The sequence below is a fragment of the Hypanus sabinus genome, chromosome 8 (genome assembly GCF_030144855.1).
Source record: "Hypanus sabinus isolate sHypSab1 chromosome 8, sHypSab1.hap1, whole genome shotgun sequence".
Lineage (NCBI taxonomy): Eukaryota > Metazoa > Chordata > Chondrichthyes > Myliobatiformes > Dasyatidae > Hypanus > Hypanus sabinus.
Genome location: NC_082713.1, coordinates 132,289,185 through 132,409,884, shown reverse-complemented (window position 1 = coordinate 132,409,884; position 120,700 = coordinate 132,289,185). Strand labels below are relative to the sequence as shown.

The 120,700-nt window shown below is 39.5% G+C and overlaps 3 protein-coding genes across 6 annotated transcripts; 1 reads left to right on the top strand and 2 right to left on the bottom strand.

The window, feature by feature from the left end:
- Positions 1-5,397: 5,397 nt before the first annotated feature.
- Positions 5,398-40,672, bottom strand: LOC132398436 (synaptophysin-like protein 1). The gene is made up of 5 exons (XM_059977863.1): positions 40,464-40,672; positions 25,512-25,633; positions 24,755-24,950; positions 11,385-11,573; positions 5,398-7,024 (listed from the first exon to the last, which is right to left on the bottom strand). The coding sequence occupies exons 1-5, from the start codon at positions 40,530-40,532 to the stop codon at positions 6,893-6,895; spliced, it is 708 nt and encodes a 235-aa protein (XP_059833846.1). The 5' UTR covers positions 40,533-40,672; the 3' UTR covers positions 5,398-6,892.
- Positions 40,673-54,046: 13,374 nt separating this feature from the next.
- Positions 54,047-106,879, bottom strand: nampt1 (nicotinamide phosphoribosyltransferase 1). Its single transcript, XM_059977858.1, has 11 exons — positions 106,670-106,879; positions 97,769-97,922; positions 79,365-79,468; positions 73,110-73,238; positions 72,810-72,968; positions 71,523-71,659; positions 67,740-67,965; positions 62,762-62,881; positions 59,372-59,512; positions 56,589-56,723; positions 54,047-54,894 (listed from the first exon to the last, which is right to left on the bottom strand). Exons 1-11 carry the CDS (start codon positions 106,721-106,723, stop codon positions 54,772-54,774), a joined length of 1,482 nt encoding a protein of 493 aa, XP_059833841.1. The 5' UTR covers positions 106,724-106,879; the 3' UTR covers positions 54,047-54,771.
- Positions 106,282-119,180, top strand: cdpf1 (cysteine rich DPF motif domain containing 1). Of its 4 annotated transcripts, none has more exons than XM_059977860.1 (4): positions 106,282-106,466; positions 112,923-113,032; positions 115,438-115,549; positions 117,231-119,180. In XM_059977860.1, the coding sequence occupies exons 2-4, from the start codon at positions 112,923-112,925 to the stop codon at positions 117,360-117,362; spliced, it is 354 nt and encodes a 117-aa protein (XP_059833843.1). In that variant the 5' UTR covers positions 106,282-106,466; the 3' UTR covers positions 117,363-119,180. The 4 variants fall into 4 exon arrangements, with proteins under 4 accessions (XP_059833843.1, XP_059833842.1, XP_059833845.1 ...); XM_059977859.1 differs by lacking the exon at positions 106,282-106,466 and adding an exon at positions 106,933-107,080 and having other exon boundaries at positions 117,231-119,177; XM_059977862.1 differs by lacking the exons at positions 106,282-106,466; positions 117,231-119,180 and adding exons at positions 106,950-107,080; positions 116,534-117,193.
- Positions 119,181-120,700: the final 1,520 nt, after the last annotated feature.

Below are 120,700 nucleotides of genomic sequence, written 5' to 3'. Positions count from 1 at the left end.
ACAATATTGGGAAGTATACAGTCATGCACTTTGGTGGAAGAAGTAAAAGCATAGACTATAAAGAGAAAATTCAAAAATCTCAGGTGCAAAGGGACTTGGAAGTCCTTCTGCAGGATTTCCTAAAGGAAAATTTGCAGGTTGATTTGGTGGTGAGGAAGGCAAATGTGATGTTAGCATTCATTTCAAGAGGACTAATATAAAAGGATGTAATGTTGAGGCTTTAAAAGCACAGGTGAGGCCTCACTCGGAGTATTGTTTGCAGGTTTTGGCCCTTTTTCTAAGAATGGATGTGTTGATATTGGAGAGGGTTGAAAGGAGGTTCATAAAAATGAACTTGGGATTGAAAGGCTTGTCATATGAAGAACATTTTATGACTCTGGTCCAGTACACACTGGAATTCAGAAAAATGTGGGGTGATCTCATTGAAACCTATTGAGTGATGAAAGGCCTCAATAGAGTGGATATGGAGAAGCTGTTCCCATAGTGGGGGAGTCTAAGACCAGCGAACAGCCTCAGGATAGAAGGGTGCCTTTTAGACAGATGTGGAGAAACTACTTTAACTACGGAGTGGTGAGTCCGTGGAATTCATTGCCACAAGCGGTTGTAGAGGCTAAGTCATTGGGTAGGTTTAAGGCAGAGTTGATAGATTCTTTTTTGGTCAGGGCACGAAGGGATATGTGGGGGCAGGAGTTTGGGGCTGAGGGAAAAAATGGATCAGCCATGATGAAATGGCAGAGCAGACTTTATGGGCTAAATGTGCTTCAATCTGCTTATGATCTAAAACAGTTGAAAAACCTGTTTCCACCATCTACTAAAGATATTACAGTCTAGATTGCAAAACACGTTGGGTTAAAAAAAAATCTCCTTCAGCCCCGTACTTAACTCCCAACTACTTATAAATCTATACCATCTCAAAGTCAAATGTATTGGTCTGGCAACGAACAAGACTTCACATATTATTCTTCTGGCTGAATTATCTATTTGCATCTTTCCTTCTTTATTGGTGCATATTATCTGTAGTTACTGATTTTAATTTTGCCCTTTAATCTATCCTCAGATTAACTACAGATAATTACACTCTTCTGGCTTCTCCCCTTTCTTTCCGATGCTGATGAAAGGTTTCAGCCGAAATGGTAATTGTCCATTCCCCTTTAGGTGCTGTCTGACCTGCTGAATTACTCCTGCATTCTGTGTGTTATAATGCTCTTCAAGTTCCTCTCAGTATGATACAGAAAACCTTTGAATGAGTTTTGGACTATTTTGATTTTCCGTAAGTTTAAGTGCACTCGCCGAAGACTGAATTAAAAAAGCACACAAACTGCAAATGTTGACTTCCCTGTGTCTTTCCAGGTTACGTGCCCAAGGATGAAGATCTGAGAGAGGTACATATACTGTTCTAAGTTCTTTGTGATCAGGAAAACTACAAAGCCCATTTCCAGAAAAGTTGGGATATTTTCCAAAATGCAGTAAAAACAAAAATCTGTGACATGTTAATTCACGTGAATCTTTATTTAACTGACAAAAGTGCAAAGAAAAGATTTTCAATAGTTTTTCTGACCAACTTAATTATATTTTGTAATTATACACAAATTTAGAATTTGTTGGCTGCAACCCATTCAACAAAAGTTTGGACAGAGTTAAAATAAGATTGAAAAGTGCACAGAATATTCAAGTAACACCAGTTTGGAAGACTCCACATTAAGCAGGCTAATTGGTAGCAGGTGAGGTATCATGACTGGGTATAAAAGGAGGATCGTGGTTCACCCCTTTGTGCCAAAGTTAGTGAGAGAATTGTTAGTCAGTTCAAAAGGAACATTTCCCAACGCAAGATTGCAGAGAATTTAGGTCATTCAACATCTACAGTACATGATATTGTGAAAAGATTCAGAGAATTCAGAGACATCTCGGTGCGTAAAGGGCAAGGTCGGAAACCACTGTTGAATGTGCATGATCTTCGAGCCCTCAGGCGGCACTGCCTAAGAAACCGTCATGCTGTTGTGACAATTATAGCCATCTGGGCTTGGGATTACTTCGGAAAACCATTGTCACCTAACACAGTCCGTCGCTGCATCCAGAAATGCAACTTGAAACTGTATTACGTAAGGAAGAAGCCATACATCAACTCTATCCAGAAATGCCGGCGAGTTCTCTGAGCCTGAGCTCATCTCAGATGGACCGAAAGACTGTGGAACCATGTGCTGTGGTCAGATGAGTCCATATTTCAGCTAGTTTTCGGAAAAAACGGACGTCCAGTTCTCTGTGCCAAAGATGAAAATGACCATCCTGATTGTTATCAGCGAAAGGTGCAAAAGCCAGCATCTGTGATGATATGGGGGTGCATCAGTGCCTACGGCATGGGTGAGTTGCATGTATGTAAAGGTACCATTAACTCTGAGGCATATATTAGGATTTTAGAGACCTATGTTGCCATCAAGGTGACGTCTGTTCCCAGAATGTCCATGCTTATTTCAGGACAATGCCAGTCCAGATTCTGCATGGGCTACAACAGTGTGGCTTTGTAGACATGGAGTGTGTGTACTTGACCAGCCTGCTGCCAGTCCAGATCCATCTCCTATTGAAAATGTATGGTCCATCATGAAGAGGAGAATCAGACAACAGAGACCAGGGACTGTTGAGCAGCTGAAGTCTTATATCAAGCAAGAATGGACAAAATTTCCAATTGCAGATCTACTACAATTAGTATCCTCAGTTCCAAAACAATTAAAAAGTGTTATTAAAAGGTGATGTAACACAATGGTAAGCATACCTCTGTCCCAACTTTTGTTTAGTGTGTTGCAGCCATCAAATTCTAAATTTGTGTATATTTACAAAATACAATTAAGTTGGTCAGTAAATCTATTGAAAATCTTTTCTTTGTACTTTTGTCAGTTAAATAAAGGTTCACGTGAATTAACATATCACAGATTTTTGGTTTTTTTTGCATTTTGGAAAATATCCCAACTTTTCTGGAAATGGGGTTTGTACATAAAGTCAGGTGTTTAAACACTAAAGTTCCTATTGCAGCTAGTAAGAAAGGAGCACGAGTTAAATCTGGCAGACAGCAAGATCCATGCATACTGCACCCTCATTGACAGCTTTGGAATAATGGGTGTTCACTGCTGTATAACAGGCCATCCAGTCCACCTGAAATGTGAAAACCAATTCCACAGCCATACAGTACCAACAAACATACTGGCTCTTTCTACTGCATCAGAATCCAAAGGACTGAGCTAATAATCCATTTCCAGGGAGAGGAGATTAAGTTCTATCCTGGCAGCTGGGGAATTTAAATTCAATAAAACGATGAGTAATCAACAGCAATTATCATCTCAAATCTGCTACTTTATTTAAAAAACTAATTCAACAATTACTTTTGTAAAAGAAACTCTTTCCTGATCTGGCCTAAAGGCAATTTCAGATCCTAGGCAATGGGGTATCAATATAGAAAAACTTGCAAAATTTAAAAGACCTGCTTGAATCAAATAACAACATGACACTGTAGCGGGCTGCATCTCAAATAATGGTGAGTCAGAGTACAGGAAGGAGATAGAGCTTAGTGTATGGTGTCATGACAACCTTTCCCTCAAGGTCATAGGTTGTAGACATCTGAAAATGTACTGGTGCACATATTCCATTCACATCAAGGCTTGAGGTTGACAACTTCCAATTCCTAGGTATGAACATCACCAATAGCCTGTCCTTGTCCAACAACATTGATGTCAATGCCAGGAAAGCTCACCAATACCCCTACTTCCTCAGGAGGTGGAAGAAATTTGGTACGCCTCCTTCAACACTTACCAAATTTTATCAATGCGCCACAGAACGCATTGTCTGGATGTATAACGGCTTGGTGTAGCAATTGCTCTGTATGCAGCTGCAAGAAACCACAGACTCAACATGTTACAGAAACCAGCTTTCCCTTAGTGGGCTCTGCCTATACTTTTCGTGCCTCAATAAATCAGCCAGCATTATCAAAGACCCCACCCACCCTGGAAATTCCGTCTTTTCCCCTCTCCCGTTGGCTAGAAGATACAAAAGCCTGATAGCATATATCATCAGGTTTAAGCATAGGTTCATGAATGGACCTCGTGTTCGAAGATAGACTGTTGGCCGCATAAACTATGATCTTGCACTTTATCAGTTACCTGCAATGCACCTGTTCAGTAGCTTTCACACTTTATTCTGCATTGTAATTGTTTTACCTTATTCAAGCTTAGTGTACTGTATAATGAATTGAGCAATACAAACAATACGCAAGACAAGCTTTTCACCATAACTTGGTTCAAGCAATAATAACAAAACCAATATGGTTGCTCAAGTAGTTGCAGAAGCTCTGGTAGATTTTGCAAGTGGTAAAATTAAATCTTAATCGGACAAAAAGATTTGGAATAAAATTGTCTTGGGGAAAACATCTCACAGGCTCAACATTTACACTAGTATCCTTCTAAATCTAAATAGCACTTACTACACATTTGCAATCTATACATTTGAAGCATCATAAAACAGCTCCACATTCTTAACAACCATACTCTTAAATCTTGGGAATGCAGATTAAAAAAAGCACCGTGAAGTTACATTCTTAAACTTTTTGCAATCTTATTTATAGATGGCTTTTAAGTCATTGTTCTTCACTTTGCTGATGCTCAGTGAACAGCACTTAATCTTACAGAAGAGTTCAACTATAATTGCCTCAGCTTTCCCACATTACATGTAGCATCATACCATGTTTCTTTGTTAAAATAAGACTTAGTATGCAACAGGAAAACTTTTGATGCATTGATATTATGTTTATTCTAATTTGATATATTAACATATCATCATGTGCCTTGCCTTGAGATGGCACAGCAAATGCAAAAATCTGTCTCTTTAAAATGAACGCATTTTTTTCAGCCCATACCTTTCAGACATGGTCACCATGTTGTGAGTTAGCCCATGAGCTCATTAAAAAATGAGCTAACTCCTTCTGAATAATGGAATGCAACAACAATGGAAAGCATTTGTTCAGAGATTTAAGACAATGAGCATTTGTATGTGTTGCTCAGTGCCATTTTATAAATACAGCAACTTTTGCCTTACGATTATCCTTTATATAGGCACTGAAACATTAAATAATTGACTTTTGCTTACTGATAACTACGTTTCTAAAAGGTAGTGCTTCCTGGTAACTAAGAAAAAAATTCACAAGCTTACGCCAGTATAAAATAGATCCACAAACTGTCATTTATCTGTATTAAAATCGGATATTGCATAAAGATGTGCAAAAACTTGAAATATATTTTTACTCTGCACACCACATTCAATGTCCCAGCAATTCAAAATTTGAAAAAAAAAACAGGAAAACAGGATTCCTACATGAATGGAAATAACTTAAAATAATGAAAGAAAAAACCAAATAGCAATTGTACAACTCAGATTTTAATAAAAGTTAAAAAAAAATACAGGTTTGACTGTGTGCTATTAACCAAACTGCTTCTGCAACAAATATGAAAAACACAAAAGGTCTTTGTCACCAGTAGCTCATTTTATCTTTCTCAAATGCTGAAATAACAGCCTTTGAATACATTTAAAGAGGTCAAAATGCTTACCAAGGCTTGGCAAAAGACCTGGTGCATCCTTAAAGTAATACTACTTAATTCAGCAGCGCCAAATAAATCACATGGATTATTCTAAGAATTCAATTTTCAAAATGCAAGCCAGTGTCTGCTGATGAGAGATCTTGGAAATTCAGCAGATGTTTAGAATTTTTATGACACTGAAAGAAACGATAAGGCACTGTGGCAAATCAGTGTTTTCTCTTCCTTCTTCACGCTGCTCCTTCCTCCACAAGCTTCCTGCTAGGCAGAGGATTAACAAACAAAAGCACAACTCCAAATAAAATATAGAAGCAGTGCATGCAAGTTAAAAAAAACTGAAATACATTCGGTATTTGCAGGCAATTCTTAGTCACTGACTAACAGCACCAGTCAAAAGCAAATGCGTTTTAAGATTGTGATGTGAAAAACAAGCAAGGACCTGGATTTATAAATATTTTCAAGTTGATAGCAGACGTTCATTTTATCATTCACAATTAATATGAGCAATAAAGACAAGTACATTTGCCACTATCCTCAATTAAAACAAAATTTGACCAGCTTAGGGTAGAACTCATGAAATTTGAAAAGGTGACATCATTAAGCAGAGGAAGTTTTGACTTAACACCCATGAAAATGAAACATACAGATTAAGCCACATGGCATTAATTCTTTATAATTTCTGTAACAAACAGAAAAAAAATGGAAGTGTTCTTTAACATGATGTTTTAAATTGTTTCATAGCAGAGCCCATTAAAGAGCAACATCTCCTGTGCAAAAAAAATTGCTTACAATATAATGCAGACCACGTGAATCCAATTGTGTACTTAATAATCAAATTGTACATCATAATCAGCAGAGACTTTCTCAATTCAATAATGGTTTGATACATACAAATCTTCTTTCAAATTTGCCATCAAGTTGAAATAGGAGAACAGCGTATTTGACAAATATTCACTGAATGATCATTGTATGTGTACATGATAAATACTCTTCAGGGAACAGCAACGCAGGGAGAAAATAAGATATTCTGAAAGGGCTCCACTGTATTATGTACTTGTGATGTAACAGATCACTAATTGTATTATTGACAATGCCTCTGAATATTCTTGCACTGGAAACCTCAACACTTAAATGGGACTACACATATTCCTTTTCTCTTCTCTCCCTCATCCAGCTCCAAAAAGGCACATGATACAACAGCACGAACAGTGAATAAACAGGTATGATAGATAGTTTCCCAAAAAGCTTCTGCAGTGTTATAAGCAAAATGAATCATTTGTAGAGGTTGTAAACACACTCAACAATCTTTTAACTGCCATCTATGAATTTGGAGCCGGTGGTGCCACATTCCCTGGATCCTGATGTTGTCCTGGCTCGGCATGCCAGCTTGTTTCCTTGTACACAAACCAGGCATTTCCACACCACAGAATCAGATTAAGAAAGCCAAACACCTGTAAAAAAGATACAAATCATCAAATGGCAATCAATGCATGAAAGAATGCACCAGTAGCTGCAACTTCAAAGCTGTTTAAAAGTCTTGTTGATAGTAAGTCATGCAAAAGCTGGCAAGCCTAAAGTCCAACGCCACTAGGTTCAAGGAAAGCTACTTCCCTTCAAAAATTTGTTTCATAGAACATAGAATAGTACAGCACAGTACAGGCCCTTCGGCCCACAATGTTGTGCCAACCCTTAAACCCTGCCTCCCATATATCCCCCCACCTTAAATTCCTCCATATACTTGTCTAACAGTCTCTTAAATTTCACTAATGTATCTGCCTCCATCGACTCAGGCAGTGCATTCCACGCACCAACCACTCTCTCCCCGAGTATAAAAACCTTCCTCTAATATCCCCCTTGAACTTCCCATCCTTTACCTTAAAGTCATGTCCTCTTGTATTGAGCAGTGGTGCCCTGGAGAAGAGGTGCTGCCTGTCCACTCTATCTATTCCTCTTAATATCTTGTACACCTCTATCATGTCCCCTTTCATCATCCTCCTCTCCAAACAGTAAAGCCCTAGCTCCCTTAATCTCTGATCATAATCCATACTCTCTAAACCAGGCAGCATCCTGGTAAATCTCCACTGTACCCTTGCCAATGCTTCCACATCCTTCCTATAGTGAGGCAACCAGAACTGGACACAGTACTCCAAATGTGGCCTAACCAGAGTTTTATAGAGCTTCATCATTACCTCGCAACTCTTAAATTCTATCCCTCGATATATAAAAGCTAACACCCCATAAGCTTTCTTAACTACCCTGTTTACCTGTGAGGCAACTTTCAGGGATTTGTGGACATGTATCCCCAGATCCCTCTGCTCCCCCGCACTACCAAGTATCCTGCCACTTACTTTGTACTCTGCCTTGGAGTTTGTCCTTCCAAAGTGTACCACTTCACACTTCTCTGGGTTAAACTCTATCTGCCACTTCTCAGCCCATTCCTGCATCCTATCAATGTCCCTCTGCAATCTTCAACAATCCTCTACACTATTCACAACACTACCAACCTTTCTGTCATCTGCAAACTTGCCAACCCACCCTTCTACCCCAACATCATTAATAAAAAAATCACGAAAAGTAAGGGTCCCAGAACCGATACCTGTGGGACACCACTAGTCACAACCCTCCAATCCGAATGTACTCCCTCCACCACGACCTTCTACTTTCTTCAGGCAAGCCAATTCTGAATCCACCTGGCCAAACTTCCCTGGATCCCATGCCTTCTGACTTTCTGAACAAGCCTACCACGTGGAACCTTATCAAATGCCTTACTAAATCAATGTTGATCAGATCCACTGCACTACCCAAATTGCTCATCCCCAATTTTCACCTCAGTATAGCAACACTATGACCACTGTGCACTACAAGGGACTTTTGTTTTTGTTCTAATTGTGTTTCTTCTTGTACAATTTATGTTCTGCTTGTCAATTTCCTGTATCTGATACTATGTCCCTGTGATGCTGCTGCAAGTTGTTCATTGCACCAATGCATACTTGTATTTGTACACAGGACAATAAACTTGACTTGGATTATGTGGCTTTCTGAAGCAAAGTAACAATCATGGGAACATGTGATAAGTATATCTTAGGGCTTTAAACATAGAAAGGAACCTGGTGAATATTGAGGAGCACACACACAGCCTATATATGATTTTAGTTTTTGTCCTGCATCAGAAAGCTGCTAAACAAATTCTACACCTCTTTTGACTTCAAGCCTCCTAGGAGAATGATGGTGGTTAAGTGGGAAATAGGAAACCAATTGGCAACTTCCTACTCCCAGGTACTGAATGTAATAGTTCCATATTAATTCAAGGAGAAACTGAAGTGCCTTTTAAGCACCAATATTAAGAGTGTATTCTAAATGGTGCTGATTAGTATCAACTCTTCCTCTGCTGCTGCCAACCAGTGTAGATTAGAATGGGACAAAAATAAGCGATGCTAGCTGCAAACAGTACTCATGTATTTCTCAATGAAATATTAAACTTGTTATCAGATGGTAATGAACCTCATAAAGCCCCATAAGATAACAGCAGGCAGCGCTTTCTGAATTGTAATGGTAACCACACAGGAAATAGTAAAATCCATACCAGCTTTATCTAAGAAGAGCTCAGAGTGGACTGTGGAAAAAAGGGATGGAGGAGGGGCAGCACAGGGCAATCAAAGGTAGGTGAGGTGAAGAGAAGAGGTAAGATGGAGCCAGAACAGGGAATGGAAGAAGAGGCTAGGGGGAGGAGCGAAAATATTACTGGAAGTCAGAGAGATCAGTATTCATGCCGTCACGTTCGAGGCTACCCAGACAAAATACGAGATGTAGCTCCTCCAGCCTGAAAGTGACCTCATCGTGGCAGTAGAAGAGGCCACAAACTGGCATATTGGTATGGGATTGGGGACTGGAATTAAAATGGTTGTTCACTGGAAAATCCTGCTTGCTGCGGATGGAGCAAAGATGTTCGACAAAGCAGCGGACCCCCAATCTATGTCGGGTCTCAATTATGTAGAGGTGGCCAAATCAGGTGAAGTAATGGGAGGACTGTATGGGGCCCTGAATGAAGATGAGGGAGGAGGTGAATGGGCAGGTGTAGCACTTCTTCCACTTTCAGTGATAAGTGAAGAGGAAAGAGGTAAAGATGCAAAAATTGATCAATATCAGAACATGTCAGTGATATTAAACCTGATTCTGAAATTCTGCCAGCAGACGTTTTTCCCCTCTATGTTATTGATAACAATGTGAATCATGACCTGCAGCTGTTCACCCTCCTAAGTTTTCTGTGGTTGTTTAGCATTAACCTGAACCTTAGAACTACTCAACTCAAAACTGTTTTTCTTACTGTGAACAAACTTGTACTGCCCACCCCTGTTTAAAACCAATATTTATTTAAATGTCCTAAGGCTCAATCTCTGGTACTTTTCTCAAATTCGTGAAGACCCAAACTCTCCTACTGCTCTCTAATGGTAGTGGTTAGTTTAACATTTTACGGCACCAGCTGTAAAATTGTAATTCAATTCCCACCGCTGTCTGGAAAGAGTCTGTATGTACTCCCTGTGACTGCATGTGTTTCTTATGTGTGCTCTGGTTACCTTCCACATTCCAAAGACATACGAAGTAGGGTGAGTATGTTGGCACTGAAATCATGCCTACACCTGTGGGCTGCCTTCAGCTCATCATTGGTGTAAACTATGCACTTGACTATATATTTCAATGTTTTCTTGTACATGTGACAAAGCTAATTTTCTTCCAAGCTCAGCAGGGCCTCATCTCTTCCCCAGACTCCTCTCAAACTAATCTGGGCTCAGTTTTCAACCCCCACCCCGTCACCACATTCCTCTCACTTTGTCTTTCCTACCCCTCTTTCTTCATTAGAACTCAGCTCTCATGGATGCTTTAAAGGTTCAAAGGTCCAATTTAATGTTAGAGAAATGTATACAATATGCATCCTGAAATGCTTTTACTTTGCAAACATCCACAAAAACAGAGAAGTCCCTCAAAGAATGAACGACAGTTAAACGTGAGAACCCCAAAGTCCTCCCCCCAGCTCCCCCTCCACACATAAGCAGCAGCAAGCAATGATCTCTCTTCCCCCCAGCAAAAAAAAGAGCACCTGCTACCAAGCACAAGCAAGAGCTAGGCGATAGCAAAGACACAGACTTGCGGTTACCCCAAAGACTATCGCATTTCATCCGACATTCAACAAACCACAGATTCTCTTTCCCTCATAAGGAAGAGGGAGGTGTCCCCCATTTTTACAGTGAACAAGAGATATAACAACAACCCACTGGTTTACGATGTTAAAAAATCAGTTTCGTCACTTTTTACAAGCTCTGTGCCTGAAGATCTCAATGATCTCAGGTCTTTGAGCCCACAGCGAAAGATTTTCTGACCTCCCCAACGACACATGAGTCTCCTGCTGTGATACCGACCCTCAATCCGCCCACCCCATTCCTCCTACACAAATGGGATTCAAATCTAGAGTGTCTTAAAAGGTGCTGGATTCACTGCTGCACTCCATCTCACAGATCCCAGCAGGTACTCTCAACCCTGTTTGCTCTAAAAACATTTGAATGTAATACGTATGAAGCTTCCATTAGGAAAGACATGTCAGGGATCTTTTTTAAAAACACAACTGGAAGAACACCAATGTGTGATTTTAAGTATCTAAAGGAAAAATCAGTCAGATTTCCAGCAACTCATCTTCAATTGTAATAACCTTAACACAAGGTCGGTTTTAATCAGTGGGTATCCAATGAAACATTATGGGCAAACCAAACAAGAATAATAGAGGAAATGAGAGGATTAAATAATGACAAGTGCACATACCACAGACACATTCAAACTTCCCATGCCAGACACGGTTGAAGGAGTACACACAGCTTCATTCTTGCAGAGTGAAAGGCTGTCCTTGAGGATATTTGGATTTGTACTGTATTTGAGATCAGTGAGGCCTTTACCCCAAGCTGAAGAGCTGACCAACCACAAGAAGGCAAAAATCACTGTCACAATGAAGTCCTGAAAAGCAATAAAAACAAAGAAACATATGAGCAGTGCAAAATATTAAAAAGAACTAATGAACTCATCAGTTTATTAATGGCTTACTAACATTGAAGTCCAAAACGATCATTACAATGACACAGTATATTGGAGATACATACCTGGTCAGATCATAGACTTAAATTAAGTTTCTCTGATTTCAGAAGACATTTGACCTGCTGACTCTTATTTCAGATAACCTGCACCCACTGCAAGTTGCTTTTGTTTTATGGAACGCAATGTCCTCTTACATAAATGCAAGGCTCACAATAATTAAAATATTAACAAAGGAAAATGATTGGTCAGGGCATCAAAGGATATAGAGAAAGCAGATGTATGGGGGTTGATGTATGGGGGAAAGCAGATGTATGGGATCCAGGATTAGCCATGATGAAATGGCGGAGCAGACTCAATGGGCTGAATGGCCTAATCCTGCTTCTATGTCTTATGGTCTTAAAAAATGCTGAATACATACTGGCTGATTTAGGAGCTCAATTTCAGCTCATAGAAGAGAGAGAAACTTCTCCAAGTTGAATTAGAAAGCACTTTCCTTTACAAGGAGTAATTGAGGACAACAGAGATGTATTAGAGGGAAGGTTATCAGAACACAAGGAAGGAACGGTTGGTTATGCATCAAAAATCACAGAGAGCTATTCAGTTAAATGTAGACTTTAGACTAATCCCACTTCCCAGTTCCTGGAACCTTGCCTGCAGGTTATGACTCTTCAGGAACATTTTAAGTCACATAGCTGTTTCTACCACCCTTTCAGTATACTGAATTCTAGATCCCCAGCAGTTGTGTGTGAGAACTTTTTTAAAAAAAATTTTTCTAACCTTCTACCAATTAGTTTAAATGCATGTCACTTATAAATGACCTCTCTGCTAAGGGAAACTAGATCCCATTTACCATTTCTAGGCTTTGGATAATTTTATACACCTCCAGTACAAATCTGTGTTCTACTTTGGGGAGGTGGGGAGAGAAGGAAAGCAGACTCTGATGTGGGCATCATGCCCACCTGACAATTCCCCAGCCCTTGCAGCATACTCATGCATTTCTCTTGTTGCCCCTCTGGTGCTACTACAACTTTCCTACAGTGTTACAACCAAAATTTTGCCCATAACATGAACCTATTGTTTTCTACTGTGTTAGCACAACCTCCTTGTTCTTGCATTTTCTGCTCTGACCAGTGATGTCCTTATGCCTTCTTGACAATTTTTATATGCATCCTTGGTTAAATGGACATGTATGACAAGGTCCCTATTCTCTTCTACGTTTTATTTTCCGTTTGTGTGTTCCTTTTCTCTCCTCAAATGCATTATATCACACTTCTCCAGGAAAAATTTCCTTTGAACCTTTCTGCCAATCTAACCAGTCCACTGATATCTTCCTATCACCTAGAACTTTCTTCATCTTCAACCACTCTACCAATTTTGGTATCCAGCTGTGGCCCGTGTATTTACATCCAAGTTACACCATGAAAAAGCAAGAATCAACCAAAACTGTACGGGTGAATTTTATGGAGAGTGTGTTAGTGTGCCAAAAATCTAAAAGGATTTTAAATACACTTGATATTTAATGCAGATCACCTAAGCATAAAAATTCAATTAATTGGTAACCACAGATTGAAGCATCTTTCAATATTTGTTTTAACACAACTGGTATGAATTTTAAACTAATCTGTCTAACAGTAAAAATGAAGTCACATACAGGTCTTTTCTTAGTTGGAATAGAATTCATTGCCAAAGTGATGTGAAGTAAGCAAGTAAATGTACCTTCTCTATGAGAGTTTGTTGGGCAGCCAAATGATGGACACAGCGATTCTACTGACAGATGTAATTGCTTCCCTAATTTTTTTTTTAAGTGATGAACAAACTTGTGTGTTTATTCATATTTTATAATTGCTGTTTTATTTATTTATTTTAATCACAATATTAAAAACTACAAAAACATCATCAGTTCTGGGGAAGATTAAAAAAAAACTGAGCTAATTGCTCAATCTTATTGTCATTTTAAAAAAAAAATCATTATTTAGAGGTAGTGTAGAACAGGTCCTTCCAGTTCAGGGAGCAGCATTGACCAGCAACCCACCAATTAACCTCTAGCCTAATCATGGGGCAATTTACAAAGATCAATTACTTGCTAACCAGTAAGTTTTTGTAATGTGGGTGGAAAATGGAGCACAAAGAAACTGACGCACAAATTTCTTTCAGATGGTGTTGGAATTGAACTTCAAACTCCAACGCCAATGGTGATAGCCACTAATGTACACTAATGTAGCACCTCTTTTGAGAAGGTATTGTTACGAATGAAGGGAGCAAAGTTGCCTCCCCCCTTTTTTGAGAATCGCGAAATCGCTATTATTTCGGGTCTGATACCCAGGAAATGAGAGAGATACATATCATGTCAGTAATGAGAGAGACAGACACGCAGGATCACAGCAAAGGCAGTTTTATAGACAACGCAGAATACACAACAAGGTGGAATGTCTCCTAACAAAAGCGGAACCGAACCACTGATTACTGCTATTGTCTCTTGAAGAAGGAATTGTGTATTGAGTACTGTACTATTCATTGAAACCCCTCAGGGGACAGCCAGAATGGTCTGGTTGAGGGATTGCATCATCCCAACCTGACTGACATCTGAGACCCCGTGAGTGAGGATAAAAGTCAGGTCTGCGGAACACCCCTCAGACGCACCAGGAGAAACGCTAGAAATCCAGTGACAGTGTTTTATAGCGAAAGCCGGTGAGAGCTCGTGTGTGTCCTCCCTTGCCTGGGTGACGGGCTCATCACAGAAGAGCGGTTTAGCTAAAGAAGAGGTCATACTTGAACGGCCACAACAACGAGACACCGACGGATTGAAATCATAAAGGAAGGTTGGCAAAAACAATAGCGGTAACTGTTCCCATTCTTCTATTTCTCTCTCCAACAATTGCAACACAGCGACAAACAAACACCGCAGCCTGTGTGAACTGAAACGAACTTTATATTTCCATCGGACAATTCATTATCCCTTAGACAACGATAGAGCTTATTTCTTATTGATTATTATCATACCCGCACTTTTAGGTTTAGTATTGACGACATATATTATCTGTATATTTGCATTGATATTATTTTTGTGTATTTTTACTAATAAATACTGTTAAAAATAGCATCACCAGACTCCAACGGATGCCTCCATCTTTGCTGGTAAGTAACCCAGTTAAGGGGTTCGTAACAGTAGAAAAGAATTAGAAATAAAGCATTCTCTAAGGTCTTCAATATGATTTCTAAATAAAGGCTATAAGCGACAAATTCAAATTCCAAAAGCTTTTTTGGTGTCCTTTATGCAGCTGTAAATATGTACGCAGTACCAGGTTATATGAAAACTTGTTCGAGTCATTTTCCCTTCCTTCTCCAAAGTGAAATGCACAAAACCCACAATGACTAGTACAACTGTCTATTCAAGAGTAGAGGATTCTAAATAATAAATGGTCAAGGTTACACACCTACTATAACATTCAAAGTAAACTATTCTCAGGATCAAAACTCAAGCAGCACTAATACTGGAACAATGCACCAAGGGATTGGACAAAGTAGCAGGATTTAAGAGGCAATGAGAAGTTGTAATGGGGGGCAAAGAAATGGCAATAAACTAAATAAGTATTTTGCATCATTGTGGAAGACACTAACAGTCAGCCAGAAATTTGACAGTGACTGTGTCGTTGCCATTACTTAGGAAATGGTGCTTGAGAAGCTAACAGGTTTGAAGGTAGGCAAGTCACCTGGACCAGATTAACTGCACTCCAGGGTTCTAAAAGAGTTAGCAGAAGAGGTTGTGGAAATATTAGTAATGATCTTTCAAGAAGCACTAGAATCTAGAATGGTTCCGGAGGACTGAAAAATAGTAAATGTCACTCCATTTGCCTCCAGGGAGGCAGAAAAAAGGAAATTATAGGCCAGTTAGCCTAACCTCTGTTTGGGAATATGTACGGGTCCATTATCCAGGATGAGGTTTTGGGAGTCTTGAAAGCATGTGATAAAAATAGGCCAAAGTCAGTGTGGTTTTCTAAAGGGGAAATCCTACCTGACAAATCTGTTAGAATCCTTTGAGGAAATAACAAACAGTTATTTTGTTCTCCTATAGACAAAGGAGAATCAGTAGATGTTGTTTAATAGGATTTTCAGAAGACCTCTGACAAAGTTCCATACATAAGGCTGCTTAACAAGATAAGATCCTCTGGAAAGATACTAGCATGGATAGAAGATTGGCTGACTGGCAGGAGATAAAGAATGGGAATAAAAGGGATCTTTTCTGGTTGGCTGCCTCAGGGGTCAGTATTAGGACTGCTTCTTTTCTGGATGATGGAATTGACGGCTTTGTGGCCAAGTTTGCAGATGAATCGAAGGAAGGTGGAGGAGCACGTAGTGTTGAGGAAGTAGGGAGTCTACAGAAGGACTTCGAGAGATTGGGAGAATGGGCAAAGAAGTGGGAGATAGAATATACTGTAAGGGAAATGCAAGGTCATGCACTTTGGAACAAGGAATAAAGAGGTAGACTATTTTCTAAATGGGGAGAAAATTCTAAAATTAGGGTGCAAAGGGACTTGGTAGTCTTTGTGCATGACTCCTTAAAAGTTGCAGGTTGAGTATATGGTGAATGGAGGTGCGGAGGAATTTCTTTAGCCAGAGGGTGATGAATCTGTGGAATTCATTGCCACAGACAGTTATGGAGGTCAAGTCATTGAGTATATTTAAAGCAGAGTTTGATACGCCCTGATTAATCAGGGCATCAAAGGTTATGGGGGGGGGGGGTGGAGAAGAGAAGTAGGAGATTGGGGTTGAGGAGAATCAGCCTAATTCTACTCCTATGTCTTATGGTACAAAGAAAAAGAAAAAAGATTTGGTAAAAATTAACTAGCATTGACATATGATGTTACTGTTTTTAGTAGTGGACTAACTCAAACCAGGGGTGCTCAGGAGGTCAGTGTTGATGGAGTAGACATCTCAATGTTGAGGACACTGCAAAGGTAGGAAATGAAAACATCACAATAGAGTTTGAAAAAAAATGATGCATGCAATGAGACTCAATATAGCAAAGTGTGCAGAAGGTTGATGAGTAAACTATTGTATGAAATAGAACAAGGTAGCAAGATTTTTGTGTGATCTCAGGTTGATGGGAGGGCAGTACACAAGAGGCTACAGAGTTTCAGTAAAAATGAGCTGAGAGAATCGTGTCATGCATCATTGTCAAAGGTACAAGTCTTGGTGATGGCTTGAAACTTCTCAGGGTTAACTATGCCACCAAAGTCATGAACAGTGCAATTCAGCTTTAAATAGTTCAAAGGGAGAAGGGTTTGGTTGGTGTCTAAGGAATGGATATTGTGACAGGCACCATCAACAATATGTTTATCCTCTCAATATTTTGAGAGAGAAAATTGCTGCTCACTCAGTATTGAATGCTTGACAAGTAGCCCATAATTTTAGAAAAAGTTGTGAAGTTAAGAAAAATACTGTGAGTGACAGCTTTGTGTTGCCACTGTCCATAGAAACAGATAGAAAAAGTTCTTAGATGACATTGAGATGAAACAGCACGTACATACAACACAGAAGAGGAAAAAGCATTGAAATATGATCCCCTGTAGCACTGCGAAATACAATTAGAACAGATTATGAGGAAAATTATGAAAAAGTACAGTACTGATGAAGACCTAATTCATTGCTAGGCCTAGCAGTGGAGGTAGATTCTACTGTAGTGCTCAAAGTGGAACTGGACAAGCATCTTTACTGGGCCATGGGGAACAGGAATAGACAGATTGCTCTTGCAAAGTGCCAGTATAGACTAATTGGGCCAAATGTGTGTTATTGTATTGTAACTATTCTATGTGAAATGACTAACAGGTTACGAAGATGATTTCAGAGCTCACGGCCAATTCATTTAGCAACTGGGGTGAGAGAGAGAGAGTGGGTGAGGGAGACAGACAAAGAGTCTGTCCCCAGGATCTTGGAAATCTCTCATCTTCAGTATTAGTGATGGTGTATAGATAAATTCAGATCATTGCAAGTAATATCTCCCTCAGAAGCATAAGAAATGATATACAGTAAACAAGAGGAAAAAAGCCCCAAATGCTGTAAGTCAAACAAAAAGGCAGACATGCTAGAACAGGTGTTCCCAACCTACAGTCCATAGACCCCCTCAGTTAATGGTAGGGCTCAATGTCATATAAAAGGTTGGGAACTCCTGAGCAAGAAGAATGCAAATGTCCTGCAAATATTCAGCTGGAGACAGGAGATGGCTAAATCAATGACAATAGAGGTATGAATAAGAGTTAAAATTATCAAAACAGTGTTTGTACTAACTAACATTTTTAAACAGCAAAAGTCATGAAGGAAATCAGAGTGGGCAAAACATAAGCATGACAAATTGACAAAGCCAAAAAGGTGCTGCAGCAGCCCAGGAATTATTAAAAGCATCTTGACACAGAGGTGTAGATGAACTAGTCTCCACCTCAGTACATGTTGTCCATCGATTCACATAAGTTCACAGCATTATATCTTCATCATGGACACAACTACTAAGTTAAAATTCTAGCTTTAATTGGTAAGCGTTAAAAATAAATTTTAAGAGTGTAACAAGAAGGCAATTACAGCAGAGGTTATTGGAAAAAAATTTGAAACTTCTCATTTAGCAATCTTATTTAAGTCTACTTTTGTAAATAAAATCAAACAATTTGCATACAATTGAGACGAAAGACTGCCTTGTTCTTTGTGAAAAGGAGGAAGATTGGCTAATGATTATTCTTTTCCTCTTAGTGCTTAAGTGTAGTTGAATTGTAACCATCCTCCACAGCTTTTATAATTTTAAAAAAACCTCCAAGAGAAAAAACTTTGAAGACAAGCATTAAAACACATGTTTATAGCTTCAAGAGCCTTGTGATTAAACAGATTAAACAAAAGGAACTGGCATACCATGAAAAATCAAGCAACTTACCAGAATATAAATTCATCCTTTTGCATTGTACAGCAGGAAATAAAATCACAAGTTACTTTAAGTGGTAACTATGTCACAGTTTTAACTAAATGGGATACCATTTAATTATCCAGAAAGCACATGTTAAAAATGCAGATGCAAAAACAGTGAAAATACTTATCACCAACAAACTCTCAACACAAAACAGTCAATGGATTCTTGCCCAAAAAGAAACATTTATAGGATGTAAGGAAACCTGCAGGAGCTCTAACAAAAAGCTGACACAATCATGATAGGTTAAACTTTCTCTGAATGATTCACTACAACTAAACAACTATTATAGGTGCACGAAAAGTTGCTTGTAAGTAATCACTTCAGCACACCCACCCTGACTTACAGACTAAGTCAAGGCCTGTTCCGTCAAGAAACAGCCATGGCATCAAGTGAAAATAACAATGAAAGAGACTATACACTCAATGCCCACTTTACTAAGTTCACCTGTACACCTGATAATGTAAATATCTAATAAGCAAATTATGTGACAGCAACTCAATACATAAAAGCATGCAGACATCAGAATCAGGTTTATTATCTCTGGCACACGTTGTGGAAAAATGTGGTTCTGCGACAGCAATACATTTCAATACACAAAAAAACTATAACTTACAATAAAAAACTTCATTAGTAGTGCAAAAAAAAAAGAAAAAAATGAAGTATTGTACAAAGGTTCATTGCCCATTCAGAAATCTGATGCCAGAGGGGAAGAAGCAGTTCCTAAAATGTTGAGTGCATGTCCTCAGGCTCGTCTACCTACTCGCTGATGGTAGCAAGAAGGCACATCCTGGGTGATGGAGCTCCTTAATGAGGCATCGCCTTTTGAAGATGTCCTTGATGCTGGGGAGGCTAGAGCCTTTGATGGAGCTGACTGAGCTTGTAACTTTCTGCAGCTTTTTCCCATCCAGCGCAGTGGCCCCTCTGTACCAGGTGGTGATGCAGCGAGTTAGAATCCTCTCCAAAGTACATCTGTAGAAATTTGTAAGGCTTTGGTAATACACCAAGTCTCCTCAAGTTCCGAGTGATCTCAGAAGAGATCTTCAGAGATGGCAACACCCAGGATCTTGAAACTGTTTACTCTTTCCACCGCTGATTCCGCAAAGACTAGTGTGTGCCTTGACTTCCCCTTCCTTAAGCCTACAATCAATTTCTCGGTCTTACTGACATTGTTAGTGCAACACCACAGAAGCAGCTGATCTATCTCACTGTTGCACACCAACCCATCACCATCTGAAATTCTGTCAATAGTGTATCATGGGAAAATTTATAGATGCCATTTCAGCTGTGCATATAAACACAGTCAAGGGTGCAGAGAGAGTGGCTTAAGCATACATCCATGAAGTCTGCCAGTGTTGTTATTTCTGATCTGCCCTGAATGTGGTCTCCCGATGAGGAAGTCAAGGATCTAGTTGGAGAGGGAGGTACAAAGGGCCAGGTTTTGAAGCTTGTTAACTGGTAGTGAGGGTTTGATGGTGTTGATCAATGAGCTTTATTCAAAAAATAGCATCCTGATGTAGGTATTGCTATTTTTCAGATGGTCCAAGGACAAGTGGAGAGCCAGTGAGATTGCATCCACTGTTGACCTATTGCGCAATAAGCAATTTGGAGAAGGTCCAGGTCCTTGCTTAGGCAGGGGTTGATTTTGATCATGATCAACCTCTCAAAGCACTTCATTACAGCTGATGTGAATGCCACCGGGTGATGGTCGTTGAAGCAGCTCACCGTTCTTCTTGGGCCCTGGAATGATTGTTGCCTTTTTAAACAGGTGGGATCCTCAGACTCTAGCAGCAAGAGATTAAAGATGTCCTTGAAAACTCCCTCCATTGGCATAGATTTTCATTGCCCTACCAGGTACACCATCAGGATTCACTGTCATGAAATGTATTCTGACTCTGGCCTTCGAGTCACAGATTACAGGGTCACCAGATACTGCAAGGAATCACACAAATGTATTTTTATTCTCTCTTTCAAAGCATGCATTAAAGGCATTTAGTTCATCTAGGAGTGAAGAATCACAACCATTCAAGATACAGGTGTCCCCCATTTTTCAAACGTTCTCTTTACGACAACTTGCTGTTACAAGACCTACATTAGCACCTGTTTTCGCTAACCAAAGAGGATTTTCGCTTTTATGAAAAAAAGACACCCACTTTATACATGTGTTTAACCCGAGAAAGACTACAATGACCGTGAAGCCTTATGCGAGCAGTTGTTTGCACATGGGTGTACGTGCGCACGTATGCGTGTATGTGCGTAGGTGTGTACGTACCGATTTTTTTTTCTCCAAATCGATTTTGGCTCGCTGTCTTCCCAATTTTACAAGTGAAACTACACTGTACATACAATATTTCTACTTTATATAGGGTGTATATTTATCAAATTGTTCCTGCTTTTACTATAGGTTAGTGTTATTTTAGGTTTTATGTGTTATTTGGTTTGATTTGGTAAGTTTTTTTTGGGTCTGGGAATGCTCAAAAAATTTTCCCATATAAATTATTGGTAATTGCTTCTTCACTTTACGACATTTCGGTTTACAGACGGTTTCAAAGGAACGCTCTAGCTTCGGATGGGGGGGGGGGGGGGGTGGGGGAGAGAGCATGTACTAGATTTTGCTTTCTGAGAAGTATTGGCCTGCAAACCCAGACAGTACTGACATGCATCTGATTCCGTCTCTAACATCAATTGGAATTGCTTTTTTTTCCCCTTACTCTTAAATAGCCTTCTTTAGGTCATACCTGGACTTCTTGTATGGATCATCAGTCTTGTACAGATCCAGCCCTCAGAAAACTACGAATCCTCTGGTTCATCCACACTTTTGGTTTGGGTATATCCTGTATATTCCCAAAGGCACACAGTTATCCACAGGTCTTGAAGAAGTTGGTGACAACTGTGACGTATTCTGAGTCAAAGATGAATCTCTGAATACTGTCCAGTCCATCAACTTAAAGCAGTCCTGTTGGTGCTCCTCTGCCTCCTTTAAGCATAACTTTTTAGTCATTACCACTGGTGCTGCAGTCTTTTGTCTCTGCATATATGCCAGGAGAAGATGTACAGCCGGATGATTGGACTTTGCAAAGCACAGGCATGGAATAGCAAGTGTTCTTGATGGTGGTATAACAGTGGTCAAGTGTGTTGGCACCCCTCTTTCCACAAGTGATATGTTGGTGGTAGTCGTTCAGAGACATATTCACACTGGCCTAGTTGAAATACCCCACAATGATAGAGAAGGCATCTGGGTGCACTCTTTTGTGAGTGTTGACCATGATGCTCAACTGCTCCAGTGCCTGTCTGACGTTGGCTGGAGGTAGAATGTACACCGCTACAGATGATAGCAGAAAATTCCCTTAGCAGACAAGTTACCGTTAGATGTTCCAGGTCAGGTGAGCAGTACTGAGAATGGAACCATCACGTCTGTGTACCATAATGAGTTAATTATGAAGTAGACTCCTCTTCCTCTAACTTTAAAAGACTCAACTGACCTGTCTTTTCAGAAAACAGTGAAGCCATCGGGCTGAAATGGCAAAGATGAGCCATGTTTCTGTGCAGCAAAGTACAGAGCATTCCCAGATATCCCTCTGTCTTGCTCTGAGGTCTTCAATTTTATTTTCCAGAGACTGTACATATGCCAGTAGGATAGTCAGAAATGGGGGTATAAGGCCTCTACATTTCAACCATGCCTGCAGCCCAGCACACCTTCTTCGCTTCTGTTTCCGTAAATGGGAACTGCACTCACAACCTGAATCTGTCGTTTGGGGTTCGTCAGTTTTGAGGATCAATATATATTTTAAACCTCTTAAAATGATGTTGCTTACTGAAGTACCCATGGCAATGACTGAATTTTAGCTGTACTGGTCCTAGATGAGAATATTTGATGATTTCCATCTGAGATGCACGCAAAGAGTTGACACCTATCAGCGCCATCTTGAGGAAGAGGTTCAGTTATTGTTCAGACCAGAGATCAGAATGGTGAAGAAATATGATCAAAGTGGTTTTGACCATGAAATGATTGTTGGTGCCAGACAGGGTGAGTACTGTATCTCAGAAATTGCTGATCTCCTGGGAGTTTCATGCACAACAGTCTCTCGAGTAATGGTGTGAAAAACAAAGAACATGCGGCAAGCTGCAGTTCGGTGGGTGAAAATGCCTTGTTAATGATCAAAGTCAGAGAAGAATGGTCAGACTGGTTCAAGTTGACAGGAGGGCAACATTAACTAAAATAACCACATGGTACAACAGTGGTGTGCAGAAGAGCCGCTCTGAACAGACAACATGCTGAGCCTTTTTGAAGTGGGTGGACTACAGCAGCAGAAGACCACACCGAATTCCACAGCTTGGTACAATAAATGCTCTCTATCAAGTTGCATTGAATAGATTAACAAATTAGGAAAATAATCTCATATGTGCTGCACGTATGTACTCTGATAATAATTTTACCTTGAACTTTGAAATTACAGGTATCAAAGATTAATGCTTGTCTCTCAACATTTGTTCTCCATATTGAATAGTAGCTACCAAAGCAATATATGGAAAATCATTATAGTTCTAAATGATTTCTTAGTTCATGTGTCTTAACTGAACAAGCTATTTAAAATTACAATATTCTTTGAATCTGTACCAGAGTACAATAGATCAATTTTAATATAAATAAATCATGTTGATTATGCAGAAAATATTACCCACAGCACCAGAGTAGGTAGTAACTTCCTTGTTTTAACTAAATTTTGCAAGAGAATCCCAAGGCATTCATCAAAATGTACCAGGTTGAACTTCATAGCTGTATTTAAGACTAGTAGCATGCAATCACACTTTGCTATTAATGGCAATGAAGCATGACTCCAAGCTTTTCAGTAGGTATTGAATTTCATGCCAGTATAGATCACGAGTAAAACAGAAAACATTAACAAGCCTTATAATAGAAGGCTCATCTCCTCAAGCCTCAATCACAATATTTCTATCCTCCTCTTTAAGCCCTGCCATTTATTGAAATAAAGAAAAGGTCTGGTATAATTGGTCCTGCAACCCTGCTCCACTGTTCAATAAAATCATTCCCGATCCTTTACCAATCCCTTGATGTCAATCTTGACATCTTGACTAAGGATCCAATGCAATGTCATACGAATTCCAAGTTAAAACCCTTTGGAGAAAAAAAAAAATCCTCACCTTAGTTCTATCAAGATGTTGGGCCCCTTGAAGTTTTGCCTCTTAAAGTGTTCAAAATATACCTCTTTATCTATGAAGTGAGCTTTATCTTTTGAAATGTTTTAGGATTTGTTAAAATACTATTTTCTCTCTTAAAATCATACTGACTCTGCCCCAATCATATTTTGATTTCTAGGTGCCTGTTCCCACTTATTTAATATATTTCTCTCTTCTCCTAAGAGCGGGATCAGGCTAGCTGGGCTGTTGTTCTCTATCCTTCCTTTCTTCAATAACCAAGTTATACTTGTTAACTTTCAATAATATAGCCACTACCTCTCCAAAAACTTCTTTCAGAATCCTAAACTGAGCCATCAGATCAGAAAGGCATCAGGTTTTATTCTCTTTAACTTCTCAATTAACATTAGCAAATGAAAAGTACTTCAGGTTGTCTCTCTTTTTGACACTGAATCAGCAATAAAAACTTCAAAACTCTGTTGAAGTTTAAATCTTTTTTTGGGCACATGACAGAAATTCTATTCAAAGAACCCACAGGTCCTCACCCAGAGGGGGGCTCAGTAATTAGATTGTTACCAGCTAACAAAAGGAATTTACAAGACAAGAAAATTCAATCTACCAAAAACACATTTAACCAATAATCCAACATTTATGGCTAAATAGGTCTGCAAATGTACGTTTCCAGTGAAATCCCATGCAGCAATTCCTTACTTACGGGCAAAAATCTACTTGAAATATTCTGCACAAGGTCAAACATATGAAGTAAAACTCCTGATGGCCTACAATACACCTAGGTGCATCAAGCTGGCATTAAGAGCACACATTTTCTTAATGTCTTTCTCATCAATCCTTTTCCTTCCTCTATATAAATTTATTTATCACTACCATACAATTTTAATGCCTGTGAAGATGAAATACAATTTATTAAAGTAACCATATCACAACAACGCATAAAGCTGATGACTTGATAACCTTCATAGAAATATGCTGAGATACTCACAATTACTGGACCACGTTTGCCTTCACGATACACATGGAGGTAACCAACGTAGATAACAAGAGCGGCCATGCAATAGAGGAAGGCTAAGACTGCGATGGCAACAAAAAATTCAGCAGAGGATGAAAAATCTCCTACAAGATGGGTTGCTACACTACTATTGCATGTCTTCTGGGGTAGCAGAATAACAGTATTCAGCCTGAAAAATAAGTCAATAATAACATAACATGGAAGTTATAAACATATTAACTACTTATTCTTTTGTACAAAGCATTAGTTTCCATAATATTTGCCTGTGAAGTCACTTTCCAACTTCTAGGGTAGTAAGTATAGAAGGAATCACAATTGCCTGGACAGTTTACCTGTTTTGCAATGTGCTGTAACCACAGGAACATCATGACTATTTAGTCCCTGTTAATGACTATGCAAGGCAACTTCGTCACTGATTGAGAAACAACTGAAGATATTAATATTCACTGCTGCAAAAGGGTAAAAAAAATCTACAAACTTTAAATATTTAAGAAATGTTATTAATTTTCATGGCTGCAAAATGCAGACAGATACTTGGTTACAAAGTTACTGAAAGCTTTGATTTAACTGAAAGGAATTACAGCTGCTCATTAACAATCAAAATTACATGACTAATTCAGCTTGGAGAGAATATTATTTGTTCTGCACAAAGTCAAAAGCTACACAACAAAATGAAGGTCATACAATTTGACTTGACACTGGTTTAACATTTCAAACAAAACACACTAACCTGAATGGATACTGGAAGTTTGCTTTAAATTCTTGAAGACCACTCTCATTTTTGCATTTCACTTTCAACGCAGTATGGCCAGTGAACCCACCACATGTTGCAAATCCAAAAATTGCAAATACCTGAAAGCACAAAGATCGCATGAAAGGAAAAGTTGTGAGAACTGGTAGCAGATGCTCATTCCTTATATTACAACTCATGCCTGTTCAAAAGAAAGCAGGACTGGTTCGACAGTGCTATTCATTCTGCAGAAATTTGGTTACATATCTTAAACAGAAGAAATTCTGCAGATGCTGGAAATCCAAAGCAACACGCACAAAATGCTGGAGGAACTCAGCAGCTCAGGCAGCATCTATGGAAACAAATCTGACATTTTGGGCCAAGACCCTTCTTCAGGATTGGAAAGGAAGAGGGAAGATGCCAGAATAAAAGATTGGGACAGGGGAGGGAGGGGAAGGAGGATAGGTAGAAGGTGATTGAAGCCAGGTGGGTAGGAAAGGTAAAGGACCAGAGAGGAAGGAAACCGATAGGAGCGGAGAATGGACCATAGAAGAAAGAGTAGGAGGAGGGGACCCAGAGGAAAGTGATAGGCAGGTGAGAAGAGGTAAGCAGTCAGAGTGGGGAACAGAACAAGGAGAGGAGGGAAAAAAGTTTACCAAAAGGAGAAACCCATATTCATATCATTTTATATTCTACTTTGCTGATATCCCAGAATCAACCAATCTACAGTTGATCTCTCAAAAAGCCCTGTAAAATCATGATAGATATATGTAAGTTTTCAGTTTAGCACATTGAATAAGTATGGCAAGATTCCAATCCCTTATTTGCAAACAATTTAATGGGTATATTTACCAAATGTTTCAACTATCCCAAAAATAAATGATATTCAGCCAGTAATTGCATGCAATCTAGTAAAAAGCAGAAATGAACTTGGTTTTGCTGCAATCAACTATCATGCCAGAGGCAGCTGTGGTTGAGTGGGTAACAGTCATTTCAGCAAGCGAGAAAGACTGGGTGAGGTCTTTTTCTGGAGACATGCACACCAAAGACCTAGCCTGACCCTGTAGTGGAGCACTGAATGTGTCTTTGCTAATAATTATCCAATAATCAACACCTCCAAACTTCTGATCTGTATCAAATTACAGTACATGGGCTTGTTTTACAAACTGTCCTTATTGCAATAGTACTTTAAGACTTTGAGCTTTGGGATCGTGCAAAAACACGAAAGGATTCATCAAAATTTAAGCCTTTCTTAAACTAATGAACACAAGATTATTTTACCCAGGTGGAGTCAGCGATTTAACAAATTCAAGCTTTTTGATATACTTGGCTTTTCTTCAATTCAGGTCTATTGAATCAAACTCTGGCCAGAATTAGACCACAAGACCATAAGACATAGGAGCAGAATTAGGCCATCTGGCCCATTGAGTCCGCTCCGCCATTCAATCACGGCTGATCCTTTTTTCTATCTCCTCCTCAACACCAGTTCCCGGTCTTCTTCCCGTAACCTTTGATGCCATGTCCAATCAGGAACCTATCAATCTCTGCTTTAAATACACCCAATGACCTGGCCCCCACAGATGCATGTGACAACAAATTCCCCAAATTCACCACCCTTTCTCCGCAGAAATGTCTCCGCATCTGTTTTGAAGGGATACCCCTTTATCCTGAGGCTGTGCCCTCTTGTCCTAGACACTCTCACCATGGAAACATCCTTTCCACATTTACTCTGTCTAGGCCTTTCAACATTCGAAAGGTTTCAATGAGATCCCCCTCATCCTTCTGAATTCCAGCGAGTACAGACACAGAGCCATCAAATGTTCCTCATATGATAAACCTTTCATTCCTGGAATCATCCTTGTGAAGGTCCAAAGCCAGCACACCTTTTCTAAGATAAGGGGCCCAAAAACTGCTCAGAATACTTAAGGTGAGGCCTCACCAGTGCCTTATAAAGCCCCAGCATCAGACCCCTCCTCTTACATTCCAGACCTCTTGAAATGAATGCTAACATGGCATTTGCCTTCCTCACCACTGACTCAACCTGCAAGCTAACCATCAGGGTGCTTTGCACAAGGACTCCCAAGTCCCTTCGCATCTCAGATTTTTGTATTTTCTCCCTGTTTGGAAATAATCTACATATTTATTTCTACTACCAAAGAGCATGAATGTGCATACATTTTCCAAAATTGTATTTCATTTGCACTTTCTTGCCCATTTTCTTAATCTATCTAATCCTTCTGCAGTCTATCTGTTTCCTCAACACTACCTGCCCCTCCACCAATCTTCATATCAGCTGCAAATTTGGCAACAAAGCCAACTATTCCATCATTTAAATCATTTATATACAGCATAAAAAGAAGTGATCCCAACACCAACCCTTATGGAACACCACTAGTCACTGGCAGCCAACCAGAAAAGGATCCTTTTATTGAGCTACACTCCAATGAACAGAGCAGACTGTAGCAGATTATGGACTTTCTTAGTCCACCTCGTCCAGACCAACTATAATGCCAATCCATAACATACAACAATACTGCCCAGGAAGAGGCCATTCAGCTTATGTTGTCTGTGCCATCCATAAATTATTTAAATTACATATCGACTTGAACATTGTCAATATCCCCAACCCGTATCTGTTTATTTGCCTGCATTATGTTCTTACACCTTTACTAAGTACCTGTCTTTAATTGTACCTGTCTCTCATACTTCCACTGGCAGCTCATTCCTAATAATATTAATCCTCTACATAAAAAATTCCAGGGCAGCAATAATGGGAAAGTAAAATACAATAGTAATTTCAGCAAGAAACAAACAGATAATAGTTTTTTTCAGATATTAAAAAAGCAAAGGTTTACAAGGTTCATATTTGTCATTTACAGATAGAAGATGTACAATAATGAATAGCAGAGAATTTAAAGAAACAGTTTGCTCATCTTCGTGGAAGATATAAATACCCTTAAAATAGTAGAAAGCAGCAGGCTTAGAGCAAGAGAGGTGCTGGAGGATTAGATTAAAATAAGATATTGGGGAAATCAAAGGAGTTTCATCCCATGAAATGTAGGAAATAGTGCAGTCATTCATCATCTTCCAGAATTCCATGGATTCACAGATTAAACATTGGTAAATGTAAGCCCACATATATAAAAAAACAAAATAGGGAGCTGTACAACAGCTTAAGTTAACGTCTTAGGAATGGCTTGTTCCCCTCAACCATCACAGTCCATGAACACTACCTCATTATTCCTCCTTTGCATTATTTATGCTTTTTTTTAGCTCAGTAATTTTGTTTTGTTTTGTCGTGTACTGCTGCCACAAAAGTGATAATAAACCATTCGACAAAGGCAATGTGGGTTTATGACAGTAAACATATTTAATGAATGCATTCGTTTTCTGAGAATGTATCTAGTGGAATACATAAGGATTAACCAATGCATATGCTGCATTGAGAAAGTATTCTCAATTAAGATGTCACACAAGCGGTTAGAAAATAAATTAAAGCACTTGGGATTGATGGCAGCATGTAGCATAGTTTCATGGCCGGACAACAAAACAGATTAAGAACAAATGGGCCATTTTCAAATTGGAAGGTTGTGACCAGTAGGATGCTGCTGGAACTAGAGTGAGGTCTCAACAATTCAAAAGCTATCTCAATGATCTGGATGAGGGAACCAATGTAATATAACTGTTTGCTGATGATAATAAGTCTGTCATTCTGGATGACAGAATAAGTTGTGAGGATATAGTCAGTCTTCAAGCAGATACAGATCAGCTAAATGAATAAACTAGGATGGGAAAACCAAATATAATATAGAGAGAAAAAAAACAGAAAGATGGTCTATTTTCTTTTTAAATGGTGAGAGAATGCAGTGTTGGTTTTTCAGCAGGTCATAGGCATCCTTGAATAGAAATCACAGCAGGTTAACATGTAGGTAATGGTAGCAATTTGGATGACAAATTGTTGTCCTTTATTACAAGTTTTATTTACAAGAGGGAAGATGTTGCACTGCACTTAGACAGGGCCAAGGTGAAAGGACATCTGGAATATTGCATACAGATCTGGAGTCTAACAACCTCAAGAAGAGTATATATTAATAAAGGGAGAAGAAATTTGGTGAGGCCAAATTTGTGGTACTGTGTTCAGTTCTGGTCACTAATCTGCAGGAAAGACTTCAACAAGATTGACATAGTACAAAGAAAACTTACAAGGATGTTGCCAAACGTTGAGGACCTGAATGATAGGAAAAGGCTGAATAGATTAGGACTTTATTCCCTGGAGTATGGGAGAACGAAGGGAGACTTGATGCAGGTATACAAAATGATGTGGAATGTAGACGGGTAAACACAAGCACTGAGGTTGGGGGAGACTAAAACTAGAAGTCATTGGTTAAGGGTGAAAGATGAAATATTTAAGTGGAACCAGAGGGGAACTTCTTCACTCAGAAAATGGTGCTTGTGTGGACCAGGGTGCTGGCAGAAATGATATATGTGGGTTTAACTGCAACATTTAACAGATGCTTGGATAAGAACATGGATCGGAGGGGTACATTCGCCCATGTCGCAGGTGCGGGTTGAGGCACCATGCAGAAAAACAACTTGGCATGAACTAGATGTGCTGTAGGGTCTCCTTCTGTGTTGTAGTGCTCTGTGACCACGAAAAATCCAACAGCCTTATCCCTGGCACACATGGCTTATCCTTATGAGGAAAGACTAAGCGTTACATAACTTTGCTCTTCAGAGCTTAGGAAAATCAGAGGTGCTCACACTGGAACATGAAGCTTGAGACTTTTTCTCTGGATGAGATGTCTAGTACCAAACCACACAAGAAGAGCTCAGCCCTTCAGTACTAAGGAGCATCTTTACTCAGAACAAAGCAGGTCTTGGAATTCTCCAAAAAGAGAACAACAGTTGCCTAGATTTGTCAAAACAGATCAACAGATTTTTAGATAACAATGGAATCAAGGGACATGGGATTATTGCAGGAGAGCAGCAATGAGATAACAGATCAATGAATGGCACCTTCACCTGGATCCTTCCCTTACATTCTTATGAATAACAAATGTGAAAGGAAAACAATGAAAGATTTAAAGGGAAAATTTTGTTTGATGAAAGTAGTTCTCATAATGCTTGCAAGAGTTCTGTACCAACTCTTGTATACTTAGTATAATTAATTTGACCTCCAAGTCCACAATTGAGAAACTCATCAGCACTTACAAGCATTTTATGCTGTGTTCAGCATAATTTTACTCCCATCAGTTCTTTTGCACAAATCTTCATTCAACTGGCAAAGTAAGTTAGTATTATCACCATGTGGACAGTGATAATACCGGTCCTATTCCCTCCATTCCTGGGCAGAGACAAAATGTCCTTGCTCACGACAGGTATAAGAGAGGTAATTGTTGGAGCGACTCAGAAATCTGTCATATCGCTGGAAAGTTAAAATATTCTCCTATAATTCACAAACAAAAAGCAGAGCCAAAACCTGGCCACAACTGGCCACAATTTCTTCAAAATTGATTTCTGACTACTGTGGTCAATGCTATTTACAAGGACCAGATTACATCATGTAATCTTTTCAAAGTGACACTTAGTTCATGTAATCGCAAGGACTGATTTTAATTGCTTCTTCCCTCTTCAAGCAATCAATTTTCCCCTTATGAACAGGGATTTTATTTCTTTCTGAAAGTGACTGTACGGTTCATGAAGGATTGAGGAACAGGATAGAGAGCTCAATGATGGTGGCTTGAACAAGGAATGTCGACTTCACATAAAACTTCAGGAAGACACTAAATGTAATCCCAAAACTATGTCATGTGATTATGGCTGTAACATTTTCCTGCTGAATTTCTAAATGTTATCACTTTAGAATACAGCTTTGCAACTCTAGCACAACTTCCTCTTAAAGTAATTAAGTGTTCATTAAGACTTTTTCATAATTCCAGACCATTGGAGCATCACCAGATGGATATTGTTTTGAAAAGGAATTTTCCAAACAATTGCCATTCGGAAGTATTTGTCACAATTGATTATGAATAAATTGCCTTTCCAGCTTGGTGAAATGCAATTAACAACAGTTCCAAACTGTGCAACTAAGGTCACTTTAGCCATGTTTTACTTGGAGGTCTAAGAGTTTGGTTCAATATAAACAATAATCAGTATTATGCTTTAAAATTGGCCATTTTTCCACTAACAACAATGCCACTGGTACTTAGCCCTATTCAAATGCAGGCATTCATCTATCATTCACCAAAAAAATACTTGAATCTCTGAGCCCCTCACACTTTCAACATCTCTAAGTTATTCTCACTTTCAATATTGCAATATGTCCGAAGATCTATGATGTTCCATCTAACCACACATGGTAGCTCTACAGCAGTAGAATATGGGAACATGCAAGAAAACATCAGATGATACTTTGCTTGTGAAAACAAATTTCACAACTTGGCACTGACCCAACACCATACTAGCTCTGGAGAATTCATTTGACAATTTCTAAAATTTCTTAAGAGGTTGAAGCAAAAGTCTAGCATCAAGAACAGATGTCATTTGATTTGACTGCAACAGACAGTTGAAACCCTAAAAGCAAAGTAGCCAATTTAAAAAAATCCACAATTATCTTTTCCTTATTGCCCACAACTACACCCAGTATTGCACTACTACACCAATTACAATTTACTGAGCAAATACAGCTGGATGAAATCATATTTTCCACAATGATCCATACCAAGAAAATACAGGCAATAACCTAACTCCATATAGCCAGTCACCCAGTTTCCACATGACCCTCAACTATAAAAAGTCCAACAATCTCAGATTCAAAATTAGCAAACAGGCCTGGCCTACTGAGTTCCTCGCGCATTTTGTGTGTGATATTACAACAGTGGTGTGCAGAAGAGCATCTACAAATGCACAACATAGCCAACCTTGATGTGGATGGGCTACAGCACCGGAAGACTACATGGGGTTCCATCCTGTACTTAACAAACTGACCATGACTGTAGAATATACAACATAACAGGAGTACAAACTTCAAGAGCTGTGATGTCAATGGCCAATAAAGCCAGACCTCACTAAACACTGAGGATGCATACCTCAGAAATGGAGCGCTATGCAAATCAGCACAATGTGGGTCATTATAACATTACATAAGTGGACATGTGTGCCTGATAAAAATATTAACCCTGAGATATGATATATTATTTTATGTAAACACAGCAATTCGTGGAGTAACAAACACACAAATGGGCCTGACCATCAGTGGAGCAGCAACACATCGCAGCAGCAGCGGAGGAAAGCGAGTGGTGGCTACATCTTAGAAGAGAAACCAGGCTGTGGGTCCTCCTTTAACTTAGACTGTTTCAAGCAGGCTTTGAGATTTGACTGCTTTTTCTCAAATTTCCTCTCATGGAGCTGTTCTCGGTAGCAGGAAATCATGTCAAGAACATCTCTCTTTGCCCTATTGCTTCGCTCCCAGTTAGGGTCATTCTGATCGATGTAGCCAATTTCAAAGTGGTGCCAACATCAACCCGACACTCACCAGCCTGACCTGCTGTATCACTTGCAGTTTCACATCCATGTTCATGCTTTTCCTAGACATCTTAGATGTACTACCCTAACTGAAAGTTGCAACCAGTTATCCAGACATTACGGGTGAAAGAAATGGAATAAGTTGGTGAGTGAGCAGAAACTTTTACACAGGTGGGGGAAGCAGAGTGTGAACTAATACATGATTGGCTGTGAGTGGCTCAGAGCATATGTAAAGCACTCGCATTGGCTGATTGAATGTTTACTGCAATGGTGGCCACTTGAGAAGTTTTAAGGGATGTCTGGAATGAATTTTTGTTATTTTTAAAATTTCAATAAAGAATTGAATCACTGCTTGGTAACGAATCAGCACTATGCAGCATGTCGTTATGTGGTGTCCGAGTCTACCAATATCTCTGCATACAACTTTTTAACTTTGTCCCTTCCCCAAATGATTCTCTGGGCTTGAATTAATTCAATTTATTATTATCCCACAACAGTACCACTGGAGATAACAATATTATGCAGGTGATTGCTAGGAAGACTTAACACAACTTACACTGCAATTAATGTCCTTTATCTAAGTGCATTGTTCATGCAATTGTATAACAGACCAGCACAGCCAAAGAGAATCAAATTACACACCTGTACAAATACACCTGCCGAGATAATTTCATCACATTTGTACAAAACTTCAAATATCCAGCAGCAGAAAGTTATACTACAAATGCAACACCTGCCCTGCATTATCTGGGGGTTGTGTTCTCAGAACACCATCCCTATTACGCTTTTCTGCAATGCGAAATTATGTCATCTGCGTGTGTCAAGAAAGTGCAAGCTAAAAAAAGAGTCTGACACAAATTCTGTGGGTGCAAATTAGAGGCGTTCCTGTAATTTGAATTAAAGAGTAGTAAATATAACCATTGATACTGATATCAATTGCTAGCTACACAATCACTTTTAGATTAACCCAGCTAGCAATGTTGAAAGTGACCAATATTTTCACTGATTGCCAATCACAGCTATCTGTTGTACTTCATAGACCCCACACAGAGGAACACAAGCAGAACCAGAAACCTCACTATGATAAAATGCACTTTTGTATCTTCCTTCCCATTTGCAGCCACTATTTTAAACACGAAGAAATTCAAAGGGTTAATTTCTTCCAAGCTGATGCAGCAACAGCAGCAAAGTTATCATTTAATGATAATAATTGAAGGGTTCCTTTGTTGGTGAGTGCCTCATGAGCTTCCCTCCTGGTACAGCAACCACACAGTCAATTGCTTTTTCACAGCCACAAACGAATCTGCAGTTCACTCTCATTGCTGACGCAGGAAGCATGAAAGTGAACGGTTACAGATTGGACAAATACATCCTGCCATCTGTTCTGGTCCACCCAGAAACATGGAGAATAAAATTTATCAGCTCATTACAAAACCATTATTTAACTTCCCCACTATGTGTGTCAAGGTAAATTAGAAAGAATCTGCTCCATTTAAAGATCACAGTTGACACCTACAATACTGCCCACGTAACCACATTTGAGACAAAGTATATAAAGAGAAAGAATTTAACTAAGCTGGATGAAGCTGCCTGGAATGGCAGGAATAGCAAAATAGAGTTCCATCAATTTAAAGTGCCCAGCTGAATGTCACATATTTCAAAATTAACTAAACTCTAAAACCAACAACCTCAGCACCACAGGATGAATTTCAATTCCTATATTGGTTACACTGTATGGCTGGCTATCAGAACTCAACAGATTTCAATTTCAGTTCACCCAATGGTTACCACAACTGATGGAAAACAAAACAGGTCCAAACAGTTTTCCTCAACAGCCCAGTAAATGCAGGTATAGAAGCAGTTTTAAGTCCAGGTTGTCAAAATCTGAAATACATTGACCTTGAATGGAAATGGCAGATACATGAAAAAGCAGAAACCAGGCAGGATCCAAATGAAGGCAAATTGCATGCAGTAACGTCCACCAAGTATGACCAGGCCTCGCACCAGAAAGGTCACCAATCATAGAGGAAACAAAACAAACCAAAACAAAAGAGATGGTTGTTGACTTCAGGAGGGCATGGAGTGACCACTCCCTGCTGAACATTGACGGCTCCTCTGTACAGATCGTTAAGAGCACCGGATTTCTTAGTGTTCACCTGGCGGAGAATCTCACCTGGTCCCTCAACACCAGCTGCATAGCAAAGGAAGCCCTCTACTTTCTGCGAAGTCTATCTCCCACCCCCCATCTTCATCACATTCTACACGGGTTGTATTGAGAGTATCCTGAGCAGCTGCATCACTGCCTGGTTCGGAAATTGCACCAGCTTAGATCGCAAGACCCTGCAGCGGATAGTGAGGTCAGCTGAGAAGATCATCAGGGTCTCTCTTCCCGCCATTAACACTACACACTGCATCCGCAAAGCGAACAGCATTATGAAGAACCCCACACACCCCTCATACAGACTCTTCTCCCTCCTGCCATCTGGGAAAAGGCACAGTAGCATTCAGGCTCTCACAAGCAGACTATGTAGCAGTTTCTTCCCCCAAGCCATCAGACTCCTCAATACCCAGAGCCTGGACAGACACCAACTTTCTGCCCTATTGTCTTGTTTATTATTTAATGTAACGCCTGCACTGTTTTATGCACTTTATGCAGTCTTGGGTAGGTCTGTAGTCTAGTGTAGTTTTTTATGTAGTTCAGTCTAGTTTCATGTAACACCATGGTCTTGAAAAACCTTATCTCGTTTTTACTGTGTACTGTACCAGCAGTTATGGTTGAAATGACAATTAAAAGTGACTTGACTTGACAAAGCATTAACACACTTTTGAGGAAAAACTTGCATTTGTAATACACCTTAAACAATTTCAGGGCGACCTAAGTGCTTTAAAGAAAATTAAACACAGTTATTTCAAATGTGGCATCCACTTCCCAAAAACTGTATGAAGTAACACCATTTTATATAATGTTCTAAACTTATGTCTCGACTGCAACAGACCTAACTGAATACATCTTCCCTACCCCAAAAGATCCCAGGTACATAGTGAAATTCACTGGTAAATGCTAATTGTTCCAGTAAAACCTTCAACGTTGTTGTTCATACTGGGGTGAGTCTAGGACTTCTGTGCATGTCGTCCTTGACTTAATGACTGATTTTTAATGATGAACCTGTCAGACTGAACTGTTCGATTTCACACAGAGTCTAACCAATGGAGCTAAGTCTTCCTGGGATTTCCCAACATTACTGCAGGAGACATAGGGGATGCTTGGTGATGGTAAACACTTCTTAAATACTGATTCCAATTTAGACCTGACGCAAATCTGAAAATGTGGTGGTTTCAATAGAGAACATAAGGTAATGGATTTGTGAACTGACAGTACAGAAAGTCTCTATGCTTATGTATACAAAGTCACTAATACTTTCATTTATCCATTTGCTTTTATTTTTGTCCTATTTAAATTTGTGTTTTCATGTCTATCAACTGTTACAAAGGATGAACAACTCTGATGGGCAAAAGGGTGCAGAGTTGCCCATGCCCCCTTTTGGAGAATCACAAACCATTACTATTTCGATGCTGTTAACAAGGAAGTAAGAGAAACAAAAGAAAACATGCCAGGACAGCTGTTACTGATAACAGCTCATGAGAGAGAATGAGAGAGACAGACACTGATAAAAGGTAAACAAGTTGGAACATCTGCTACTGTTAAGAGAGGAGAGGAGCCTTTGATTTACTGTTATTGTCTTTTGGAGAAGGATTGTTTACGGTACTATTCTGATCATTGAAATTCCTCGGTGGACAGCTGGAGTGGGCTGGTTGACACTTGAGACTCTGTGAGTGGGGATAAAAGTGAGGTCTGGGGTGACACCTCTCAGACGCACCAGGAGACACACTAGTGAGCATCAGACACCCACGAGAAAGTGTGGGGCATCGGAGACCGAACAAAGGATCGGTAAATTTTAACTCACAGTGTTTATAGCGAGGCCGGTAGGGGCTTGTGTGTGTGTCCACCCTTGCCTGGGTGACGAGTCCACCACGGAAGAACGGTCGAGCTAAAGGACGGAGGGGTCATACTTGAATGGCCACAACAACACATCGACGGATCAAGATCGTAAAGGAAGGTTGGCAAGACAATAGCTGTTACTGTTTGCGTGCTCTCTTTCTCTCTCTCTCTCTCTCTCTCCAACAATTACATCACATCGACCAACAACTACCTCAGCCTGCCTGAACTGAACTTTATATTTCCATGTGACAATTCATTATCCCCTAGATTACAATAGAGCTTGTTTATTATTGATTATTATTATACCCACACTTTTAGGTTTAGTATTGCTAATGTATATTATCTGTATATTTGCATTGATATTGTTTTGTATATTTTTACTAATAAACACTGTTGAAAATAGTACCACCAGACTCCAACGGGCACTTCTATCTTTGCTGGTAAGACACCCAGTTATGGGGTACGTAACACAACAATATTTAAATTTCTGAATGTCACAAACAAGAAGTTATCAGAAAATTACTTAGTTTTTCGAGCAAGTGAATCCCTGCCTTCAACTTTACCAGCAGTCATGGATTTTGAGAACAGTGCCTTCTCACTGAAGGCTGAGTTTCAACTCAAACCATGCTGCTGGGCACCAACATGAAAAAGGTTCATCTGTGAGGTGCAGAGGTTAAAAACTGGCCTGTAAATTCTGGAGGGGCTGAATGGCTTACTCAAAGCAATTTGAGGTAATAGTAGGGCAAATGACCAAAATCACAGGGGCAGGTTTTTCGGTATGTCTCAATGAAGGGCAGAGAAAGAAGGATTTAGAGGAAGAATTGATGGTCAGAAAGCAGAAGACAATTACCATCATTTGTGATTTGAAGTAACATGGACTAACCAACATGAAACACTCAAAATTATGAGGTTAAGTGAGAAGCTGGTTTCACTGGTGGTATGAAGAGGTTGGAAACCAGTGATTGTAGATCTAAGACAAACAGCAAGAAACCTTGCAGGAAAACTAAAAAGAGAGATATCTAACTAGCTGTTAATACTGCACCTCTGAAAAGATGGTGGAAAATGTAATGGTAATCTAAGGACTGTTAGATTTACTCCCTAGAAGAAAAATCAAAACTGTAGGATCATGAGAAATGAACCCGTTTTGGTGTGGGATTAAAGGGAGCCCTTTTTGAGACTGACCAAGACACAATATCTTGAGTGCCCTTACTCTAAGTAGCGTGTTTCACACTTCAGCATGCTTTACAGATGAAGCAAAAAATTTTAAATGATGGCAAGCATTACCAAACATTTTTCCACGGAGTCTTTTGAAGTGTCAATGATTATTTCATGAGGTGAAATTACTTAAACAGTAGGTTTTCTTACTTGTTTAAAAAATACAATTTTCCTAAATGTCAGGAAATTTTAATCAGAGGAATCAAAGGAACTGTTGCATTTTGCAATTTTAAACGTTGGGAAATCATGTTGCAGTCACACATGACTTTGATTGAGCCACTTTTGGAGTATTGTGTGCAGTTTTTGTCACCACTTTACAGGAAGGACATGGCAGCTATGCAGAAGGTGCAAAAGTACTTTACCAGGAAGTTGCCTGTATCAGTTATAAGAAACTTGGATTGTTTTCTCTGCAGCATCAGAGGCTGAGGGAGTGAACTGAAAGTAGAATATAAAATTATGAGGGGTTTAGACAGAGTTGATAGCCAGGTTGAAATTGTCAAATAGTATAAGCTATAGCTTTAAGGTGAGAGGGAGAAAGTCTGAAAGTTTTGCGAACCTAGTTTTTTTAAAATAGATTTACATTGTGACAATGTCTAAAATACATTGTCAGGGGAAGTAGTGGAAACATATGATAGAAACATGTAAGAGACATTCAGAAAGGCGCATAAACAGACAGAAGATAGAGAAAAGTTGACCATGTGCAGCAGATGAGTTAGTTTAAATTGACAGTGTTGGCACCAACATCATGGGCTGAAGAGTGTGTTTCTCTGCATTTCTATCGTAATGCTTGTGTTGCTGAAACATTGGGCTTGAAATCAAAGAACAATGGTGGGATAAAAAAAAACATTTAGTTTGTTTTACAGTAACTTAATTAATGTACTAGGCAGAAACATTTTCAGAGAGCCAACAAGATTGGCCACAATATTTTTCACCACTACACCTTCAAGATCTTAAGTCCACCAGTGTCAGGGGTAGTACAATTACATACTGAAATTGAATGAATCTAAACACAAAAGTAATATATTAAGAAACCTTGAATATGCCACTAATAATGTTTTATTTAGATTTCAAACTGAAAATCTTAAAAGCATGAAATAACCAAACAGGAAGCAGACTTCAAAAATGGCAGTCATACAAGTTCACCATCTGGTTGTTTCAAATTTCACTCAACTTCAGCACAATCATCCTGCCTTCACAAGTTTTCAATCTGACGCCAGAGTGTCTTTACTCCAAGTGTGCACAATATGTCAGCAACTTGTGAGATGAAAATAAACCCATCTGTGTTGCAGCTATTCTCTGAAGCAGGAGTGTGCCACCACAACGTCACCACTAAAAGTCTTCCTTTTCAAGAAAAGTAGGGTTCCATTTTTATTATTATTATGTTTATAATTTACCATCAACACTCATCAGATTAAATAGAGTAAACATACTGAGTGGACTGAGCCCTAATTCAATGGGCTTCCAGGATGTGATGCAACTACATCAAAGTAGCCACAGACTTGGCCAGCAGAAGAAAAATATAAAAGGGCTTAGCTGATGGAAGCACACCAGACATTTGCTGTTAAAAGCACAAAAGGAAAATAACCACAAATACCGAAAAATGTGAAGCAAAAACTGAAAAGACTGCAAAATTATGGATGGGAGGTGAGAGAGCTTGAGGGCGAATTCACGACCCTACAAAGCGCGTTCACCACACAGATCAGTGGGCTGAAAATGTAACCTTCCTCTTACGTTGCACTATCTGCCGCCCTGAGCATTTCCCACGTCTAATTCAATACTTTGAGGCCTGTCCAATCTCCTTCCAAACGAATGACCAAAACGTCTGTTTTACAAAGAAACAAGTGTTATCTTCACTTTAAAAAAAGTGCGTGAGGGGTCTCGTTTTACTGATAAAGGCGGGAATTGGTTCATCAAGATCCTAGAAGCCTGCCAGCTTGTTCCTCCTCCCCCTTCCCGAGGAGGAGGGAGGGATCTTGCTGGAGCTGGAATCAGGCCATGCGGCCGATCACAAAAAAGGACCGAACACAGAGCACTCGCACCGCCCAGCCCAGCCCAGCCCAGCCCGAGCCTCCACGTTCCAACCCCGGCCTTCCCTCACCGCTAGGCCCCAGGCCCCGGGCCCCGGGCTCGAGTTTGAGGCACGTCGCACCTTATAACGCTGACGGAACGGGGCAGCGTCCGGACCATCTTTACCGTGAAAGCCGCCTACTCACCCACTCCAGGATCTTGATGAAGCCGATCGGCTCCTTCAGCGGCCCGAAGTCCAGCTGCAGCGCGGCCATTTCAGTGCAGCGAACGAGCGAGAGTACAGAGGAGCCGAGGCAGCGCCGCTCTACCTGTCCGCCCGTCCTGTTACCACTTCCTGCGTGAGAGGGACACGGGTGTCGTCTCGGGAGTCGCGGCCCCGCCTCCGAGCCGCAACTTCCTGTCAGCGCCGGGATCCCGGGACAGCTCTTCCTACATCCTTCCACCGCTTTCCCTTCCAACCACTTCGTGGAACTCTCCCCCGCCCAGCACTCACGACTGCATGGGAGTGTAAGCCTCCCTTTTGTTCGTATCTTCACACTCAGCCTTTAAACTCAGTGAATTCTCACCCTCAGTGATTCCAACTATGTTCATCTTCCGCCTTTGCAGTTTTATTATTACTGACATGAAATATCTTGTTTTGAGGCAGCAGTACAGTGTAAGGACATAAAATTACAAAAAAAAAACCCTGCAAAAAGGATCAAGGTAGTGTTCTTGGTCCATTCAGAAATCTGACGGCGGAGGGGAAGGAGCGGTTTCTGAATTGTTGAGCGTGGGTCTTCAGGTATCTCTTCCCTGGTGGTAGAAACGAGAAGAGACATTTCCTAGAGAGACGGTGAAGGTTCGGAATGATGATGGCATCTTTGTGGCGATATTGGGTTTGCTGACCGCGAAGTTCTAAACTCAGAAATCTTAACCCCAATCTGATATAAATATCTGAAGGGAGGTTCTACTATAGCTATCTAGTTCACTTCCCTATTAATCATCCAGACCGAGTTTGGCCAGCAATACCCACTATTTGAGTGGTGGGTCCCCCCTCCCTACCAAGGAGGAACTACCTCCTGCTAACAAAGCTGTGTAAACACAGTTTATTTATTTTCAGTGATAAACATTTAAATTTAGATAAAAATTCTTAAAACACATTTAAAACTCAGAGGATTTCTATCTTATAAAGGATTTCCAAATTGCAAACGATTTCTAAACAACAAAGGATTTCCAAAACACAGGTAAATTCCTATATCTAACAGACAATCCAATGAATTACAGACAAGTAAGTTATCCATCACAGAAAAAAAGGGAGAGGAATGGATTCTTGTTCACCCTGTCTTTCTGTCATTCTTCTTGATGTTTCTGGACAATTCCTAACAAGCTTGACTGTTTTCTTACACTTATACTGGGTTTTTTTTGCCACTTGACTTAAAAGTTCAAAGAAAATTTTATTAGTTCTTATATGACAACATAGACAATCCTGAGATTCATTTTCTTGTGGGTATACTCAACAAATCTACAGAATAATAACTATAACAGGCTCAATAAAAAATTAAACAGAATGCATAAGACAACAAAATGTCCAAATGCAAATATAAATAAATAGCAATACATAACAAGAGCATGAGATAAAGAATCCTTAAAGAGAAATCATTGGTTGTGGGAACATTTCAATGAAGGGGCAAGTGAGTGTAGTTATCTCCTTTTACTCAAGAGCCTGATAGTTATAACCATATAACAATTACAGCACGGAAACAGGCCATCTTGGTGTTTCTAGTCCGTGCCGAACACTTACTCTCACCCAGTCCCACCTACCTGCACTCATCCCATAACCCTCCATTCCTTTCCTGTCCATATACCTATCCAATTTTTGTTAAATGACAAAATCGAACCTGCCTCTACCACTTCTACTGGAAGCTCATTCCTCACAGTTGTGAGGTCAAAACTGTTCTTGAAACTGGTGGTGCAAGTCCTGAGGCTCTTGTACCTTCTATCTGATGGCAGCAGTGAGAAGAGAGCATTACCTGGGTGATGGGAATCTTTAATGATGGATGCTGCTTTCCTACAACAGTGTTTCATGTAGTTGTGCTCAATGGTTAAGAGGACTTTACTTGTGATGTACTAGGCCAAATCTACCATTTTTGTAGGATTTTCCATTCAAAGACATTGGTGTTTCTGTACCAGGCCATGATGCAGACAGTCAATACACTCTCCACTATACATCTATAGAAATTTTGTCAAACTTTTAGATGCCATGTCAAATCTCCGCAGACTCAAGCAATCTCCCAGATGTATGGATGGGCCAAGGACATAGGGTAACAGAGGAAATGAAACAGATTGACATTAGGAAGGAAACAGTGATGAGTAGACTGATGGGACTGAAGACTGACAAATCCCCAGGTCCAGATGGTCTGCATCCTAGGGTACTAAAGGAGGTGGCCCTGGAAATTGCGGATGCATTGGTAATCATTTTCCAATGTTCCTTAGATTCAGGATCAGTTCCTGAGGATTGGAGAATGGCTAATGTTATCCCACTTTTTAAGAAAGGGGGAGGGAGAACTATCTCTTGTTCTTGTTGAACTATCTCAGGATCAGTTCCTGAGGATTGGAGAATGGCTAATGTTATCCCACTTTTTAAGAAAGGGGGGAGAACAGAGAACTATCATCCTGTCAGCCTAACATCAGTAGTGGGGAAGATGCTAGAGTCCATTATTAAAGATGAAATAGTGGCATATCTAGATTGCAGTGATAGGATTGGGCTGAGCCAGCATGGATTTACCAAGGACAAATCATGCTTGACTAATCTATTGGAGTTTTTCGAGGATGTAACCAGGAAGTTAGACAAAGATGATCCAGTGGATGTAGTGTACCTCGATTTTCAGAAGGCATTTGATAAGGTCCCACATAGGAGGTTGGTGGGTAAAATCAGAGCTCATGGCATTGGGGGGAAGATATTGACATGGATAGAAAACTGGTTGGCAGATAGAAAGCAAAGGGTAACAGTGAATGGGTGTTTCTCAGGTGGTGACTAGTGGGGTGCCACAGGGCTCGGTATTGGGACCACAGCTGTTTATGATTTACATCAACGATTTAGATGAAGACATTGAGAGTTTGCTGATGATACTAAGCTGGGTGGCAGTGTGACATGTGATGAGGATGTTAGGAGAATTCAGGGTGACTTGGATAGGCTGAGTGAATGGGCAGATACTTGGCATATGATGTTTAATGTGAATAAGTGTGAGGTTATCCACTTTGGGAGTAAGAACAGGAAGGCAGATTATTATCTGGTGTAGAGTTAGGCAAGGGAGAAATACAAAGTGATCTAGGAGTCCTTGTTCATCAGTCACTGAAGGTGAATGAGCAAGTGTAGCAGGCAGTGAAGAAGGCTAATGGAATGTTGGCCTTTATTACAAAGGGAATTGAGTACAAGAAAGAGCAAGGAAATTCTTTTGCATTTGTACAGGGCCTGGTGAGACCACACCTGGAGTATTGTGTACAATTTTGGTCTCCAGGGTTAAGGAAGGACATCCTGGCTATAGAGGAAGTGCAGCATAGATTCATGAGGTTAATTCCTGGGATGTCCGGACTGTCTTACGCAGAGAGTTTAGAGAGACTGGGCTTGTACACGCTGGAATTAAGGAGATTGAGAGGGGATCTGATTGCAACATGTAAGATTATTAAGGGATTGGACAAGATAGAGGCAGGAAATATGTTCCAGATGCTGGGAGAGTCCAATACCAGAGGGCATGGTTTGAGAATAAGGGGTAGGTCATTTAGGACAGAGTTAAGGAATAACTTCTTCTCCCAGAGAGTTGTGGGGGTCTGGAATGCACTGCCTCGGAAGGCAGTGGAGGCCAATTCTCCGGATGCTTTCAAGAAGGAGCTAGATAGGTATCTTACGGATAGGGGAATCAAGAGATATGGGGACAAGACAGGAACCGGGTATTGATAGTAGATGATCGGCCATGATCTCAGAATGGCGGTGCAGGCTCAAAGGGCCGAAGTAGAGGTGCTGCAGTGCTTTCTTTGCGATTGCACAGGTTCCAAGACAAGTTCTCTGAAATGGTACACCCAGGACTTTGACATTGCTAACTGTCTCCACTTCTGGTCCTCTGATGACTTCAGACAGATGTGACATTTTTTCAGATACCTTTTTAGACAGATGGCCTAAAAGCTTCTGGGGACAGAGTTTCCGGATACCGCCATTAATGCTGTGTCCACAAATCGTCCAAATATTGATAGATGAACCTTTTGAAATGCCAAGTGATGGTATTAATCTGGTGTAAGCTTTCTTGACTAACTAAATAACTTTGCAATGGTTGATGCAAGCCCAATTAACATAACCACGTTGCCTTACACAGCATCTCCTGAGCAGCTATCCTGCCATGGGATAACAGTCCTTGCTCTGTAGACAGTTCTGTTTTTTGCCAAGCTGTCCTTTTAATTTCAGACTAAATGTTGCTGGCCATTCACATCAAGAACTGAGTCTTTACAAAAGATTGTTTGAGATCTTAACTTATTCAAAAGCATCTCTTTGATCTTTAGAAATATCAACTGCTGTGTTTAGCAAGCTGAGCTTGGCAAAAAAGACCCCTGGCCCTGGACACTGAATTCCTATCACATCTTCCTGAGGTACCATGGTATGACAATTTCCTCTGTGGCGGGGAGAATTGTGCCTGTGATGGAGCTGGCCGATGTACAATCACAAAGAATCTCTGATTATTTCTCTTCATTGTTCTTCATCCACCCCACTCCCAACTCTACACCTTCCCCCCCCCCCACCAAACTCACAACTCCAGTTCCTCCTCCTCCAACAATATCTGAACAAAAGCGATTTTCTAGTTCATTTGTATTTATAATGACTAAATTTATGCTACAAACCTTTTGGGTTTCTATTTGCAGCAAATTTTCTGAGCAATCTACTCAGTGGAAACTGTGAGCAGTTTCAAACTCCTGGGAGTGTGCATCTCGCACAACCCCTCATGATTCCAGAAATCATTCCATACAATCAGGAAAGCGCACCTTTTTGAGAAGGTTGATGAGAGCTGGATTATGGACATCTATACTCACGTCATTCTATGATGCACAATAGAGGGCATCCTAACAAGTTGCATCACTGCATGATATGGAAACTGCACTGTATGGGCCGGAAGGTTCTGCAATAGGTAGTCAGAACTGCCCAATGCTGGAAAAGGGCCAGTAGCACCATGAAGGATCCTACCTAATGCGCTTATGAACTGTTTGTTCCACTCCCAATGCCTCCCAAAGGAGGCAATGCAGCATCCATGCCAGGACCACCAGACTCAAAAATAGTTATCTTCCTCAAGCAGTAAGAATGATCAACACCTGCACCCACTATCCCAGCTCACCTCTTTTATTTTATCACTTCCTGTCAGCCACCTCATGTACTGACACTCTTGTACTAAATATCACTATGGACACAGAATCAATGTACAATGTATAAGCTATCTTATGTATTTATATTTATTTGTTTTAATTATTATGTTCTTTATCTTGGGTGTGCTTTTTTTGTGCTGCATCAGATCCTGAGTAACATTTATTTGTGTACTGGAAATGACATTAAGCTGTCTTGAATCTTGAAAAAAACTACAGATGTTGGAATCTAAAATAAGAACCAAACACACTGGAATCAAGGGACAATGACTTGAAACAACTAGGGAGAGACAAGTATGATCCCAGAAATTAAAGGGTTAACATATGAGGAGAGTTTCATGGCTCTGGGCCTGTACTTGTTGGAGTTTAGAAGAATGGGGGGGGGGGGGGGGAGGAAGTCTCTTTGAAAATTATCAAATATTGAAAGGCCTAGATATTGTGGATGTTGAGAGGATGTTTCTCATAGTGGGAGAGTCCAGGACCAGAGAGCACAGCCTCAGAATAAGAAGGACATCTCTTTAGGACATAGATGAGGAGGAATATTTCTTTAGCCAGAGGGTGTTGAATCTGGAATTCACTGTCACAGACATCGGTGGCGTCCAAGTCATTGGATATGTTTAAAGCTGATACGTTCTTGACTAGTAAGAGTGTCAAAGATTACAGGGAGAATGGGTTTAAGAGGGATAATAAGTCAGCCATGATGGAATAATGGAGCAAACTCAATAGGCTCAACAACCTAATTCTGCTCCTACAGTATGGAAAGGCTCAGTAGGTCAGGTCATATCTGTGCAAAGAAAAGTGGTGAAAGGTCCTGGATGTAAAACTAACTTTTTCCTTTCACAGGTGCTCCCTAACCTACTGACTGTGCAGGCATTTTCTGTTTCTGCTCAGGTTATCTTCAGCTTTGACACCTTGGACCCCATTAAAATGATTTTCTCCCTCAAACTGGTCATCTTTCTTTGAAGTACTATCACCACCCTTTTAAATGAAAGATACTATATATAGATATGGCAAATAAATGCTGAGGCCAGATTATCATCAGGTATGTCTGGACTACCTTTCCACCATCTACAAATCTAGAAGGATGATAGAATGATCTCCAGCTATGTGGATGAGTGTGGTAGAAAAATTTGAGAGCCACTTGATTTTGCATCCATTTAGCACCCAAAACATGGATCCAAGTTAACTGCGCCACCCTTTTTCTAAATCACTCCATACTGTTCAATTAAGTGAGACAGTCTCTCCTCATTTGATTCTTAACTCAAAGCACAAAAAAAAAACTGATGCTAGCAATCTGAAAGAAACACAGAAATACTCAGATCAGACATCATCTGTAGATAGAAAGGTCAAATTGACGATCTTTCATAAGAACTGACCGGGACACTGACATTCAGTCTGCAAAAATAGCTCTAAGCACATTTATCTGTTGCTGTAATTCTCCATTCCACCCCTATGCTAAATTTGGCCTCTTACACTGTTCCATTGAAATAGAAAGTAAGCCCGAGGAATATACAGTATTCCAACCAGGCATGTTAACATGCTAATACCAAATACCAATACCAAATTCAACAATTCTGGAAAATCACCTTTTCCAGGTTTCATCAGAACTGGCCAACTTCAATGAAAAGGCTATCAGTTTTTCTCTCTCCACGGACATTGACTGATAAAGCATTTATCTCCAGCATTTAAATTCTTTTCTTTTTCTATCTTGTCATTGCCAGCAAATCACCACTAGTTGCTTCATTCCCCACAACTGCACCACAGAAGACTGCTATAATTTTGTTTTGAAAACGTATCTCCTATCAATTTTGCAGTACTGTCTGCAGTCTGTGCAGGCAAAGAGAGAAACAGTGTAGGCAGGGAATCTCAATACATCTTGAATCAATCAAATTAGGTATATTTATTTTCAGGACCCAGGGCATTGCTGCAAAGTTGAGTATTTATTGGACATAATTGCGCTTAAGAATACAATGGTAAGTGACTTTCTCAACCACTGCATCCTTCACAGTACTAATGGTGAGCGAGTTCCATGACTGAGGCATATTGACAATGAGGGACAAACAGTAATACTATATTTCTTGGTAAGGAATGGTGTATGATTTGGAGGTCACATTCCTCGGGTTGTACCATGTACCTACATTTTTAAACATTTGTATCTACCGCCCTTGTTTTTCTTTGTGATAGAGATCTGGAACGTATTAGGAAGCAAGCTGTTCACATCAGGATACCCAACCACAGACTTCTTGTCGCAAACACAAAATCTGCAGATGCTGGCAATTCAAGCAACACACACAAAATGCTAGTGGAACACAGCAGGGCAGGCAGCATCAAAAGGAAGAAGCACTATCAACGTTTTGGGCCGAGACCCTTCATCACTATCCTGACGAAGGGTCTCAGCCCAAAATGTCAATAGTGCTTCTTCCTATTGATGCTGCCTGGCCTGCTGCGTTCCACCAGCATTTTATGTGTGTTGCTCAGACTTCTTGTATATGGTTGGTCCTTTGGTCAGTGGAGACCCCAGGACATTACCGGTAGAAGAGTTAGCAAAGCCATTGAATGTTCAGAACAGGTGTTCGATTCTCTTGCTAGAGATAATCACTATCTGGCATTTCTGTGGTGAGAAAGTTGTCACTTATAACCGATGCCTGGATATTGTCTAGATCCTGTGGATATGGGCTGATCCATTTTCTGAGGAGTTGTAAATGGAATTGAATATTGTGCAGTCATTAATCAGATTGGAATTATCCTGGTTTTGAGAGCATTGCATAACTGAGCAATATTCTACATTAGAAAGTCTACAAATGCTGGAATTAAGAAGTTTGCTGGAGGTACAGCTAGTTTTGGAGTGCAGGGTGTAATGTTGTTTGTTCTTATATCTAATCATCATTATAATTTCTTGGTACAGCTTGTAGTGAATTACACTGGCCGAGAATTGATTCTTTTATTTTGTGATCCGTTTTCCCTCAGTCCCAAAGCTCCATCCAACTGGACATCACTGCTCCCTTCGTACAAGTTACAACTTGCAATGATCAATTAACTTCCCAACTCACAAATTTAGGAGCTGTGGAGAAACTAGAACAACAAAACCTACAGTTTTACTGGCTGTTATCCTCACCGAGTTGCCTCAATAAAATAAACCAACTTTGGCTTCACACTCAAAATGCTGAGGGAACTCAGCAGGCCAAGCACCATCTGCAGAAGAGTATAGTTGATGTTTTTGACTGAGACCCTTCATCAGGACTGGAGCAAAAAAGTTGGGTCAGAATTAGAAGATTGGTGAGGGGGGTGGGAGGAAGAAACAGGTGATAGGTGAAACAGGGAGGGGGGAAGGTGAGTGTCTCTTTCAACAACTTAACAGCTCTCTACTTCACCCTCAACCCCCACCCCCTGGTTTCACCTATCACCTTGTGTTTCTTTCCCCTCCCCCACCTTCTAACTCTGACTCATCTTTTCTTCTTTGGCTTCTAACCAACTCTTGTTGGAAAGTGGGGGAGGGGAAGAAATGAAGTCAAAAGTTAAACATTTTGACAATAAGCTCAATATATTGACAAATATTACCAGATGAGTTGTACATCCTGAGAATAACAACTACCTAATTATAGGATTCCTCGATTTTATTTTCTTTGCCTCTGATCATATCTTCATCTAATCTTTCTCCACAAGTTCAAAGCAAACTTGAAGACAGTTTAATATTAGTTTTCTACACTCCAGTGTCCAGAAATTATAGGAGTTAATGTGATACTGGATTATATCTTAATTAAGGAATAATTTTTAAAATAGAGACACAGACATACATTTTAGATTTTTGATTCAAGCAGTATCAACGGGGAAGCACTTTAGGAACTCTTTTGTTAATATTTCAATTTACATTTGAAAATATAGCATTTCCATGCAGACACTATTTCCAAAGGGTGCTTCTTTTGTGGCTACAAAACCTATTTGACAGCTTTATAGAGACAAGAATTTACTGTGTATACGTTCCTAATTGTTAATGGGTGTACACACAAGAATTGTAACTGCTTTCCCAGTAAACTGGCCAGATCTTCTATGGGGCTATTTAACATCTGAATGAAGTTGCTGTCCAATATTGTGGAGGTAGTAGCAAAATGGAAATAATTCATCCATTTTTTAAAAAACAGTACCACTAGCATTTGAGATTGAAGGAAACATCTAATGTTTGGAGAACAACTGGCTCTTGCAATTTGAGACAAATGTAGCATCCACTTTCCCCAAGTCCCAATTATTGTAAGTGAAAGGGTAAACTTAACATTTCCCAAGGGAGTGCTCTTTATGATGTTCAATTAAGAAAGGCAAAACAGAATGTAACGCTGCAGGCCTTTATTCAGTCAAGGACATTATCTATTGAAATGTCCTCAGGCCAAACTGCTGCAAATACTGCATGTCAGGCGGCAAGTTTGGAATGAGAAACGAAATTAACATTTCGGTTGAAGACAAGTCATTAAAACTGGAAAAATAGTAATACTAGTTGTAAATTCTAGAGCGAGAAAAGGATGGGACAAAATAAATAATCGGGTGAGGCTGGTTAAAGACTGAACAAAAGAAAATAAATCTATGGCAGCAGTGAGAGAAAACAAAACAGGACATAAAAGGTATGAATGACAATGCTGTAAGAAATACACAAAGTCAATGCTAATAATAAGAAAAATCTGTACCAATACTGCAATTGGACAACCTATACAAGAACTGGGCATTAAAAAACAAAAGTTGTATGATTATTGAATCCAGCAAGCTGCAAAATGAACTGCTGCTTATAAAGCAAATTGTAATAATGCAGGAGACCATAAACAGGTGGAAGTGGAATGGAGAGTTAATGTGACAGGCAACCAGGTCAACCTGGAGACTGAACTCAGGAGTGCTGCAATAACCCAATTTGTAATTGAATTCTCCAGTGCATATTACAAGCAATGGATGTAGTACACCAGACTGGAAGTGCAAATTACTGCTTCACCTGGGAAGTAAAAGAACAGCCTGCAATTTCATAGGAACTTCTTTCAACAGTGATTTTTTCTCATACAGCAAACTTTCAGCTTCGTTCAAGCGTATGTTAAACAAGGAAAATCATTAATTACGATTTAATTTGCTGAACACCTCTACAACCTGTGCCAAGAAGCTTCAGTGGCAGACATGAAATGCTATCTTGCATCATTTACTAAACCCCACCCTCTTCTCATTACTACCATAGGGTACAAGATACAGAAGCCTTAGGTCCATCAACAGCAGGTTCAGGAAGTTACCACCTTGAACATTAGGCTCCTGAACCAGTGTGGATAACCTCATTGCCCACTCCTCTGAACTGATTCTATGACTTACAAACTCATTTTCAAGGACTTGTTACAACTCTTGTTCTCCATATTATTTTTACTTAGTTTTGTCCTCCTTTGCAAACAAACTTCGGTTGTTTATCAATCTTGTTCTGTTAACTTTTTTTGTTAAATTCCTATTGTATTTTCCCCCCTGTAAATACCTGCAGAAAATGAATCTCAATGTAGTACTTTGATAATAAATTTACCTTGAAGTTTGAAATAAATCAGAAACTAAACGGTGCAATAAACTGTAATTGAATTATAATCATATAACAATGAGTGCCAAGTAATTCCTGTGCTGCTGAAAATATTACCTCACTGTATATAGCCCCAAACCTGTAGAATTTGAGTTTGTAATTTTTACTGTTGATTTGATATTACTTGTCCATTATCATCAATTTAGTTTTCTGTACAAGTTATCTCTGTTATTCACCTCAGAATCTAGACCATTAAACCCAATCGGAGATGGGCATATTCAATTATTTTTGGAACTACGTACTGAACAATGCAATAGTGTACAGAAATTTAAGCTGAATTCTGCTTTATCAAGGTATGTATGATATTTTATCTTTTTACAAAAACACATTGCTGATAGCAACAAAAGGGATCAAAGGAAACATTTTATTAATAATATTTCAGATAGGTTTCAGGTTTATGGGAAAAATATATTTTATAGGAGAAATTGAGAAACAGCAAATGGCATCAAGTTCAGCAAAAGTAAGCAATTATGCAAAATTAGAGATGCAGTAAGATTTTCCAATTGACAAAGTATACATTGTGTAAAACAAAGCCTTATTATTTAAAGTTCATTGATTAGTCAATACACAAGGAAATAAATTCATTTAAAAAGAGGTATTTAGGGTAGCTAACCACCTCAAATTTGCATACAACAGATGGCTTTGTAGTCCAGTTTATTACATTTATAAAAGGGTAAATGCTTAAATTTATTGACAAAACCAATATCAATAAAATTTAGATATTCTGAAAACAAGGCTGCCTCAGATACCTACAAAATTTCTGCAGGCATTAGGAAAGAGGACAATAACATTAACTGTTTTAAAGGTGCAAACTACATTGAAAATTGGATTAGCAGCTCTAACTTAGAAACCATCCCTGCCAAGAAACATTCAATAGACAATAGGCGCAGAAGTAGACCATTCGGCCCTTCGAGCCTACACCGCCATTTTGAGATCATGGTTGATCAATTACTATCAATACCCGGTTTCTGCCTTGTCCCCATATCCCTTGATTCCCCTATCCATAAGATACCTATCTAGCTCCTTGAAGATAATATTGTCTTAATATTAAAAGGTGAGAAGTTATAAACTAATACACGATGACAAAGCTTGAATCAAAAGTGCTACACTCAGGCCTACTGGGCCCATTTGAGAGACCAAATGGGGAGGGAGGGGGTAAGTAAATACAAAATCGGGTGGCATTATTGGTGCAGGCATTAGTGCTGATTCATCTCCTGGAATACAGGTTTGATTCTAACCTCTAGTGCCAGCTGTGAAGTTTGTCTGTGCTCCTTGACTGCACGAATTTGTGCGAGGTGTTCTGGCTTCCTCCTATCTCAAAGTTGAGCTCGCACTTTAGTTACGCCTTGGTGTAGTTTATAAAAGAATCGAATTATAATTGATGGGCATGGGAGACAGAGAAATTGCAGTGCTGAGGAATAATGGGATTGCTCTGCTTGGAGCTGGCATGGATTTGATGGGCCAAGCAGTTAATTTCTGCATTGTAGTAAGCTGGTTTGCTTGATGCATTACTCATCGGGTCACTGTAACAAATGACTGATTTGCAGGTAATTCTCCTTTCAGGCTTTTCAGTTCTTAAAGATACTTGAATTTATAATTGTCACAACCATTCAACCCCAACTTAACACTACAATTCATTCATGAACATCTGATACAAAATTTCTGTATACAGCACAACAGATTTTATTTTGCATCCAGACCGTGCTCTTAAGCTGTAGAAGTTTATGCATTGATTGAACACTATAGAAGTTCCTTGCTAGGGTTCTATGTAACACTCATACACAAATAAATTGTGTCAAGTGAGATTGGCATTTTATTCAATGCAAGTTGAACAACCTTTTATTTTAAAGAATGCAAAGTAGGTTGAAAACAGAAATGTTATTAAATGAAAACATCTGGTGTTGAGTTCAATACTAAACAATCATACAGCAAATATTTTAAAACATTCTAATCATCATCTGTAATTTTGTTCCCTCTACTTGCTGTTCTGTCTGATCTCAGTTTTCAATAATTGTACAACATTATTCCTGTTTCTTTCCTTGACAGACTATCATCAGCGTGGAACTAATATCAAGAGAAAGCCACACTTTACAGAAATAGCACCGGAGTCAGTTCAATGAATTAGGTTACACTTCTTTTAAAAATACAACTAATAACAATTGTACTTCCACTTCATGATTATATGGGTGAAGAAAACAAAAAGAGAATCAATTACACCTATAAGGGTGTTTATTTTTAACTTATTCTTAAATTTCTTGTTAAACTATTACATTTTAGATGAATGGAATCAGTATGTGCATGTAAGAAATTTTTTTAAAAATCCAACTGCATAGTCCAATGCTGTATTTAATATTTAGATACGTTGCTGTGGTAAAAAAATATAAAATATAACAAGTATAATCTGAAACTGGAGACGTCAAAAAAAATATTACACACTACTGGTGCGCACAACTCCAGAAATGATAACTCTAATGGGACACGATCAAATTTACATTCACTCCTATAGATTTACAGTATTTAATTACCATTTCCATTTCTTATTCCAATGCAGATTGGGTTTACTCCAACTTTCTATGGGGGGGGGGGGAGGAGAAGAGAAAGAGAGGAGGATGTATATAATACATACCGATTTTCCTCTTCCATCCCTCTTACTTCAGAAAGAAGTAGTGATTCAGCAAACAATAAATTGTATTAAAAAGCAAAGTAAGTGTTCAAGGGAAGTCAGCTTCATATCAATTTCAGAAGTTATAAGCTCATCAAGTGCATGAAAGTCTAATCAAAAGTAATCAGTGTATTTGAGAAAGAAGAAAAAAAAACACATTTTGCATTAATTCAGTTCTGTTAGTTGCAAAGAGCAACCTTAATTAGAGTGGACACCCTCCCTTCCTCCATGCTTGCTCTTAAAAAGCCTGCATTTTCAACACACACAGGTTTAAAAAAATAAGTGCACCATTAACTATCCAACCTTTTAAAATCTAATCGTGTGTGTGCAAAAAAGGCTTTGTTCAACACAATATCAAATGGTTGTACTGTAGCACAACCCTTTTTTTATTCTGCAAAATTGCCCTTATTCCAAAACAGGAAGTGTCTGAAATCCCATTTAAGGAAAAACAAAACATGAAGGTCAAAGAAAAGCTTGTTATATATGTACACTAAAAAAGTTATTTAAATTATTTCCAACATTGGCCAAATTTTCTTTACTACTGAAGGTGGAGATCTCGTCCAAATGCATGACAAACATGGGCCAACATCTGTATATTTTCATAATTCCTAGTAACCACTATTTACCTTACAATTTACATTTAAAAACACAAGTAGCAGCTGTTCAAAGCAATAAATTGTTCATATTGTGTACAGTGTTAAAAATACAAACCATATTGGCTGATCACTGTACGCTTGATCGTCATTTGCTGTTTACATGGTACAGCATATAATTATAAATGTTTAGATTTAATAGGTAAATTAAAACCGAATATATACACATATCTGTGCACAGAATCTGCAGCAGACATAGGACATCATTCTGCAGACATTTATTTGAATTCACAGATTTGAGAGCCTCCCATTTTTTTCTTCAGTTGTGCATTTTCCCTCACTTCGTCAAAGGTGTAGCTCTTAACAACTATGCCATTCTTGAAAACTGTGTGTAGTAGATCCTGTAAATTGAGAACAAAGTCATGGTCAATTCAAACAATCTAGAAAATAACAAATCACTACTGATGGATCAACTAAAATTTAGGAACTGAGAGTCAGTTTGTGAATAATTAAATATCTGAAACCTGATGTTTTTCTCAATATTGTATCAGTGATTATATGATTGTGTAGGGCAGTTACAAGAACAGTGATGCTTTGATACTGCTGATGGACAACAAACTGTGTATAACTTAAATTGAAAATTAAAATTCAGGTGTTTGTAAATCAAAAAAAAGTGAAATAATGGAAATTCTCAATCAGACAGACAGTATTCTGTGTAAGGTGACCCTTAATCAAACTGAAGTGAGAAGACAGGCATGCTTTAAGTTTGGTGGGGGGGGGGGGGTGTTAAGTGTAAGAGAATGCTAGGATGGACACTAAAATTGTACAGATGGAAATTACTTTCAGTTATCTAGTTACTATATAAGCAAGGATAGTTAGAGGTCAGAAAAGTCCAGAATAGAAATGCTCATTTATTCCAGCATGTTCTGGTTTTTGTTCTCTCCTATTGCCCTCACTCAAATTAGACAACTCCAAATGTGAAAATGCACCTCATTTCCAAATTCAGCTTTTGAACAGAAGTTGTGTTATTTCAGCATTTAAATGTCATTCAAAAACAGTTCAGGAAAATGACAGGTTCTCCAAAACTGTCAGCATGTTCCAGAGGTAGTATCTTGGCAGTACACTGCCTGAAATCTATTTGTCCTGTGGAGTAGACTACACCAGTTCTCTCAGCTGAGGAGGATCACTTCATTTGCTCCCCTGTATCCAGAATTATAAATGCCAGCAGGCAGACAGAGTCTCTTTCTCATTGCTACCATCAAGGAGGTGGTACAGAAGCCTGAAGACACACAATGTTTCAGGAACAGCTTTTTTTCCCCCCACCATCAGATTTGTGAGTGGACAATTAACCTGTAAAGACTACCCTTTCTTTTGCTTTCTTTTAACTATATGTATTTTTATTACAATTTAGTTTCTTTTAAAATTCTGTTTTGAAATGTACTGCTGTCACAAAATAAATTTCACGACATTTGCCAATGATACTAAATCTAAACCTGATTCTCATCAGGCTCAGTTTTCTGTGATATATTAATGGGGCCATTAAGAACACAGAAACAGAACACAACAGCATGGGCAAAATAGAAAATGTTCACTTAAAGTAATTTATAAATATTTTAAATATTTGCAACTTGAACACAGATTCTTTGAGAACACCATTAGTCAAGAACTGCAAGTTTGAGTTCCCATTCTTCCTCTCTGCTCAGCAAATTTATCTTAATTTTATATGGTTCAACTTTAACAGTCTCTTGGCAAGAATTCTAAATAATTATCTCTGCAAGTCAAAGTAATGTCTACAGATGTTCCCTACCCTTTACATTAAGAAGCTCTCAATAACATGACCAAACATTCAGAAGTCCCAGCTGTTAGTGATAAACTGAAAACTATTAAAATAATATCTTTTAGTATAAACTCGTGATTCATTGAAGTTGGACACAAGGGATAGCTGATCTATAGTTTCCTGGTTTCTTACTCTCATCTTGTTGAAATAGGCAAATGAAGAGCAATTTTAGTATCCAAAGGAATTACTCTTAATTAATACCAAGGCTAATAAGTTTTGTTTTTGTTTTGTGAAAAACAAAGATATGAAGTCACTTACAGGCCCATTTTGTTCTAGTTCACCTTTACCCTCTTCGAGAGTAACATAATCCCCTGAAACAGTGCAGTGCAAAGAGAGACGCCCTTTCTTGGATCGCTTATTTGGATCCATAACTGGATCTTTGAAAACATTTACCTAAGTATAAACAAAAATTTAATTACATCAATGATAAGCATTGCTCTTAACTCAATTCATTCAGCAATTAAATATTTTGTTAAAATATCTGCACAAGTAACTTTTTTGACATTAAACCACAAAATCTTTAAGTTTCCAAGTTTATAACTGGAATGCAAGAATCAAATGATAATCAAATAAATCCCCATTCACACTTCAGCAAGGATGAAACAGCAAGCTTCAAAAGTTTACCGTAAAAGAAAATATTTTGCTACAGAATAGAACATAGGTTCTATAACAATATCAAACATCACTTAAAAGCAGCACAATTAATTAGGATTACTGCAAATATTAAAATCTTTGTTTATATTAAAGATTACATTTCCTCCTACTGTGTTATATTGTAACTACTCAGAGCAATCACTTTCACCTCAAATCAAATAGTTTTTAAAAAAAATAACTAAACAGCTATCATTAAAATAATCTGAGAACAGGTATGGCAAGGACATTTATGCTGTTGGATCACTAATCCATAATGCTAAAACAATGATCAAATCCCCAACACATGGACTTTAAAAATCTGGCTAATTAACAAAATCATAAGAACTAGAATAATAAACAGTCATCATTAAAAACACTAGTCTGTGTCAAAAAAAATCATTGGGTTTACTAACATCTAAGGAAATCTGCCATCATTTTCTGGTTTGAACAGTTTCCAATATAGCAACACAGCCTTGTAAGTCAGGAGCAATTAATAAAAGACAAATAAATCTTGAATTTCAAGTTCAAGTGTCATTCAACCACACATGAATACAACTAAATGAAATAGCGTTCCTCCAGTACCAAGGTGCAAAACAGTACCCACAGTCACACAAAAAAAATCAGTCCATGGATGTTGTCAGCCAGAACAAGCCTGCAGTAGTTCAGTCAACTGCATCTTTTTTTCCAGCCTGATGAAGGGTCTCAGTCCACTCATTGACTGTTTACTCATCATGTGCACTGCTTGGATTTCCAGCATCTGCAGATTTTCCCTAGTTTGTAGTTTTCCACCGAGTGAACACTGGAGGGTAGCACCGACGGGAGGGGCCAGACCCCAAACCAGTACAGACACCTATGGCAGTTCTACTCCTGGTCGGCTGCAACAGGCAACACCGTGGATGAGGCCCAGTCCGTACAACAGAAAACACGCTGCTCCCCCGCCACTGGTCTCCGTAAACTGGACTTGCAGCATTCTATACTACCAATGTCCAACAGGGTCTTGCAATCACAAGAAAAACCATCCAAGATAATCACTCGCTGTCAGACTGCACACTGCCTTCAGGTACTGACTCCCGATGCCTTTCTGCAGCAACAAGGTCCACACCAAGTCCAATCCTTCCAGCTTCACCACTAACAAGCAACTCGCTACTGGGGTGGACCTGCAGCCTGAAATTCTTGATGTCCAGTTGAATTTTGTGATAGTAAAAAAAGGCATTAAAAAAAAGAATAAACCTTTGGTTGGCCCTGTAGAGGCCGCTGTGTCCAAGCACGCTGCCATCTTACTGAAAGTCCAGTACTTGTACTGATGGTTTCAGTGTAAGAATAGTTAAGTGCAAACTACTTATTGAATGAGAACGGACTCACTGCTTATTAAATCTCTACTATATGGTACCAGAAGATTTTGTGCAGCAATAAGTAATTTAACAGGAAACTGGGAAGTACAAATTAATTTGAACATTACCTTGCTTTTCTTCCAGAAAAGGATGCACTATTATTCTTTTTAATATTTTCAAATTAACTTTTGGCTATCCCTACAATTTTATTACTTGATCAAGTAAACTAATAATATTTCGTTGCCACAGACAACTAAATTACTGGCTAAGAAAACATGCTATATTTATAAGTCTTCTAGCTCACGATATCCCAACCAACCAACAGCCAAGTTGTTTTGAGGTCCAGTTACTTTTGCAACAGGCCAACAAATTGACTACCGTACTTCACCAAGCACAGAGTTCTTAAATTCTTTCAAAAGCTGGCTTTGAAGAGGTTATTAATTGTCATACAAGAATGATTTTAACTACAAGAGTCCATATTTATTTACTTAAGAGATACAACATGGAAGAGGCCCTTCCAGCTGCACTGCCTCAGCAACCCTGATATACCCCTAACCCAATCATGCAACAATTTATAATGACAAATTAATCTACCCAGCATATCTTTGGAATGTGGGAGGAAACTAGAACACTTAGGGAAAACCCACTCATTCCACAGCGAGGGTGTACACAATTCTTTAGAGAGAAGGCTGAAACTGAACTTCAAACTCCGACACGCTGAGCTGTAATAGCTTCGTACTTGGTGTCCATTGGATGCTTCTCTGACATTCTATGATTGCAGTTGTACTGTTGCACAATGTTAAAACATGATTGTAAACTGATTTTCAGTGTTTTATAATGCACTGTTATATTAGAAATTATCAAATGTCATGTACTGTGCAAGTACACATAATGAATATCAATCCTGCATTTAAAACATTAATGATCAAATTTAATTGAACAGCAGCTTTGGTTTTTTTTTATAATCGAGCCAAACTTAACAGATATCAAACCCAAGTTTCTCTAGTCAAAGAAAAAAAACTAGGCATTTTAAGCTACTTAAAATAAGACCTAACAGCTTTATACAACATTACATACCCCGAGACCATTGGTCACCACATAACTGCATTTAAAAGAACAATTCAAAAGATCTCTTGTTATCTTCTGCAGCAAAGCTCCACCAGATCCAAAGGCAATGTTTTCAATGCTCCATTTATGCTCTTTCATTCCTTGTACAATCTGAAAAACAAAGCATGCCACTGATACCCATTTACGGAGGGACAGTACAATATATGGCTTACTGACTTAGACATACAGGGTAAAAGCTACATCAATTTGGTTTCGTAAAAATGTCCTATATTCTGCTCCGATACAGTATCTCACAAGAAATCCATTCAGTTAAATTTTCCTCTGAATGTAAACATCTCTACAGACATTAAACCCAAGACTTTCAGCCAATAGTTTCTCTGTTAGGAGTGATTTATTCTGCTTGTTTGATGTAGTCCTCTCCTCACTAGATGCAGCATTCTGAATGGAATTTTCCTACACCTTTCCACATGAACAAAGTTAAATATCTCATCTTAATGTTTAGTCCACTTAAGATGTTTTCTATGTTTTCCGGAAAACCAGAAGAGGATAATCTTTTACCTTTTCCCCCCTAAGTAATCTTATTGGTCTGATGCAACATTATTCAAAAGAATGATCACAGAATTTAATTTAATTGCATAATTACTGAACAGATCAAAGGGTTAAATAAATCTAGAAAACAGATAGTATAATTTACACGTCTGTTCATGTGATATTTTACATTCAACCATTAGCATTTCCAATCTGTACCAACTCCAAACGTAAGCACTAGAAAATGAAATAAAAACAAAAAATGCTAGTGATACTCAAGATACCTGCTGTTTGAAGCTGCAAAGAGTAGAAAGAACAAAGAGAACCTTTGTCATAAGATGAAGACCAAGCTCGTTAAGTGACAAATGCCAGTGGTGTGAATATATGTTATAATACTATTTATAGCAGATGCATTGGGGGGAGATGAGCATGGACAAAGGAGAGGAAAACACGATGTTGTAATACAGTAGCTGCTGGGGGGGTGGGTGTGTGGGTGGGTTAGGTAGAGGGAATCCTGCAGATCAGTCTGAGCATTAGAGCACAGGAACAGGCCTTTCAGCCCATCTAATGCATACCAAATTACTCTGCCTAGTTGACATCGCCCTCCATACTCCTCTTAGCCATGTATTTATCCAAACTTCTCTTAAATGTTGAAATTGAACCCACATCCACCATTCCTATTGGCAGCTCATACCATACTTGCACCATCCTAAGTGAAGTTACCCCTCAAGTATTTCACTTTACAAACTTAACCTATGACCTCTAGTTATAGTCTCACCCAGCCTAAGTTGTGATTGCATCAACTGCACCTACAGGCTCAATTTTGTACAGCTCTATCAAATCTCCCCAGTTCATTTTCCTGAACTAACACCACAGTCGCCTAATTCCAAACTATTTGAAAATACTCAGCCACTGAATCTCTACAAGATAGAGAATTCCAAAAGGTTCATTACTCACTGTGTGAAAATTTTTCTTCTTAACTCCTTCCTGAATAATAAGCACCTTATTGGGTGACCTGTTCACTCCGGAAGAGAAAACCTGTTAGCATTCACTCTAATAATCTAGCCCTTTGAGACGAATCTTGTATATTTCAATGAGGTTACCTTTCATAAAGCTTCAGAGAGTGTAGGTCTTGTCTGCTTAATCTCTCTGCTTATAACAAACTCAACATGCCAAAGGCCAATCTTGTAAATACTGTAGATTCCAGTTAATTGGGACAAATCATGCCCAGTACATTGTCTCAATTAAGCAACTGCTCCAATTAGCCGAAGTTTCATGGAAACAGTTTAAAAGGTATAGATATAGAACAAATTAAAACATTTAATACTAATACTAATAACAGTACCGTAAAACTATATTGGTTCCTAATAGTTATTAACAGGGGAATAAATTCAGTGTATACTGCCGTTCTTTTGATTAACCGTAAATGAAAACATTCAGCACAGACATCTAGCACAAATAATGGACCACTTTCATACAAATCTGACAGTTCTGAAGTTGCCTTACTGCTTATTTCTAACCAACTATAAGTGACAAATATAACTGTTTCCTGAATACAAAAACATAGAACTGATGCTATTGAAAAACTGTTCATTCTAATCATGGTAAAGTGTCTAACAGCCACAGAAGTGCACATGACTGACAATAGTTATAAACTGTTCTGCAAAAGTCTTCTGTCCCAATTAACCAGAATCTATTGTATATCCTTTCATCATCAGGGAGACTAGACTTTGCTCAAGATTCTTATGTAGTTTCTCCAGGGCTCTGAATAAATGAAGCAACAAGGCTTTACACTTGTACTCACATGCTCTTGCAATGAAGATTAACAAACTGTTTGTTTAATGAACAATTAAAAAGGCAGTGATTCAATGCCAGCACATCTGTATCGGAGAAAATAAATGCAGAATGTTGTCATTAAGTCTTCAAATATGACCACAGGCTTCCAGTTCTCTGTCACTTTAATTCTCCATTCCAGTCCACCTTGACCTCTGTGCCTTTGGTTTCTACACTACTCCATTAATACCTCATTCAAACCCGAGGAACAGCACCCTGTCTACTATCTAACCTGTCTACTATCTAAACACATGCATGACTTGGAATAAAATTTTGAATTCAACAATTTCAGACAATGAGTCTTTCTCAAATAGGAAAGTGTAAGATGTTTCCTCTTGTAAAGGATATTAGATAATTGGAGTTGGCAATCGCTATCAGGTCAATTTATTTTCAAATCTGACATGATTTTTATCTTGTATAATTATGTGCAATTCTGGCATTGTGTGCCATTTTGGTCACTGCATTACATGAAGAATGTGAAAGCTTTGGAAAGGGTGCAGAAGTTGTTTTCTCTAGAGTATTGGAGGCAGTACTGATAGAGGTTTATAACATATTGAAATGAACAGGGTAAAAAGAAGTACTAGAAGACAAGCATTAAAGATGACAGGAGGAAGTTTGAGACAAGTGTGCAAGGCAAGTGTCTTTTTTTTAAATAAAGGGTAGTACAGTATATGCCTGGAACAGGCTCCCAGAGGTAGTAATGGAAGAACTTATGACAATGCGATTTAAAAAGCTGTTAAATGTTGGGGGCTGTTCGCACTTTGGTAGGAGTGGAGGAGAATGGGGTACTTCTGAGTGCCCCACCATCACCAAATCCAATAATATCGAGCCCAGCAGAGCTGCGAGCACCGAGCAGACTTGCTCACAGAGTCAGTAAAGCTGGCTGGCAGCTGCTCTTCCGTCACAACTGATTCTGTGATCCTCTCCCACATACTGTTTTTGTTCATTTCTGACTTACAAGCAGTTTCAGTTACAAACAGGTCTCAGGAAAAGAGAACCAGATACAAGTGACTACTCTTCTGGACTGACCACTATTACCTCTTGTAAAGTGTTGATATCCACACCATCTCCCTGAATGACTCTCAAGAACGGTGGAAATACTTTATAGCCTTTAGAGTTTTCGATTGGTGGAAATTTCCTCCCAAGTATTTCAAGAACCTGTTGATCAAACAATTAATATTTTGATAATTCTGTAAAAGACAATTATTTAAACAATTTACTTTAAGGGAATTGAGAACATGCATGTGAAAAGCAGATACCAGTATTGAATTACACAAATGCAAACTTCAGGAACAAATACAGAAGATTCAAACAATTTTCTATTGATTTCAGAAAGCTCTTGTGGGTTTACAAGGCAAAACTATCCCTAATTGCCTCTTATTTCAAGAGAGCATATGAGTTGATTCTGCAGATTGGAAACAATCCAATTCTCTAGTTTGTCAGTTGCTTTCCTAAATTTTAAATAATCTCTTGTAATATCTGCAAATTTACTCTGATGTAACTCAAAAGGAATCCTTGCGGCAAATTTCTGAGTATTATGTTGAATACAGTCACCCAGCCAACATTCTCTTTCTAATTCCTTTCAGTTAATTCTTTAACACCATGATAACTGATGCTTTAAGCTTGCAAAGGAACTTTTAGTACAAAACTTAACTAGGACTTTATGCACAGAGCACCCAATTTCAAATTGTTAAGCCACATCCATTTAATTAATATACAAAAAAGCAACATAGTACAGCAGAATCTGCTCCACCCATCTGATAAAAATGTTACATTTTATCCTTAATTTTGTTCCCAATAATCAATTCCATTATGCTGCTCATTACAAATATCTCTGCAGTTTATACAGTTTGTTTTGTCATCTTTTCTGAAAAAGAATATTATGTTTATTTTAAAATTCAGGAATGAGCAATTGCAATCAGCGTTTAATCTTACTTATCTCTGGTCACATGTGTCAATGAAAAGACCCATTTAAAATGATGGTTGCAGCCTCTGACAAATGAAGGATATAGCTCAAATATCAATTCAGTTTCCTCTTTAAATAAGTTGACTATTTCAATATTTGAGTGTCATTCTTAGAGCCATACTAGAGGTTGATATGGCCACATGTGGACTATTACATGCAGTTCTGGGCACCATGCTATAGGAAGCACATGAATAAGTCGGCGCAAAAAAATACACAAGGAAGTTACTAGCTCTAGAGGGCATAGGTTCTTAGCAGAAGCTGGAATGGCTATAATTTCTCCCTTGAGGCTGGGGAGGGGTTAATTTGTACAGGTTTATAAAACCACAAGGGCAAGATTTGAAGTGGGAGCAGTGATTCACATTTCTAGATCATTGGGAACTCTTCTGGGGCAGGTGTGGCCTGCATAAAAGTGACAGGTTACACTTGAATCCGATGGGTACCAATATCATTGTGGGCAGGTTTACTAGAGCTATAGCCAAACAGTAGCCGAGATATGGGATTGAAATTGCAAAGGGAGCTGGAATGGGCATGAAATAAGTGCTACATCACAATTGTAACGGGGGACTTCAATATGCAACGAGATTGTGAAAATCAGGTTGGTGTCAGATCCCAAGAGGGGGAATTCGTTGAATGGCTTTTCAGAGCAGCTTGTGCTTGACTCTACTTGGGGAAAAGCCACCTTAGATTGTGTGTTGGGTAAAAGAACCCTTAAGAGGCAGTGATCATAATATGATTGAATTCATACTGCAATTTGTATCAGTATTGCAATGGAATAAAGGGAATTACGGAGGAGTTCGCCCAGGAGGATTGGAGAGGGATACTAGCGGGTATGAAGGCAAAGTGTTGGTGACTGAAGTTTCTGGGAATAGCTCACAAGGTGCAGGATAGGTATGTCCCACAGAAAAAGTTGTTCTCAAATGACCGGGTTAGGCAACCATGGCTGACAAGGGAAGTTAAGGACTACATAAAAGCCAAGGAAAGAGCATCTAATGTAGCAAAAATGGGTGGGAATATGGACAATTAGGAAGATTTTAAAATCCAACAAAAGTTAACTAAAAAAAAGCCATGAGAAAGGAAACGATGAAATATGAGGGCAAACTAGCCAATAATATGAATAATACCAGAAGTTATTTTCAGTTATGTGAAGGAGTAAAAGGGAGGTGAGAATTGATATTGAACCACTGGAAAATGATGCTGATGACGAGTAATGGGGAACAAAGAAACAAGACACTAACAGTGTGCCAAATGTCTGTGAGCAGTAGGGAGCAGTAGGGAATGTCATTGCCATTACAAAGAGAAAAAATGCAAGGCAAACTGAAAGGTCTTAAGGTGGACAAGTAAGGGGGACCAGATGAACTACATCCCAGAGTTCTGAAAGAGGTTGTTGAGGAGATAGCAGATACATTGGTTATGATCTTTCAAGAATCACTTGCTTCTGGCATGGTCCCAGATGGCTGGAAATTGCAAATGTCACTCCACTCTTTAAGATGGGAGGAAGGAAAAAGAAAGGAAATTCTTGGCCAGTTAGCCTAACCTCAGTGGTTGGGAAAGTATTGGAATCTATTATTAAGGATGAGGTTTTGGGGTACTTGGAGACTAATGACAAAGTAAATCAAAGTCAGCATTGTTTCAATAAAGGGAAATCTTGCCTGACAAATCTGTTAAGAATTCTTCAAGGAAGTAACAAGCAGGGTAAACAAAGGAGAGGTGGTGGATGTCATTTACTTGGATTTTCAGAAGGTGTTTGATAAGGTGCCACACGAGGCTGCTTAACAAGATAAAATCCCATGGTATTACAGGAAAGATACAGGCATGGATAGAGGAATGGCTGACAGGCAGGAGGCAGTGAGTGGGAATAAAGGGGGCCTTTTCTGATTGGCTACCAGTGACTAGTGGTGTTCCTCAGGGGTCAGTATTGGGACCGCTACTATTCAAATTGTTTGCCAATGATTTAGATTATGGAGTTGATGGCTTTGTGGCAAAGTTTGCAGATGATATGAAGATAGGTGGAGGATTGATAACGCTGAGGAAGAAATGTGGCTGCAAAAGGACTTAGATCAATTGGAAGAACGGGCAAAAAGTGTGGTAAATATATGATAATTCAGTTTTGGGAAATGCATTATAATGCATTTAGGTAAAAGGAAAAAAAAGTGTAATTATTTAAATTGGGAAAAGATTCAAACATCAGAGGTGCAGAGGGACTTAGGAGTCCTTGTGCAAGACTCCTAGAAGGTTAATTTACAGATGGAGTCTGTGATAAAGATGATAAATGCAATGTTGGCATTTATTTCAAGGGGAGTAGAATAAAAACAAAGAAATCATGCTTATCCTTTATAAGACACTAGTCCATATGAGGAGTGCTCGGCAGCTTTGGCCCTGTATTCACTGGAATGTATAAGAATGTGGGGGAGTCTCATTGAAACCTACCGAACGTTGAAAGGACTAGATAAGGTGGATGTGGAGAGGATGTTGCCTGTGGTAGGGGTGTCCAAAATTAGAGGGAACAGCCTCAAAATTGAAAGGTGACCCTTTAGAACAGAGGAAAGGAGTGATTTTTTTTATAGTTAGAAAATTGTAATTCTGTGGAATGCTCTGTCACAGACAGCTGTGAAGGCCAAGACTGTGGGTATATTTAAAGCAAGAATTGATAGTTTCTTGATTGGTCATGGCATCAAAGGTTATGGTGAAAAGGCAGACGTATGGGGTTGAGTGGAATCCAGGATCAACCATGATGGAATGGCGGAGCAAACTCGATGGGCTGAATTGCCTAATTCAGCTCCTATGTCTTATGGTCTTACACAAGATGAGTAGATAAAATCTTTAACCCAAGAGCAGGGGAGTCCAAAATTAGTAGCATAGGTTTAAAGCGAGGGGAATGATTTAAGAAAGAACCTGAAGAGCAATTGTTTCCACACAAGACAGTAGAGGATATGTGAAATGTCCTGCCAGAGAAAGTAGCAGAGGCAGATACATTTAAGAGGCATTTGGGAATTGCAGATGCGGAAGATTTAGAGGAACACACGCCATAAAACAGGCAAAGGGGACTAGATCATTTGAGGAACTTGGTCAGCATGGATGAGTTGATAGAAGAGCCCATTTCCAGGCTATGTAGCTCCTGTCCCTGTAAATGCAGAATTTGACCGTATAGGAAATCCCTACACAACAAGTCAAGATCTGGCTTCACTTTACTTTGAATACTCACACTTTAAGCTGAAATGCTCGTCTTAAGAAGCACTTAGTTACTCCAAAAATATAATCAACTGTTTAGTAGGTTGAGTTCTGACCTGCTTTCTGTTTCATTTCTAGAGCATACCAAATAGCAATCTGCTTACAGAAATTTATTTTTAAAAAGCAATTTCAGGTGCAATTGGAGTTCGTCAAACAGCAAGTGGATCCTTGTCAGCCAAAACAACCAAGATTAACTAAAATTCTTATAAAATCAAATATATAAATTATATTTCTAAATACAAACTACAATAAAATTCTAATAATCTCCCAAAAGTCAGAAATTCTCATGATCTGGCATTTGGTTCACTTATTAATACAGTATGTGAGGCAGAGATCTAGAGGGCAAGCAGGGCAGCCAGGATCCAGACGATAAGCTAGGTATGAGCCTGAAGCACTAGGAATCGTGAACATGGATAGGGTGCAAGTAGAACCAGGGTCCAGAGCACTTGTATATTTTGCACTCCCTTTAAATTAATTGGGATTCACTTGAAAATTTGTATTACTGTACACCATGCACAAATGTTGCAGAAAAAAATTGTTTGTGTATTATTGGGATTAACATCCAATAGTCCTGAAAATATGCCAGTTCAGAACTAACAAAATCCCAAGGTGCCAGATTATCAGAGTTTTCCATATAAAATGTTTTATTTTACCATTTCAGTTCCCACATAGATGTATTTAATGTGCCCTTCCCAATTTATCTTATATACTTCTGATGTATGCTTTGTAATTTTAGCACAATTGTTTTTTTTTTAGGAGATATTCAATTCATTCAAACACCTCTAAACTAGAAACTATATTCTAAGAAGAGAAACAAGTTACCTGTAAAACTGTATCAAGTGGATTTCCTGAATCTGGCCGAATAATGAGTGGAGCTTCAGGACTCCTTCCTTCTATCAAACCTCTTAAGTCCTCACCCCAGATTTTTTCACAAGCATTATATATATCATAACTGTCACTGACAATTGATACAGGCACAGTAGAAAACTTCTTCATTATGTGTTCAAAGGCATCTTTTTCACAGTCTTTTCCCCATGCTGTAATTGTACTGCTCATAGAAAGGAAATATAGAAACTATTCAAGAAGCAACCCAAATGATAAACAGGTATACAACTATAAAATGATAACCATAAAGCACCTATAGCTAAAAGAAATTCTATGACATATAAACAAAAACAAAATGGCCTAAATGTAGCCTTGGCTTTAGAATACAAATTAAAAAATAATTCCTGAGCACAGCTAATTACTTTTTTGTCAGAATTACTTGTTAGCAAATTTGGCTTTTACTTAGTTTCACTTGTTTTTTCCTGTTAGGTTAAAAAGGAAATCCTCAAAATGATGACACATGGAACATAAGGTTTGGGTAACAGCCATTTTCAGTTATGTTTTGATTCAGTTGGTAATAGTTAGCCTGTCAGAATCTAACTCATTCAAACTCTACTCCAGAGATTTAACCACAAGTATCAATACAGGCAGTCCCCGGGTTACGAACGAGCTCTATTCCTGGGTCCATCTTTAAGTCGGATTTGTATGTAAGTCAGAACAAGTACATCCGGTATTATTTAGCATCAGTTAGTCAAATGTTTGTCTTAGTATATAGTATATATTTTACCCTTCTATGCATATAAAACGCTTAAGAAATGTATGTATTCCAATAATTAATCCACTGTGTTGCTTCGTAATAATTGTAGCTTTCATTGGGGCAAGGCCTTTCACATGCTCCATTATCCTCACGTTATCCTTTAAAATTGTTCCGATCGTTGACCAACTGTAGCCCAACGCCTTTCCAATGACCGATGGCATTTCATCTCTTTCCGAATGCTTTATTTCCACTTTATTTTCAATCGTGATCGCTTCCCGATCCCATTGTTCTATCCCGTCAATGGAACAGAAACACTGTGGGCAGTAGGTCCTGAACTCCACTGGGTCCTAAGGACCACCGCAGTGAGACAGGTTAAATGGGACAAGTGGGGGCTGTGCTGGGTTTGGGTATTTGATCCTCCACAATATTCCGCATGGGAATTTCAACTGGAGGTGGCAGTGTTTTTTTTTTATATACAAGGTCGACTTGGAAGCCTGATATCAATCTGGCACGGATGGTACGGGTGTCACTGGATTGACATCAACTCGGCACGGGAGCGGTCTGTCACTGGATCGAACTCGGGAACCTCCGTTCTCGAGCCTGGCGCTGATCTCACTGCGCCACCAGCCAACCGGAACAGGGGGAGAAGGGACCGGATCAGGATGAATCTGGCTAAGAAAAATCTAAGCCAAATACAAATACAGTGTCAATGGCAATGACTTAAAATGGCGGACTGTGTTCTCCTTCCACAGTTTGTAAGTACAAGTTGTCCCTAAGTTGGATGTACTATTCACTGTGTAATGAGGGCGTCTTCTTACTGATGAGATGTCACATTGATCTCATTCAATTTTATCTAAGGTTGATTATTTTATGCTCTCAGCTGGACACAGAAAAAAAATTACAGGGCACCATTTATTCCTGTTACCTGGTAATTTTACTTTGATTTAACATTACTTGCAGATCATTTGGTCATTATCACACTACTTTTGGTGGTGTTTATGAGAACTTACTGGGCATAAATTGTCTGTCAAGTTCTCTACATAACAGTTGGGCTGTGATTTAGGAATACTTCATTTTGTCAACTGCTTACAGATATTTTGAACGCAACAAAGGTACCAAAAATTTAGCTCTTCACAACACATGCAGGAAGAGGATGACCCAATAATACAAACAAATTATGTGAAAGCAAGAAATTAAATTAGAATCTAAAAGAACTTCATTGGATAAACTGACGAGTTTTTAAGTAAAGAACAAGTGATAAAAAGTGATCAAAACCCCAATTTCTTAAAGACTGTTGCAGAGATTGGTACCATAACTGAAGTTTATACAACATGGAGAATATTAAACCTGTACAATAATATTCTTAGAAGCTCTCAATGTAAATCTCAAATGGAGTAATTACTGTTGCAAGAAAAAGTTTGTGAATCCTTTGCAATTACCTGGCTTTCTGCATTAATTACTCATAAAATGTGGCCTAATCTTCATCTAAGTCACATTAATTGACAAACACAATCTGCCTAAACTAATAACACAAAAATTATACTTTTCACGTCTTAATTGAACACATTGTTCACAATCATTCACAGTCCAGGCTGGAAAAAGTACATAAACCCTTATATTTAATAACTGGTAGAACCTCCATTTGCAACAATAACCTCCACAAAACGTTTCCAGTAACTGCTGGAAGGACTTGCACAACAGCAAGAAGGAATTTTAAAGACCATTCCTTTAGACAAAACTGTTTCAGTTTATTCAATATTTCTGGGATATCTTGCATGAACAGCCCTCTTCAGGTCATGCAATTGGATTAAGATCTGGACTCTGACCTGGACATTTCAAAATACAAATTTTCTTCTTTTTTAAACCATTCTGTTGTTAATTTACTCTTGTGTTTCGGATCATTGCCTTGTTGCATCATTCAACTTCAATTAAGCTTCAGGTGATGGACTGCTACCATGACACTCTCCTGTAAAATGCCTTGATACAATTTTGAATTCATTGCTCCCTCAATGATTGCAAGCTGTCCGGGCCCTAAGGCAGCAAAGCAGAATGCAATTCTGCCCGAAGTTCAACTTCTGTCTCAACTGTCCATAGAACATTATCCCAGAGTGTTGTGAAACATCCAAGTGGTCTTTTGCAAACTTGAGATGTGCAGCAGTGTTTTTTTGGAGAGCAGCAGTTTCCTCTGTGGTGTCCTTCTATGAACACCATTCTTGTTCAGTGTTTTTCTTATAGTGGACACATGAACAGAGCAGCAAGCTCTAGAGATTTCTGCAGGTCTTTTGCTGTTATCCTTGGATTCTTTTTCATCTCTTAAAAGTTCCCTGAAAGTTGTTTTGATCAAGGCATTTTGCACATAAACATCTTTTCAAAAGCACGCTCTGTCAGTACCCTGACTTTAATGTGTTTTTTTTATATTTTGGGCAGGGCACTCCTGCAATCTCATCTAATTGATCAAAACATCTGACTCCAAATAGCTTTTGTAGGAAGCATTACCCCAGAGGTTCATATACTTTTTTGAACCTAGACTGTGATTGTATACTCAGTATTGATGAGAAGTACAACTGTTTGTGTGCTATTAGTTTAGACAGATTTGGTTCATCTATTATCGTGACTTGGATGAAGATCAGACCACATTTTATGAGTAATTGGGTAAAGAGTTACCCAAGAGTTTAATGAGTACAGAAAACCAGGTAACAGCAAAAGGGTCACAAACTTTTTTTTACATCATAAGAACTCATTTCTGCTCTGAGGATTTAAAATTTGAACATAAATGAAAATTCAAAATAAATTGAACTGCAAAACAACTAAATATAACAATTTGGCTAGAGTACAAGTATTTTTTCAAGATTCAAATGATGAAGCGATGTCCACAAATATGAATACTCACTTAGATCAATAATATATAGATTATATAGTAATCTTATAGTAACCACATATGCAGTTTCAAAGTCAAATTTCCTTCACAACACATTATAAAACATTTATTATACAAAAGTAAGTTTAATTATCCAGGGATTTACCTGTGTTCTGCTGCTGGCACTGAAAAGCCTGGCATGGAGTCCTTTGTTCCATAATACTTCTTGATTACTGTGATTCCTGCAACTGTATCAGTTCCTTTGAAGTTTACTAGATGAGCAGATGCCCCTATTCCTGCCGTCTAAAAGGAGAACTTCTATTATGACACCTGGGCGAACATACCGAAGCATACAAAATATGACACTTGCTTTAAAACAGTGAGAGCTGGGAATTCTGATGTTTAAAAAATTCTGTATGTCCTTGTGCAATAATCACATGTGCAACAGATAAAATGGTATGTTAACCTTTACTGCAAGAAGATTTGAATATAATAAGAAAAACATCTTAATATTCTTATGCTGGTCCTCAGTGTAACGAGCAATTTTGGGCTCCTTATCTAAGAGGATAGTTGTCATTGAGATATTGTAGCATAAGATTCAGAAGACTGCCTCCTGAGATAGTGGGCTTGTCATATGAGGACGGGTAGAATGCACTCAGCCTCTACTTTCTAGTATATAACAACCTCATTGAGATGTACAGAAATTCTTGGAAGCTCAGAATGGCAGATCCAAGGAGGACGTGACCTTTGTTCAGTTATCTTGACTACCGGCCATAGTTTCCAATTAAAGATTGCATTTAGGTCTGGATCAAGGAAAAATTTCTTCATACAAAGAGACTCTGAATATTTGTAATTCTTCACCTCAGAGTGACGAGGTAGTTTGGCATTTAATTGCACTCAATTTTCACCTGATTTAATGATCAAGACATTCCTGGATGGTTTGCGAACCAAGAAATATGGGGACGGGATGTTGGTATGAAGTTCATCATCGGAAATAATCTTTACTGAATGGTAGAGCAGGATCAAGTGGTTCTGCTATGTAACTTCATATTTAAAAAGCACTAATATCAGCATAGACCAACTTTAAATAAATAAATTCAGATTCAATTAATTGGAAGTAATCTGGAGTCCCATGTATCCTGTTGTGTTAACATTCAGCATGAGCAAGGAAGTTAATTTGCCATGAGTCTTATCCCAACTATGTTTCTTCTTAAAATCCTGTGCCCTACTGATATCTTGACTCTTAGAACAAGAACGTGACTATTCTATCGTCATTCTTGCTTCACACCTACGTAACAATTCTTAAATCTACAATTCACCCTTTGGTATTGAAAGCAAAATGGAAATAACCTTAGTGAATTTAAAACTTCAAGCAATTTGTTCATCTGGCTGATCTCTTGGCTAGGCCTCTAGTTATTCAGTTCCAATTCTTTTAGAAAAATAAATATCTTACCTCTTGAGAGGAAACACCTCGATAGCCAAAATCATGAAGCTTATATTCTAGTCCATCCAAATTACCAGCAGTCTGCATTAAATACTTGGCCAAAATTTTCTTCTGCTCTCTGGAATTAGTAGCTACAGAAATTGGATACCAAGTTTGAACAAGGCAAGTCTAGAAGAAGGAAATACAAGTTCACTTCACAAAAGAATATTTGGTGTGCAAACAAAATACAGTACAATTGAGGGAATATCTACAATAATCTGGAAGCTGCAAATATTTTTCAGCCCAAAACAACAAAAACTGCATACATACCTCAACCCAATTAGTTAACCAATAACATTCAGGATCTGTATTTTCAACTGTAAAGAGAACATTTCCCCGTGGAATGACACTTCCTTCAGGTACAGCCTTGATTTCTATTGGAAGGTGACCATCATGTTTCTATAATGGAAAATCATAATCGAAAAGCAAGGTAACAGCATTTTAAAATAAAATCCAAATCTAGTACATTTTAATACACTATGGGAACCCTCATGAAAAATGCTGGCTATAAACATTGAAAAGCGAAATACAACACTCCCCCCCCCCCTCCCCCCCACCCCATCAGCAACATCATTCATTCCATTTACTGACCAAAAAAAGCAACAACCAAAATTAAAACAAAATAGTTTGGAAATTTGCCTGGACAGGAGAGAAAAAAAGAAAGCTGTGGTTAAAAACTTTCTCAGCTTCTTCTACTCTAAGTTACCAGATTTGATAACTGCAGTAAATTCCCAATGATCAAACTTTCTTTCCCATTGCAGACACCAATATTCTCTTTGGACATGAGTGCAATTCAGCTCCCTCAAATACACATTTCTGCCAAACTTTGCAACACCCCAACCTCCTCTTCAATGTTATTGAAACATTGTTTCCCCTTCTAAAAATATTTTCCCCAGTATCACGGATGATTTAGCATGTCTCTTATACAACACAAAATCATCATCTAGCAACCATCCTCAAAAGCACTTCTCTATATTGCAGGAATTGTGTTCACTAAAGATTTCAAAAAATATCTGTTTTGGGAAGCAAAATGATTAAAAGGTGATGGTGCACAGAGAGACCTAGGTGTTAAGCACACAAATTACTACAAGTTATAATCCACATACCACAGGCAATTAAAGACAGCAAAACAGTATGTTGCCTTCTGACCAGAGAATGCAAGTACACTGTCTGAGGAAGGAAACACTTCAAACAATAGTACAGCAATAGCTCACCAGATTGATGATGAGGTTGTCACAAAGAAGGGATTAGGTGAATTCAGCCTCCCTTCTCCAGACCTGCGGGCATAGGTCAGAAAGGCTTATATCAGGGGTTCCCAACTCCTGATCCATGGACCTCTCGGTTAATGGCAGGGATCCATGGCATAAAAGAGGTTGGGAACTTCCCAGTTTAGAGGGATATAGGCCAACTGCAGGCAATTGGGACAAGGTTAGATGGGCGTCTTGGTCAGCATGAATGAGTTGGGCTAAAAGGCTTTTTTCTTTGTAGAGTTAAATGTACAAATTTTTTATGGAGTTCAAAGTGGCATATGTGAAATGCTATTTCCCCAAGCTGGGATACCAAGAATCAGTGGCCAGTCTCACAATATGGGGGCTGGACATTTAAAACAAAGAAGAGAAAAACCCGTCTAACTCAGAAGACAATGAATACTTGGAATTCTCTATCCAAGAAGATGTACCATCTGACTGTTTTGATATTAAAAGACAATCAAAGAATTATGGCATTTCAGCAGGAAAGTTGTGATAAACTCATGATGCTGAATGGTGGAGTGCAGAGAAATAGTAGACTATTTCTGCTTCTATTACCCGTACTCCTTGACGTTATTACATCCTATGCCTGTGCTAGAAATTTTACTGTAAAGACACCGATGATGGATACTAATCACTGCATGTAACATTTTAAACATGTCCATAGCTTTAATGCTGTACTTCTGACAGTGCTTACTTTTAGGTTAGAAGTTGAACTGATGTCCTGTTGAATCCCCAAGTTGAACCTAGGAGATGTCAGTATCTGAGGGCTAGGTGTCCTGGCTAATATATATCCCTCAACTGACAGTGATAAGATTTTGCAAGAAGCCAAAAGAATAAACAGCTCAAAACTATAATGCACAAGAACGAGTAATCTTAAACCATTTCAGTAAGTTATTTTCAGCTATCAGTAGTGGCTCAATTCGTAGCATTTTTCCCTAAAGTCAGAAAGGTTGTGTTTCAGGAAGAAGAATGCCCTTAACTCCTGGTGGCGTCATCCGGGTGCCGTCATGACAAGCTTTTTGCACTGAGCTTTTTGCTGATTGCTCATTATCTGGTGTTTCTGTAGCATTCTCAACATTTTTTTTATATAAAACAAGGTCGAGTTGCTAGCTCGACGCTCAACCCAGCAAGGATGGAAAGCGTGCAAGGGAGCTGTGTTTCAGAGCTTAGCATAAAATCTAGACTGACAAAATGTCTTTAAATTTGATTCCATTTGTCCCCTTATTTGAATAAAAGATCCACATCACTAACTTAGTACTGACAGAATCCTGCTGAAAGATGCAAACTGTCTCCAGTTTGTCAGGAGACAAGAAATTGAAATTTAATTTTGATTATGGGATAACGTATTTTAGGAGATGCAATTAAAGAACATTCTGCCATTTCTTATGTACTGAATGGTGTGAAAGAACCAAGATACTAACTGTATAGCTGATGATTCTTATAAGATAATAAGAAATAGGAGCAGGAGGAGGCCATTTGGTCCATCGAGCCTGTTCTGCCATTCAATAAAATCATGGCTGATCTGGCCATAGATTCTTCTCCATCTACCTGCCTTTTCCCTTTAACCCTCAATTTCCCCTACTATGCAAAAATCTATCCAACTTTGTCTTAAATATATTTACTGAGGTAGCCTCCACTGCTGCATTGGGCAGAGAATTACACAGATTCGCCAATCTCTGGGAAAAGCAGTTCCTCCTCACCTCTGTACTATATCTAACTCCCCCGAATCTTGAGACTATGTCCCCTAGTTCTAGTTACGGCAGAACAAACGGAATAAAGAAATTAAAGTGACAAATGTAATTGCTATCAGCTGAGAAATTAGCTCAGGTCAGTTAAGCTAACCAATAGCTTGTGTACCATGCAATTCCAGACTCATTACAGAAGGAATGCAACTACATTGGATGGTGCAGAAGAGAATCAGAAGTGAAAAACAGGAAAGTATTTGCTTGAGCTTAAAGGGAGACAGGAATTTTGGTGAAGATGTATAAATTATGCAAAGGTCAAAACCAAAGGAAATAGGTTTAAAGTATCTGGTAGCACTAAGAGGAAATCAAGAATTTTGTTTTTCAACCCATAAACAGCATGGCAGAACTGTATCGTTTCTCCCCTCCACAACCTACATTTAAAAATAATTGGATGCGTACTTGAAGAGCACAGATTTGTAAGACTACAGTGCTTGTGCTGGAAGATAGCATGAGATGAAAGTTGCTAGATGACTGGCACAAACTGTCCACTTTTGTGTAATATTGTAGGAGCAGGAGAATTATCCCAGTGTCCTAGCTAATATTTTTTACATAAATTGAAAAATTAGTTAATGAGCATATCTGTTTTTATGACCCAAATACCTCTGGGACATTTCAAATCATGAAGTGCAAGTCTTCCTTTTATTTCTTACGTAACTGACAGAGTACATTCTAAGAATCTAATCGCTTCCCCTTGAACACATTTGTTTCCACAAATTAAGAAATTTCCTGGTAAAGTCCATTCCTTGACACTTGCCTCGGAGCAAGAGTAATTTTTTTTCCCCCTAGCAGGGCAAATTCCGAACATTGGTTGTTGAAGAGATGGTAGAGGTATTAATAGTGATCATTCAAGAATTGCTAGATTCTGAAATGGTTCCAGAGGACTGGAAATTTGCAAATCTCATTCCACTCTATAAGGGAGGGAGGCAATAGGCCAGTTAGCCTGACTTCAGTTCAAAGTAACTTTATTATCAAAGTATATATATGTCACTATAAATAGCCCTGAGATTCATTTTCTTGCAGGCATTTGCAGTGAATACAAAGAAATACCATGGAATCAATGAGTATCTGCACACAAGGCAATCAACATGCAAAAGACAAGATACTATGCAAATACAAAAAAAATACAACAATAAATAAGCAAGAATTATCAAGAACACAAGATAAGAGTCCTTGGAAGAAAGTTCATAGGTTGTGGAATCAGTTCAGTGATGGGGTGAGTGGAGTTGAGTGAAGCTATCCCATGGTGCAAGAGCCTGATGGTTAAGGGGTAATAACTGTTCCTGAAACCTGGTGGTACTGGTCCTAAGGATCCTGTATCTCCTTCCTGATGGCAGAAGAGCGAAGAGAGCATGAGCTGGATGATGAGAATACTTAATGATTGATGTTGCTTTCCTATAACACTGATCTTTGTAGATGTGTTCAATGGTGGGGAGAGCTGTACCCGTGATGAACTGGGCTAGATCAACTACTTGTAGGCTTTTCTGTTCAAGGGTATTCCCTACCAGGTTATGAAACAACCAGTTGGTATACTCTCCACTGCACACCTACAGAAGTTTATCACACTTTTAGATGACATGCCAAATCTTTGCAAACCTCTAAGAAAGTTGAGATGCTGCCATGCTTTCTTTGTAATGGCACTAGCATGCTTGGCCCAGGGCAGATTCTCTGAAATGATAACACCAAGAATTTAAAGATGCTGACCCTCACCACCTCTGGTCATCTGATGAGGACTGGCTCATGGGCCTTTAGTTTCCTCCTCCTGTGGTCAATAATCAGCTTTTTGGTTTTACTGACATTAAGCGAGCTTCCTTTCTATATGCTGATTTGTCACCACCTTTAATGTAGCAAATGACAGAGGCACTGTCAGCAAACTTAAGTATGGCATTTGTGGTAAGATATTTGAGCCAATATTAAGGACGAGGTTTCCAGATACTTGAAAGCACATGATAAAGTAGGTCAAAGTCAGCATGGTTTCCTCAAGGAAAAGCTTTACCTGGCAAATCTGTTGGAATTCTTTGAGAAAATAACAGACATGACAGACCGAGTAGAGTCAGAGGATAATGTTCATTTGGAATTTCAGAAGGCCTTTGACAAGCTGCCACACACAAGGCTGCTTAACAAGAGACCATAGTATTATAGGAAAGATACTAGTATGGGTAGAAGATTGGCTGACTGGCAGAAGGCGAAAAGTGGAAATAAAGAGGGGGCTTTTTAGATTTTATTGCTGGTGACTAGCAGTATTCTGCTGGGATCACTTCTTTTCACTTTATATGTTAATGACCTAGATGACAGAATTGATGGGTTTGTGGCCCAATTTGTGGATGATATAAAGGTAAGTGGAACAGCAGTGTTGAAGAAGCAGGGAGTCTGCAGAAGGACTTGGGCATTTTGGGAGAAAGGGTAAAGAAGTGGCAAATGGCATACAGTGTAGGGATGTTTATGGCCACATTCTCTGGTAGAAGGAATAAAGGCAAAGTCTATTTTCTAACTGGGGAGCAAATTCAGAGATCAGAGATACAAGGGACTTGGGAGCCCTAGTGCAGGATTTCCAAAAAGTTAACTTGAAGGTCAAGTCAGAAGGAAGGAAGAGAAATGCAATGTTAGCATTCATTTTGAAAAGATTGGAATATAAAAGCAAGGATGTAAAACTGAGATTTTTATAAAGCACTGGTCAGATTACATTTGGGGTACAGTGAGAAGTTTTGGGTTGCTTATCTAAGAAAGGATGTGCTGGCACTGTAGAGAGTCCGGTGGAGATTAAGAGTGATTCCAGGAATGAAAGGGTTAATGTACGAGGAGCATTTGATGGTTCCGGGGCCTGTGCTTGCTGGAGTTTAGAAGAATGAGAGTGATCTCATTGAGACCTACCAAATATTGAAATGCCTAGAGATAATGGACAGTGACAGAATGTTTCCAATATAGGGAAAGTCTAGGACCAGAGTGCTGTCCAGTCTCAAAATTCAAGGATTCAGAATGGGATTCACAATAAATTAGCCATGATGGACTGGCAGAATGGACTCAATTGACTAAACAGCCAAATTCTGCTCCTCTGCCTTATGGCCTCAAAAACAACAACAACATCAAGTGCCTCTATAAAAGCTGCCAAAAAACAACATGCACAAATATAGTATTTTTATCCATGGAAATCAGCAAAGGCACCAATTCTGGGCACATAACCCATAACTAAATAAAGACAGCAACTGTGACTTCAGCAGCCAGTTAAAAAATGTACACAGTTTGATGAACCAAAACATTTAAATACCTTAGAGCCCAAATGCTTTTCAAGAAAGATCATCCAGGAATGGAAGGTAACTGTTTTTAAGTGTAATTTCACCAAAGAGTTCAGGTTGATTACTAAGGCTCATGTAAAATAATGCAATCTGACTAACATACAACAGTAGAAACCTAGCAATAATTAAATGATTTGAAGTAAAGGTGTGTGTGGTGGGGAGGGTGAAAGTGGAACAATGAACTAACAATCGAAAGGTTGCTGAAACAAAATTGTTTCTTGACATTCTTGAATCACCCACCTCAAGGATATAATTCCAGCCACACTCATTAAAAACGTCATGTTGAAAATGTTCTCTGTAGAGCTCTTTCGCCTCTTGAATTTTTTCCTTAGTTACAACTTTGCCTGTTAAAAATCAGACAACAGCATTTTCATGTACAGATTGATCCAAGTGTGAGATTTCCACTGTACTTATGGTAAAGCTGCTTAGATCAAACATTCAAAACTACTGCCGTACAAAAACATTCACACCCAGAAGGGATCATTTGCAGTGGTTGATTATAATTATCAGGCCATTTTATTCCTAGTGCTAAATACTAATTCTTCTGTAATTAACAAGAAATCAAGTAAACAAGATATTAATCATACTTTATCAGAACTATTAATATACAGTTCAAACTATTCAAAATCAATTTTACAAGTGAAATTTGAATCTATTTTCCATCAATCTTTAAGATGCAAGTCATTAAATTCTTTCCAGGAAAATAATCAGAAGGTACAATAAAGGAAGAAACTTAAAACAAGCACTTGGGAAAAAGTATAAAGCAATCTGATGGGACTAAAGGCAGCCAAGTTTAAAATTTTATAGTTAAACAGGGGCAATTTTGAGGACACGAAAGCAAAGTTAACTAACAGGTAAGTTCAGGTCCTGCAAAGTCAGTCAAGATGCAATGACACACTTTTAATGAGAGTATTCCAAGTACAAGGGATTTTTGCTGAAGGTAACTATTATAATCAATGCACCATCCTGATTTAAAAAAGCATAAAGTATACTTCTGCACAAAAGTGTGTACAGACCAAAAAATTTGAACTGAATAAAAATGGAGATGGCAGAACAGAAACATTGCAGTTTCCATAACAGAGAATCAAGTAACATTTCAGAAGTTACTTAGAACTGAAGGTAGGATTGGGAAGGAATCAAAAAATTTGTACCATCAGAGAAGTGAAACCCAGTGAAGTGTCAATGCAGGACACTGACAATATGTACTTTATCCTTGATTCTTACAAAGATGATGGATGTGATGGCTTCACATTCTCAATATTATCTTGCTACAGATGGGGTTCCATTAGATTTGAAAATAGTAAATGTAACTCCCATCTCCTCCGTCCTTCGAGGAAATAAAGTAGGAAACTATAGGCCAGTTGGTTTCACAGCTGTTGTTAGGAAAATGTTAGAAACTATAATTTAAAACTTGATACCAGGATACAGAAAGGGAGGAAGCCAGTATAAGGTGGTGGGGGGAGAGAACGAGTACAAGCTGGCATGTCATAGGTGGAAGAGATAAGTAGCTGAAGGAGGAATCTAATAGACAAGGACAAAGGGCCATGGCACAAAGGAAGGAAAACCACGAGAGGGATGTGATGGGCGGATGAGAATACGAGAAAGAGTGAAGGGGAAACCAAAAAGCGGAATGAAAAAAAAGGGGGAGGGGAGCATTTACCAGAAGTTAAAGAAAAGGATGTTCTTGCCATAAGGTTGGAGGCTACCCAGGGAGAATGAGGTAATGTTCCTCTAACTTTCTCACTGTGACAGTGGAGACGGCTATGGAGACATGTCAGAAGGCGAATAGGAAGTCAAATTGAAATGTGTAGTCATACCTGACGAAGTGGTCCCCAATCTGCAGTTTCTCCTTCAGCCCTTTACATCCTCCATCTGTCCACTCTCAGCTTCTTATGACTTACCCTCCCCCCACTAATGCATCTTTCCCCCTCAACCTGATCTTACCCATCACCTGCCATCTTGTTATCCTTCCCCTCCCATCAGCTTCTTATTCTGGCTCCTGTTCTCTTTCAGATGAAGGGATTTGGCCCGAATCACATTGTTTATTTCCCTCCACAGATGCTGCCTAACTCGCTGAATCCCTCCAGCATTTTGCACGTGTTGCTCAAAATTTTCAGCATCAACAGAATTTCTTGTTTGGAAGTAGAAGTAGAGTATGAAGACAGAGGTAAATTGATACAGGTGGCAAAAGATTTCTGTGGCAGAGAGAAAAAGGGAGGTACATAATTAAGTTACAAGCAGATCAGTAATGGTCAACTTAATTGAGGAACAGGCTTTGAAGCAGAATGGGCTACTTCTAATTTGCAAGTCCTCGGAGTATGATGACTGGCTGATTTACGATGCACTGAATAACAGATTTTCCAAAACCATGTGGAGATTCTGTAACCATCTTGGAAAACTATAAATGCAACATCCTGTTCAAGAATGGACCAAGACAAGAAGCAATAAATTATAAATTATTTAGCAAAACAACTCATTTGTGGAATAGCTGGAGTTCATCATAAAACTAGTCATAACAGTACATTTATAATATCCAAATAATGAAGCAGGGTCTAAGTGTTTTTTTTAAATCAAAGGGAAGTAGATCATGACAAATTAATAAAAACTTTTATAGATGTTATCAAGGTGGGTAAAGGTAAAACTTCAGATGCATGCTCAGATTTCCAAAAAGTATTCATTAAAGAACCACAAAAGATTACTGTAGGAAATAAGAGCTTATGGTACATGGAGCATTGTATTAACATGGGCAGAGAATTGGACAAGAAATAAGCTGTTTTCAGGTTGACATGATGCAGCTAAATTTGCTGAGTAGGTCTGTTGAAAAAATAATGGGATATAAATTGCATTTAATAAGTAAATAGTTAAATAAAATACAATGAGGGAAATTTTCAGGCTATCCATATTAAATAACAAGAAAACAAATAAGACTATTGTTTCAATGAAAAGGTAAACATTGTTGTCCTCAGACACAAGACTGTATGAAAGCAGCATACAAACAAGTATGATCAGTAAGTAATTAAGGTGACAAACGTAGGAAAGTCTTTCAACAGTTCTGAAAACAACTGTTCATAGGGAGCGCTGAATACAGTTTGCCCCATCACTTTTACAAAGCCATATTTACCATCTGGAAGCAGTTCAGGGGTTGATTTGAACATAGGGGGTTGTCTTATGAGGAAGAGTTGAGCAGAAGCAACTGAATACAAATTTCTTTCAAGGGCCATTATCATGGAAATTCTCCATAGGAGTCTAAGAACTCTGCATTTTTGTCTATCCACAGGAACATTTCACACCCTGCTTATTAAGAACCCAGCTCCTTCAGAAGTATTATTATACCCCCAACAACTTTTCAGGAAGATAGTTTCCGGTACTCTTAACCCTCAGAAAATACAGTCTTATCTATCTTAAGCAGATAACAATTTGGGCAACTCGTTTTCAAAATAGTGACACTCATTTCTGCATTCTCTCACAAGAGGAATCATCTTTCCACAGCAAACACACAGGTCAGCTAGCATCTATGGCATCATCTCTCCACAATCACTTTATCAAGGCCCCTCATGATCCTACATCATTCTACTCTTCTAAATTGCCAACGATACAAATCTAACTGACCAAACTCCTCTTAGAAAGATACTATTCCAGGTATTAGCCTATTAACTTTTCTTGAACTATTCCTGATACATTAGCATCTTTAACCCAGGAAACCAATATGGTAAACTATACTCCAGATATGATATGGCCAATGCCCTATATCGGGGTCACCAACTTTTTTGCACCACAGACTGGTTTAATATTGACAATATTCTTGCAGACCGGCCAAATTGGGTGGGAGTGTTAATCATGACCAAAATATAGGTGATAAGTTAACTATAAGTCAGGGATAAGTAACTAATACACTCAATTTAATTTCTAAAAGGGTTTATCTAACAAATTCAATATTAAACACAGCACATATGCTCGCATGAATATAGTGATAAGTCAAATATGTCACTTATAAGTCAATAGCATCGTAACATTTTAAGTAACGTCTGGATATTAAACACACAGTGCATATTTTCCTTGTATGAACATATAAAATCATTGCAACACACCAATATCGCTGAATCAGTGGGAGCCCTGGGCTTGTTTCCCTGCAACAAGATGGTCCCATTGAGGGGTGATGGGAGACAGCGATACTCGAAGGGGGTTTCTTATGTCCAGTCTATTCCGCAATTTAATTTTCATTGCATTTTTTTTTTACAGAAAACCCTGCTTCACAGAGATATGATGTTGGAAATGGAAGACATGTTCTCAGTGCTTTCGTGGCTATCTCAGGATATTCAGCCTTGACTTTGATCCAGATTGCCGGCAGAGATGTTATGTCAAACATACTTTTCAGCCCACCGTCATTTGCCAGCTCGAGGAGTTGATCTTCTTCCTGTGCTGACATGGATGATTCACCGGGGACGTTCACAAATGGGTCACGGACCCATTCCTTTGCACATCTTAGGTCATTTGTGGTTGGGAAGTAATGCTCAAATTCTTTCGACAGCGAAGACAGGTGATCGCGCACCAGCTGTGAGAAGGACGGTGCAGCCTCAGTCTCTCCCAAAATCCCAGCTAATGTTGGGAACACGTCAAATATGCCCCTGTCCACTTGCCTTCCCCACAGTTCCAGTTTGGTTTTGAAAGCAGGCACTTTATCTGTCAGCTTGAAGACAGTCATCATTCTCCTCTGAAGTGACAATTTGAATTCACTGAGCAAGTTGAAGATGTCACACAGATAAGCGAGTTTTGCTCTCCACTCCTCGTCACTGAAGTGTGCTGCCAGTGGTGACTTTTTTCCTGAAAGAAATCTCTGTAGTGGCTCTCTCAACTCAAAAGCCCTGGCCAGGGCTCTCCCCCTTGATAGCCAGTTGACTTCAGTGTGTCAGAGAAGGCGTTTGTGCTCTGCATCCATTTTCTCACAAAGCTGCTCAAATAGACATGAGTTAAAGGCTTTTGCTTTGATGTGATTGATAACTTCAACGACAACACTCAATACACTGTTAAAGTCAGGTGACATTTTTTGGCTAGCCAGTATTTCCCTGTGTATGACACTGTGTAGACTGGCATTCAGGAGCAACCTCTTTTAACTTGGGTAGTGAAACCAGACAGCTGTCCAGTCATAGCTGCAGCCCTGTCAGTGCATATTCCAACACAGAATGACCAGTTCAGTTTGCCTGACATGTAGTCACTCAAAGACTTGAGTAGTTCTGCCCCAGTTGTGTTAGTTGGAAGCGGCAGTGCACACAACATATCCTTGTGCACATTGTCTTGAAATATATATCGCACATAAACCAGCAGTATTGCCTTGTTGTCGACATTGGTAGACTTGTCAACCTGGATAGCATGCCATGGTGACTCATTAAGCCATTCCAACAGCTGTGCTTTGATGTACTCCTTTATGTCATTGAAACTGTGGTAGCTGAAAGAGAAACTTGTGCCATCTTGTTAGCTGCAGCTTCTCCCAACTTCACGGAACATGCCCTTGGCAGCAGGCAGGATCAATTCTTCACCAACAGTAAAGGGCTTCTTAGCCTGAGCAATACGGCTAACAACTAAGTACGATGCTCTCAGAGCAGCAGCATTTGTGGAGGTGGTGGCTCTCAGCACTTGCTTCTGTTCCACTTGCTCATGTTTTTTCTGCTCAAAAAACTCAACGGGTTTGTCTTTAGGTGCCAGGTGCTTGGACTCAAGGTGCTGAAGCAGCTTTGAGGGCTTCATTGCCTCATTAGCCAGCTTGTCTCCACATATCAAACACAGGGGGCTTAGAGCATGCTAGTCACTGGTTGCATTAAAGCCATATTTTATGTACGACTCGTTGTATTTTCTGTTGAAGGAAGCTTTTTTTTTGGCAGTCTCTGCCTCAGCTGTCTCTGCGTTATCATCATCGTTAGGCCTTTTATATCCCCTACCGCCTCTTCCAAAGAAACTCTCAAGCGCTGTTCGTTTTTCACTCATCGAGTGGTTGTCGGGTAAAGACCGACTGATGACCTTGCACGTGTAATGACCTCGCGTGCGTTCAAGTTCAACAGTGGGTGTGACGGAATGAGGAAAGATGCAGCTGACATATCGTTTCATACCGCCAAATCATATTTCCTCGCGGCCCAGTAGCACATGCTTTGCGGCCCGGTGGTTGGGGACCACTGCCCTATATAACCGAAAGACAACTTCCCTTCATTTCTACTGCAATAAATGATAACATTGTTACCTTTCTAAACTACTTGCTATCTGCAAATTCACCACTGGTGAATCATTCTGAAGTGTCCTGTTCCTGCTCTAAACCTCAACATCATGGAACATCCAAATTCGAGTAGCAGTGCAGAACTGATCAAACAGACAGGGCTTGAGAAAGGAAGTACCCATATTGGGCTAACTCAGCGCTCTCTGGACTGAACGGATATGTCTGCAGAACATGTGAAAGGTTAAAGACAGCAAATTGGAAATAGCACGTGCTGAGAGGAGTATAGATCCCGCATTCTGAAATTTAAGGCAGAAGTGGGTAATAAGATGTCATTACCCAAACCACCACAATAGCATGACATTAGCATGATGCTATTACAACTTGGGGCGTCAAGAGTTCAATTCCAGTGCCACCTGCAAGAAGTTCATATGTTCGCCTCATGACTACACGAGTTTCCTCTGGGTGATCTGGTGTCCTCCAACAAACCAAAGACCATAAGACACACGAGCAGAATTTGGCCATTCTGCCTATCATGTCTGTTCTGCCATTCCCATCATGGCTGATGCCCGGATCCCACTCAACCCCATACATCTGCCTTCTTGCCATATCCTTTGATGCCCTGACCGATTAGGGAAATATCAACTTCTGCCTTATACTCACGGACTTGGTCTCCACTGCAATCTGTGGCAGAGCATTCCACAGATTCACTTCTCTCTGGCTTTAAAATTTCCACCTTACCTCTGTTCTAAAAGGTCGTCCCTCAATTTTAAGTCTGTGTTCTGGATACCCCCAACATAGTAAACATCCACCCTATCTAGTCCTTTCAACATTCGGTAGGTATCAATGAAGCAATGAAGTCCCCACACATTCTTAAAAATTCCAGTGAGTACAGGCCCAAAGCTGTCAAACACTCTTCACATGTTAACCCAGGCATGGGCAAACTACCCGCAGAACTTGATGAAATTATATTAATAAACCTTGTTAACGTTTTTTCCCCGCAATTCTGGCGTTTTCCCAATAGATGACACACTCTATATACATTGACCTTTGTTGAGGTGCAGCATATTACTCCACATTTGCGCTTTACTCTTTGTTCGGCTAGACCTATTTGTGTGAACAGGCGTTCAGCGTCATGAACATCAACAAAGCCAGCCACAGATCCAAGTTAACTGACCAACACCTCAGATCCATCCTGAGAATCGCCACAACAAAACTAAATCCAGACTTTGATGCACTGGCTAAAAAGGGAGACCAACAACACTGTTCCCACTGAAATTAAAAATAAGTTTCTTCGTTGTGTTATGTAAAAAATGCATTTGAAAATTTTTTTTCAATAGGCCTTACATGTTACATGTCATTTCTGTTAAGTGATGGACATGAGTAGTGCGCAGGTGCACGTACGTTCTCAAAATAAAAATTGCGCTCCAGATCAAATAACGGGCTCCGCATACTGGCGCGCTGTCACTGTTCCGTCATTGTGCTGGTCGTTGTTGAGTTTTGGCACAGGGGACAATTGAATAAGAAGGAGCAGGACAAGTAGACCTGCATCTCCTACCATTTTTGAAATAAAGACAGTCAGGAGGAGAGTGATGATGATAATATCTTGAAGGATAACAGAATTTTCAGTGCTTTAAAATAATAACTGTTACTATTAAAAAAAGCTGGATTTTATTCATTTAATTTTCAGTGTTTTAAAAGTCATTTCAATAAATAGCTAAATACCATGGGACTTCAAAGACAGATATTTTGTTGTAATGCATTTGTTCATTTTCAATTGAAATTAAAGCACGTTTTCTACATGTCCCATGATATTTTATTTTCTCTTATGAGGTGTATTACCAAAACACTCCGTCCATCTGCTCCTGGTCCGGCCCCCCTGTCAAATTTTAGAACCCTTTGTGGCCCACAAGTCAAAAAGATTGCCCACCCCTGTGTTAACCCCTTCATTCCAGGAATCATCCTTGTGAACTTCCTCTGGATTCTCTCCAACGACAATGCATCCTTTCTGAGACACGGGGCCCAAAACTGTTGACAATACTCCAAGTACAGCCTGACTACTGTTTAATAAAGCCTCAGCATTATCTCCTTGCTTTTATATTCTATTCCCCTTCAAATAAATGCCAACATTGCATATGCCTTCTTAACCACAGACTGCAATAAATCTGTAAATTAGCCTTCTGGGAGTCTTGCATGAGGACTCCCAAGTCCCTCTGCACTGCTGATGTTTGAACCCTCTCCCTATCTAGAGAATATTCCATACTATTGTTCTCTTACCAAAATGCATTTTCATACATTTTCTAACACTGTATTCCATCTGCCACTTTATTGCCCATTCTTCCAATTTTCTAGTTCCTGCTGCAATTGCATTGCTTCCTCAGCACTACCAACTCCTCCACCTACCTTCATATCATCTGCAATCTTTGCCACAAAGCCATCAATTCAATTATCCAAATAATTGACAAACAATGTGAAAAGTAGCAGTCCCAATACTGACGCCCGAGGAACACCACTGGTCACTGACAATCAACCAGAAAAGGCCTCCTTTATTCCCTCTCACTGCCTCCTGCCTGTCAACCAGTCCTCTATCTAGTATCCAGGCCAGTATCTTTCCCGTAACATCATTTGATCTGATTTGGTTAAGCAGCCTTAAGTGTGGCACCTTATCAAATGCCTTCAAAAATCTAAGTCAATTACATCTACTGCCTCTCCTTTGTCCACCCTGCTTGTTACTTCTTCAAAGAGCTTGGATAGATTTGTCAGGCAAGATTTCTCTTTACAGAAACCATGCTGATTTTGACTTATTTTATCAATAATCTCCAAGCACCCCAAAACCTCATCCTTAATAATAGAGCCCAACACTTTCCCAACCGCTGAGGTCAGGCTAACTGCCATATCATTTCCCTCCTTTTGTCTTCTTCGCATCTTAAAGAGTGGAATGACATTTGCAATTTTCCAGTCCTCCAAGACCATGCCAGAATCAAGTGATTCTTTAAGATCATGACCAATGCATCTCATCTCTTCAGCAACCTCTCTCAGGACTCCAGGATGTAGTCTTTCTGGTCCAGGTGACTTATCCACCTTACGACTTTTGAGTTTGCCTAGTACTTTTTTCCTTTGTAATAGCAATGACACTCACTCCTGCTCCCCAACACCTATGGACAGCTGGCACACTGGTCGTGTTTTTCACAGTAGTGACAGATGGAAACTATCCATTAAGTTCATCTGCCATTTCTGTTGTTCTCTTTATTCCATTGTGATACTGGTATATGTGACTTATGCTTCTCACTCTCAAACTGCAGTACGAATTCAATCATATTATGATCACGGCCTCCTAAGGATTCCTTTACATTAAGCTCCCTAATAATATCTGGGTTATGTACACTCAAGCATAAGATGCTCTAAAAAGCCATCTCATAGGCATTCAACAAATTTCCTCTCTTGCGATTCAACACCAACCTGATTTTCCCAATCCTCCCAATCCCCTTGCATACTGAAGTCCCCCGTTACAATTGTAACACCTCCAGCTCCCTTTGCAATCTCAACCCTACATATCATTGTTTGGAGGTCACTATCTGGAGGGTTATATATGATACCCATGATGTTCTTTTTACCCCTGCTGTTTCTTAACTCCATCCACAAAGATTCAACATTCTCTGACTCTGTGTCACTCCTTTAAAGATGTAATTCCATCTCTTACCAACAGAGTAACACTGCTCATGTTTTCCTGCCTGTCCTTTCGATACGAAGTACACCCTTTGATATCAAGTCCCAACTATGGCCTACTTTCAGCCACAACTCAGTGATGCCCACAACATCATACCAACCAATCTCTAATTGCACCATGAGTTCATCCACCTTATTCTGAATGCTACACACATTTAAATACAACAGTCCTGCAGTCTTCACCCTTTTGAATTTTGCCTCTGTGGTACAATTTAACTCTTTACACTGTCTGCATCTGTACCCAATCATTGGCTTGTCCGTCCTTACATTCACGTTACATCCATCATCTACTTGCAAACTTGCTGGATCATTCTCAGCTCTATCAAATTGGTTCCCATCCCACTGCCATATTAGTTTAAAGCACCCAACAGCTCTAGTAAATCTGCCCACCAGAATATTTGTCCCCCTCCGATTCAAGTGCAACCTGTCCCTTTTGTACAAGCCCCACTTACTGCAGAAGAGGTCCCAGTTATCCAGAAATCTGAATCCCTGCCCCCGCTCCAATTCTTCAGCCGTGCATCTACCTGCCACCTCTTTCTATTCCTATCCTCATTGTCACTTGGCACAGGCAGCAATCTCAAGAAGGTCCTGCTTCTCAGCTTCCTTCCCAACTCCCAATATTGTTTTCTCAAGACAAACTAATTAGTAGGCTTACTGGTTATTGTAAATTGTCCTGTGATTTGGCTAGGGTTAAATAGGTGGGTTACTGGGGGGTATGGCTCATTGGGCTGCAAGGGCCTGTTCCATGTTGGATAAAGAAATAAAATGTACCAGGGACAATGGCAATGCTATGAGTACTTATACCAGGCAAATCAGGCAGCAGCTTCCAGTATTTCATTCTTCTAATGTTATGCCTTCAGATCTACAATTTTAGCTCAAAGATACAGGCTGCAATGCAGCCTCACCAACATCAATACTTAAGAGATGGGATTTCTTTCTACAAAAGGAGATTGAGGGGAGACCTGGTTGAAGTCTAAAAAATGAAAACAGCTTGGTTAGAGCAAATAGACTGACAATGTTGTCATTTATAAGAAAACATACAACACAAGTCCATCAAATTGATCAAGAAAATCAGAGGGTCAAGTAGCATTTGTGGAGAAAAGTATTCAATCACCTTTTTGGGTCAAGACTCGCAACCTAGATGAAGTGACCACAAAATAAATATTGACTGTCCATTTCACTCTACACATACATTCAGCCTGACCTGCTGAATGCCTCCTGCATTTTACTTGTTAATTCAGCATCTGCAGTCTCCTGTGCCTCCACATCAAGAAACAAAACTACAAACGCTGGAAAACTTAGATAAATAAAACAACAGATTTAAATAAGAACAAACAAGAGGAGATTATTGAGAAGCTAATAAGTACCATAACTTAGATAAAACTAAAGAATTGGTGAATTCCTCATTAAGTAATATATTAATTGACCAAAAAAATGTTATGTCTCTGATAATTAACTTGCACATGGAATCTTGATTCTTGAAGTAGATGTTGGACAACTGATGTGCATCACCCTCAAATATTCTGTCCTTCACTCAACTCCCACACATTTTTCTTTTTTTTAAATTTTTTATTAGTTTTTCAAAACATTTTACAAATTAAAAACCCCAAATCCCAATGAGGAACATTAAAACAGTGCAAAATTAAGCATACAATAACAATTTGTTACAAAGGAAGAGAATTTAGCAAAAAAAAAGCACCTAAATTAAAGACAAGTAAGCTTAGTGTCCTCCCCAAGCCCCACAACAAAAGAAAAAAACAACAGCATCTCCAGACCAACCACAACACAATATAGAGAGTATAAGTCAGGACAGCCAAACTCCCAGACTGTGAATACACTCAGCAACAGAGAATAATAATGCCTTCTACCAGAAAAAAAAAGGAGCCGAAAGCAAGGGACCGAAGAGAAAAAAAACCCTAGTCAAGAGGAAGGTTATGAAAGTACTCGATAAAAGGTCCCCAGACCTTATGGAACTTTAGATCCGAATTGAGAACTGAATAATGAATTTTTTCGAGGTCCAAACAGGCCATGATGTCGTTAAGCCATTGAGCATGAGTGGGCGGGGCAGCATCTCTCCATCTGAGGAGGATCAAGCGTCTAGCCAGAAGAGAGGCAAAGGATAATATTCGGCATTTGGTCGGACCCAGACATAAATCTGTCTCGCCCCAAAAACCAAACAGAGCAATTAAGGGGTTTGGTTCTAGGTGCTGATTCAGAATACACGATAACGTAGTGAAGACATCTTTCCAGAATTTCTCCAAGCTAGGACAGAACCAGTACATATGGATGAGAGAGGCCACGCCCCTCTTGCATTTATCACAGAGCGGACTAACACTAGGGTAGAATCGAGATAGTTTAGATTTAGACATATGGGCTCTATGAACAATCTTAAACTGTAAAAGGCAGTGGCGAGCACAAAGAGAGGTTGAGTTAACTGATTTGAGAACTGAATCCCAGCTCTCCTCAGATAAGGAGATATTTAAATCCTGCTCCCAGGCTCTTTTGATTTTATCCATGGGGGCCCGTCATAAGGCCACTAGTTTATCTCGGATGATTGATATTAAGCCTTTACCTAGTGGATTCATGGAAAGAAATAGGTCCATAGCATTTTTCGCAGGCATTTCAGGGAAGTTAGGAATTAAAGGAGCAATAAAGTGTCGGATTTGGAGATATCTGAAAAAATGAGCATTGGGCAGATTGAACTTAACAGAGAGCTGCTGAAAAGAAGCGAAGCGATTATCAATGAAAAGATCTTCAAAATGTCTAATGCCCTTCCTATACCAAACCTGGAATGCTGAATCGTATGTAGTAGGTAAAAAAAGGTGATTATGAGCAATAGGGCTGGAAACGGAAAACCCCTGGAAACCATAGCATTTCCTGATCTGAGCCCATATACGCAAAGTGTGTTTAACAAGAGGATTAGCTATTGATCTGGGCAGACTACTAGGGAGTGCAGAGCCAAGAAGTGCAGAGATAGATAATTCTTTGGTGGAGCTTAGCTCCATCGCCACCCAGTTAGGGCACTCGGGTTGGCCATGGAAGAAAGACCAGAAGGTAGCACAACGTGTATTAGCTGCCCAATAATATAAACGAAAGTTAGATAAAGCCATGCCACCCTCTTTTTTTGATTTTTGGAGATGGATTTTATTAATTCTAGAGCGCTTATTCTGCCACAGATATGACAAAATAATAGAGTCTAAGGAATCAAAAAAAGATTTAGGAATAAAAATTGGGATAGATTGAAATAGGTATAAAAATTTGGGGAGAACATACATTTTAACAACATTAATACGACCTACCAAAGACATAGATAGAGGTGACCATTGTACCAGACTCTGTTTTATAGCATATGAAAGGTTGGCAAAGTTTTCACGAAAGAGATCTTTAAACTTCCTTGTGACTGTAATTCCAAGATAAGTAAATTGATTATAGACTACTTTAAAAGGGAGATCATGAAATGTTAGTTCTTGTGCTTCTTTATTAATTGGGAGAAGTTCACTCTTATGTAAATTAAGTTTATAGCCAGAGATCTGGCTAAACTGGTCAAGAAGTGAAAACATTAGAGGTAAGGATGTAGACGGATTTGAGAGAAAGTGTAATAAGTCATCAGCATAGAGAGAAACTTTATGCTCAACACCCCCTCTCCAAATCCCAGTCAATTCAGGGCAGTTTCGAAATGCTATTGCCAGAGGTTCCATAGCCAAATCAAAGAGAAAGGGACTTAAGGGGCATCCCTGGCGGGTGCCACGTTTGAGATTAAATACTTGGGATTTCTGAAAATTGGTTAAAACAGAGGCAGTAGGACACAGGTACAGCAATTGGATCCAAGAGATGAAACTTTGGCCAAGGTAAAATTTTTCTAAAACTGCAAAAAGGTAGTTCTACTCTATACGATCAAATGCTTTCTCCGCATCGAGGGAAATAACACATTCAGGAATCCCAGTTGGAGGTGAGTATAAGATATTAAATAAACGCCGAATGTTAAAAAAAGGGAAACGGGTTTTAATAAAGCCTGTTTGGTCATCAGAGATAATGGAGGGAATGACGGTTTCTAATCTATGAGCCAAAACTTTAGCTAAGATCTTTACATCAACATTGAGCAGAGAGATCAGCCTATACAAGGAACACTCTGTTGGGTCTTTGCCCTTTTTTAAAAGAAGAATAATAGATGCCTCACTGAAAGAGGGTGGCAGTTTGCCGTAATTAAACAAGTCAGATAATACTGAAAGTAACTGAGGAGAAAGAAGAGAAGAGAATGATTTGTAAAATTCTACAGGGAACCCATCAGGTCCAGGAGATTTCCCTGAGGACAATGCAGAAATTGCAGTAGATATTTCTTCTAATGACATAGGCGCATTGAGTTTGGCTTTGAAGTCAGATGAAAGTGAGGGGATATTCAGATTCTGTAAAAATTGATCAACAGAGATATTGTCATTCAGAGATTCAGAGGAATAAAGCCGAGAATAAAAATTTTTAAATGCGTCATTAATTTCTAAATGATCCGATGTAAAGTCTCCGTTCTCCTCCCGGATCTTTGTAATATGTTGTTTGGCTTTGGAACGCCTCAGCTGATTGGCTAGGAATTTACCAGACTTATCCCCATGAATGTAAAAGCGACTCTTGCTTTTGAGAAGTTGGCGTTCGACAGGTTGCGTGGACAGAAGGTTAAATTTAGTTTGGAGTTCAACACGCTTCTTGTATAATTCAGGGTTCTTAGTTTGGGCATATATTTGATCCAATTCTTTAATCTGGTTAATGAGGTCTAATCGATCTGCACGGGATCTTCTGTTGAGATTTGCTGTGTAAGAGATTATTTGCCCCCTCAGATATGCTTTCATGGCATCCCAGACAATCTGGGATGGCACTTCAGGTGATGTATTAGTGTTAAAATAAAAGGTTATCTGATCCTTAATAAATTTTAAAAAATCATCATCCGATAGTAAAGTTGAATCAAACCGCCAGTGTTTATTCCTCTGAGGGAGACCAGGCAAATTCAGAGAGAGAGTAATTGGGGCATGGTCAGAGATCAGTATACTCTGATAGTCACAAGAGTGGGTAAATGGGATAAGTTGGTTATCGAGTAAGAAATAATCAATTCTAGTTAAGGTATGGTGAACATGTGAGAAAAAAGAATAATCTCTCTCCGTAGGATGGAGGAAACGCCATATATCAGAGATACCATAATTAGAGAGAAACGATTGGATAGCTAAGGCAGATTTAGTAGGTGGTCTAGTAACAGCGGACGATCGATCCAAATTGGGATCTAACCAACAATTAAAGTCACCACCCAGTATAAGAGAGTATGAGTTTAAGTCTGGTAGTGAGGAAAAAAACCGTTCAAAAAAATTAACATCAAAGTTGGGGGCATACAGGTTTGCTAGTGCAACTTTAGTGTTATATAGTTTGCTAGAAACAATAATAAAACGGCCATTTATATCAGATATATTATTATGGAGTTCAAAAGGAATATTTGAGTTAATAAGAATGGAGACACCCCTAGCTTTAGCGGTAAAGGATGAATGAAAATGCTGACCCGCCCACCTTGACAAAAGCCGGGAGTTATCAGAACAACGAATATGAGTTTCATGAAAGAAAGCAATGTCAGCTTTGAGTTGTTTGATATGTGAGAATACCTTCCTCCTTTTAACAGGGCGATTCAATCCCTTTATGTTCCAGCTCACGAATTTAAGTGCACTAGCCATTATCCATTACTAATGCATAAAAGGCAGAAGGCATATAAAAAGTCAAGCAGTACAATAGCAGTCTGGGAGCAGAGATGTAAACATAGATTCGTAAAATCAAAACATATACATGTCCTGAGCAATAAAGAGATATAATATATACAGTGAGTGATGTTGGAACTAGAAAATCCACCCCACCCAAACAACCCAAAACTAGATGGCTACCAAAACAAGTAGCTAGCTCTACCAAAAAAATTAACCCGAATACAACTTCCAGATCTGTGTCATTAACAGCAGTTCCGTGTAAATACTACAATAAATAGTAACTAGTTTATGCACTAAAAAAACATAACTACAGATTAGAAGACCTTCTGCAGGAATATAAAACTTAATACAGAGAAAATCGGAAGAGGACCAAACCTAATCTGCCAGCGAAAAAATTATAGAAGAATAAAGTAAGAGAAAGGAAAAAAAAGGGATAAAAAAAGGAGAGGAAGGGGAAAATTATAAATTCAAGACGAGTATTTATCAACCACTTACAAAGAGAGAAAAAAAATTCAGAAATTAGAAAAAAAGGGTGAAGAAAAGAAAAAAGTATAATAAAATAAATAAATATAAAAAGAAGGAAAAATAGATCGGCAATTAAACTGTGAACCAACAAACAGGAAGGCCTTCACTGAAGACTTCAAACCTCCAAAACAAGTTAAAGTCAGTTGTAGAACTCTGTAGATAAAGTTGTACAACAATAAAAGATAGATTACACACACACCAATTCCAGGGAGAGATTGTGAACAGCCCTTAGAGTTTCAATGAATAATGTCTGAATGATGTCTGAGTCCAGAAAAAGTAATTTTACTATGAGAAGTACTTATCCACCATTTTAGGAGGTCTGATCGGGTTCCGAAGATGACTGGATAGCCGGAAGACTTGCCACAAATGCTTCAGCTTCCTTGGCTGACTTAAACCATTTGAATTTCCCAGTGTTAAGTTTGATTCGTAGATCAGCAGGGGACTGAAGCGAAGGTTTAAAACCACGATCAAAAAGCACTTTCATTGCACCTTTAAACTCAGCGCGCATCTTTAAGGTCTGGGGTGCAAAATCTTCCACAAAGCGAATGGTTGTATCCTGGAAAATAAAAGAACCTCTGCGACGTGCCTCTACGATCAGACGGTGTTTTACCTGGTATTGATGGAAGCACAAGATTACTGGTCGCGGGCGGTTGCCCAGAATTCCGGGGGGAACGTAGACCCGGTGTGCCCGTTCGAGCTCAGGCGGGTTCCGGAGCAAATCTTTCCCGAATATCTCACAGAGAAACTCGGCGAAAAACTTCACTGTTGATCCCTGTTCGGTGGCCTCTGGCAATCTAAGAATTCTAAAATTGCAATGTCTGCTGCGATTTTCAAGATCCACCGTTTTGAAAAGGAGTTTGTTACACTTTTCCTCCAAGCTGGAATAGAGAGTCTCCAAGTATCGAACACGACTTTCTGAATCTTCAGAAGTCGAATTGATGCGAGATAAGTGTTGGGCATGTTTGCTCACCTTGTCGTTGATTTGATCAATCTTGACCTCCAACTGTTTGAAAGCGGTTTTGAATTCCTTTAAAATTTCGTCTTGGAGCTGACCGAGCGCAGCCAGGGTCTCGTCTGAGAGAGCCGGAGCTTCCTTTCTCCCGGATTTAGAGCTCTTGCTAGACATTGTAAGTTAGATGTGTTCACAGGCAAGTAAGAGGTACCGAAAAAGTTCCTGACTAAGGTTTAAAAAATGGAGACATTCAGTGCAAAGATAGCGACAGTAACAGAACAAAAGTTCGGAACAGCTAAGCAATCGCCATCTTACCGGAAGTCCCCCACACATTTTTCTGAATATTAATGTTTAATACATTTTCAAATTTGACCTTCTACATCTAACTTCATACTTGCTGTCATCAAATGCGGCTAAACAAGTTGGGCCTGTACTCTGTAAAATAAGGAGTGATCTTACAAGATCTGAAGTGAGTGTGACACTGACATCATGTTTTCTTGATTTGGATGTTTCTTGCCTCAAACAAGGTGATGTAGTTCCAAGATTAGGGTTAAGTTATTGGTTAAGTTATTTAAATCCAAACTATGTGAAAATGTCCTCTTATAAAAGGCAGGTGGGGGGGGGGGGGGGGGGGAGGTCTCTTGAATTCTCTATTTGTGGAAGTGAGATCAGAGATATTAAAACTTTGTGAAATACTGGGGAATTGAAAGTAATGGAATCTAGTACAGAGAAGCTGAGGCCAGAAGTACATCAGTCATGATTATATAGAACTGGGATAAGGTGTGGATGGGGTACAAGAGCAGGCTTGAGTGTACCAGGTGACCTACTCTTGTTCCCATTTTCCCCTGTATTGTGTTCTTGACAATACTTTAATTTAAAATACAAGTCTGCCTAGCAAGATTTCCCGTATAAATTTTGTCTCACAGGATCAGATGCAAAGGGACAGCAAGATGCTGCTCCAAAAATTGGATTTGTTTTGATGCTGATAACAACAATAGTACAAACGATTCGAATTAGAGATCTGGTTAGGCCTTATTTGAGTCAGAGATAGAGGCCCATCGACCCATCAAGTCCATACCAACTATCAACCATCCATTTACATTAATCTTTTTTATTATTATTCTTACATTATCAGCTTCTCATGGATTCCATCATTCAACTACAAACTAGGGGCAATTTACAGTGCTCAATCAACCTACCAACATACACGTCTTAGGAATATAGGAAGAAACCAGAGCATCCAGAGGAAAAACAGTGTCACAGAGAGAGCATGCTAACTCCACACAGACAGCACTGGAGATCAGGATTAAACCAAGGTTTCTGGTACCATGAAGCATTGGCTCTAAAAGTTGTGCCACTGGGCAATCAACTGAAACCTGAAGATTGCTAATCTGACCTAAACAGGAAAATATCAGACTAAACAGAATCAGAGCCAGTAGTGGAGGTTCAATATAAATACTGCAAATATTGTAAGAAGTACTAATTTATCAAGACCATACTTCAAAAAAAATCATACCTGCAAGATATTTCTTCAGAATGTACTGCAAACCATAGAACACAGTTTCATCATATTGCACCTTGTTGGATTTATTTTCCGTCCTCTTTTCACGACATTCAAAGTAAGAATAGACCTTGGTTGTATTGGGTGGATATTGCTGATAGTGAGTCACCTTGAAATAGATAAAATGGAAGACAATAAATACAGCTCATATCCACGTGAAACTGATTACTTTTACTGAATTAAAACAAAGTGTGTACAGGCACCTCTGTCTAGTTAACATCTTTGGAAACACAACAGATATCAAAAAGAAGCAAAGTTCACAATCACCAGCTGCTCCTTCCGGCTAGGATTTGATGAGAATAATATAGTAAGGTAAACATGTGCCAGTTCTTTGTAGAAACTCATTGTAAATAATGCTTAATTTGGCATAAACAAGTGGAATAATGACCAATTACAGAACTGATGATAGCAGCAGGTATGAGACATCAGTGAACAATAGTGAGAGAGTAGAAATGTGGTATTGAGATAGACAATCAACCATGATTATACAGAATGGTGGCCAATGTTCAAAAATCCAAATGGCTAAATCCTGCTAAGTTGAAATGAACGATCTGATTAAAATTAGTAGGAGCAATATTCACAATTGTATTAATTTGATTCTACATACTTAATATTCAACAAGTCAAACCATGCAACCCTTCCTTTTGAATTGCCATTTTCTTGACTAAATGGTAAAGTCTGGGTCTATGTTGTCAAGCAGAAGAGATCCATTTGAGCTAATGTGCAATATCAGTACAACATAATTTGCACTGTCATAATTCTGAGAAATATTGTCCTTTGATCTAATGGAAATGTTTTGCAAGCTATTTCATGATGAACAGATCCCATGATTAAAAGACCAGTTTAGTGCAATCATCCAGCAAATAGCAGGTGACAGATGGAGGATATTCAGCAAATTGCAAAGGCAACACAAAAGCTAATGTTTCAGAAGGACAATAGTTATAATTTTAGAGAAACCAATGAATGTACTGTGTTTGGAGACTTGTTCTGTTCCTCAACCAGCTATGTTTCTTTTCAAAGGAAATAGATCCTTAAAAAAATGAAATCAACAGCTTGGATGTAGCATCAGAAACTTTAAAAGTATAAAGTTAAAAAAGGCTGTACTTCATTCACAACAAACTTGTAGACTTAGCCTGACTTTATAGAAAATTGCAGAGTATTGATGGCTTTTCCTAATGTTGCCTCTTGAAGTTAGGCAGAGAATTCAGAGCCAAATGTATAGGTCAGAACTTGCTGCCAGCTCATCACTGACCTACACGGCATGCAAGATGTTACCTTTTCAAGATCCAACACTTCTGAACTTGCCAACTCCGTAATAGCAAAGTTCTATGCAGTGGCTGGGTCTTGTATGGTGCAATTCAGCACATGGAGGGGGCAGGGAGGCAAGAACAAGCTTCATCACCAGTGAATTAACCAGCTTTCAAAAGTATCAAACCTGTTAATGCCCATTAAACAACTAAAAAGTGGTAAAATTAACAGATACACAGATGATTCAAAACATAACTATAATCTGTCATTAATAATACTCTTACTTTTTTTGCTGTAATTCTTCAGTCAAATTAATGGACCTAGTCTTGCTAGATCCACTTAAGTGTGTACTCTGCTGTTGGAAATTTAAACTTACAGGAAAAATGCCCACAATTCCATCGGTAACTACCAGCATTTCCTTTAATTTCAGAATCAACCCATGATCTTTAGATGGAAAAGTCAAACAGGATTGCCAAAAATAACTTACTCTTTTAAAAAAACTGTATAAAACTCTAATTTTTTTTCTTTTGTTGCATTGTAAAAACTCAAAATTAATTAAAAAAAATATTGAATACAAAAAGGATGAGCCACCAAAATAATGTCCCTATCTGGAAATATTTGTTACCAGCACACTCCCTGGAGATCTGACTGTTTTCACCAAATATCCAGAAAAAAAAGATGCAATGACAGTTAACTCCAAAAGTGGCATTTCAGTCAAGTATAGTTCTTGAAAAATGTGGGATCCATCCAAACTACTGATTTACAAGTCACCAGAGGACCCTGTGAGAATGTTATGCTACCTGTTCCAGGAGGACAAACATCAACAAATTTCCTCATCTGCATAAAGTCTCTTAGCAGGTTGGAGCTGTAATGTACTAAATCAATTCAAAATGGCTTGTGCTCTTCAAAAAAAACTCAAGGATACAAAATATTTCCTCAATTCCACATGCATCATGAACCTAACAGTTTTCACACCTGATAAATTTATTCAAAGGAGGGAGGAAGCAAGATAGATACGGGTTCCATGGTTTTCTTTGTTTCATGTCTATCAGTGGGGAAGACTAATCTCAGGGTTGTATACTGCAGTCGCACTTCAATAATAAACATCCTTTGAATTTGAATATAAAGCTCTAACTTAAATGATCAATTTTTTATACACAAAATACTGAATATTCAACAGTTCATTAAAGTCCTTGATCAAACATTTCTTTTCAAGTGAGCACTGTTAACAGATTTTTGCAGATTTGCAGAGGGTCAAGTTGGCTTTCAATTAGACATAGTATGTTGGAAATAATGCAGATGTGTAGCTCAGGGGATTGATTCTTGGGTTGAGTTGTTCCCTGATCTTGATAATTTACCTACAAATGTTTCGTCACCATGTGAGGAGATATCATCAGCGTGCTGTTGACTGTGGTGTGTCCTCTAAATGTTGGGGCTTTACATACTTTTCAAATTCAGCTGATTCTATATTTTGGAAATACAATTGTGTCAAGGGGGAGGAAATATTGCCACTGATTGGCGGTGGGCCGAACTTTGTGATCTGGAATTTTTCCCGTATGGGCTAACAGGATCGAGGTCTATGGGTTTGTTTACAGTAATGTTTGCAGAAAGCCATGCTTCTAGAAATTCTCTTTCATGCTGCGTGTTCGCTTGTGCCATGATTTTCACTGATGGCCAGTCAAATTTGTGCCCCTCTTGATGTTCATGGGTAGAGACTAAGGAGAGTTGGTAATGCCGCTTGGGCAATGATTCATAGTGCAAGCAAGCAAGTGTCATGCAAGAGAATTCCTAGAAGCATGGCTTTCCGTCAGCAATTCTTTACAGAGTACACAAACACATAGACCTTGATCCTATTTATGAGCCCATATGAGAAAAATGCCAGACCACAAAGTTCAGCACATAGCCAATCAGCCACGGTATTTCCTCCTCACATCACAATTGAATTTCCAAAATGTAGAATCAGCTGATTGAAAAGTATATAAATGCCAAGCATTCGAAGGACGTACTACAATAAACAGTGCCAGTGATGATAGACATTTCTTATTGACATTAAGAAGAGGGTGTGCTGAAGCTTTTGAAAAGCATTAGGTTAAATAAGTCACCAGGACCAGATGAAATAATACCCCAGGCTACTGTGGGAAACGAGCAAGGAGATTGCTGAGCCTCTTGTGATGATCTTTGCATCATTGATAAGGACGGGAGAAGTACTGGAGGATTGGAGGGTTGCAAATGTACCCTTGTTCAAGAAAGGGAGTGGAGGTAACTCAGGAAATTATAAGACCAATGAATCTGACTTCAGTGGTGAGCAAGTTGTTGAAGATCCTGAGGCAGGATTTATGCGCAGTTGGAGAGACATAATCTGATTAGGGAGAGTCAGCATGGCTTTGTCAAGGGCAGGTCGTGCCTTACGAGCCTGATTGAATTCTTTAAGGATGTAACAAAACACACTTGTGAAGGTAGAGCAGTGGATGTAGTGTATATGGATTTCAGTAAGGCATTTGAGAAGGTTCCCCATGCAAGGCTCCTTCAGAAAGTAAGGAGGCATGGGATCCAAAGAGACCTTGTTTTGTGGATCCAGAACTGGCTTGCCCACAGAAGGTTGTAGATGGTTCGTATTCTACATGGAGATCGGTGACCAGTGGTGTTCCGCAGGGATCTGTTATGGGACCTTTACTCTTTCTGATTTTTATAAATGACCTGGATGAATAAGTGCAAGGGTGGGTTAGTAAGTTTGCTGATGACACAAAGTTGGGAGGTGTTGTGGATAATGTGGAGGGATGTCAGAGGTTACAGCAGGACATCGATAGGATGCAGAACTGTGCTGAGAAGTGGCAGATGGACTTCACCCAAATAAGTGTGAAGTGGTTCATTTTGGGAGCTCAAATTTGAAGACAGAATATAATATTAATGTAAGACTCTTGGCAGTGTGGAGGATCTGAGAGATCTTAGGATTAATGCCCATCAAGCTCTCAAAGCTGCTGTGCAGGTTGACAATGTTGTCAAGATAGCGTATGGTGTGTTGACATTCATGAATTGTGTGACTGAGTTCAAGAGCCATAAGATAATGTTACAGCTATACAAGGCCCTGGTCCCCAGAGCTGAAATGCCTAACACAAGGGGGAGCATAGTTTTAAGGTGCCTGGAAATAGATACCAAGGGGATGTTAGGGGCAAGTTTTTCCATACAGAGTGGTGGGTGTGTGGAAATGCACTGCCAGCGGCAGTGGAAGCGGATACAATATAGCCTCTTAGATAGGCACATGGAGCTTAGAAAAATAGAGGGCTATGTGCTAGGTAAATTCTTGGCAGTCTCTAGAGTAGGTTACATGTTTGGCACAACATTGTGGGCTGAAGGGCCTGTAATGTGTTGTAGATTTCTATGTTCTATGATGTCTCCTTGCTTGTGACAAAATATTAGCAGGCAAATTGCCAAGATTGGAGAACAACTCAACCTAGTATGTTCTTTATATGCCACCAAAATTAACTATCCAGTGAAGAAACAACTTGGGAAACTGCTGCTAGCAGTTTAAACCTGTTTTTGAGCTATCCTCCTCAGAGTTGAAAATCAAGTTAAACAATTATTTTGGGTATAAATGCACATCCAGACAATGCGTCAGGCTATGAAAGTTGAAAACAATTAATTCTTATGATCAGCTCATGTGTACTAGGAGAGGCAGACACTGTTATAATCAAAGGATAATCACTCACTGAACCAGCAAGACTAATTCTGAAAATTACTACACTTGTTAGCAATTAGCCTTGAAAACTAGCACCCAGGAAAGTAGGGTGGAAAATCATGCCAATATTTTCCAGTGATTAAATGCTAGCAATTAATTCTAAGTTTTCTTGAATGTTTTTCTTTAACACGACTGCTTTGATTTAAAACCTAGTTGCAATTATCCAGACAGTAAAGGAACACAGAACACTATAGCACAGTACAGCCCCTTTGGTCCATGATGTTGTGCCGGCCATTTAACATACTCCAAGATCAATCTAACCCTTCCTTCCTACAAAGCCCCACATTTTTCTATCATCTATATTTCTTAAACAGCAAATAGTGATGACTTGGAATCAGTGCCCATAGGAAAGGTGGTAAGGGAATCCACTGGCTTTTGAAAATGAAAAAAATAACTCAGTACACAATGATCAAGAGAAAGAAACTAATTCTGGATATGATACTGTGATTCTGATTTACCTAAGCTCCTGTATCACCCTTCTAGAGCAAAGATTCAAAGAACATAAGAAAAACCAGGATTGCTTTACTATTCAGTAAAAATCATTGCCTATTTGATCTTGACCATAACCCTGAATGTTCCTATAGACCAGGAATATCTCTCAGCCTTGAATAAATTATGACTTATAAAGAAAAACATGGTAAGAGTTTAGCAGCAGACTCTATTGTTTTTGAAGCGAGTTTATATAGAAATTATGGTATAAATGGGCACAATTGGCTTGTCACCAAAACTTGGTAAGCTTGAGTACCATTCCAGTGACATGTCAAATACCGAGTGTTCCCATTATCTTCTTGGAATACTTGATATACACTGTGCAAAACATGAAAAAAACTTCACCACAAATGACACTTCATAAGGTCTGTCTTATGAAACAGTGTTCTGCTTGAATTTGCCGAACTACAATATTCTGACTTCCTCTGCTGCAAATATTTCATAGAAATTGTTTAATTTGTACAGTTTCCTTGATTCTGAAATGCTTTAGGAGTAAAACACAAAGCTTTCTTCCATTTATGGCAATTCCTCTGCCAAGTCATAACACAAAATAGCAGCCAATACAGAAGAAAACTCTGAAGTATTATGTTCAACAATAAACAGAATCTTCTGAAAATGATCTCCAAGAACTGCACTTGAATCCTGTTGTAAGTTTATATTGTTTTCATTTAATAGCAAGTATTATAAAACGCCCAAGAGTTATTGGCAGCATCAGAAATAGATCACTGAATCTCCAGGATAGATTAGGGCTGTAAAATAATTTCAACCAAATTATGCTTTCAAACACCGGTCAAGTTTTCCAGCATTTTAAATAAAGAACTGATCTTTACAGAAATCAAGCCATAAGTGAACTTTAGTACTCATGAATTTATGTACATGATTAAAATATGGAATCTTGTAACGCAGATTTTAAAATAACAAATAATGCTCTTCGGAAGGGTTTGAATGTCAATGCGCTCTGAAAGAAAATATTGTGTTTGCTATTGGACTAGATGATGATATCAATATTACCCATATTAAGCAACTGAGAAAAAAAGGTATATGAAATTTGCAAAACCCATTATTTCACATTATATTATTTTTATATATTACTATAGTGAAACTCACAGGTAGTTTTAATTTTTTAATGGCTCGTGCAAATCAATAGCTTTAACTCAATTAACATTCTTTTTAATGGATTAGAAACATGTTTTAAACTGTAAAAGATATATTTCAAACCAAACTCAATGCTATCATATACTGCACCGCTAATAATTAACAATTTTTTGAGGATGTGACTAAACACACTGATGAAGGTAGAGCAGTAGATGTAGTGTATATGGATTTCAGCAAGGCATTTGATAAGGTACCCCATGCAAGGCTTATTGACAAAGTAAGGAGGCATGGGATCCAAGGGGACATTGCTTTGTGGATTCAGAACTGGCTTGCTCTCTGAAGACAAGAGTGATTGTAGATGGGTCATATTCTGCATGGAGGTCGGTGACCAGTGGTGTGCCTCAGGGACCTGTTCTGGGACCCTTACTCTTTGTGATTTTTATAAATGACCTGGATGAGGAAGTAGAGGGATGGGTTAGTAAGTTTGCTGATGACACAAAGGTTGGAGGTGTTGTGGATAGTGTGGAAAACTGTCAGAGGTTACGATGGGACATTGATAGGATACAAAACTGGGCTGACAAGTGGCAGATGGAGTTCAACCCAGCTAAGTGTGAAGTGGTTCATTTTGGTAGGTCAAATATGATGGCAGAATATAGCACTAATGATAAGACTCTTGGCAGGGTGGAGGATCAGAGGGATCTTGGGGTCTGAGTCCACAGGATGCTCAAAGCAGCTGCACAGGTTGAGGCTGTGGTTACGAAGGCATACGGTGTATTGGCCTTCATCAATTGTGGGATTTAATTCAGGAGCAGAAAGGTACTGTTGCAGCTACATAGGACCCTGGTCACTTGTACTGTGCTCAGTTCTGGTCAAGTCAATACAGGAAAGATGTGGAAGCCATAGAAAGGGTGTAGGAGATTTATAAGGATGTTGCCTGGATTGGGGAGCATGTCTTATGAAAACAGGTTGAGTGAACTCGGCCCTTTCTCCTTGGAGCGACGGAGGATGAGAGATAACCTGATAGGGTGTATAAGATGATGAACGGCATTGATCATGTGGATAGTCGAGGCTTTTTCCCAGGGCTGAAATGGTTGCCACAAGAGGACACGGGTTTAAAGTGCTGGGGAGTAGGTACAGAGGAGATGTCAGGGGTAAGTGTTTTTTTTATACTTAGAGTGTGGTGAGTGAGTGGAATGGGATGTGAGCAATGGTGATGGAGGCGGATACGACAAGGTCTTTTAAGGAACTTTTGGAGAGGTACATGGAGCTTAGTAAAATAGAGGGCTATAGGTAAGCCTAGTAATTTCTGAGATAGGGACATGTTCGGCACAGCTTTGTGGGCCCGTACTGTATGTTTTCTATGTTTTACGTTTCTATGATTAGGTCATTTACTTTCGCTATATAAAGCCGTGAAATACTGCCTCCTCATGGTAACTGAATTTTAATCGGTCCACACTGCAGTTCGAGTAAAATCTAATAAAATAATATACAAAACAAAAATTATCGGAGCGATTGAAAAGTTATCATAGTTTACATTTCTTTTACTCCAATTCACAAAGACAATGATAAAAAAGGGACACACTTTTCAACTACTACTTATACAATTACTGGAATTGTGCTCCCAAACCACAAAAAGTTGCCTAATCCATTCCAGCGAAATAGTTTACTCGGCTAAACTTTGTTTTCAGTCATACAACTCGGGGACCTCGTGTTCCCACCCCATCATTTGACCGCTGGTCATTTGCTCCCACCCCACTTAAAATTGGCAATATTAACGGACACGAGACGCATTTTTCGGGGTATTGAACAGAGAGGGTGGGATTTTCTAGCATTGGCAAAAATCTCTGATGACGAGAGGGGTTTCGGTTTTGATTTCCTAGATCAGCTTGAGGCGAACAGCGGACGTGAAGTAACCTATACACCAAAACGTTTCAATGAATTCAGGCGGTTTTTTGCCGCCGTTCTACCAGCATTCTAACTGGGACACCGACAGATACGGGCGGGCAGTTCTCCCCGCGTCTACCCATCCCTGGGGCAACGAGGCGAGGCCTAGGTCCTCCGGATACTTGATCTCTCATAAACAGCGTGAGTATGGGATGTGTATGTGAGGGGGGTGGGGGGAGTAGGGAAGCGCCTGACCCATTATGGTTTCACCTTTCCGAACAGGAGCAACGCGGCCTATGGTGAGAGTTCACCGACACATCTGCAGCCGGCGGGAGCAGCCCTCAAGACGCACAAAAAAAGCTGGATGAACTCAGCAGGTCGGGCAGCATCCGTTCGGCGCCTACCTTGTACGAATCGGTGGCCAGCAGGATGTTGAAATCACCGTTCTGGCCGTCCATCTTAGGCCAAGCAGCGAGGCTGTCCGCTCCGCTCGGGGGAAGAACTGGGGAGAGCACAGCGTGGATGAGCCGACGTCGCCGCCACTTCACGCCGCCGCCTCGAGTAGCCCAGCATCGGCTGCGTGCTCCTCCGAGCGATCCGGGGCAGAGGGCTGAGAGGCGGGGCCACACGAGAGGAGCGTGCCTAATTACCGCGAGATAGCGGTCACCAGCCGCGAGACGTCGCGCTCAGCCGGGAAGGGCAGTGATGGTTACGCCTCATCAAAGCGGGAGAGGGGCGCGTCACCGCGTACCCCAACTCTCGCGAGAGGGTGGGATGACGCCGCTGATGGGGATGGTACCTGTGTGGTGTTGGAGGTAGGATGGTGACCGGCGGGTTCTTTCACACTGACAGACGGGGGGGAGGAGGAGGTCAAGCTGCGTATGTGGGGAGGGGAACAAGCGCGTCACGTCGAAAACCCAACACTGTGCTCATGATGAGTGAACGGCACTGAAGGGTTAACGGCAGACCTTCCTCCTGGGAGGTGGGAATTTGAATTTCTAGACCGAATAAAAGGTAGGCGTAGGTACTGTGCTTCAACAGTATATTGTTTCATAAAATTCACTTTCAAAGTGAAGTTGTTGTCAAAGTACAAAGCTACAGAAGGTTGTAAAATTAGTCGGCTTCATTTTGGGTACTAGCCTCCCTAATATCCAAGGCATCTTCAAGGAGCGGTGCTTCAGAAAGGTGGCATCTATTATTAAGGACCCCCATCACCCAAAACATGCCCTCTTCTCATTGTTACCGTCAAGAAGGAGGTACAGACGCTTGAAGGCACACACTGAGCGATTCAGGAGCAGCTTCTTCCCTTCTGCCACCCTATTTCTAAATGGACATTGCAGCTCATAAACTCTACCTCACCTTTTTATTTCTATTTTTGCGCTACTGTTCTTAATTTAACTATTTAATGTACATATATGCTTTAATTTATTTTCTGTATTTATTATGTATTGTACTGCAAAGCCAAAATAAAAATAAAAGAGAGCACCGAAAATAGAGCATTAATGAATGGGAAGTTGGAGGATTAGGAAACTTAAAAATCACCAAAAGGCAACTAAAAAGCTATAAGAGAGAAAGATGAAATACTGTATGAAGGTAAGCTAGCCAATAATATCAGAGGATACCAAATGTTCAAATTCATAAAGAGTAAAAGAGAGGTGAGAGTAGATAGTGGGCTGCAGAAAATAATGTTGGAGCGGTAGTAATGAGGGTCAAGGAAATGGCGGATGAACTGAATAAGTATTTTGCATTAATCTTCATTGTGGAAGACTAGCAGTATCCCAGAAGTTTGAGTATGTGAGGGAGCATAAGTGAGTGCTGTTGCTATTACTAGGGAGAAGGTGCTTGGGAAGATGAAAGGTCTGAAGGTTGGTAAGTTATCTTAACCAGATGGACTACACCCCAGGGTTCTGAAAGAGATAGCTGAAGAGATTGTGGAAACATTAGTAATGATCTTTCTAGAATCACTAGATTCTGGAATGGTCTGGAGGATTGGAAAATTGAAAATGCCATTCCATTCTTCAAGAAAGGAGGGAGTCAGAAGAAAGGAAATTATAGGCCAGTTACCCTGACCTCAGTGGTTGGAAGAGGTATATGGACAGGAAAGGAATGGAGGGTTATGGGGTGAGTGCGGGCCAGTGGGACTAGGTGAGAGTAAGCGTTCAGCATGGACTAGAAGCGCCGAGATGGCCTGCTTCTGTGCTGTAATTGTTATATGGTTATATATAGTTATATGGTGAACAGATCCATGCTGCCCAACTAAATGTTTTTCTCCTTCTTGGACAGTCCTTGGGATTGAAGGTGACTTATTATGGTTTTCTGGGTTCTGAAAGGGCTAATGACACCAATGTGGGAATCACAAACTCTTCCACACACCAGGCTGAGCAGTTAATTTCTGAGATGGTCCTCTTCTGTAGTAATGAGAAGGGAGCGTGTCCCGGATGGTGAAGGTCCTTCATGATCAGCTCTGCCTTCTTGAGGTACTGTCTTTTGAAGAAGTCCTTATGGTGGGGAGGCTGGTGCCACTGATGGAGCTGGCTGAGCCTCTGTGTGTTCCCAATGCATGGATTTCAGGTTGTCAAATCATCTTGAATGCTGCTCCTCCACTTTTAGTGGTTGTAGGCATGGGATTTCCAGAAGTCTATGGTTATTTTGTATTTATTTTAGGAGGCTTTGAATATTTCATGGATGTAGAATTATTCACCATATCTAACAAGTTGCTGACATAGCTAGTCCTATTTGGCTCCTATCATTCTAATCTTTTTCTGTCCATGTGCCTGTTTAAATGCCGCTTCTATCACTTCATCTGGCAGCTCATTGCAGTAGATATAAGCACAATGCCCCGAGTTAAAGGTCTCCTTTAAGACTTTCCTCTCATACTTTAAACCTATCCTCTCTAGTTTTAGACTTCCCAACACTGGGAAAAGACTGTGACTATCCACCCTAACTCTGCTCATCATGGATTTATGAACTTTATCTCAAATGTGGATGATAAGGTTGTAGACAAACACGAGGAAATCTGCAGATGCTGGAAATTCAAGCAACACACACAAAATGCAGCAGGTCAGGCAGCCTCTATAGGGAGAAGCGTTGTCGACGTTTCAGGACAAGACCCTTCATCAGGACTAACTGAAAGGAAAGATAGTAAGAGATTTGAAAGTAGGAGGGGGAGGGGAAAATGTGAAATGATAGAAGACCGGAGGGGTGGGGTAAAGCTGAGAGCTGGAAAGGTGATTGACAAAAGGGATACAAAGCTGGAGAAGGGAAAGGATCATGCGACAGGAGGCCTAGGGAGAAAGAATGGGGGAGGGGAGCACCAGAGGGAGAAGAACAGGCAAAGAGTGATTGTGAGAGGGGCAGAGAGAGAAAAAAAAGGAGGGAATAAATAAGGGATGGGGTTAGAAGGGGAGGGGGGCATTAACAGAAGTTAGAGAAATCAATGTTCATACCATCAGGTTGGAGGCTACCCAGATGGAATATAAGATGTTGTTCCTCCAACCTGAATGTGGCTTCATCTTGACAGTAGAAGAGGCCATGGATAGATCCTGCTTTCTTTGGCGGACAGAGCGGAGGTGTTCAGCAAAATGGTCTCCCAGTCTGCATCGGGTCTCACCAATATATAAAAGGGAGCACCGGACGCAGTGTGCCGACTCAAAGGTGAAGGGTCACCTCACCTGGAAGGACTGTCTGGGGCCCTGAATGGTGGTGAGGGAGGAAGCGTAAGGGCAGGTGTAGCACTTGTTCCGCTTTCAAGGATAAGTGCCAGGAGGGAGATGGGTGGGACAAATGGACAAAGGAGTTGTGTAGGGAGCGATCCTTGCAGAAAGGGCAGGAGGGAAAGATATGCTTGGTAGTGGGATCCTGTTGGAGGTGGCCGAAGTTACGGAGAATTATATATTGAACCCAGTGGCTGGTGGGGTGGTAGGTGAAGTCAAGGGGAACCCTAGCCCAAGATAGCGGGCAGATGGTGTGAGAGCATATGTGCGGGAAATGGGAGAGATGCATTTGAGAGCAGAATTGTTGGTGGAGGAAGGGAAGCACCCTTGTTTTAAAAAGGAAGACATCTCCTTCGTCCTGGAATGAAAAGCCTCATCCTGAGAGCAGATGCGGCAGAGACGGAGGAATGGGGTGAATTGCGAGAATGGGGTGGCATTTTTGCAAGGGACAGGGTGAGAAGAGGAATAGGCCAGGTAGCTGAGAGAGTCAGTAGGCTTATAGTAGATATCAGTAGATAAGTTGTCTCCCAAGGTGGGGACAGAAAGATCAAGAAAGGGGAGGGAGGTGTCAGAAATGGATCAGGTAAACTTGAGGGCAGGGTGAAAGTTGGAGGCAAAGTTAATGAAGTCAACGAGCTCAGCATGCGTGCAGGGGGCAGCATCAATGCAGTCGTCGATGTAGCAAAGGAAAAGAGGGGGATAGATACCCGTATAGGCTTGAAACATTTACTGTTCCACAAAGCCAACAAAAAGGCAGGCATAACTGGGACCCATATGGGTGCCCATGGCTACACCTTTGGTTTGGAGGAAGTGGGAGGAGCCAAAGGAGAAATTATTGAGAGTGAGAACTAATTCCGCTAGATGGAGGAGAGTGGTGGTAGAGGGGAACTGGTTAGGTCTGGAATCCTGTCTTCTATCTTTTCGGATTTCCCCTCCACCTCCTACTTCAAATCTCTTACTATCTTTTCTTTCAGTTAGTCCTGACGAAGGGTTTCGGCCCGAAACGTCAACTGTACTTCTGCGTTCCATCAACATTTTGTGTGTGTTGCTTGAATTTCCAGCATCTGCAGATTTCCTCGTGTTTGCGGTTCCTGTTCATTGTTAGGTTTCCTGGGTTTTCTGTCAGCCCTTTTAAGGGCCTGATTGATTTCCTGAACCTTGTAGCCGTTCTGTAGGAACATCATGCACAACCTTCTTATTTCCTTGGGGAGACTCTCCAGGTCCAAAATTGTTTTTGCTCGGTTAATTAAAGTAGAAAGAACCACTCTACATTGGGAGGCGTGATGATGATATTATTGTTGAGGTACAAGTCTGTGTGAATGGGTTTCCGATAGACGCCATCTCTGAGGCTACTGTCTGGTTTGCGTTGTATTAGAATTTCCAGGAACAGGAGACAACCATTCTTCTGCATCTCCATTGTAAATTGAATGTTTGGATGTATGTTGTTCAGATGGTTGTGGAACTGTTGGAGTGCCTGAGGTCCATGAGGTCATAGTACGAAGGTGTCATTGATGCATTTGAAGCAACATTTGGGGTGTAAGGGCGATGAACTCAGAGCCCTCTCCTCAAAGTCCTCCACTAAGAAATCAGTAATAGCTGGCGGCAAAGGGAATCCCATGGCCACTCTGACTGTTTGCTCATTGTATTTCCCCTTATAGAGGAAGTGTGTCGACACAAGGGTCTGTTCAAAAAGGTGAATGGTATCCTTATCAATCCTTTACCACAGGAGTACCAATCTGGAAACTCTCATGAACACGGACACCACAATGAAACTGACCATTATGTTCTCTGGGTTCAGATGGATGTTGGTTATTGTTTTAATGAAGTCAGTTGAATTTGTGATGTAGTTCTCAGCAAAGGAAGATAGCATGGTTGTTTAATGCTTAGCGAGATAGTAAGTCAGACTGATGTTAGGCCTCAGGAGCAGCCCTGCTTGTGTGCCTTAGGGAGCCTATAAAGTCTTGGTGGTACTGGCACATGAGGCAGAAGTGTCCCGCGTATGTCTGCTGGCAGTCCAGATTTCTTCAGTAAAGCGGAGGTCACCCTGACAAGCGAATCCGTGGGATCCTACTGTAGAACTCTCTATAGGGGATCATCCAAAATCTGTTGGAGTCTCTTGTGATATTCCTTGGAGGACAGCAGGGCCACTGCATTTCCTTTGTCCACTGGTAAAATCATGATGGCTGGGTTTCACCATAGTGCCTGGAGGGCCATGCACTGTCCTTCTGTAATGTTCTGATTTGGCAAAATGACTCGTTTTAGGGCCATTCAGACCTCTATCCTTACCTCCTCTGCAGTTTCCAGTGGTAGTTTTTGGATAGCTTGCTCTATAGAATGTTAACTAAGATGAAGGTCTCACTCCAAGTAAGAGCTGGCATTCAACTGTTTTGACTGGATGAGGACTAACCAGCCAGAAGAGACTGACCACAGAGGTATAAATAGGACTAGGCTTACTCAGGCACCATCCTTGAAGAAGGTAGCAGTGTGTCATTGAAATGTCTGTTTTAATCAATACCTATACCTGGCTTGAAGCCCAAGAAGAGTTTATTCGTCGGATATGCTGGGAAAACACCAAATCCTTTTCACTTTCCTACCCCATTCCTTCACTTACACAAAAATATGTTTCCAAAAGATCATTTGAAAATTTAGACCCATAATCTTTTTTCTTTAATCATAGATTGGAATGGTACATAAGTGTTCTGTCTTGTAAATAGTTCAGCAAAGGTCAGATAGCAGCATTAACATTTTGTTATGAATGCAGGTGAAATAACTTAATTTACTCATGTTAGTCAATTACAGTAATTGAAGTTGAAGCTAAATTCGAAGATGTTACTACTTATTTCTAGGCCTTTGAGATATTAAATCTTTGTACTTAATGTGATGTAAATGGAAGTCAGTTATCATAATGAACATAATGAAATGATTCTTGATACCTTTGTTTCAGATGAAGTGTGTTGAAGAGCCAGAGCCAGGAGTATTTGAATGTAGTTTATGTGGACTCAGAGCACCATTTAACTACCATGGACAAAAGCCTCCAAATGCACGTTCTATTGTGTGAGTGACTTTTGATATTTAGTCATGGTCTTACAGCATGGAAACAGGTCCTTCTAGAGTCCAGTTTGAACCAAGGAGTGTATAATTCCATTAACGGATATACAAAATATATATTTACTCTTTAGGCATCACATGTACAAAATTGGATTAGGTGCATTCATTATTTAGCTGCCATCCAGGAATGAAAATGGCTTTCACAGCATGGGTGGAGTCGGTCAGAGTGTTTCATGGTAAAATTGACTGGACACATAATGCATTTATGAAAGTTGTAGATTGACTCCACACCTAGCCAAAAGAGATTTCTGATCCTCACTGTTTACATGCATGTATTGCATTCATGTTTACATTGATGCATTTTCATTTCAGTCATTTCAATAAGTTGATCTGCTAAAAAGGCAGAGTTGCATTCCTAAGAAGCCTTACCTTATAGAAGGTTGCATTATAAATACGATTCTGATTACTGTGGGGATCACAAACCACCTATACCTGGTATTACAGACGGTGCCTTCATTTTACAGCAGTTTGCTATATCAGCTGACTTGATTTACCTCCAATGATGTCTCTGCCTACTGTATACTCTGGAAGAGCAGATTTCATAACCATCGAAAGAACAGCTACGTGGCATGCAGCAGAGTAGTTGGAAATGGGTGAAGGCAAGTCTAAACAGCTACCTCCCGCCTAGATTGTCTGTGAAGAATGTCCATATTCAGTTGCACTAACTCCGGAGTGAAACAGTGGTGACAGCTAGTAGAGTTGTTGCATTACAACGCTGACCTCTGCTGCTCTCTGTGTAGATTGTGTATGTTCTCCCTGTGGCCATATGGGTTTTATCCAGGTGCTTTTGGCTTCCTTGCACACCTCAAAATTGTTGGTAGGTTAATTGGGCATTGTAAATTGCCCTTAGTTACTATGTTAGTAGTAAAGTTCAGGAGGGGGTGATGACAATGTGAGGAGAATAGAATAGTTTACATGGGCACTTGATGATTGAAATGGATTTGATGGGCTGAAGAGCATATTTCTGTGCTATTCTGTATGAACTCCAATTACCCCATTCACTGACAGTCACATGTCTTAACCTTCCTCTGACCATCAGTATATCTCAAAAGGATATTGGATGCATTGTCACACTCGGGTCTATTTCTTCTGTAATTTCTCACCATTTTAGAGTGCTAGAGAAGAGTGGAACTAGTAAGGAACCTGTTGGAGGATGCGTGGGAGGTGGGGAAAAGAAGAGCAGGATTGGAGCTGAGGGAATAGGTTTGGATATCAAAGGAGGGAAACTGCTGAAGTGATTTGTGGCCGGGAAGAAGTAATCATGGCTCTATTCTTGGAAGAAGAAATATTAGCAGTAGTTTGAGGTAGATCAAAGAATCAGATAAAAGGTGGTAATACTGGATAAAATATGGCGCTGAAGGAGAAAATATTGAGTCTGGAAGACAGCAGAGAATAGAGGTGAGAAAAAAAGTCAGAGATTATTATGAATACAGAAATGAAAAAGGAACATTCATCAAAGAAAATTAATGCCTCCGAAGCGGAGAGAGAACCTCAGATGATGACAGAACTTTTAGATAAAACTGGAGTATATCTCAAATCTTCTCATCATGACCCGCTCCAAAATTTAATGATATTGCATGGATAACAGTCGAGTGTGAGAAATGTGAACAGTGACCTCGGTAAAAATAGGCATCACATTCAGAAACTAAGCAGAACATTTGCAACGAATCTACTGTGGGCATTTACTTAAAATTAAAATTTCAAAACATGAAACAACTGAAAGTGTTGTGCTGTGTAAAAGAACTTCTAGACCCTGTTATATTTGGGCTTCTGACTGCCAATTAAGATCCGTATGCTGGATACCTGATTGTTAAATCTTTTTTTTTTTAATTCCGTGGTCTTCTGAAACAGGAATTCATTGCATTCCACAAGTTTCTACCATTCTACCATTCCATACAGAATTAAAGAGAGTGGCAAATGTTCCACGAGATCCATACAAGTCCGTCCATATGTCTTGATGCTTCACATGTCACGTAACAACTTGACCTGTCTTGAAATCCAAGCAGAAATTATTTTGAAAGTTGTCAAAAAACTATAAATTTGTTTCATGAAGAAGCATTTGGTCATGAACGACATTGTTCAACATGATGAATCTCATTCTGTAGTTGATAAATATTTTTATCGTCTTTATTGGTATTTTGGTGTTATTTATGTGCAGGATAATGCTAGATGACAAGTTAGGTATAAAGACAAAGGTTAAAAATAATGGACCGAATTGATACATGAAGCTGAACCAACATTGAAAATTAACATTGATAACAAAAATAGTATGATTTCTGCTGAATTGGAACAAAGAATTTACTTAACCATTCAACATTTTGTACAAATAAACATTTTTTTTAATTGTATAGACTGCTAGAGGAGTGCTACACCATGAATGATCCATTCACATCTCAAAAGGATAGATTTCTTATCATTGGATCTCACTGTAGTGTTTGCAACAGCACTGTATGTGTTGGACAAGTAAGTTTATCTCATAATTTCTTCATCAGTGGTTGCATAACCACTTGGTTCATACTGAATAGAATATATTTTTGAAAGTGCACTGTGACTCTTACATCTCCCTCTTGTTGATATATTTAACTAGCAACTTCAGTTTTAAGTTGTCCCTTTTCACTGTTTCTCTTTACCCTCTTTTGTACAACCTGTCTTGTTCATTTGAATAAACTTGCATGAATTTGCCTTTTCTTTAGGATCTCCGAAATTGACCTTGCTTTGCGTTATTCTGATAGGCATTTGCTCATCCTGGCTGTAGAAGTGCAGCGTTGATTCACAAGGTTAATTCCTGGGATGTCCGGACTGTCTTACGCAGAGAGGTTAGAGAGACTGGGCTTGTACATGCTGGAATTAAGGAGATTGAGAGGGGATCTGATTGCAACATACAAGATTATTAAGGGATTGGACAAGATAGAGGCAGGAAATATGTTCCAAATGCTGAGAGAGTCCAGTACCAGAAGGCATGGTTTGAGAATAAGGGGGAGGTCATTTAGGACAGAGTTCAGGAAAAACTTCTTCTCCCAGAGAGTTGTGGGGGTCTGGAATGCACTGCCTCGGAAGGTAGTGGAGGCCAATTCTCTGGATGCTTTCAAGAAGGAGCTAGATAGGTATCTTATGGATAGGGGAATCAAGGGATATGGGGACAAGGCAGGAACCGGGTATTGATAATAGTTGATCAGCCATGATCTCAAAATGGCGGTGCAGGCTCGAAGGGCTAAATGGTCTACTTCTGCACCTATTGTCTATAACTGGTAAGGTCATCGCGAGGGTTGCTTGGTATTGTTTTCCTTCCTAATCTATTTAATCTGTTCTGTATTTTAAAGTCTTAGATTGTACACAGACTTAACTTAATCTGTGCTGTTCATCGACCTTATGCTAATTTTATTTAGCTGTTCTTCTCCCTCTTCCCACCCATTCCATCCAGCATCTTTTTTGACTTTCTACCATCAGGCAGGAGACTCTGATGCGGAAAAACATAAATGGTCAGGATGGGAAACGGTTTCTTCCACAGGCTATTAGGCTTCTGAACTCCCTGCCACATCGCATTTGAAGTGTCGCTGGTTAATCAGTTCTGTACCTGACAATATTTAATTTATGCACTTTATTTATGTGTAGTTCATCTGTAGATTTTATCCTTACTTACCTAAGTTATTGTGTGTTATGTGTACCACTGTGCTTTACACCCTGGCTTGGAGAAACTACATCTCATTTGACAGTATGCATGTATATATTTAAGTGGCAATAAACTTGATTTGACTTGACTTCAGATGGCTTTATCAGAATCTTCATTGAATTTGACCTTTGCTTTCTGGCCCTGAAACCAGCTTTTTGACTAGTGCACCATGACATCCATTCAAAAAGCCCTAATTCTTCAAAATCTTAGCTTTGACAAGTTTTGTATGATGCTTTACAAAATAAAAACCACAGTTTGAACAATGCATTTGTCATAGCACTAAGGACATTTGCATTAAAATCTTAGAAAAGCTGAATTATCTTGAATGGATGGAATCATTAGACTTAGATTGGAAAGATAGAAAACTGGGGATAGGAGGCTGTGTGTTGCTGGGAGGTGTACAAAATCATATTTGCAATTCAGCAAAGCTTTTTTGCCAGTTACTGATTTTCTCCCCTTTAATAATCTTTTTAGGAATGTAGCCTCTTCTACACAAAGCGCTTCTGTATCCCCTGTGTTAAGAAGCACATTGAGCTGTTCCCTGAAGAGATTCAGTTGGATCTACAGAAGAAGCAGCAGCAGCAAAAGCCTCATTCTTCAGGTTAAACACAGCAAGAGACTTTCTTTAATGAGAAAACACAGGAGAACCTTTTATATCAAAATACATCCAATCAGGAGGTTTTTCTGATGTGAATAAAAAGTCAAATCATTACTACACTAACTTTTGAAAACTTTTTCTATAAAGAAGTCCAGCAAAACTACTCTATTACATTTGCAGAAAGATTGTAATGAATGATTTCAATTATATTAGAAAAGTAAATGAATAAAAAGCCATTTTTCCTTTAATATAAGTAGCTTTATATTGTTCACTTCTAATGAATAGACATAATTGGATTAAAGCATATAAACAGAGCCCCACAGTCCAGTAATTAATAGAGGAAATGCTTATGTTTATCTGCAACACATGATTTACAGAATTATTCCACATAATCCTTTCATGCTTTTTACTCATGCCTGGAGTACATAAGAAAATTCAATTCCCTGATCTCTGTGTTTATTATGATGGAAAGTATATGGCAAAATTGATTAGACCAAAAGCAATGTGTTTGAGTGGGACTTAGACAAATTGGAGGAATAGGCAAAAAAGTGGCAGATGGAATGTTGGCCATAAGGGCTGGATCTCTAAATAAATAAATAATAAATTCGATGCTGATACAGTCAGACATAGCATGATTAAATCTGTTGGAATACCTCCCAGCATACCTGTGAAAATTGATGTCCACAGTAATTTGGCAGCTCTTGTATTCAACTGTTATTTCCTTCTCAACTGGATAATTTAGTTTGGTCAATTTGGAAGGAACATTTCCTTGCACAACTCTTATCTTACCTCACATTACCATCCCTCGCCCTCCAAGATGCTACTGCCACAACTTTGGAAACCTTCTGTTAAGAACTTTGTAAGCTGAATTGTGAATAGCTTGATGATGTGCAACAAGGTAATGTCAATGCAAGAAGGGGAAGAAAGATGCCCCTCTGCTTCTTTTATGCATGGTTGGCTATAAAGGTGACACAACCATTTCAGATTCTTATATACTATAAGGCAAAACAATGAAGTGGTTAAGAAGAGAAAAGAAAAAAGCAAAATCAAAAATAGTATGAATAACTCTTGCTCATCAGCAGTGTTAAAGAGCTGCTTGTTGACTTCAGGAAAGGGAAGGAAAGCGAACATGCAGCAGTCTATGTTGGGAAATTGCCAACAATTTTAACAAGTTTAAATTTGTGGGCCCACCACTCAGATGCAATCATAAGGAAAGTACACCAGTGTCTTTCTTAGGAGGTTAAGGAGATTCATGTGTCAATGTTTCAAAGGCCCAACATATTGATACCATCACAAAGAAAGCACACCAGCAGCTACACTTCCTTAGAAGTTTGAGGAGATTTGGTATGTCAAATTTCTACAGATGTACTGTGGAGAGCATTCTGACTGATTGCATATCCACCTGGTATGAAGGGTCCAGTGCACAGGATTGAAAAACGCTGCAGAGGCTCAATAGACTCAGCCAGCATCATTGCAGGCTCTCCACAATCGAGGACATATTCAAAAAGTGATGCCTCAAGTAGGCAATATCTGTTATTAAGGATCTCACCATCCCTCTTCTCATTACTACTTTCAGGGAGAAAGTACAGGAGCCGGAGGACACACACTCAATGTTTTAGGAATGGCTTCTTTCCCTCCACTATCAGATTTCAGAATAGTCCATGAACCCATGAACACTACCTCATTATTTGCTCTTTGCGCTATGTTTTACTTATCTCATACTGAATTACTGCTCCTGCAAAATAACAAATTTCACAGGGATATGTCAGTGAAAATCAATGTGATTCTGAAGTCTTTTGTTGCACCTTTGCATACACATACTTGTACATATGACAATAAACTTGACTTTGACGTGGCACTGTACAACAGAGCAGTAGAACATAAGTTTGTGCCCATTGGACCCCACAGCTTCAAACCAGCTGAACTTCAATATTTTAAATGAGAGAATTGCTTGCCTCTGAACTTGTGTACTGAGAAGCAGGAAGGGATGTAGAAGGAGAGAAGAACTTTAAAAATTAATTTTCATTTGTTAAATTAGTTGGCAGGTTTGTTTTTAACTTGGAAATAGACTGAACAGTGTATTTAAAATTTTTGCACATTAACACCAGTAGGTGGCAGCAAAGCTTCAACTTTTTTTGTGATTTCCCCCCCCCCTTCCATAGACACAATCATATTGTGGTGGATCAGGCCTGCAGTCCATTTGCACCATTTGTACACCCCGGGATTGATGTGCAGGTGAAACCTTGCTGGGTTTCTGAATTGTGGAGAAACTGCTGAGATGCAGTGAGTCTATAGTGACCCTGAGGTGGTGTCATTCAGTAGAGGTGCTGACTAGAAAGCCCTGACAAGTGGATGTAAGGGAAAACTTGCTTGTGTCCTAACAACCGAATATTTTAATACTTTTAATATTTCTCTGATAAGCCATTAACATTCAACCCATTGTGTCCCTGCTAAACAGACAGACAGACTTTATTGATCCCGAGAGAAATTAGGTTTCGTTACAGCCGCACCAACGAAGAATAGTGAAGACATATAGCAATATAAAACGCTAAGTAATTAAATAATAATGTTAATCACGCCCAGTGGAAATAAGTCCAGGACCAGCTTATAGGCTCAGGGTTTCTGACACTCCTAGGGAGGAGTTGTAAAGTTTGATGGCCACAGGTAGGAATGACTTCCTGTGACGCCTAGTGTTACATCTCGGTGGAATGATTCTCTGGCTGAATGTACTCCTGTGCCTAACCAGTACATTATGGAGTGGATGGGAGTCATTGTCCAAGATGGCATGCAACTTGGACAGCATCCTCTTTTCAGACACTACTGTCAGAGAGTCCAGTTCCACCCCCACAACATCTCTGGCCTTACGAATGAGTTTGTTGATACTGTTGGTGTCTGCTACCCTCAGCCTGCTGCCCCAGCACACAACAGCAAACTTGCTGTTTACCACCACAGCCTCGTAGAACATCCTCAGCATCGTCTGGCGATGTTAAAGGACCTCAGTCTCCTCAGGAAATAGAGACGGCTCTGACCCTTCTTGTAGACAGCCTCAGTGTTCTCTTCCAATGCTGGTTATGTAGCTCTGTGGATCTTGGATTCAAATCTGAGTACCTTATAAATGAGAGTTACTGTCACCCTGTCTGGCAACAAGTTTTATTTTACTATCATTATCTGGGTGGGACATGTTCTCTTTGTCTCCTCTCCAAAACCCCTACCAGTGATTTTAAATGTACGTCCTTGCTTTTTGACCTTTGTTTAAGTTGAAATACATCCTTTCAAGTTACTCTATCAAGTCCCTTAAAATGTTGTGTACCTCAGTTATCTTCCATCTCAATAGCCTTGTCTTCTG

What these genes read in the sequence shown, in the direction of transcription:
- LOC132398436 (XM_059977863.1), bottom strand. Translation starts at nt 40,532, where the DNA reads ATGGCCGCGCTGCAGCTGGACTTCGGGCCGCTGAAGGAGCCGATCGGC. An exon ending in GCAAACGTGGTCCAGTAATT is followed by an intron (nt 11,574 to 24,754) that starts GTGAGTATCTCA and finishes ATTGCTTTTCAG; the next exon opens with GACTTCATTGTGACAGTGAT. An exon ending in GAAGTTTGAATGTGTCTGTG is followed by an intron (nt 7,025 to 11,384) that starts GTATGTGCACTT and finishes TCTTTTTTACAG; the next exon opens with GTGTTTGGCTTTCTTAATCT.
- nampt1 (XM_059977858.1), bottom strand. Translation starts at nt 106,723, where the DNA reads ATGGACGGCCAGAACGGTGATTTCAACATCCTGCTGGCCACCGATTCG. An exon ending in GGTTAACTAATTGGGTTGAG is followed by an intron (nt 72,969 to 73,109) that starts GTATGTATGCAG and finishes TCCTTCTTCTAG; the next exon opens with ACTTGCCTTGTTCAAACTTG. An exon ending in TGGTGACCAATGGTCTCGGG is followed by an intron (nt 56,724 to 59,371) that starts GTATGTAATGTT and finishes GTTTATACTTAG; the next exon opens with GTAAATGTTTTCAAAGATCC.
- cdpf1 (XM_059977860.1), top strand. Translation starts at nt 112,923, where the DNA reads ATGAAGTGTGTTGAAGAGCCAGAGCCAGGAGTATTTGAATGTAGTTTA. An exon ending in CCAAATGCACGTTCTATTGT is followed by an intron (nt 113,033 to 115,437) that starts GTGAGTGACTTT and finishes TTAATTGTATAG; the next exon opens with ACTGCTAGAGGAGTGCTACA. An exon ending in GCACTGTATGTGTTGGACAA is followed by an intron (nt 115,550 to 117,230) that starts GTAAGTTTATCT and finishes TAATCTTTTTAG; the next exon opens with GAATGTAGCCTCTTCTACAC.